The 135,897-nt window shown below is 35.1% G+C and overlaps 5 protein-coding genes and 2 long non-coding RNA genes across 10 annotated transcripts; all 7 read left to right on the forward strand.

Annotated features, from left to right (window-relative positions):
* Positions 1 to 14,721: 14,721 nt before the first annotated feature.
* On the forward strand, positions 14,722 to 19,820 carry LOC115994961 (cytochrome P450 90B1). The gene is made up of 8 exons (XM_031119320.1): positions 14,722 to 14,924; positions 15,032 to 15,356; positions 15,450 to 15,602; positions 15,717 to 15,968; positions 16,052 to 16,144; positions 16,260 to 16,338; positions 16,468 to 16,574; positions 19,418 to 19,820. The coding sequence occupies exons 1-8, from the start codon at positions 14,722 to 14,724 to the stop codon at positions 19,670 to 19,672; spliced, it is 1,467 nt and encodes a 488-aa protein (XP_030975180.1). The 3' UTR covers positions 19,673 to 19,820.
* A 19,434-nt stretch (positions 19,821 to 39,254) lies between these two features.
* LOC115994452 (succinate dehydrogenase [ubiquinone] flavoprotein subunit 1, mitochondrial) lies at positions 39,255 to 51,159 on the forward strand. Its single transcript, XM_031118619.1, has 16 exons — positions 39,255 to 39,610; positions 40,511 to 40,678; positions 41,516 to 41,603; positions 42,067 to 42,213; positions 42,316 to 42,456; positions 42,972 to 43,057; positions 43,166 to 43,258; positions 43,365 to 43,428; positions 43,589 to 43,732; positions 44,035 to 44,222; positions 46,787 to 46,961; positions 47,047 to 47,217; positions 47,446 to 47,515; positions 47,606 to 47,726; positions 47,811 to 47,848; positions 50,720 to 51,159. Exons 1-16 carry the CDS (start codon positions 39,506 to 39,508, stop codon positions 50,820 to 50,822), a joined length of 1,902 nt encoding a protein of 633 aa, XP_030974479.1. The 5' UTR covers positions 39,255 to 39,505; the 3' UTR covers positions 50,823 to 51,159.
* Positions 51,160 to 75,500: 24,341 nt separating this feature from the next.
* Positions 75,501 to 79,289, forward strand: LOC115994738 (SCARECROW-LIKE protein 7). Of its 2 annotated transcripts, none has more exons than XM_031118972.1 (2): positions 75,501 to 77,685; positions 79,118 to 79,289. In XM_031118972.1, the coding sequence occupies exon 1, from the start codon at positions 75,790 to 75,792 to the stop codon at positions 77,656 to 77,658; it is 1,869 nt and encodes a 622-aa protein (XP_030974832.1). In that variant the 5' UTR covers positions 75,501 to 75,789; the 3' UTR covers positions 77,659 to 77,685; positions 79,118 to 79,289. The 2 variants fall into 2 exon arrangements, with proteins under 2 accessions (XP_030974832.1, XP_030974831.1); XM_031118971.1 differs by lacking the exon at positions 79,118 to 79,289 and having other exon boundaries at positions 75,501 to 75,640; positions 75,763 to 78,163.
* Positions 79,290 to 90,072: 10,783 nt separating this feature from the next.
* LOC115949633 lies at positions 90,073 to 91,238 on the forward strand. The gene is made up of 4 exons (XM_031066908.1): positions 90,073 to 90,156; positions 90,226 to 90,476; positions 90,601 to 90,734; positions 90,966 to 91,238. The coding sequence occupies exons 2-4, from the start codon at positions 90,298 to 90,300 to the stop codon at positions 91,037 to 91,039; spliced, it is 387 nt and encodes a 128-aa protein (XP_030922768.1). The 5' UTR covers positions 90,073 to 90,156; positions 90,226 to 90,297; the 3' UTR covers positions 91,040 to 91,238.
* A 5,658-nt stretch (positions 91,239 to 96,896) lies between these two features.
* On the forward strand, positions 96,897 to 113,220 carry LOC115994807. Of its 3 annotated transcripts, none has more exons than XR_004093268.1 (3): positions 96,897 to 97,084; positions 97,200 to 97,254; positions 111,011 to 112,991. It is a non-coding gene; the product is annotated as an uncharacterized LOC115994807 (long non-coding RNA). The 3 variants fall into 3 exon arrangements; XR_004093269.1 differs by having other exon boundaries at positions 111,033 to 112,991; XR_004093267.1 differs by having other exon boundaries at positions 96,898 to 97,084; positions 97,200 to 97,949; positions 112,592 to 113,220.
* Positions 98,606 to 104,866, forward strand: LOC115994806. The gene has a single exon (XM_031119080.1). The coding sequence runs from the start codon at positions 103,326 to 103,328 to the stop codon at positions 104,187 to 104,189; it is 864 nt and encodes a 287-aa protein (XP_030974940.1). The 5' UTR covers positions 98,606 to 103,325; the 3' UTR covers positions 104,190 to 104,866.
* Positions 113,221 to 117,011: 3,791 nt separating the features above from the next.
* Positions 117,012 to 119,360, forward strand: LOC115994808. Its single transcript, XR_004093270.1, has 2 exons — positions 117,012 to 117,244; positions 117,343 to 119,360. It is a non-coding gene; the product is annotated as an uncharacterized LOC115994808 (long non-coding RNA).
* The last annotated feature ends 16,537 nt before the right edge of the window (positions 119,361 to 135,897 follow it).

Raw genomic sequence — 135,897 nt, forward strand, 5'->3', positions numbered from 1 at the left:
ACACCATCCAATAAAAGATTACCACATCAGTTTTTTTTTTTACTTAAAACTCAATATATTATGCCATACATAATAACATTTCAATAAACTCTCAATTAAGTTAGATTTTCAAATGAGTATTAAAATTGATTGAGTTTGGTTGTGCGGCTTGTGCCTATTCTTTAATATGTAATATGATGATGTGGCATGTTGGGATTGGAATGGTAAAATTTGGGTTTTACACCACATCCTTATTGAATTTAAAATGAATTTTTTATTAACAGTATATGAAATGGGTACTGGGGAAAATGAAATATGAATTACCTTATCATCAATTCAATCAATTACATTTTATCAAAAATAAATAAATAAATAACACGTCCTCATTTGCCACTATAGGATGTCATCTTGTCATCACTAGGCTTTGAGGAAAAAACTTGATGAGTTTCCAGAAGATCAATTATTAATCACTGGTTCCGTGAAGGAAGAAATTTAATTGCTGGTCTCTGCAGCAATTCTTTGCAACTCAATTTCTTGCTTTCTAGAATTTTATTACGTTCTTGTAAAAACTCTTTGGCCGTTAATTACAGATGGATATAGGATATCATCAATGTCAATATCATATATCTAGATATATAATACCAACGATTCAAGGGAAAAAAATAAATAAATGAAAAGACATTCACTTGATGCATTCATTACCTGTAATTTAATTTTAAACAAAATAGTAATTTAATATTCTTAATTTATTTTTATAGAGAATATTCTTAATATTTTGATGATAGAATTTCACATGGAATAGAATTAAGGCGAAAATATCATTTTGGTCCTTATATATAATTTTAATATACTTAAAAATTTAAAGTGATGTCAATGATCTTTTATTAAACAGGATTTAAAAAATTGTATTAAGTATATAAAATAAAGGGATAAAAATATGAACCATAGGGTATAAGAAGAAAAAAGAGAGACACTCAGTTGGCACAATCACTATATGTAGCAAATAATATTTCTAAGTATATAAATTATATGGTTCTTGAGGATTTTTTTTTACGCTTCTTGTACCTTAGACACGTGTCTTGATGTTATTAGACAATGCTTAGTCTAGGCTTTTTCTAAGAAGGAAATTGGGCCTGGCACTCCATGGAATAGGCTCCAAGGTACCATTCTACCACTGCCAGTTTGTGCACAAACGTTGAGTCCAAAGTCCAAGGGAAGACAAATCAGGCTTGGAACTTCAGACGTGTGAGGAGCTTCATTGACTTTCAGCAATTAATCCTTTACATTGCTGAAGTTGGTCTTGCCCTGGACATGTTCTCAATGGTGGCATGGACTCTTTGGCATTGAAGAAATCAACTCATAATAGGTTCTTCAATCCTCCCTCTTGGTCAGATCATTTCCCAATCCCAACAGACACTACAAGATTTCTATCGGGTGTAGCCAATGCAGACAATGCCATCAAGCTCCATTTCTCGCCCAGCTGCCCTCTGGTCACCCCCCCCCCCCCAAGCACACATGGTGAAGATTAATTATAACGGGGCTGTTTTTAGAGAAACAAACGAGGCAGGCCTCGAGGCGATAGTTCGTGACAACGAAGGTCGTGTGTTGGCCTCTCTTGCTGAAAAAATACCCCTCCCCTAGTTAGTGGCAGATGTGGAGGCAGTTGCTGCACGAAGGGCACTTATCTTGGCTAAGGAGCTTCAATTCAATTCCATTGTTTTGGAGGGAGATTCAACTATTATTACTCGGGCTCTTCAAGCCGAGGAACTGTCTTTGGCATCATTTGGAAATATCATCGAGGAAGCGCGAAGCTATGTAGAAACTTTCCATAGTTTTAAAGTGAACCACATTAACCGAAGAGGGAATTCTGTAGCTCATAACCTTGCTAGACATGCAAGACATCTTAGCGGTTTAGTTGTATGGATGGAGGAGGTACCTCCCCACCTTATTTATGTACTTTTGACCGATCACGGCTAATCTTTTTTCTTTTAATATAAGTTGATTCCGTTTGCTTCTTAAAAAAAAAAAAAAATCCAAGGGAAGACACTGCAAAGTGGACTTATTCTTTATTTCCGTCGTAGAAGGAACATTTCTCAAGTTTCTAACGCAAAGCTGACTTTTCTTAACTTTTTGCTGTGTAATAAAGTTTTTTGCACTTTTCTGCAGTGTGAGTGACTTTACTCCATCACTACTACAAAATAAAGCTTTTTCCAGCTTCTGCTGCGAAACTAACATTCCTTAGCTTTTTGCTGTGCAATAAAGTTTTTTGTTGTGCAGTTAATCGTTCTACTATGCAATAAAGCTTTCTGCTGTATAGTAAAGTTTTCTGCACTTTTCTGCAATGTGAATGACTACTCTTCCTTTTCTACTGCAGCAATAATTTTCTACTTCCTACACATAAACTAATCTAAAACCAAAAGAAAATACCCATCAAGCAAATGTTAGTTTACATAGGTTAGCATATTCTTAAATACAAATACATACATATATGCGTGTATATACTTACATGCATTAGCACATATATATGGCAGAATGATAATTAGTTCGTGTTGAAAGAAAAATACATAATAACAAAGAAATAAGAAAGCTTCGGCAAAAAGGTTTAGCTAGCATAATAGCTAACACGGTAAATATAATAAAAGGGCGCTACAGTAGAATAACTAGTATAACAAGTAAAGATATCACAGCAAAATAACAGATACAATAAACGTGATAAAAAACATGCTACAGCAGAACGACTAAATACAGCAGATATAAATTCTAACAAGTAAAATCAAATATGTTTGCGATCAAAATTAGGTATTGAATCTTCCCACAAAATAAGTAAACCAAGAAGGAACCCAAATCTCAACTTGAACAACCTTGTTATAGGCTTTTGCCATTAAAGTTGTGCATTTTGGAGAATATGCCTAAATGGCTACTAGCTATTACTTTTGGAGGACTTCAAAGAATAAGTTTGCTAAGAGAGAGGGAAAAGATGGTCTATTGATGTATGCCCTTATTCTGCCGTGTTTTCTCTCTTTTCTTTACTACTTTCTTTCTTTCTTTCTCTTCATCCTTTTTACTCGTAGTTTCTTACTGCTATCTTGCCTTGCATCTCTCTTCTTTTTATCACTTTCTTTTTTTTTCTTTCCTTTTTTCTCTATTACTCTTCTCTCCATTTTTACTATTTTCTTCCCTTGGGTCCCCTCTATCTCTGCATCCCTCCCTTAGGTGCTTACTGCTCTCTTACCATGGGTTCTTCCCCCCTCATCTATGGCTACCTCCCCTTTTTATAGCGAGCTAATTCAATGATATTTCTCCCTTTTACCCCTAGGACTTCACCAATTGTTTTTGGTTTGTTATGGGCATTTCTTTAGGACTACCCACCAACCCATTGGTGGCCCAACCACCAGGGCCGGCTCCACAGCAGATGCAAGAGATGCAACCGCCTAAGGCCCCCAAATAAAAGAAGGCCCCACTTGTAAAAAAAATTTTATATATAATATATTTATTTATATATTTTAGTTAAAAAAAATTTTAAGCATTTTTATTGGTCAATAAAATGTATTAAAAAGGTCCCATTATATCCTAAAATGCCAAAGATTAAAAAGGAAAAAAAAAAAAAGTCAAATTTCAGCTAACACAATTAAATTTTAGGAGACAAATGTATTAACTCATTCTTGAAATATGCTAAAATTAAAATTAATAGCAGACAAATTCATTAATAATATAACGTAATTGTCTTGAAATATGCTAAAATAGAGATTATAAATGTCAAAAACAAAGGAAAAACCTCTCAACTCTCTGCCTCTTCATCTTCTTACGGTTTTACCTTTCTTTTCTTCATCTTCATCATGATTTTTGATCTTCTTTCATCAACTCAGTCAGCCCCTCTAGCTTAAAATTTTTCTTTGTTGATTCCTGCATACCACTCTATCAGGCACCAGTCGGCAGTCACAGAAGGCAATTTTCTGCTTCAGTTTTTTCTTCCCCTCTTTCTCTTTGTCTTTCCGAAAATAAAGACTCAAGAGCCATCTATTTCTTTAACTTATATTATATATATTTTTAGTTTGTTTCACCCATTCACCGCACTGCACAACTATTTGATAGGATGGACACGTTTTTTGTTCTACCCGTCTGTGGACTTTTATCTACTTTAAAACTTAGCCATAGAAATAGGAGAAAAAAGCTGATCCGACTGAATGGTTCTCAATTTTTTTTTAATAGGAGTACTGTGGTCAGTGGTATGTCACGTCAAACCACTGACCACAGCACAGTTTTTTTTTTTTGGTTAAAGACCAAAGTTATTCACTTTGGTCTGACGGTTTCTCAACCCTCTTTTTTTTTTTTTTTTTTTTTTTTAATCTGACATTTTATTTATTATTATAAATTATTATGTCAATTAATAATTTGATGTATATCATATTATTATAATTTTGCATCTCAAAAAGTAAGGAAAATAAATTTTAAATAAAAAAATTCAATATATAAATATATTTTATTTTATTAATATTTAATTATAAAAAGGTCTCATTTAAAATTTTCGCCTAAGGCCCCAAAACTTGTTGAGCCGGCCCTGCCAACCACTATCACCACTCAATTCATTCTCACTCCACCACTACTCATTTCATGACAAAACTCCATTTTGTTTGTTCTTGCTATAAGTCTTTCCCTCTGGATTCAAATGGATAACGATTAAGTTATCTCACCACCTACCTCTATGGCATGCATCAGATGGTCCCAACCATCCATTACCTTTTTGGGTAAGATACCATCTTAGCAGGGTATATTTCCAAAAGAAGCCACCGCTGGAAACCAAATATAGACCCCTTTTCCCCCCACCACCAAACCACACCCTCTAAACCCTTTGACCGTGGGCCCACCTCCCTTGTATTGGCTGGGTACAGGTTGGTGGTGCTCCGGCCTTTGTATGCTTGCTTCAATATCCTCTGTTTTTGTCTTCTTTCATTCCCATGCCGTTTTTGTCGTAGCAGATTAGGTTTGTTCTGTTCTGCTGCATGTCTGTTCTGCCTGTGCTTGTCTTGTTTTCTTTTGTCTTTTCTTTGATTTTGTTTCCTTTCTCCTTCACGCATTTTCTGCCATTGCTGCCTTTGTTTTCTTTCACTGTGTCTTTTCCTGGAGATTAGTTTGGCTTCTCTTATTCTTTTATAAAGATGTCATGGGCTTTATAGGCTTGCTGCCCTTCATTGGATCAAAAGGGCATTGGGCCCAATTTGTCTTAATCTGTTGCAGATTTGTATTTTGCTACATATTTGTATTCTACAACAGACCTGTATTCTGCTACAAATCACTTCCCCATGCATTTCTTCCTCAGCCCAGGCGTAACTCTAGGCTTTTGTTTCTTTTTTGTTTTCTTTGAGCCTTTCTTGCTCTTTGGTCTTCTTGGTGGGCCTTTAGGCCTTACTTTTCATTGGGCTTTCCTCCGTATGGGCTTTTGAGTCTTGCTTCTTATTGGGCTTTCTTCCTCATGGGCTTTGGGTATAGATTTGCAAAAATGAGCATCAACATTCAGCCCCATGAGCATGTAGGTTGTGTTACAACTCACATGCAAATGCTTTCTCTTCTTTCCTTCATGGGCTTACTTTTTCAATCTTTACCCTTCTTAGGCAAACTGTTCTCTTTCTTTTGGCAAATTTGAGATCCTCTATGGGTGGCCAAGAAGTTGCTCTTCATAAGGTGGTAATTTTGCTACTGCTACCCAAAGCAAGTTTGCTGAAGACTTTTGCCTCTATTTTTAGTCTGATGGATTATGTTGATCACCTGCATGTCATTCTTCAGAGGCGGGAGGTCTTTACTGGGAGCACTCGCTTGCAATTTCAAGATTGTCCATGCTCACTTCAAGGGGAAAGATAACGTCTACCACTAGCTCTATTAAAGTCGGTGTTGAAATTTCACAGTGGGAACACTTTCTTTCTCCCATGCCTGCCCCAAATGACTTTCAAGATGCTTTTCTCATTACTGAATTCATTTGATTTGGGTTGTACTGTTGATGGCCATGTCTAGGCCTTTGCTTATTTCTGCTTCGCTTCTCACGTACTCATCTTCTTCTTTTTTCTTCTTCTTTATAAGGAAAGTAATTCTTTCACCACTTCTTTTCTACAGAAACTTGTCATGGTTTTCTTTGCTAATTCTTTTTCTTTCATTCAAGAGGTCTGCCACCCAATTCAATGAATAATTTGGGGAAGACCATTCTTAGTCTTTTTATATTTCCACCCTTAATCGAAGGGATTATTAGCTCATGAGATCGTTCTTGATCTCCTTTATTACCTCCATCCCTTATTTAAAGGGAATATTTGCCCCATTCAAGGGCTTTCTTTGCAAAAGACCATTCTTAATCTTTTTTTCTACCACTACCCTCCTTCAAAGGGATTATTGCCCTATTCAAGGGTCTTTTTGCAATAGGCCATTTTTATCCCTTTTTTTTCTACCTCTACCCTCATTCGAAGGGATTATTGCCCCATTCAAGGGTCTTTTGCATACCTCTACCCTCATTCAAATGGATTATTGAATCATTCAAGGGTATTTTTGCAATAGGCCATTCTTAGCCTCTTTTTTTGACCTCTACCCTCATTCAAAGGGATTATTGCCCCATTAAAGGGTCTTTTTTTACCTCTACCCTCATTCAAAGGGTTATTGCCCCATTCAAGGGTCTTTTTGCAATAGGTCATTCTTATTCTCCTTTTTTACCTCTTCTCTCATTCAAAGGGATTATTGCCCCATTCAAGGGTCTTTTACATACCTCTACCCTCATTCAAAGGGATTATTGCCCCATTCAAGGGTCTTTTTGCAATAGGCCATTCTTAGCCTCTTGTTCTACCTTTACCCTCATTTGAAGGGATTATTGCCCCATTCAAGGGTCTTTTGCATACCTCTACCCTCAATCAAAGGGATTATTGATGATGATGTGTGTATTCTTCTCTTTGCATTCGCGTATCTTCATTCATTTTGCTCATTTCAAACAAAGCGTAGAGCTAACACTACAAGTCATCATCATAACAGAGTACTCTTTCAATTGCTAATAATGCTTTTTGGTGTGTTGATGAACACATGTAAGGATGCTAAGCTTTGTAGAAAGGCAAGCTTCTTTCAATGATGATGTATTTATGAAGGACCTCATTATTTGGAGCTATTACTAACATGGGCAAATGTATTGTTGCAATAGTAGAGGACCTTCTGGTTTTATTGCTTGAATTTCTTCAAACTAGATATCTCAGAAATTTATGGATGCCTAGTTTCCACAGGTTCTGGACTCATGCAATTTGGAGCTACAGTTGATGAGATACCGTGCCTAGAAGGGAGATGACGCAGTGTAAAAATCTGTGTAGCATGTTTCTTGGAAAATTAATTCCTCCTCATCCTGAAGAGATATTTGTAGACACTCGATTTTGCACCCATGATTTAATCAAGGAAGATGACTGGAAGGACCATCCATATGCCCAAAAAAATCATGATTGCATTACATACATTAATTCATTCATTGCATGTCATAAAAATGATCTTGAGATTCTAATGGTCACAACGGTGTGTTCGGTTTCCAAATCAGACCGTTGGATCGAAAGATATCACATGATCAAGTTTGCACGGTCAACATGCATTGTGTCTAGTTAGAGTCGACCACGTATGATTGATTTAAATTAATTCTGATTAGTTAAACAATTAAAATTAATTAAATAATTTTGTGATTGGTTGACAATTAGTGTATAAAATAGGATTGCTTGCATAGGAATAAAAGGGATAATTGGATAACATTAAAATTGTGAATAATCTGAACTTTATCAAAGTTTATTTTTGGATATTTATCTACAAGATAATTGTTCCTAAAAATACCTGAATTATCTAGAAAAGAGATAAAAATCTTAAAATACGGATTGAAAACACATCTAAGTGTAAGGACCAGCTCAAGGAAACCTAAAAAAGAAGTCCAAAACGCAATCGAACACGAAAGAGCGATCAACACCCAAGAGTACCATTCGGCACTTTTGGAGTGCCAAATTGCACTCTTTTGGGCTTTGGCCCAATTCTCTTCGGGTGCCGATAAGGCACACCCTTTTCAACTTTTTCACAGAAAGACACATCCCGATTCGCATTTTACCGTGGTTGCTTTTCTTTTTAAGCATTCCAGTCTCTATAAATAAGGACTAGATCCCAAAATTCAGCACATTATTGGACATTCTAGAAGAGACATCTTTTCACACTCTCAAATTTCTCACCCCTCTTTTCTGGTATTCTCTCTTAAACTAGGGTTTTTAGGTTTCAAAGATAATTGAATAAATTCTTTGAACCCTAAAACATCCTCTCAAGAAGAAGAAGTGCTCCATGCAAGAGGTTGTTTCTGATTACCCTTTTCTTTTCTCAATGCTTCTCTTCTTGTGATGATATATGTTTGTTTACTTTTTTTAGTTTAGTTGTTTCAAGTATCCATAACATATTGTTGATTTATTTTGTCAAAGCATGTTCTTAATTCTTTTATTATTGTTGTGATCTCTTTCTTATTTTCAAAAATCTGCATGTTAACAATTTTTTTTTTCTTCAAAACAAAAACGGATCTACGTCTTCCTTAGATGTAGATCTGAATTTTTCTTAAAACAAAAACGGATCTACATCTTCCTTAGATGTAGATCTGAATTTTTCTCAAAACAAAAACAGATCTACATCTTCCTTAGATGTAGATGTAGATCTGAATTTTTCTCAAAACAAAAACAGATCTACATCTCCTTAGATGTAGATTTGAATTTTTCTCAAAGCAAAAATGGATCTACATCTTCCCTAGAGGTAGATCTGAATTTTTCTCAAAGCAAAAACAGATCTACATCTTCTCTAGAGGTAGATCTAAATTTTCCTCAAATTAAAAACTAATCCGCATCTTCCTTAGATGCAAATCTGAAGTTTTTAAAAAAATACAAACTGATTCGCATCTTCCTTAGATGTAGATCTGAAGTTTTTTAAAAAATACAAACTGATTAGTACCTTTATTAGATACAGATCTGATTTTTTTTAACATATGCGGATTTTGAAATAAAGAAAAAGATCATGCATGATTGTGTTTGTTGTGTTTGTTTTATTTAATACATGTAGCATGAATTTATTTCATGAATGGAATTCTCTTCTCAAAAAAAATATATATTTTTCATATTTTTTGAACATACAAAAACAGATTTAATTTTTTTTTATACACAATTTTTTTTATCACAAAAACAAATCTGATCTTTTACAAAACCAAAACCATTTTTTCTAAGTCCTCAAAAACAGATCTGATTTTTTCTAAACCAAAATCATTTTTTTTTTATCACTAAAACAGATCTGAATTTTTTTTTAACAAAGAAGAGGATGCATTCATAAATAAACTTTTGTGATTTAGTTTTGTTCATATGTACAACATGTTATTCATAGCATGCATAAAAGGGGTACATTGTTCACAAGAATCTAGAAGACTAGACTCTGTCTGGGCGAAATGAGTGCCTAACACATTCCCATTCCCTAACCTAGCCTCCGAATTTAGGTCTTTTGGATAGGTAGATCTAGCCTTATCTTGTTTTATTTTGGGTAGATTTTAACTATGACAAAAAGCCATGTAATTATTTGGTAGTTTGTAATTAGGTCCCAAAGTCATGTAATTTTCAATTTTTCAAACATGTATTTTTTTATTCAATCAATGAAAGGAAACAATTCAGTCATGTATTTTTGTATTTAGTTTTTCTTATTTTTTTGTATAAAAAATAAGTGGCGACTCCACACTACTTACCCAAAAAGAGAGGTGCCCTAAAAAGCACTTAGAAAATCTCTCTTTTTTGAAAGGCACCTTTGGCGGCCTCTCACAATATCGTTAAGCCCTTTTTTTTTGTAGAGTAGCTAATCCATCATAAATTAATGTGGTCTAAGCCATTTGCACTTTTTGTTGCTGGATTTGTACAATTGATTGTACGAAATTGCCCCCAAAATAGTCTTTTAACTTGAAAAATAATGCAGTAGTATTTTTAATCAAGGTTTTGATGTTTTGATGATATTTCATCCATTTTAACTCCAATTTTGGCCCATAAAATGTCATTTTAAAGGGAGTTTTATGATATTTAAGATGGGAAAAATTTTATCTCAATCGGACGATCATATCTTTGTTCAACATTTTTACTAGTCTTAGTTAGGGTTAGTCAATGTTGGTCAAACTTAGCCCAAAATAGCAAATTTGGGATTTTGAACTCTTGGGGACTACCAAAGTGTTTTATCCAACATCTGATTGGGTTAAATAGAAAAAAAAAATTTCATGTAATTCCATATTTTTTTTTAATGTTTAAAGACACAATTTTGGCTTTTTAGGGCTTAAACTTGTGTTCCGGCATGCTATTCAAAACTAGACAAAATACGGTATCAACAACAGTATATTAAAGGGGCTCCAAGCTAAGGTCTATTCTCCTATGTACCTCCACACCGAATCCTAAGGCTTTTTGTGATGCAGATTGGGCTGTAGGCCCTGATATTTGAAAATCTTTAAATGGGTACGAGTGTAAGAAGCATATAGAAATTGATTGTGACCTAACTTTTGATAAGGCTAGGTTATCATTCGGAACTTTAGCTGTCATCAAGTTGTAGATGTGTTTACTAAAGCTCTAGCCTCCTATGTTTTTAAGACTCACATGTAAAAATAAGATGGGCTTATTAATAAACATATGATATCCTCTGCAACAAGATGAGGAGGTTTTTACCGCGCTTGTCATCTTGGTGGGAAATGTTAAAACGCAAGTCAAAATTAAGGAGATACAGACCAAAAGTCGCTTATTAGGACATGTTGTACTCAACATGTCGTCTCATGAAGGCTAAACTCGAGCTACACCTAGCGGCCCTCTTCAAAACATTGAGGCTACAAAACATCCATTAATTGAGTCGAGTGAGCGGCACATGCATACTTAAGTGGCTTACACACGACCTTCACTGATTTGTTATTGTTGTGTCAAAAAATATAGTTTTTAGCAACTCAAAAATCTACTTTATCTATTTTAACAACTCATTTTACAATACGTATTATTGTTTAAATAGGGATGTGTTTTAATAAGTATTACTGTTTACTCAAAAAAAAAATTGGGATATTTTCTCACATTGGTTGTGTGTGTTTAGTGTCTGTTGTTTATAACCTCAGTCTACAACTACAAAGTTAGGCCATTTTGTAATTGTACTCTTGTTATGTAATGTATTATAAACCCGGTTTGAAACATTGTTTACTAAAAAAAATTAGATAGGAATATTTATCTCACATTGGTTGTGTAAAAAAAGAAAAGAAAAAAAAGATCTATTTATAACCCCAATTTACAACTACAAAAGTTAGGTCATTTTGTAGTTGTACTCTAATTATCTAATGTATTATAAACCCGGTTTAAAACACTAATATTACTATTTTCGTGTGTTTTCTAATAAGTATTACTATTTACTATAAAAAAAATTACAATACACCCATCATCAAAGGTTTTATTTTAACAAACAACACATTAAAAGAATATAAACAAACAAATAAAATAAGAGAAATATTAATGGATGCCCTTAGGGCAATTGTTAACAAACTATTTTAAGAAAGTTTTTATGGGAAAAGAAGAAAAAAACAATTAATATTTTAACAACTTTTTCTATTTCCCATAAAAGTAGTATCAAAACATTTTTCTAAAATGGATTATTAACCATTGTCCTAAGAACATCCGTTAATATGACTCATAAAATAAATATAATAAACACTACACATGGAGAGAGAGAGAGAGAGAGAGAGAGAGAGAGAGAGAGAGACTAATTTAATAATGAGAGAAGAAAGAGAAAATAATTTAGTATTTGTAGCACTTGCTACAGTAAGCTGCTGCTACTAACAGCTCAGAGCATCCCCAATGAAGTTGCTAAATTGACTAAAAAGTCAATTTAGCAACCAATTTTCTAAAATTGTTTCTACAACAAAGAAGTTATATTCAAAAAAATTTAATTTTGAGCTATAGTGAGCTGCTAGAGATAGTAGCTCACTTTAGCTTGAACTCAAAAAAAAAAAAAAATTAATGTGAGTTGTTAAAAAAATAGTATTTTAATGTGTTAATTGTTGTGATTGTTGTTTATTGTGTTGGATATATTATTTTAATGTGTTGAATGTTAAAATAAAACATTTGTTGTTGGGTGTATTATAAAGTGGAGTGTTAAAATAGATAAAGTAATGTTTTAACTTGCTAAAAGCTAAATTTTTTAGATGTTTTGCTGTAAATGTTCTCATTGTAGAAAGTTGGTAAAATATTTTAAGTTTAGCAACATTGCTGTGGGGGTGTTTTTGTGAACGCTCCTGTTAGTGCCTGTTTGTTTCAGCTTTTAGAAGCTGAAACGCACGTTTTGAAGAAAGCTGGAGCTGGAAACGCATTTGGTTCAGCTAAAACGCAACTTTTTGAAAAAAGTTGCGTTTTGGGCCAAGGCTGAGAACGAGCTTTTGCGTTATGGAGCTCTGGAGGTCCATAAACAAAAAGTCCATGCGCGTTTATGAACTATCCATTGGGCTCTTCCTTCAATTACCAAATTACCCTTGATAAAAAGTCCACAGTTCTCACGCCTATCCCTTATTCCTCTCATCTCATCTCTCTGCTCTCCCAACAAATTTCCAAATCCAAACACAAAAAAATCTATAACAAATTCCCAAATCAGTTAAGGAAAAAAAAAATCAATCCCTTGCAAATTAGGATTCCTCAAAATGCAAAACAAAAAAACATCAGAATATAGCAAAATGATAGAATTACTAGACGAAATTGAAGGCAAATGCGTCAACAACACCGACTTCTACTTCGATCAAATCAACGAACCCCTCCCAATCAAACCCTCCGACTTCGACTCCATTTTCGATCTCCAAGCCCTTCCCTCTCAGCCACTCGCCATCTCCAAACTCCACCGCCTCATCTTCGTCGCGCACTCCAATGGATTCTATGTCACCAGAACCAAGGATGCTATCGATTTCGCCAAGAACCAACAGACGAAGTGCTAAGAGAAAAGGGAGAAAAAAAAAAAGAGAGAGAGAGAGAAAGAGAGAGAGAGGAAGAAGGAGAGCTCTGGAACGTTCTGGAGTTTGGAGGAATGGCAGGGAAAAAAAAGGAGGAAAGAAGGATAAAAAAGAAAAGAGTAAGGGTACGTGTGTGGAGGAGGAAAAAAGAGGGAAAAAAAGGAAAAAAGAAGAAGAAAGAAATGCTGTGTGTGGAGGATAAAAAAAGAGGGGAAAAAAAAAAGGAAAAAAGAAGAAGGAAATGTTATCACAATATTTTCACAATTCTTTCACAATAAATTTTAAGGGATAGGTTATTATTAGCTAATATTGGTGAGAAAAAAATAATTTTTTTAGAAAGTGTAAAAAATAATTTTAATAGTATGTTAAAATTAAAATCAGTATCAATTTTTATCACAATATTTTCACAATACTTTCACAATAAATCTTAAGTGGTAGGTTATTATTAGCTAATATTGGTGAGAAAAAAATAATTTTTTTAGAAAGAGAAAAATTGATTCAAGTATGATGAAGTAGTTGATTTAAGTATGAAACAAACTCACATAAAAAAATAAATAAAAATAAAAAAAAAAGTATGAAATAAACTCCCTTATATATACATTATCCTTTTTGGTAATTTATCCCTCAAACTGCCACTTTTATAAGTGTTAGCCAAACACTTAATTTTTTCAAAAAACACTTTTTAACAGTTTTTACTAAACACTCAACTTTTTGAAAATGCACTTTTTCATTATGCATTTTTTGAAAACTCCACTTTTTTATTATGCACTTTTACAAAAAGCTGAACCAAACTCACCCTTAGTTAGTTTTGCAACTTTTCATGCTCTATTTTAGCATATAAGTAACAGAGCCTTGTAATTGGTGTTCCATTCGGATCAATAAAATTGATCTTCTTTTATTTCAATTAGAGATAAATTTTAACAGTATGCCTACAGCCAAACCACATAATTTTATGTTCACATAAAATCCATATAATTAACTATACTCACGACAAGTTAATATCAAGGCTTTCACTATCTCATAACTGTTGCGTAGAAATGAGATATGTTCAGTCAATTTCGACAGGGAATCATAGCCCAAATCCATCCTTATTGAAGTGCTTGCGCACGGTGAATTATATTTCATAATAATTACCAAGACAGCATTATGTTATGCAATCACTCATGACTTCACCATCCATAATATATGATGTTGATCGTTGTTTACCAAAGCAGAAATGCAATCACATAAATAAAACTAATAGGATACCTCTATTACTTCTACTGCCTTTTTTTTTTTTTGAAGAACTTATTACTTCTACTACTTTTTGCATGTCGTGCTATCACAAAATATACGATTATATTAGCAAAAAGTTAGATCAAACTGTGGCTATGGAAAAGTTACTCATGAATCATGAGCAAAACAAATTCTAAGATTAAACAAATGCATAATATTTTTAGAGAGTAGCGTTTCCAAGTGTAAAGCCAATTTCCATGCTCCTTTCCGCTAATATCGCTTAAAGACAGAAGAGAAGCTTATAAAAGCAGCCTATTGGCTTCAAAGCTTTCATGAAGTTTGGTTGCATTAAAAAAAAACACCTGCCTGAGTGACTTTTAAAACTCCTGAATGAAAAGAAAGTCCAGTTTCAGCGAACGTAGAACTTCATAAGAAGCAGAGATATCTGATTCAAATTGCTTAGAATCAGCTAAGCAAATTCCACACAAGCACACTCACACACACAGAGATTGAGTGAGTCAGTCCCCATGCCTGACTCAAAGCTAATTGTTTGTTCTCTTCCGTCCATCCTAGCTCTACTTCTGATCTTCATTCTCGTCAAACGAAAGAAAAGCAGACTCAATCTCCCACCAGGCAACACGGGCTGGCCTTTTCTTGGTGAAACTATTGGCTATCTTAAGCCTTACTCTGCTACTTCAATTGGAAACTTCATGGAGCAACACATATCAAGGTAAAATCACACACATCAACAAAACAAAGACTTCAAACCGAAGTCCCATGTTCTGTTCTATATAAAATATAGCACTTAAAAAGCTAAAACTCTTACTCATTCTGCAGGTATGGAAAAATTTTTAAGTCTAACTTGTTTGGAGAGCCAACAATAGTTTCGGCAGATGCTGGGCTAAATAGATTCATCTTACAAAACGAAGGAAGATTATTTGAGTGCAGCTATCCTAGAAGCATAGGTGGAATTCTAGGAAAATGGTCTATGTTGGTATTAGTTGGAGACATGCATAGAGACATGAGGAGTATCTCTCTCAACTTCTTGAGCCACGCCAGGCTTAGAACCCATCTATTGAGAGAGGTGGAGAAGCATACCTTGCTTGTACTCAGCTCCTGGAAAGAGAATTCTGTATTTTCAGCACAAGATGAAGCCAAGAAGGTAAAAAAAAAAAATGTAAAAGTAGTATGTTGTTGTATTCAAAAAGACAAATTTATTAATTGGATCATCTTAGCTTATTAACAAGAATTGCAGTTTACCTTCAATTTAATGGCAAAACATATCATGAGCATGGATCCTGGAGTTCCTGAGACTGAGCAGCTTAAGAAAGAATATGTTACCTTTATGAAAGGAGTGGTGTCTGCTCCTTTGAATTTTCCTGGGACTGCATATAGAAGGGCCTTACAGGTAATTGTTAATTTTAGCCCATTGGACTATAATTCTGAATGTTTAATTTAATACAAAGTCTTGGTTTTTTCACTAGCTTCTTCTTGTTTGATATATACTCTGCCTGCTTCACAGTCTCGATCAACTATTCTGAAGTTTATTGAGCACAAAATGGAAGATAGAATAGAGAAAATGAGGGAGGGGAGAGAAACTTTGGATGATGATGATCTTCTTGGATGGGTCTTGAAGCATTCTAATCTTTCCACTGAACAAATTCTTGACTTGATTCTGAGTTTACTCTTTGCTGGCCATGAAACTTCATCAGTAGCCATAGCTTTAGCTATATACTTCTTGCAAGGTTGTCCTAATGCTATTCAACAACTAAGAGTAAGTATATAACTTCTTGGAGGCATTTCTTTTTTAAGTTTTATGGTATCATTTTTAAAGTCTTTTTTTGTGTGTGAATTCAGGAAGAGCACCAAGAAATTGCAAGTGCCAAGAAGCAATTAGGAGAAATTGAATTGAATTGGGAAGACTACAAGAAAATGGAATTCACACAATGTGTAAGCTTTCTCAGAAGTATTTAAATAATATTGTACTAAAATTATTGGAACTTACAAATAAAATTATCTATTAAATTGTTTTTTTTTTTTTTTTTTTTGGGTGTGTCTCGTGAAGGTTATTAGTGAGACACTGAGGCTTGGTAACGTAGTGAGGTTTCTCCACAGAAAGGCATTAAAAGATGTTCGTTATAGAGGTAGGACAAAGTCACATAAAATTAGTGTTTTCAATGAATGATTGCCGGAATCTGACCCGGTTTGAATTTTTTTTCCATTTTTTTTTTTTTTTGAGTTTTAAAAATTGTTTTTATCATTCTGTTTGAAAGGTTATGACATTCCATGTGGATGGAAAGTGCTTCCGGTGATATCAGCCGTGCATTTGGATCCTTCACTTTTTCCCCAGCCTCAACAATTCGATCCATGGAGATGGCAGGTCAGTACTGACTACTGAGAGCCTTTGACAGCATGCCTTCCATAATGAACATCATTTTTTTATTACTACTATTATAATTTGGTAAAAAAAAATTATTAAAATAGAATAGAGGGAAACAAAAGCTGAATAGGTTTTGATTAAGCAGAGGTCCCCCAGGCACTTTCATTGGTTTATTGCTGTGGCTCTCACTGGCAAGAATTGGATGATTGGTTGTAGACCCACTTTTGATAATTTGATTCTCTGCCAATTTATTAATGTCTGAGGATGGTGGATTGCTGTCAAAATTAATTAAGTAGATTTAGTTTTGTTTCCTGTTTTGTTATTTTGGTTAGCTTGACAATGATAACAGAGAATCCAACACTGCTCCTTAACTGTTGTAAACTTCATTACGGTTATGTCTATTATATTATTTGGTCAAATTCCAACAGATAAAGTTCATTAAATACTTACACATTAACATTAAAAAAGAGAGTAAATTCAAAGTTCATCAATTCCATGAATAGGAAAAGGTTAATAGGCACTTAAATAGAGCTAATGGTGTTTACTTTCGACCAACTTTATAGGGTAAAGTCAATAGAGTTAACTTTCGACCAACTTTATAGGGTAGAGCTAATAGAATTAACTTTCAACTATAAGAGGTAGAGTTAATAAAGTTAACTTTTTGAATTCCTCTTATCATTTAAGTAGTATTTTTAGTCATGTTGTCAATTCATCCTTAACGAATAACATTTCCCTAAAATCTTCTCATTATTGAATGATGAAGGAGAATAAAACCAAACCAAATAGACTCTAGTACCGTTATGAGTAGAAGAATAATATAATAGAATAGGAGAAGAAAAGGGTATTGTAACATTCTATAAAAGCCGTTCATATCTGTCTGCATTTAGGATAAGGCATTAAGATAGTTACAAAGGCATGCTACGATCTCACGGATTTCTTTCCTGATGAACTGTCATGATCAATGAACCAAAGTTTCACACTGTACGGCCACTGGCCTCACAAGTTGTGATCATCTCTCTCTATCTCTCTCTGGTCTGCGTGCGTGTGGGGGGGCCCTGGGGTTTGACATGATTAAAGCCCATGTGGATGTGGGGTTCTCACATGCACGTGCATGAGTGCTTTTTCCCTGTGGGCCATTTCACAAACTGGTCCTAACCAAATTCTAAAAAAGATAAAGGGATAAAGAGAAAACTTGGTCGAAGATATTTTAGAGTTTGTTTGGTAAATAAAAAATTAAAAAAAATAGAACCATGTAGTTTGGTAAATCACATAAGTGAATGTGTTTTCAAAAAACTATTATGCAATGGTTCAAATGAGTAGAGAAATATTTTTCAATCCATTATGTGGTTATTTTTCTTTGATCTATTATGTGACAGTTTAAATTATCATTCACGTGCATTTTGTTTAAATGATTTATTATGTTATCTATACAATTTAAATGGCTATAAGTATATGTAAATATTCATTTTAAGTCATTTTGTAATGAATTGAAGGAAAAAAAATGTTCATTATTTTTTTAAAAGCAATTTATTTTTATAGTATATCAAATTGATATCTTCTAAATTAGTAATCATGAAAATAGAACTAAACGAGCCCTTACTTTCTAAAGCATAAAAGCTAATTAAAGATGGAGAAGAGCATGGAACTCTGCAAATTAATAAGGATAATATTAATTATTTTTATATATATAGTGCGACAATGATGAAATGCCCATAAGATGAGTCTGGTAAATTATTATTCTCAAAGTTGTTAATCTCATCTTCATTTATAGAATACCACAATTTTTTGAGAATGGTGTTAGAATTACTATAAACTTTTTAGCATTTTTCTCTCTTTTCTTTTATTGTAATAGTTAGAAAGGCATTTTTCTATATTTGAACCAAGTATAACTTGCCACGTGAATATCCATATATATTTTCCTCAATTAGTATCATCTTTTCAATCTAGAGAGTAGAGAGTAACAAAGCTTTTGTTTTATAGTGTTAAGTGTCAACTCTTGAGGGAAAAAGACAGCCTCTTGTTTAGTATATTGGATATGCGGAAGTAAATTTGGTACCTATCTATTCTGTAATCGTAATTCGTAAGTTGAACCCTATCTCGAACGAGTCTTTGATCAATAGTGTCCTGAACTTGTGTCGTTCGGTTTTTTATCAACTAGTTCCTATCAGCAGGTTCCTGTGTAACCCGTGTACCCTCCTTGTGAGCGTAGGCACAAGTGTCTAGCTAGTGGAGTACTGTATTGTGATACAATAAAGAAAGTGAATAGTAGATATAACTATTGGGTTCAAACTTAAACAGAAACTCTCTCGTATAGCGTGATCTCACCAGGAAAATTTAGGACATAGAAGAAAGAGACAATTAAGAAAATTTGTCTGAAAAGGACCATGAAACATAGTGGTAGAGATTTAAAGTTATTAATCTTTGTCAGAGTCGTTGCTAGAAAGATCTATTCATGTTTTTCTTTTTTCTTTCTCTCTTTGATAATCAGTCTCCTATTTATGTTGACATGGCATGTAGTGATTGAAATAACTTCATTTCACTTAGATAATACAATCTATCACCAATACCATATTTATTATTCTTTAATAGAAACAAATCATGTTTGGAGTCGTAAAATAATATTGTATTTCTAAACTTATCAATAAACGTTAGACTCATCTTTTATGAACTAAGATTATTGTTTAAATATTATGATAAAAATTGTTCAAACATTCATTTGTTATGCTATTGAAGTTCACAAATCTCATACATTATTAAATTTATTCGTAAATATTGTGTAATAAAATTGATAGTAGCTTTAACATTTTCCTATGGTTCATTTCCGTCCTTGTGATATTGAGCAGAAAAATGCGACGCAGGGATCTTCATCATCTGGTTGCCCTAGCATGACAAGTAGTAATAACTTCTTGCCATTTGGGGGCGGACCGCGACTCTGCACCGGATCAGAATTAGCAAAACTAGAAATGGCAGTTTTCATCCACCATCTAGTCCTCAACTACCACTGGGAATTAGCCGATATGGATCAAGCTTTTGCCTTCCCCTTCGTTGATTTTCCAAAAGGCTTACCAATCAGAGTCCGACACTACGCTTTCATATAGTTAATAAAAGACAAAGAGCCCATGCATGATTAAACGATAAAAACAGACCCTTCCTTCAGTCTCAGCCATAGCCTTTCGTGGTGGACATACAAAAAAAAAAAAAAATCAAGAAGAGACGACGTGATTGAGTTCTTGGATTTTCCGACGGCTTAATGTAAGTTATTTTGGCGTTATTATGTAAGCTCACATGAACAGAAAGGAAGACAAAGATAATGAAGTACACAAGACAAGATCCTAGGACCACATATTCCTCTTCCTTCCCCTCACCCCTTAAATTGTAAATTTATTGTCCTCTAGTCCCTCGATCTATGTTGGGACTTGGGAGTAATTGTATTCATTTATATATATATATATATATATATATATATATATATATGTATTATATATGGTTTTCCTTTAATTTGACGTACTTTTCTGTATCATCCAGATATGATTTGTGTCTTATTGCGTTTGATTGAAAGACAAAGGAGTCCTAAGAATCTATAATAGAAGATATGGCATAGCGATAGGTCTATTCAGTACTGTTAAAATTATTGAGACATATATAACTCCGATAATAGTTATTATATAATATATTGGATTTGAATTGTACCTAAAATTGTAGATAATAGGTCATTTTTGGCATTCAATAATATACCCAACATTAAGCTATGTATTATTAATATTATTCCACTCGTTGCCTTTTCTTAGAAGCAAACAATGGCGTTGACGTTTGACATGCATATTGATGATGCAAAACCCTCGCTTAGCAATAACGTTGCTACCTGCAAGAGGAGGAGAGGAGTCTTGAGCTAAAAGTTGGAAATATTGCACAAAATAATAACTGTTGTAATTACGTGAACAAGAACAAGCAAAACAATATTTGTCTAATGCACGTGTGTGTGTATATATATATATATATATATGTGTGTGAATAATTAAATATACTTACAAACCAGATGAATGCAGAATGATCAATGCAGATTAATTTAATCAAGATTAGTGTTTGACACTAATTCCTTGAAACAGATTTCACCTCTCACATTATCTTTACTGGTGCTTTTGAGACTTATATATGAATGTTTGCCTCTTATAATACAATGATTAACAACACACAAAAGAAGCGCAACAATTTCCATGCAAAGCGAATAAAATTATTCCTTCCTCTTTAAAAATGACTGTACCAAAAAAAAATTCTTAAAAAAACCTATTAAAACTTTTTTTTTTTAATTACTAAATTGAGATAAAGAAATCTTATTTGTAGACACACTTGCACTTATTCAAAAAATGTGCAATAGCAAACCGACTATTGTTCCATTGTGTTTTGGACAAGCCAAATAGAAATGCACAAATTAAATAAAAAATATTAAGTTAATACTAGAAGGACTTCGCCCAACCCACTGGCACGCGCACTCGTGCCCACGCCAACCAAGTCCAGCTTACCTCAACTCAGTGAGGCAAAACACAGACATTTGCGGTGGAAGGTCCATTGGTTACGTCTTTCCCTTCCACTAAAGTGGAGTGCCCCTTGGGGCTCAACCCAATTGTCGAGTTATGTATAAACTCATCACTAATTTAAACTATGTTCAACAGGCATTTTAGGAGTCGGTTTCTCAATCACTTTTTAATAATTTTACCGTTTTAGTAGAGTGGTCACATCATATTATGCTAACTCTTCATGGAGAAGAATTCATCCTAACTTGGATACGCTTCAAAGGATGTGTGAGTCCACTTTAATTTTGACTCAAAGTTAGCCACCCAAAATAGTTGCAAAAACTATTTAAAAGTCAATTTTGCATTCACTCTTTAATAGTTTTGATGTTTTAGATCAGTGATTACATCACATGATATTAATCTCCTCACAGAGGAGAATACCTCCCAACTTAGATCCGCCTCCAAGGATGTGTGAGTTCACTATAATTTTGGCTCAAAGATAGCCACCAAAATACTTACAAAAACCATTTAAGAGTCAATTTCTCATTTACTCTTTAATAGTTTTTCTGTTTTAGAAGAGTGGTCACGTCACATGGTGTTAATCTCCTCATGGAGGAGAATACCTCCCAACTCAGATCCACCTCAAATGAAGTGTTAGTCCATTTTAATTTTGGCTCAAAGATAGCCACCCAAATACTTGCAAAAACCATTTAGGAGTTAGTTTCTCATTCACTCTTTAATAGTTTTGTTGTTTTAGAAAAGTGGTTACATAACATTATGTTAATCTCCTCATAGAGGAGAATCTTCCAGCCTGGATCTGCTTCAAAAGATATATGAGTCCACTTCAATTTTAGCTCAAAGATAGCCACCCAAATATTTGCAAAAACCATTTAGGAATCAATTTGTCATTCATTCTTTAATATTTTTGTTGTTTTAGATGAGTGGTTACATTACCTGATATTAATCTCCTTACGAAGGAGAATACCTCCCAACTTGGATCCGCCTCACAGGATGTGTGAGTCCATTTTAATTTTTGCTCAAAGAAGGCCACCCAAATACTTGCAAAAACAATTTAGGAGTTAATTTCTCATTTACTCTTTAATAATTTTGTTATTTTAGACAAGTGGTCACATTACATTATGCTAATCTCCTCACGGAGGAGAACACCTCCCAACTTAGATCTGCTTCAAATGGTGTGTGGGTCAACTTTAATTTTGGCTCAAGCTATCCATCCAAATACTTGCAAAACCCATTTTTCCTAACACTATATATAATCAGGAAACTGCTCCCTGCAAAAGTGTCGGTTATAATTATCAGTTATAATTTGGTTGGAATAGTCTCCCTCCATCTAAATTGGTGCTCAATGCGTATTAATGCTTATTATTAGTATTATTTATTTCCCTTATGAAGCAGTGACACGGTTTGACTAGTTCCTGATGGCTTGTTGAAGGACACAACTGTCATGGCCAACAAAATAGGGAATTGCAAATTCGGTATATATACTTTCTCAACCTCGCAAATGCAAAATAGAATTGAAACTGAGATGGAAATTAAGGCTAGTTTGTCGTCTAGCTAGGCAGCAGTCTCGTATATTTCTATCTTCCCCCCTTGAGAAAAAGTTCAAAAGATTTTAAAAATTTCTTGGTTTGTACTTGGTACCATATCTTTGATTGCTTTTAGTTTTGGGACCGCTTCCTATTTGCTCCCATACGCCTCTCATTTTCATATACCTTAAAAAATAGAAAATTCGCAAGTGGATTCACTCAATAGTCCACCGACCAGTCTGAGTAATCAACCAAGCACAACTGGAAGTATTGGAACAGTAGAGGGTCTAATTTTCTCAACAAAAGGAAAAAAAAAAAACAAAAAAACAAAAAAGAGAGTAGAAGATCTAGTTTATAAGAATTCATTATTGTCACGGGTCCATGAAGTAGAGACCCGCAATCAAATTTCATCAAGGTCTTTGCAGTGGGGCTCGAATTTTCTTGATTGACAATAAGAACGTCGTTTACATTTTTCAATCGCTACTCGGTCTCCTTTAGCGCCTCAATTGGCTACTTTGCGACTTTCTAATTCCATTTGTATTCCCAATCTTGATGCGCACTCCAAAATTTCTACCACCAAAGAATTTTCCCTTTCCAAAGTATCTGATATGTTCTATGAATAATTTTGTGAAAATTGGGCGGTGTTTGGATATGTGATTAAACACAATTTGAGACATAGCATGGTCTAGGCAATGTTATATGTATGATTACCCTCAAATAAAGTTATCAACAAGAAAATGTAAGATGTCTGGTGGAGCATATTTCATCCAAACTAATAAAGGAAAAAAGTTTAGCTCTCCTTGTTAAGGCATGAATACTAGCGTTGGCCTACCTCTTAGTATAAGAGAATGAATGAGTTCGTAATGAACCCACAATTTATAGACTTAGGGTGAGTTTGGTTCAGCTTTTTGTAAAAATGCATAATGAAAAAGTGGAATTTTCAAAAAGTGCATAATGAAAAAGTGCATTTTTAGAAAGCTGAGTTTTTGGTAAAAGCTGTTAAAAAGTGCTGCACGGGTCGCCGGGTTTGACCCCGTACAGAACGCCGACCTGATGATGGAGCATTTGGATTGGCTAGAAGAATGCAGAGAGGCCGCGACCGTACGGCTTGCCGAGTATCAACAGAAGTTGGCTCAAAGGTACAACCGAAATGTAAAGTGCAGGGAATTCAGTGCCGGGGAGCTAGTGTTAAGAAAGGTAGTGGGGAACATGCGGGACATGGCTGCAGGGAAGCTTACTCAGAGTTGGGAAGGACCATACAGAGTCACAGCCATCGCGGGTGCAGGGGCCTACTACTTGGAAGACCTTGACGAGAGGCCGCTCCCCCGACCATGGAACGCCAACAACTTGAAGAAATTCTACGCATAATCATCGGTGTAAACCAGAACTTGTATTCCATTAAAATTAAGAGCATGATGAACTTTTTTGTATATGCTGTTTTTGACTCTGTAACCGCACACCAAGAGAATTACAAATAAGGACAGAAACCTGACCCTCGGCTCGATCAATATCGCCGAGCAGGTGGAAACCTTACAAACAAATCACTAAGGACAGAAACCTGACCCTCGACTCAATCAGAAACCTGACCCTCGCCGAGAAGGTGGAAACCTTACAAACAAATCACTAAGGACAGAAACCTGACCCTCGGTTCGATCAATATCTCCGAACAGGTTGAAACCTTACAAATAAATCCCTAAGGACAGAAACCTGACCCTCGGCTCGTTCAATATCGCCGAGCAGGTGGAAACCTTACAAAAAATCTCTAAGGACAGAAACCTGATTTTCGGTTAAACTCAAATCTCCGAACAGGTAGAAACCTAACAAGCGAATACTCCAAGGACGAAAACACAATTCTCAGTTAAACCAAAGCCTGATGAAAATCTAACCCTTTTACAAATACTAAATAAATTAGTGCTCTCAAAATTACACAAAGCGCCGCGCAAACAGGTTTCCGGGGGTACCATTCTACTAAGCGGCCATAGCACTGGCATGATTCAAGCAAAACACATAAATAGGTATAAATTCATTCAACAAATTGAAGCGGAAAAAGAAAACGGACTATTAATTAAGCAAATAAAGGCAATTGTTCAGTCACCACATCCCGGTGACGTGGGCAAATAAAACCAGCAAATTAAGGCAATTGTTCGGTCACCACATCCCGGTGACATAGGCAAATAAAACTGACAAAATAAAAATAAGCTAGCAAAGAAAAATGAAATTAGCTGGGAGGTTGAGTTGGCGGTGTCACTTCCTGCTGGACGGTCAGTTGGAAAGGCGGATCCCCACCGAGAAGCTCCTGCACGGTCGGGATACTAGTGGCTTCCATTTCCTCGGGCTCTGCGTGGGCATCGATTTGTTCGACCATCTCCCTCATACTTGCCGTCTCCTCCTCATCAATAGCAACCGGGGCATCCTGGGCGGTAGGAACAGGGCTCGGGAAAGGAATTTGGCCGGGGTCTCTCAGTTGTGAATCCTGGGGAACTCCCATTGCTTGGAGAGCGGCAAACCAACCGGCCTCGAAACCCATATGCTGAGCCCGAGCCACCACCAGCTTTGCGGAATTTTCGGCATCAGCAAAACCGACATCGTACCATTTTTGCTCCGCGGCCGCCAAGCCTGCCCGGAGGTCCGCAATCTCCTCGGCGTTGGAGCTGTTAAGGCTGATGGCTTTGGCTAGCTTGACCTCCGTCTCATTCTACTGAGTCAGGAGCTCCGCATACCTTTTCTCGGCCAATGCCCGGTTCTTCTCCGCGGCAGCAGCCTTTTTCTCAACAGACTCAGCAGCCTTCAGCTTTTCCTTAGCCGTTTTCACCGCTGACTCCCGCGCCTCCTTCTCGCGCTCGTTCTCCTCGGCAAGCTCCCGCGCCTTGGCAGCCACAATGTGGGCCATTTGAGCGGCCTAGCAAGCACAATGGTTAGAAAAGAAACAAAAGGAAATCTATATGAAGAAGTAGACGGACAAAAGAATTACTGCAATGGCGTGCCACTCTAACCGGCGCCCCACAGACTCCTCGGATCCATCCTCAAAGGCATGCACATCTTCGGGAAGTTGGAGGGCTTCAGCCAAAGCTTGGGCAATACGGCCGCCCTCACCCTTATCCCACATCCGAATACAGGCGATCGAGGGCAATGGCTTGCCGTCCAGAAGGAGCTTTGGCTCCCATGCTGGAGCCACTTGGGAGGAGGACGCGCCCCCCGTGCCAGCTTCGGTTGGCGGCTCACGGATAACGATTCCACCTGTTGGTCGGGGAGGAGTCTGGACAGCGGCATCTCCCAGGACAGTGGAAGGTTGATCGGTGACTTTTTGCTTCTTTCGGGCACGTCCGGCTTGCGTGGAGGGTAAGGGCTGAGGCGCTTGTCCCCGACCCTGGGAAAGCGGAGGCTGATTGGGTTGCCGGGTACTGGGCACGAAGCGTTCTATCGTCATCACCTTCCTTGATACCATCCTTCCGCTAAGTTGGATAGCTTCAGCTAGCAGGGCAGCCGCTTCTGTCACTTGTTGTTGAGGCACGGCGGCAGGATTCTCGGGAATATGCTGCTCTTGCGCTTGGCCTTCTTGCTGTATGGCTTCGTGGGCTATCTCCCTGAGGCGTCGGGATGCTCGTTTTGCGGATTCGTTTCGCAAAGGGGCTAGCTCGTCCGCGCAGGTAAATCGCCGACCAAATTCCCTCGCTTCCCCGGTTGTTAGCTTTGGCGGCAAAAAGTTCACGTACCGGACGTCTATATACGATAGCAGAGGGCTGTCAACTATGAGCGCCTGCTTGAAAGCTTGCCAGGTAGAATAAACCGGCTCCACTCCGAGGATCAAGTGCGAGGCCCGGAGTTGCCCGTCCCAATGCACGTATATCTCGGAACGGAGGACGAAGTTTAAGTCCTTGACGTGGACGGGTCTAAGGTCCTGCACAAACACTTTGCCGTCTGCAAAAGAACAGGTGACAAATTAGTCTCTAACAATAAAAAAAAATTTAGTCCAACAAGAAGAAAAGAAGAGGTGGAAAAAGGCAATTATGCGAGGGAGAGGGTACAAACCCACTTCACGCCGTGTAAGAGGGCAAGGGATCTCCCCGACAAACCAATTGCCGTGCACCCTAACGAACTCCCCGGCGGAGTTCCTGTTCGAATCAGGTAGGCATGATATCAGCCGTACCCGAGCATCTCTTATCTTTAGGTAATAATTAGTGGCTTTGCTCCCACAGAGGCTATACATTTGGTTAATATCATGGTAGTCTAGCTGTAAGTTAAAGGTGTGGTTCAACTTACTGACACAACTGACTACCCGATAAAAATTGGGGGGAAGCTGGTCGGGGCACAGCCCATAGTAAGTGAGTGTGTTTATCAAGAGGGGATCTACAGGGAACCTGACCCCACCTTCTAAAATGGACATCAAAGGAAAGAAGGCTGTACCCTGCCCTCGGTGGAGTTCAATGTCACTCTCATGACAGTAAGCCACATCCACGTCATTGGGAATGTTAAATTTATTCCTAAAGGTGGCCAAAGTGGCCGGGGATTCTATAAGGTAAGAGTAACCCATCTCTAATGCCTAAAACTACGAAAGTGAACTCAAAGAAATAAAGCTGAAGGAACAGGAAGGGGAAGAAAAACTTACTTTGGGTTCTAAGGAGGAAAAGAACATTGAGCAAGCAAGCGCACAGAAATGTGGTCGGCAGAGAGTAAGCAGTAAAGATCAGAGGCGAAGAAAAAATGGAATAGTGTTCAGAGGGGGACTATTTATAGAGCCAAAAAGAAATGGGGGAAGAAGAAACGCCTAATCAAGCAATAAATGGGCACAGTGTACGAACGACCCAGCGAACGCCAAGCGTAACCGATTTGCGTGCCGCTTCGGTTTGCGAACCGTTAGGCAATAATGACGACTGCGCTTGGCGCCGCGAAACGGCGCGTCTTTTGAGATGAATATTGATGAAAAGTAACAGTCATAAGTCCCAAGCTAAAAGATTCCCAAGGTCAAAAGGCCCAGGCAGCTCCTTGATTCTTCTCGGCGACCGAGTATGAATCAAGGAGGGGCTATTGTACGGCACCAAGATCCCTGGCCCATATAGGCCCTGGGCCCAGTCCCAATGGTACAGCGCCGAGATCCCAGGCCCATACAGGCCTTGGACCTAGTCCCATACTGGCATTGGCAAAGGCCTAGTAGAAAGGTCCAGTTATCCTGTGCCCTCCTTGGAGCTTCCTTAAATACACTGACAAGTGTAGGGCATTGAGTTCCAAGAGGTGATCGGTCAAACGTTCCCGATCAAGTATACGAATCATTCCCAGGAAAATGTGGTATGCACGAGAGACTGGGTTGCCGAACATAATCGGTCCATAAGAAATCAAGTTCCAAGACCATAAATGCAGCACCGCCCTCTCACCTAAACATCCACTTAAATCAAATAATATTGGACCTTCAATAGCACAAACGGTGACTGTAATCATAATCTCCCCACTAACCTTGGCTATAAATAGAAGAAAGTTGGGAGAAGAAGGGGGTCAGAAAATTTGAGAGAATATAGTCAAGTGAGTGAATATCAACTGAGCGTTGTTTTGAGTCTCTCTGCCGAGAACGACCCATAGTAGGAAATTTTCAAACCCACTACAAATAAATTGTAAGCCCAAGTGTTCTAAGGCCCAGAAGTCTTGTACTTGATTCCTACAAGTGTTTTTTGAAAAAAACTGAGTGTTTGGCTAGCACTTATAAAAGTGGCAGTTTGAGGGATAAATTAACAAAAAGGACAATGTATATATAAGAGCATCTCCAGCAGGTTAGACAAATTTTTGTACTGTTTGGACAATCAACAGTGACATTTATCTTTTGCCTACCCACTTTTTTAATTTTTATTTTGTAATCAAATTTATTTTTTTTAATATTTATTTTTTCTTTTTCTATTCATTCTCAACAATTATATTTTTCAACAAAAAGTGTTACATCCACAATATTTTTTGCAATACTTTCACAAGAATCATAACAAAATCTTATATGGAAAGTTGTTACTAGTTCTAATTTGAACCCACCACTGAAATTATATTTTTACTCATCAATATTAGCTAATTACTTAAAATTTATTATGAAAATATTGTGGTAATATTTTTAAATTGTGATTTCTAATTCTTTGCCTTCTTTCATCCATATGTTTCCTTTTCCTTTTTTTTTCTTTTTTTTTTCTCTTGCATTTTGTCCACCACACACATATACCATTATCCACATCCTCTCCTTTTTCTTTTTCTTTACTTCCACTTTCCAGAAGCTCCTCATTCTTTCTTCTTCTTTTTTTTCCTTTACTTCCACTTGATTCCAGAAGCTCTCCGGCTCTCTCATTTTCTTCTCTCTTTTTTTTTTTTTTTTTTTTCCTACTTGATTCCATAAATTCTCTAGCTCTCTCTGTGATACTTGATTCCATAATCTTGCTTGCCTTTTTGGTGTCATTATCTTCAAAGTTCAAACACACACAAACACAAACACGCTTGGAGAAAGGAGAAATTGTCTTTGCTCCACCACACCGCCACCGTTGCTCCTCCTCCTCACTGTGGAGTGCATGCAACCAGGGGTCATATCGGCTTTTTTTTTTTCTTGATCATTTATTGTTGTTTTAATTTTTTTTTTTTTCTGTTCTTCATCTGCTGTTGTTGTTGTTTTGATTTTAGATTTGTTGTTTAAATTATATCAGTTTTATGAGAGCAAGAATTTTTTTGCTTTTATTGTTGTGGTTTGATTAATTTTAAGATTATGTTTTTGAGTTTGTATTTTGATTATGCTTGAGATGGGAGGCGTGAGAGGAGCTTCGTGCAAAGGGAGAGCAGAGAGATTAGATGAGGGGCGTGAGGCCTCAGGCGTGAGAGAAGAATTGTTATGGGTATTTTTGTAATTCATCATCAGTCCAACGGTAACAGTATGCACGTTTTGATTTATGGACCTCAGAAGGTCCATAAATTTTGCGCGTTTTGGACGTGATTTTTGCCTGAGCCCAAAACGCAACTTTTATAAAAAAGTTGCATTTTGAGCTGAGCCAAACGCAGTTTTTCTTTAGCTTTTTCTAATATGCGTGTTTTCAGCTCCTAAAAGTGCAAACAAACGCACACTTAGTTTCTTTAACAAGATGTCCTATGGGCGAGAGAGAAGACTGAAGAGTCCCCCCACACAAAAAGGGCCTTAACAACAACTTCATAGTCACCAAGGGCTGCACCATGTGCAGTCAAATGAACCTCCTGATATATATATATATATATTTGACCATGCTAAAATAAAAAATTTAACATCTTGACTCTGATTTTTTTTTCAAACCCACTTGAAATAAGCTTAAATATAATCCTCTTAACAATATTTTGGTATTTTTAAACCCACCAAAAAAAAAAAAAAAAAAAACCCAACAACAAACCAATTTTATCTAAAATATGGGGGGAATAGTAAGCCCAACAACAAATTTGAAATAAACTAATGGAAAATTCATAGTCTACGTTATATTTTCAATGTAAGATTTATATTGTTTCTAAACAAATGTGTACAACATTGTATATTTTTTGCAAATATGTACAGTATAATTATCTATAATGTAAATTTTACATTGACTCTAATTTCTTAACAAATGTGTACAATATAATTGTCTATAGTGTAAATATTACATTAATAGTACAATGTAAACATATCATTGTCCTAAACTAATAGATAAAATTATTTTAAGCAGTAATAATTAAAATTCACTTGGCAACAATAATTAATATATTCATTGTATTAAGAAAAAAAATATGTCAAATGAATTTATAGTTTATTTTTTATTCTATTGCTAATACGTACAAATTTGTAATATGAAAACCATATAAACGGCAAGATTCATCTCTTACTCAAGACGCATCTTCTTACTGACCCCCCCCCCCCAAAAAAAAAAAAAAAAATCATGAAACCGCCACTGAGAATCACCTTCAAATAGAGTTCTTCTAGTTGCCAACATTTTCAATGTCCCCTCCGATGAAGGTAGAGATATTTTCTCGGATAAACCTGCCATTACTTCACCATTCCCATTAATTCCTAATTACAACATTGATCCCCGCTACATTTGTACATGCAAAAATTGCCCCATCAAAGTTAGTCTTCAGCTCGTCGAAGGTTAGAGGTTTCCACTTGATGTTGGCTGAGTTTGAATTTAATTAAAAAAACCGAAAGTGCTACAGTCAAAAAATTGTACCTAAGTTTTAAGCCCTGAAATAAAATTAAAACAAATGAATGGCAAGTCCCTATAAAGTTTGGGTGAATTTGCAATCTGAAGATTAATTATCTACTCTCCCAAACACTCAGTTGTTCAATTTAATTATCAAATTTCCAATGGACTACTTTTAGACCAAATTAAACATTCACTCCCAAGGAAATGACATATTTCCGTATCCCTTCAACACTTTTAATTACCTCTGTGTATATAATTACGTTGGTAATTCTATTCAGTGCTTTCCTCATATAGAAACCCAACTAGCAAGGCCAATTCTATAGTATATATATATATATATATATATATATATTAGTTACGTAAAAGGTCTTAATTGCATGCACTATTCCAATTTCTATAATATCAAGGACAAGGCCAATGCTATCAAAGAAAAAAAAAAGGACAAGGCCAACGACCCATGAATCAAATAATTCCTCACCTAAGGTATGTCCTGGTTAGGTTTCCTTTCGCTTTCCACTTTCCAGTATTCTTTAGTTACGTTCCTTTCTCGATGTGATTCGTGGGTTTCTGACATTTTTCCGTTAATATTGCTTCTGTCCTAGTCATATATATAGATTTATGTGTCTGTTCCCCTATGTGGTACGGGAAGCGAGCACGTTATGGATTTGATTGTGGGTTCCAAAAACTACTCTACTGACCAAAGCGTCAACAGCACAATCCTGTTTCATAAATCATAATTTCAGAGATGGTAGTCTCTCCCCATGTGGTATGGGAAGCAGCACGTTGTTGATTTGAATTGTGGGTTCTAAAGAAACTGTTGGAGAATGAAGAGCTACTGACCAAAGCGTCATCTCAATGTACAGTATAGTAACTTCCCTTGTCATTTTCATTTCTGGTGATTAGTGGCTATATATACATGGGATAGCTTGAAAATGAAGTCTATATCTTTTCTATGGTGGATCAAGTAGAACTGTGTAATGTGTCCCCTTTGCATATTGCACAAAATAATTAGCTTAATAATGAGTAACCCAGGTATGGAAAAGTTTGGCGCAGTACCGATCCATATGAATTATAAATGGCACATTGTCCTCGTCTCATCGACGACAAGGAAAGGAAAAAGCGTTCTTGATGTATAATTCATTGAGTTGTATTCAATGTGCTATTTTAACCTATTTAACAAAATATATTGTGTTGGGTTGACATAAATACAACTCATTTTAACCTGTTTAAAATGAGTTGATCAACTCGTTTAGCCACAAATAATGAATTAGGTAATCTCAAGTTGATTGTGTGCTAATTAAGCATGTCAACACAAAAATGACTCATTTATTAGTTGTACTAAACACTAGCTCTAACTCACCAAAAAAAAAAAAAACTTGAATTCCATTTGGACAAAGTATAGCTCCAAATCAGTTTGAAGATATCTCCTTTAATCCACTACATAATAATTTATAAAATTATTCATATATATTATTTAAACAAGTCACATATTTCATTGAAAAAGTAATGCTACAACTACAAACTATTTTACAACATTAATTTTTACAAACTATTGTTACAGTCAATTTTTATTGGTTCTCATATAAACATATTATTAATATCACTTTTTTATTTACAAATAACTACTTACCACATCGGTGTTCGTAAAAAAAATGTTGTAAAATAATTTGTAACTCTAATATTTTCCTCCATTTAAAAATTCATGCTATTTAAAAAAATGTCATATAATTAAAATTACACATAAATAATCTTTTCAATTATCAAATAACAAGTTGGAACTTGGAAGAAGAAAAAAACTAAAAGGGTATTTGGTAGAGTAGTTTGAGAAAGATTATTGGTAGTTTTTTGAAATACGTATAAGTGAAAAAATGTGTAGAAATATATGTAATGTTGTTTAAAATGTAAAAATATGAGTTTGAGAGGGGTAACAAACATGCCTAAATATTCTTCCTTTCCGATTTCCTATTTAATAAAGAGAACTCTTCGTTTAACAGCTCAATTCAAATTTCAGAAGGCATCCTATTGATCGCATCACCAGAAAGTGATCACCTGGGCTTGTGCGTTACTAGGTAGTAACATCACCAAGTCCAACTGAGTGCAAGCCCATTTCTTTGTTTTATGTAAGGGGCTGAGGGCTAGCCCAATCCAATCAGCATTTGTGTAAAACACTCCAGTGAGCCCCTTTTGTGGACTAAAACCCATAAAGCTTTCCGCGTAATGATATGGGCTTTACAGCGAGTGTCCTGACTCTTGAGTGTGAAACCATCAGTCCATCACCAAATTCCAAAATACAAGTTAGTAATTCTTCTTCACTTGGCAATAAAGAAAAAATAGTTGTCATCAGTTTATCATAGAGTATAATTTAAATCTTATCTCAAAAAGTGATAATCATACTTCAAAGGTTTGGAGAAGATATTCCCAATGGGACATTTGTTTGAGTGTTATTTTTTTATAACTTTTCAAAGTTAGTCCAACATGGAAAAGAATCTGGAACGATTTGGAGCTTTTTACTATGATTTGATGGACAATTTGGTTTAGAAGGAACAAGCTTCGGAATTCATCTCAAGTTTTCCCCATTAACTCGGTCTACCAGCAAGCTCAAGACTCACGTTCTGATTTTTGCAAACTTAGCCACAGCCTACACCTCCCTCAAACAAACCCCAATTTACTGAGACTTTGCCTTCTACCAACAACGGTAAAATCCACTTTGATGGAGTTGTGCTCACAAATGAAAATAGATGGTATCGGTGTGGTTGTTAGAGATAATCAATATGGTTATAGCCTCAATGTCCCAAAATAGACCCTCTCAATTTTTGAAGTTGAAGCGAGGACAGCAATGAGAGTACTAAAATTTGCTTTAGATATTGAGATTTCTTCTGCAATAATTGAAGGTGATTATTAGTTAGTGATTAATCCCCTTCATTTGCCTCCTTTGGTCTTATGATATGAGATGCAAAAATATTAACAAAGTCTTTCTGTAGTTTTAACTTTTCTCATGTTCGATATGAAGGAAATTCTATTACTCATAATATTGCTATGCATGTTATTCATGTCACTGGTTTATGAAAAATATCCCATCACACATCTATATTTCAAGCAAATTTGGCTTATGTTTCTTAATAAAGTTTGCAACTTTCTTCTATATATATATATATATATATATGGGTTAGATTCAAGTTACACCTGGTATAACTTTAAGTAATGTTACACCATTTAATATTTTTTTAATTTGATGTGAATTTTGACAAATCCACCATTAGATTATACTATCTTTGTATATTCTAAATAGTTGTAATATTTCAAGGTGATCAAAGATTAATAACCATGTCATCAACTAATTGTTTAAATTCAAGTATTTATAGTTTAAAATAATGTATAAAATATGAGTTTATGAATCGAATGGTAAAAAACATACAATTGGCATGAAAATTAGCATGAATGCTAAGAACATATAGAATATATAATTCAACAGTGACATTTTCAAAATATGAATTTTATAACAAGTTATTAAGTGGTATAACATTGCTTAGAGTTACATCATGTGTAACTTGAACCCAACTCATATATGTGTGTGTGTGTATATATATATATATATATATATATATATAATGGAATATGAATAATATTTCCATATTATTTGAAAATTATAATGTACACTATTCTTTTTCCTCTATTTCTATTATAGTTGAAATAACATTCTCTCATTTTTAATTTCATGAATTTGCAACGATTTTTTTTTTCCAAAAATAATTTATTTTTTCTTAACATTGAATTCTCCACGAAAACTCCGCACTTTTTCTTGCACCCAAAGTGACTTTTGGGCCTAACCTTTTATGGGACTGGGCCATTAGTGGTGGGATTAGTGGCCACTTGCCTAGCGTCTCCATCATATCCGTGGAGGCTAAAAGGAAAGCCAGCGTGTTTCCTCTTCGCACCAGTCGTAAGTTGTCGTAGCGCTGTTGGTTTCCTCATTCTTCGTGACCACCATTCTAGCTCATGAGTTATGCGTGGCTTCACTTGGGCTCTAAAACGCCAACCTAATTTTCATGGGTATTAATAGAACTGTTCAGACGTTGACTATTGTCTAGTTTTTGAGAGATTTGAAATGCTCACAACAATTTATTGTTGTGACCAATTAATACTAATTTTTATTTTAGTCTATCACTAACATTACTTTTTCACTTATTTGTAATTAATTATTACTGATTGTAAAATAGTTTGTAACCAGTGGCGGAGGCAGAATTTTAGTCTAGAGGGGGCAAAATTAAAAGATGATATTAAAAGTGAAATTAATCTAAAAAAGGGTTATGAAACAATGCCGAATAGTATTACGGAGCTGCGAGATTTCATTCTCAAGAACGTTCAAGATTTCCATCACCACGTGTCTCGTCCATCTTATCGGTATCGTAAACCCTATCCAGCTTGGATCGATAGTGTACCATTTCCGCCTGGGTATGTAATGCCTTAATTCTGTATGTTCAACGCTTTGGGCAACCCAGAGCAAGACTTGGCACACTTTCTTTCCCGTTGCGGGGAGACCTCTAAGAATGGAGCATTTCCCGCGAGTTCGAGTTCGGTCATACAGCATTCCTGCACTTCACCGGCCTTCTCTAGCAAGCGTATGAAAAAGCAAGGAAGGAGAGTGTCACATGCCAACGTGAAACTTGGTAGTACGCCAAAGCGGATCTGTCATTGACTAAATGGCTCAGTAAAGTAGGTACTGGATTGGTAGCTTCGTTTTTGCTGATTCGTGGGGGGTCGTGGAAGATTTGGGTTCCCATGGCAAAAATAGATTGACCAACCTACGTCTAAAATATCCTGCATCTAGAAAGGTATTATTTGGTACAGAGAGACTTTCAGGCAAAACTTGGGTTAGACTTTGGTTGGGTAATGGTAAGCGTTAACCAACAATAATAACAAAATAAATAAACAGTTGTAAGCAAATATGAATATATTTCATATTATTAAAATAAATAAACAAAAATAACCAATTCATAGCTACTAAAAAATTTATAAACTGATGGAGTAAGAATGTGATTAGTGTTACTTAAAAAATATAATGAATAAATGTTAGAAATTATTTTTTGTGATTGGTGACATGCCAATTTGTAAGATATAAGTAGTAAAATTTGTAATATCTTTAGCATCATTCAAGAATAAAATGCTGTGAAAAGTATCATAAATATTAAAAATGGTGTAAATAATGATATAAAATAAAAAATAAAAAATAGTGAAATAGGTGCAAGTTGCAGTAGGACAAGACAAAAGCAATGGTTTGGTAACTTTCAATCAAGTAGAAGTCCTTTTTTTCAAATTTTTTTTCCTCCATGTCAGAATGTTACTTTAGACTACTATTACTAAAATTTTTTAGGAGAAGTCAGGGGGGGCAGGTGCCCCCCCTCGCCCCCCTCTGGCTCCGCCAATGTTTGTAACTATGACATTTTTTTTAATCAATGGGCTTGAACCCCAATCTTATTGACATAAAAGTTAATCAATTAGTAATTTGTTTGTTAATCAAGCAAATATTCTTCATATGTTTGTTAGTCTTATTTACAACCTCCATCTTTTTAAGAATCACCATATATTTGTTATCTTTTAAATAAAAATATACAAGTTTTCAAAATTATCATTTATTTATTTTTTACAATAATAATTTTTTAAAATACCAATAATCATTAATATAAATTTTAGCAAAAGGTGTGTATTGATTGTCAAATAAAGCATAAAATGGTAAGTTGGGAATTTAACAATACTGTGTTCATCAACAGCTTTAATATGATTATATTTTAGGACAATAAAAAATAGAATAGATGACTAACAAAATGGAATAAAGTATATTTTTAAACCTGAACAAAGTATATACTTGATTTTTCATATAATCATATCCAAGTCAAAGTAGTATCTATCTAGTGGAAAATTATTAGGTACTCTCGGAGTACCATAAATACGTATTCTTACATGAATGATGAGTCCCACCATGAATTTAATTAGTGAGACCCACCATTCATGTGAGAGGAGGAAATACGCATTTATGGTATTCTGAAAGTACATAATAATTTCCCCTATCTAGTTTACTTTTAACGGTAAAACATATTTCGTCCAACTATCGTGTTTGGTGAGACTTTCAATGAGTATATTGATTAATCTTTTTTTTTTTTTTTTAATACTCTACACTAGATAGAATTTGAAATTTATGGCAATATTACTCTTTACCATTAGGCTAATGCAACAATTGGTTTCCTTTGGATATAGATAAAACCAGGGCGGGCTCAATGTATTTAGGGTCTAAGGCAACAACTTTAATAGGGTCTTTTATATATAAATATTAATTAAATTAGATTATTTAACTTTTGGTGTCAATTTTTTCTTCATTTAAAAAATATTTTTATTGTGTTTTGAAATGCAAAATAATTAATTTTTTGTATTCAAATATGCTAACATTTAATTTTTTATTTATAACACGTCTAGTCTACTCACATTTTTTTACTTTTTTCTCACTTTTTTAAAGTACAAGTATACTTTATCACTCTTTCAGCAAAAAAAAACTAATTAGGCATACCATATTAGGTGTATTAAGTTGAAATACAAAAAATTTAAATTTAAAGTAAACAACTAAGTGTCACGTAGGGGGCTATTTTAAAGTACAAGTATACTTTAGCATTCTTTCAGCAAAAAAACTAATTAGGTATACCATATTAGGTGTATTAAGTTGAAATACAAAAAATTTAAATTTAAAGTAAACAACTAAGTGTCACGTGGGGGGCTTTGCTAATATGATGTGAATAATTGATGTAATAAGTGATGCTTTGCTAAGTGATAACTGATAACTCATACTAACTAGAAAAGAGGTAAAAGTACTCAAGGAAAAAAGATTATAAAAAAAAGATAAAGTAGAAAATGTCTATTCACATTATTTGTTTTGAGAAATAGGCCTTAATTTTTGTCTTTTCACCTACTGGTTTTAATAGACAATGTATTTTATTGGTCAATAGAAAAGCTTTAAATTTGTTTCTATGTGGGAGAATTTTCATTAAAATGTGCATTTTGTAAGGTATATAAATATAATATATTTTATTGATGAAAAGAGGGGCCCTTATTTTTGGGGATGGGGGGAGGCTTAGGCGGTTGCCTATATTGTTAAGCGGGTTAAGCCAACATTGAATATGATTCAAACTCGTGTCTTTTATTTTATGTATATTTGTTCAAATTGAACTAACTAGACCCCACTACAATATGGTGGAAGATATCCAAAGCTAAGTGCCCAAATTTGTCACAAATTTGACATGGTCTCTTGTTAGAATTATTAAACCAAGATTGAGAGTGACATTTATTTGTTTGATGAGTAGTCTAAGATGACTGATATGAGTCGTTGAGTCTACCTCCATGATCTCTTTGCTTGGTTTCTACCACGTCCTTTTTCACCTCTTTGGTTTAGGTAGAATTGTGCAAAGGGTTGAGTCAGGGCTTTTGCTATTTGTTGCAACAAAAATTGCAATGACATTATGCTTGGGATACTCATTGTTATTTCTAAATTCTAATATGTTTCTTCTTTGCCTAAAGTAGGACATGTAACTCATCAAAAGTCGGTCTATCACACATTGTGCATATTGTTGGACAAAAAACATTGTACTCTTTGTAATCCCTTGAGTACTATATTGTGGACAGAAGGCATTTCTTCATTGTCAATAATAACTCCCACAACCTTTAATTTATTCATGCTTTCTTTGAGTTTATGCAAATATGCATTCACTGAATCATTATCATTTTTTGACGATGTGATGTTCGATATTGAGGTTGAGTATTTTTTAGTGTGAGGATGAATCTCTTGTGCAAAATCAACTCAAGCCACAACAAACATCAGGTGAGAAAGTAAAGTTGATAGAGGTGACTTAAAAAATGTCTATCTTTTAACTTCCTCGTTGTATAAGCTAATTATGGATTAATGAAATTACTATAGACTTTTACTCACAACAGAAAAAAGAAAGGAAAAAGTCAATGGTCAACGGTCTCAAATTTCACCCAAAAAAGAAAAAGAAAACTTTCATAAATTCTTATTGAGAAAAGTTAATAAATACCTTAAAGTTATTGGTTTAAAGAAAATTTTTTAAATTGTTTTATAAAAAAGAAAAAAAAATTATTTATTTATTTTTATAATTTTTTATATTTTTTATAAAAGTGTTCATGAAATAATTTATTAACAAATATCCTATAATACTCCTTAACGAAATCGGAAAAAACTTAGATATAATACAAAGATGCTATTTTTTAGGATTTTTTTTTTAAATTACGTTATGTGAATTTTTTCTTATAAAAATATATATTTTAATTAAATAGCATAGCTAAATTTTAAAAAGACTATTTAAGGAATATTGCTTAAAGTATGTAACTAAGTTTAGTCCAACGACACCTACAGTTATTTGCTATTAAAAAAAATAAAAAACATAAATAGTGGCAATTTCCGTAGATAGAATCCAAGATTAGGGGCAGCCATAACAGTTATTCCCATCACATGCATCATCTTTTAATTAATCATCCCGTTAGCTACCTCCGACTATCAACTTGAACTCCCTCACATTTCGCCTCCACAGCTACTCCGCCAAGCCAATTCAGCAAAAACCCCCTCGGATAAAACCCCTAGAGCAGAGGGAGATAAAGAAAAAAAAAAAAAAAAGTAACCAAACACAGCCGGATATAGCTTCAAGCTAGCTATATATTATAGACCCGAGATGTGGCGGTGCGTTTCCCGAGGACTTCGCGTCTCTTCTTCCAGAAGATCGCCCCTCAATGACTCTCTCAGATCTCACATTTCACGCTTTTTCTCCACTGACTCGGTGCGATCTCTTTCTCTCTATCTCTCTCGCACTTGGTTTTAGGTTTTATGCTCTTCACGATCTCTCTGATTCTGTATCGTAACCTTTTGGATGATTGAGCTAAGTTCTTTATCCGATTAGTTTTTCATTTTTTGAATTTTTTGGATTCCGATAGATTTTTGTGCTTCTTTCCGTGATCGATAGTGTTTTTGAATTGTTTGATTTTAAAAATAATTTCTCCCTGTTCGGTTGCTGAGAACTTGTAGGAAAATGAGAGAATCTATGCTTATTTTCATCTTTGATTTTTCCACTGTTTGAAACTCCAAGCACACTGTTAATATCCACCGAACCGAGCTCAATACAGCTAGCTGGATTAGTTCAATTTTTTATTTTCCGAATTATCGTTATTTAATTCCTCTCAACTGCGTGAAGCAAACGCTACTACCTAAAAACTCTGATTTTTTGTTGTGGCCAAATTATATTAGCTTATTTTGTTTTGCGTTATTCAATGTCTATGCTTTTATGCTTTTATTCCTTTCATTTCAATTATATGTCATCAATAGTTCGCTTCATGCGTGCCTTACCAATCAATCAAATATATATATATATATATATATATATTTCAATTCTATGTCTTTAATAGCACCTCTATGTGCCTTACCAATATATATATACACACACACATACACACAGCCTATGAAGATGGAGCTACAGTGATGAGATTAAATGATGCACGTTGTGGAAAATAACATCACGGGGATAAAAACGCTGTCCTTTAGTCTAATTACTGTAGCTTCATCTTCATAGGTTCTGTATTATATATATATATATATATATAATTTTATTTTTGGGTTCACTGCTGTATTTTTAGCATTGATTTGATTGCAAGTAGTTATAAGGCATGGATTTTGTTTGTGGCAGACTGGGGGACGCTCCTCGTACACAGTAGTTGATCATACATATGATGCGGTAGTTGTAGGAGCTGGTGGTGCTGGGCTAAGAGCAGCCATAGGGCTTTCGGAGCATGGATTCAATACAGCCTGCATTACAAAGCTCTTCCCTACTCGTTCACACACTGTTGCCGCTCAGGTATGAGATGTTATATTTTTTTGTAAATGTTTTACCAACTATGGTTCGTGTAGATTGTAAATAGTATGTCTTTGTATTATTACACTGGTATTTTGGTTCAGTTGTGTGGTTTTAAACCTGTTCATGGCATCAGACATTTTCTGTCTTTGCTTCATTTTGAATTTCATTATGAGTAATAATTGTAGGATAAGATGGTCATTGACATGTATGATTTGGGAGGTTGTTTGCATGTTCTACCATATTTGGTAACTGGCATGTTCTCAGTCATACAATCATGACTCTTATTTTTGAATGACCCATTGATGATTATAAAGGATTACTTCAAGTTACTTATAATATAAGCCTGTATGTAGCCTGTATTTGGTCTACCAAATGCCATTTTAATGATTTCACATTATGTTTGATTTTTATATTCATTGCATTATAGGAAGCATGTAGTATTTAGTGTTTGGCTGGTCTTATGTGTTTGTTGTGATAAACTAATTGATAAATTTTGTCCATATAATTGCTTTCCAAAAGATAAAAAAAAGTTGCTTTTATCCACATTGACCTGGGCCATTATGATTCCATTATTTGGTTTCCTTTCATTATATCTGGGGCATTTGAAGCTGACGATTATGAATTCTTCACTTTACCTAGTTGAATGGTGACTATTATTTATTTCTGTCATTTTCACTGTTCATAACTTCATCTCGTGTCCGCATCAATGATCCAAGTCTGGTTTTCCTGCTTTTTTCATCAACTGCATATAATGCGTCTCTCTTCATTGACTCAATGTTAAATTTCTGTCAATGGCTTGGATCCTTTGCTTAACTGTGATATTTGAATTCTGCATAGGGTGGTATAAATGCTGCATTAGGCAACATGTCTGAAGATGACTGGAGATGGCACATGTATGACACGGTAAAGGGAAGTGATTGGCTTGGTATGTTGTTAAACTAGACATATCTTTCATTTTATTTGCAGTGCTCTTATTTAATATCCAGATTGGATGTTTGTTGCAAATTACTTTCTTATATGAATTACAAGGAGCATAGAGATCCTGTATTGCTTGTATTAGCTTCATCCACATTTGGTTTAGTGTGTTTTTACATATCTAGGCACCTTTTACAGTAATGTGTCTTCCCAGAGCCACGCCTTGTGTTTTCCTGTTATGCATGTACTGCTTGCTCTATTTAATGGTGTGTTTACCTCAAAGAGAGCCAAAATTGAAGTTTTTTATGCAAGGAGGCTATGTGGGTTCTGAATGGTTGAGGTCACATGCTCTTATTGGAAATATCGACATACAGTGTCATGCGCTGACACACCCATTGCAAAATTTATAACTATTTATTATAGGTCTGTTCTAGTTATATTTTTAACATGCAATGGTATTGCATTTTATGCAGGTGATCAGGATGCCATTCAATATATGTGTAGGGAGGCACCAAAAGCTGTGATTGAGCTTGAGAATTATGGGTTACCATTTTCTCGAACTGAAGATGGAAGAATATATCAGCGTGCATTTGGTGGTCAAAGCCTTAATTTTGGAAAAGGTAAGATGCTGCTGCCATCCATGTTTGGAATTTGAGAGTCTTTCTTGTGGATTGTGTTTAAAGTTGTCTGATTTTGGCTTCTCTTGTTTTCTATTGTTATAGGTGGACAGGCATATCGTTGTGCATGTGCTGCTGACCGAACTGGACATGCTTTATTGCATACTCTCTATGGCCAGGCTATGAAACATAATACCCAATTTTTTGTGGAGTATTTTGCTTTGGATCTAATAATGAACAGTGATGGTAAGTTATTGCATGATAACTCTTGCTTTACACTGTCCTGGAGCTGGTTGAAAATGCCAATACAATCATCTAACTAAGTTTATATTATTCCTTGCAATATCATCATATCTTGTTGGTTTCATAAATGTTGCTGGTGTTATAAGCTTTTCTCATTCCTACAATCACAACATACATATATTTATTTGTAACACACTCATGCTCGCCACACTAGGTTTCCCAAGTCAATACATACTAGTTGGTGAATATTCTTCATGGGGTTGTTTGGTATTACCTGAGGATAACTTTGTATCTGTACTTTGTTTAATCTATGCATCTCAATGGCTCTTTGAATTTTGCATGTGTTTTCCCGTGGCAATATGTTCAGCCACCTAACTTTCAAGAGTTACTTTTCTTTTCTTTCTTTGTTTTTTTTTGGGGGGGGGGGGGGGTTGGGGGGAGTTGGCTCCATTGGATCCCAGGTGGTAGAGAAGGTTTGTTGATTGTATGGGAAGGTTATTTGATTCTTGATGTTGTAGGTAGCTGCCAGGGGGTAATCGCATTAAATATGGAGGATGGGACATTACATCGGTTCCGTGCTGCTTCCACAATTCTGGCTACAGGGGTACTATAAATGTTGTAAATTTTTTATTTCCTGGCTGGGGATTTTTCAATTAAGATCATCTTAATTTGTTTTAAGCAAAAATATCGATATATGTCATGTTTCTCCCAGGGTTACGGTAGAGCATACTTTTCTGCAACCTCGGCTCATACATGCACGGGAGATGGCAATGCCATGGTTGCACGTGCTGGGCTCCCACTTGAGGTTTATTTTGTTGCTTCTCCAATATTGGCTTTATATATTAACTTGCCTTTTATACTATATATCGTTATATGTATCTATGTTTTCTGATGATATATTCCTCCTGCAGGATTTAGAATTTGTGCAGTTTCACCCAACAGGTATATATGGTGCTGGTTGCCTCATCACTGAAGGTTGGTACTTTTTGGGTTATTTTGGTGATCTATTATTGCTTTTGGTTGAATACTCAGTTTAGTTTTCTGACCCTTTATGATTTTAACTGTGTTAATCTTATTTAATTTAAAATTAATCATTTTTTAATAATGTTTTGGCACTTTCATTTGCAACTTGTAGGATCCCGTGGTGAAGGTGGTATTCTTAGGAACAGTGAAGGTGAGCGTTTCATGGAACGATATGCCCCTACAGCAAAAGATCTTGCATCACGAGATGTTGTTTCGAGATCTATGACTATGGAAATTCGGGAGGGTCGTGGTGTAGGTATGACATGCTCCTAGAAAAATATTTTTCATCCTGGTGGCCTTGTTGTCCAGTAATGGAAGACTTAGGTCTTAATGTTGTTACATGGTAGATCTATGCTACAATTTGTGCAAAGTATTTATTATGGCCTGCCCAATGAAATTAATGATTAATAACTATTCACAATTAACATCCATGTAGGATATATACATACTGTTTGTGTGCAGTCATAAGTCATATATTGTAAAATCCACATATCTGCAATTTAAAAATTTTCTGTTTTGTTTTATGTTTCCTTATAACTATAATTTAATCTTCTACAGGACCTTTGAAGGACCATATCTATCTCCACTTGAATCATTTACCTCCAGAAGTACTGAAGGAGAGACTTCCTGGTATCTCTGAAACTGCTGCCATTTTTGCTGGTGTTGATGTTACAAAGGAGCCCATCCCTGTTTTACCTACTGTGCACTATAACATGGGCGGAATTCCCACCAATTACCATGGCGAGGTATGATTTAGAGCAATTCATGTAAAGTAGGCCCTCTTAAATTAATCATCATACTCTAAAATTTGATTTTCATATTTGATGTATTCCTTTTGAAACTAACTCAGCTCTATGGCTTATAATCTGTATAGTCCAAATGTAACTAATAGTATTTGCTGATTTATTGGTACTCAATATTACATATAAATGAACTCTGTTCAGGTGATTCTCTCTCTCTCACACACACAAACAATTATACGGATAAAGTGCAGTAAGACCCCCTGAAATTTGAGATTGTTGCACTTACACCCCCTCATCTTTTATTTGCACCAATTTAGTACATGTAATTCAGCATAGCTCCTTCTGTTAGTGTGCCATTCAAAATCTAACATCCCATGCTCAGATCTCTCTCTTTTGTTTGACTTTCTTCTTCTTCACTCACCTAAGTCTTTAGCCATGGCTGAATGCTTTGCTCACTTGGCCGCCATGACCAACCCGCCACTGCCACGATCCATCATCAGAGCCACTGCTGATGGTGGCTCTCCTTTCTTTTTCTTTTTCTTTGAGTCAGGCATAATCTATCCGATCAATAACTCATTTTTTCACGTAATAAATTTTTCAAACAGTAAGTGCACAAGGTCATATTCAAGAAAGGGTGCATTTCAATTCCAATCAGTAATATCCAATCAGTTACAAAAAGGTAAATTGAAATTTCTAAGAAATTGCAGGACATATTCAAGAAAGGGTGCATTTCACTAATGATCCACCTGTTAATTTCTAAGAAATTACAGGAAAATAAAATAAACTAAATTTCCCTTATTAAGTTTTTTATTTTGGATTTAAAGAATATTAAATAAAAAAATACACTTATCAAACCTTAAACAATTATTTGCCATGGTTAAGGTGAAATTATTCCATAATTTAGCAATTAAAATGACAAAACCCAGAAAGCTGTTTACACTTATAATACTTCACCTTCTTTCCAACCAAACAAGCAAATAAAGCACACCCAGTTCTTCTCCATCTCTATATAGGAAACTCCTGACCAAATCTCCTTAAGCATTCCTTCCTTTCCCAACTTTGACATTGACAGTCATCTCCATCACCATCATTGGTGGTGGCCTCCCACTTCTCGACTCCTTAAGTTCTTTTCTCTTTCTTGCTTCAAGACTGTCATGGCCATAGGATTTGGATAATAGAGATCACAATTTGGGCTAGCGGTGGGTTAGAGGCTGGGTCTTTTTCTGGTGGCTGAAGGTGACATAAGCGGTTGGATGGTTGATTTTGAAACCTCGGCAGTGGTTTTTTTTTTTTTGGTTGAAGGTGTCATGCATATCCAAAACCTTTACTTTGCCTTTCTAAAATTGAAAGCAACATTAGGTTTTAGATGGCACACTAACAGATTGGGCTATTTGGCACAATGCTGAAGTCCATGTACTAAATTTGGGGGGGTGGGTAAGTGTAACAACTCCAAAGTTTAGGGGGTCTTAGTGCATTTGACCCAAAATATATTGATGAACCCAAGTACATGGTTTGAGATATTTATATGAGTGGTCTCACCCTAGTATGTAGCAATATGCATTCCATTGTGGATATAGCAATGTGTTTTCCAACTGAAGAAAAACAAACACCTTAGATGATTTAATCAAGCCTAGCACTAGCTTGTCAGAAGTTTCTGTGATCTGTGATCACTTATGCAATACCGCTTTCTTGAAACCCAACAACATAGGAACTTCCCCACCCAATCCCAACCCCCCCCCCCCCCCCAACCACCAAAAAAGGAAAAGCTGTGCTATTGCCTTTATCCCATAGACACCATATCATACCTTTCCCTACAATCCCTCTCAGATTCCTCCAATAACTAATCACTTTTTTTTTAATTATTTATTTATTTTAGAAAGGCAAGTTTGCACATTGTGAGCACTAGGGTAAAACCCTTTGCTTATAATTCAATAGAGAAAGAGAAAGAGAAATGCAATAAGCAACAAATTGGTTATAATTCAAGATATCCCCATAGGAGATTACATGCAACTGTTTATACAATTCAAGGCCTACTTATTCAACATGTGCTCTAATTAATTAGCCCATGTGATTAATGTGTTACGTGTGTTAAACTCTAATTAAAATGTGCTAAACTTTAACTAACTCAATCCTTTCTATTCTACTTGGATATGGTGGGGGTTCCTAACACTTGTGCATGCACCAATGGGGTTTGAACTCATAAGCTCAACCTCCACGCATTCTTATAGGAGAAGGCAGTGGTGCCATTTTAGCTAGAGCTGACCCAAGGCATAACAAACAAAATAAATTCTGGTATAGCGAGAAATTGTGAGGCTCCATTCTTTTTCACTTTCAGTTGACATTTCTTTGCTAAAAAATGATAAACAAAGTTGGAACATATAATGTGTAAGTATAGTGGTTTAAATGTTAATTTTGATTCTTAAAATCAGCCACTAATAAACAATATTGTCGTATTCATTGATATTTTTTTTTTTTTGACACCTTAATTAGAAATCATCATATAGCCTACTGTGTAGTTCTTTTGCGCAAATCTGCTTGTTTCTTACTGGCATGCCTTTGTTCCTCAGGTAGTTACAATTAAAGGTGATGATCCGGATGCTGTAGTTCCTGGATTAATGGCTGCTGGTGAGGCAGCATGTGCATCAGTTCATGGTGCCAATCGACTTGGTGCAAATTCCCTCCTTGACATTGTTGTTTTTGGACGAGCATGTGCAAATAGAGTTGCAGAAGTTCAGAGACCAGGCAAGTTTATTTTACAATTACTTTGGAGACTTGATTATGAAATCTGTATGAGAAACTAAAGATACCTCCACTTGAAATTGAGTAGGGGAGAAACAAAAACCTTTGGAGAAGGATGCTGGTGAGAAGACTATTGCATGGCTGGACAAAATAAGGAATTCAAATGGCTCAATACCAACTTCAAATATTCGGTTGAATATGCAACGAATAATGCAAAATAATGCTGCTGTGTTCCGTACACAGGAAACATTAGAAGAAGGTACTTTTTTGCAAGTTGTAGTTTTCTCTTTGTTTTTCTGTTTCTAGTACATAGTTTAACCTGAATTCGGTAGCTTGAAGTCAAGACTTGACATCATCCATGACATAAACCGAGTTTTCCTTGTAGGAATCTTTACAGGGTTGGAAACTGATACTACTGTTACACCTTTTAATCAGCCCAAATAAAGAGCATCTTGACCATCTTCTCCTCTCTTTGTTGTTTCTGCAGGTTGTCAATTGATTGACAAGGCATCGGAGAGCTTTCATGATGTTAAATTGAAGGACCGGAGTTTGATATGGTAAATTTTGGGGACAATGAACTTAATGATAAAGTGTTTCATGTGAATTCACATTTTTTTTAATGAGCTTAAATTATAAATTTTTTACAGGAACTCTGATTTGATAGAGACTATAGAGTTAGAAAATCTTTTGATAAATGCTTGTATCACAATGCATTCTGCTGAAGCCAGGAAAGAGAGTAGAGGGGCACATGCACGTGAAGATTTTACGGTTAGTCTTGTTTCTTTTGAAGTTAATGTTTTCCCTTTCATGGTACTTTTCTGTGTAATGAGATAAGTTTCTCTGGTTTTGCAGAAAAGAGATGATGAGAACTGGATGAAACACACATTGGGGTAAGTTATCTTCTCAGCACTTCTGAAAGAGTAGCATTGATTTGAAATTATAGGTTGCCATTGTCATTGGGGTTGACCTAGAAATCAAGCTTTTTCTGTGGTGTGTAATGTCACAATCAAGTCCCTTATGATAGTGGCAGACTTCTGTTGGATTACTAACACATATCCTGAACCATAAATGTCGGTTGGGTGGTTTGTTTTGGTTGGTGCGTGGTGTCATGGTAGCCTACTGCAAGTTTAGCATTTTAGTTTTGAGTATATATCCATAGTAACCTGCATAATGATGGTTGTATATTTATACCTGAACTAGCTGGGCTATTATGTCTCACACTGATTGGGAAAAGATCAGAGGGAAAGGAGAAAGTAGGATGGAATAATGTCTGTCTCTTGTGTGGGAGTCTGAAGAGGGAAAAGAGCGGATTTGGTGGGATAAAATCCCACCTTTGGGCCCATTTTTTATTTTCTTAAAAGTGGGATGATTTGACAGGAAGGAAAGGAGAATCTTTCAGTACCCAAAGGGCCCTCAACATAGGGGTAAAATGGTCGATAAAGAGAAAGGGAAGAATGGTAATTGAGGTTTAATTAATTATAATGAGGGATGCTCCATTGCCATATAGCAGTTGTAGTATTGGTTTGTTTGGAAGAATGTGCTTATGAGCAAGCTTAGCTTTGAGTCAATCAAAATTGCATTTGAACCTAGGAGAAGGCAGCTACACTAGATTATATAAAGAAGTGGCAGGTGTTGTGAGCTATAGCCTTATATGTTTAAATTTTTTGTTCTCTTCTCCATATCAATAAAAATTATCATAAAAACAGAAAAGAAAAAAAAAGAAAAAAAGTTTCGTATTTTGTGGTGTTGGAAATAATCCAGACCATGTCAACTTATTTGTAGTCCTGATCATTTGTTCATGGCTTTAAAAGTCCCGGCTTTTCTCATTTGAGGTTGATAAGTAATGAAGGTGCAAGCAATTTATTTATTTTGGCTGAAATTATAAATGCTTTTTTATATTAGGGAAAAATTCATTTTAAACCCAATAGTATAGAGAATGAAACAAATTAAACCTTGAAGTTTAATAAAGTAACAAATTAAATCCTAAAGTTTGAAAAAAAGTAACAAACTAAAACCTCAACCTATATTAAACCTTAAACACAAAAGCTAAGGTATAACATGCCATTTGCGTACTACTTTGTTTGAACTTATTGGTTGTTGTAAGTTGTAACTTCTCTTGGTCTGCCATCTAAGTACACATCTTAGTGTACTGGGTGGCGCTAGTTCTTTTCAATAAAATTCCTTACTTATCAAAAAAAGAACGGACTGAAGTTTAATGTTTTACTTTGAAATTATAAGGTTTAAGTTGTTACTTTTTGAAACTTCAAGGTTTAATTTGTTACACCCTAAATTATACGGTTTAAAATGTAATTTTGCCTTTATATTATTATGTGCATCCTCATCTTTTAGAGTTCTTTACTTATAATTGCTTGAAATATCAAACACTTGCTATACAACTGCTAGAAAAATGACCTGAAAAGTGAAAACATTACAGCTTCTGAATGAATGCTCAATAGGGGGAAAAAACCATGGCAAGCCAAACAATATTAGGGTTGTGCAACAACCTGCTCTTCACCGTGCCAACCTGTGTGAGTTTACAACAATATTTGGTGCGGGTTGGTCATATTTAAACCCTAAATGTGCTGGTCAGTTCAGCGTGCAAGTTGAATTAGCCTGCTCTAACCCAACGTAACCTGCCTACTTATATAGAAATGGATGTTTTTTTATGGTGAGGTTGCCCATGCCCAATCAACCCCTACTTAACCCAACCCCCTGCTCTTTCGCTTTCACATTTCATTTTCTTTCACTGTGAGATCACATTGCTGCTTCCCCTTCTCCCAAAAATCACCCCCTCTTCTTCTCAAAGTGGTGCATATCTCTCTCTCCCTTGTTGTCAGTAGGAATCAAGGGTGGGATTGTTGTTACTAGTAGCCAATTAATCTTCCCCACTGGAAGTGGTCAGAGTCTACCGAGTTGGGATTTGCATGGAGTAGTAGAGACCTATACTAGTCTCTGGACATTTTATGCTTTTTTTTTTTTTTTTTTTTTTGGGAATTAAAAAAATACACATTTTTTTCATTATATTTTATGTCTAAATAATTATGGCATAAATCAAGATTGTTTTTACAACATGCAATTTTTCTTTTCAAAGAATTCACGTAGAGAATCATGACAATATCATGTGAAAGGTTTTTATCCTATTCTTTTTTGGTTCTTTATTGTTTATTCCTTCATAGCAAATTAATGGAAAAACTCTACATATATGCACTTATATTTTACTTATTATTTTCCCAACCCACACCCCCCCCCCCTCTTTCTCCCCCCGGCCCCCCAAAAAAAAAACATAAAAAATGGATTTTCTGTTAGTTGATGATAATATGTAACTGACTATTCCTTTGATGATTTCTCTTGATGAATTATTTTTCTAATACATACAATCGACCCGCAAAAACTGCTGAGCCAGAACACCCCCCACCTTGTCAATTCTTTGGGGAGGCAGTTCACTGGCAGTTCTAGATTTTCTCAACCCAGCAAATTAGGTTTGGTGTTAAAAATTCCTTGTTGATCGACATCTGGATTCATCAATCATTCCAATTCAATATACTTATTGGCCATGAATCTACATTATCTCCTGTTTACTGTTTGCAACCAATTCTTGTAGACTTGCCACTGTCTGCTACATCCACAACAATCAAAATTGTGTCAAGTGTTGAAGAATTGCTATTATCATTCTAATTTTGATAGCAATAATTTGTAATTATATATTCCGCTCCGCTTGAAATTATTTTATTTTATGAGTTGTTTTCATGTTTGGTTTGCAGGTATTGGGAGAATGAGAAGGTCCGGCTAGATTATAGGCCAGTTCACATGAACACGCTAGATGATGAGATTGAGACATTCCCACCTAAAGCTCGTGTATATTAATTTGAGACATTTGCTCTAAAAACCTGCAAGGTGGTTTTATGCTAATGGTTTCTCTACAAGTATGCAATAATTCCCCCAAGATAAAATGGATGCGATGAACAATAAATTGTTGTAGTTACAGCATTTTGACGATAATTGTTGCATTATTAGCCTTGGAGTGATACCAGCTATTCATTTGGAGTCTGGTTTGAATTTTATGCCATGAAAATTTGGTATTTATTGCTTGTAAGTTGATAATCAATCGTATGCTCTAAATATCTTACAGGGCTCAAATTGTTAATGGTAGAGTGGTGGATCTATGAGAATTAATAATAAGTTGCCAATTCAATAGCTGTAAAATTTGTTATGAAATTGTTGTATATATAGCATTTCTTCCATTTTCTCAACAAAATATATATATATATATATATATATGAGTTGGGTCAAGTTACACATGGTGTAACTGTAAGCAATATTACACCACTCAATTACTTGTTATAAAATTTATATGGCATAAATGCACTTTTAGTCTTTATATTTTGACCCAATTTTCATTTTGGTCTTTACATTTTATTTTTATCACTTTTAGTCCCTAAACCAATTAACACATGACATTTAAGTCTTTACCGTCATCCAACGAACAGAAAATGCTGACATGGCTGATGGTACAATAAAATAATAATTAAAAAATCTATTTTAGCATTAAAAAATTGTCATGTCAGAATTTAAATTAAAAAAATTAATTTATTAATTTTAACTAAACAAAAAAAAATTAAAAACAAAAAATCAAGCCCAATACAGATCAAAACACCACAATCCCATATCACAACTCTTTGAAACTCTCCTATCTTAACAGTGTTTGTGGGTTTCTTTTTCTTTTTTGTTTTCTTCTTTCTTCCCCATGTCGGTCTCTTAGTTTCTCCGCCTCCATTCTTTCCTTTTCTTCTTTCTTTCTTCTTCTTTTTCTTCTTTCTCCCTCTATCTTGGTGCTTAGCCTTCTTGAACTCTCTTTATCTCTTGATTTTGCTCAAACCCAAACCCAAACCCATATGCCTCAAGCTCCTCTCTCAAATCAATGGGTCTCTCTCTTTTGGCATTTTTTTTTTTTGGGTTTCTGTGCATATGGTGTTGCCGACTTGCCGTGGTGAGGTGGAGGGCCTGGGTTTGTGGGGATCGGCATGGTGGAGGTTTGAGTTTGTGGATCGGTATGGTGAAGGGTGTGGGTTTGTGGTGATCGGTGTCTGTGGTGGAGTTTTGGTGATGGCACAGATCAAAGTTTGAGTCGATCAGTGATGGGTTGCATGATTGTTCGGTGGCTAAATCGGTAATGGTTGGTGGCTGGATTGAAGTTTGGTGGTGGGTTTCAGTGGCTAAGATTAGAGTTTGGTGGTGGGTTTCAGTGGTTGAGATTAGAGTTTGGTGGTGGGTTTCGGTGATGGCACAGATCGGAGTTTGGTGGTGGGATTCGTTCATAGATTGGAGTTTGGTGATGGGTTTCGTTCTCAGATCGAAGAGAAATGGCGCCTGGACTAGCTGAGTTTTTTTTTTAATCAAATTTGGGTGGGGTAGTTTGCTTCGATAGGTTTTTGTGGATAGTGGATGGGTTTATTGCTTTGGATTTGTGGTGAATAGTTGATGGTTTTGTGGCAGATTCCGGTGGATATGTGGTTGTGATTTAAGGGCAATCACGGGTCAGGAAAGAAAATTATGTGTTTAGGTTTGTGTTCTTGAGTTCTTTGATCTAGGTTGGAGTTCTTATTTTCATCATGTTCTTCCTGAGTTTTTTTTTTAAAAAAAAAAATTTCATTTAGTTAAAATTATTAAATTAATTTTTTAAATTTAGACACTAATGTGGCAATTTTTTAATGCCAAAATAGATTTTTTTTTTTAGTTATTATTTTACTGTGCCGTCAGCCACGTCAGTATTTTCTGTTAGTTGGATGACGGTAAGGACTTAAATGTCACACGTTAATTGGTTTAGGGACTAAAAGTGGTAAAATGAAAATGTAAGGACCAAAATAAAAAAAAGTCAAAATATAGGGACTAAAAGTGCATTTATGCCAATTTATATTTGAAAATATCACCATTGAATTACATGTTCTATATGTTCTTAATATTCATGCCAATTTTTATGTCAATTTAATTTTATTTACCATCCAATCTATAAACTTATCTTTTATGCATTATTTTAAACTACAAAAACTTGATTTTAAATAATTGATTGATGACATTGCTATTGACCTTTAATTACTTTGAAATCTTGCAAGTACGAAGAATATGCGAAGATAATGTAGTCTAATAATTAATTTGTTAAAATTTGTATTCAATTAAAAAAAATATTGAATGGTGTACCCCCCCCCCCCCTTCAAAATATATATATATATATATATATATATCATTACTCCCTAAAATAATCTCACTAGCACAATAGTAGTACATACTTGGAAAAATGGTGAATGGCTTGGAAATTTATACCAACGTTTAGAATTTCAGGCTAAATGCTTTAATGGAAGTGGCAGGAATTCAACAGAAGCATATGAGATACAGTTAGGCTCTGTATGTTTTAGTAAAAAAGGATATTTTGGAAAATGTCTTTTTGCATTTTTTTGGTATTTGATGCAGTGGAAAATACAAGTAAATGTAGAATGGTTTTTGTGGTTAACGGAAAACAAACAGCAATAGAGTGGAAAATGTTTTCTGTTAGTTACAAACGAAAAATATTTTTCAGAATATCACATATTTAACAGATAATTACACAAAACTCCACACAACATAAAATCTTTTCCAATGGTATTAGTCTCTTCGCCCCTCTCTCTATGGAATGCGTACTGTTAACCTCCTTTCTCTCCGATGCCTATTGTTGAACAATTGTTGACTTTTTTGAATCACCTTTTGTGCTTTAACCATTTGCTTTCCTTCTTCCCCTTTTTTTTTTTTTTTGGCGTAGATTTTGGACTTTTGGTTTGTTTTTCATAAACTCTTTATTTTTTATTTTTTTATTAAATCGCTATTTGAAACTTTAAATGAACAAAAATTAATAAAATGACCCATACTATTATATGTTCCTCAATATTTATTTTTACATAGTTATTTTGAATAGTAAAAAAAATTAAGGATTTTTGTATAAGTAAAATAATAGAAAATGTTTTATGAGTTATCATATATATATAAACCGAGTGTTATCCCAAAATCTTTATGATTACCATAGTTCACACAAGATATTATCCGACGACAAGCGGAATCAGCCAAGTGTATCCTAAAATTCTCCTATAATGGTTTGAAGCGCTGTTGCTTTGAGTGTTCATGATTTATTTATCAAGCTGGCCTTTAATACAGTTGAGGAACATATAATAGAATGTTGATCCTCCCCATCTACCTTGATAAAAATAATATATTTGGCTCCATATCTTCTTTTGGGTGTTCATTTTATTGTATGGTAGTACCATTTTGTTGGGTGAAAAAATTAAGGGTGAAAAAATTAAGAGACTCCACATAAAATATAAAAACTGATTCAAAATAATTGTAACAAGTTATTTGTAGGGGCAAGGGCCCAAGATCGTATATTGGGCCTTGGGCTTTATCCAAGAATACAAATGGGTCAGAGTAGAAGCAAATAATTATGAGATATTCCCGAACCAGGTCCCATTAGCACAGAGCAAATGAAGGGTCGTCCGAGGAGTACATCCTCCTCGAACTTAATGAATAGAGTTCAATATATATAATCCAGCAACTAAAGTGATCTTCCAGGAAGCTTCAATGACATAGATGTACTTCGCGGACACATGAGAAGAAAGAAAACCTAAAAATATCTAAGAGAAGGCTATCACCACCACATTAAATGCACTGCAGCTACTTTTCTGACCGCATTTATGTGGAGAAGACCTCCGAACAGTGTTACCTTAGCTACCACAACTCACAGAAAACTAGAGAGGGTGTTTGATGGGACAAGTAATCAAGTAGAGTTTCGGATGATCAACAAGTGGAGGGTAAAGATTATTCAAAGGAGGATATATAAGGTGAAGGCTTTTTCATAGAGAGGGGGAGAAAAAACAATATAACAATTTAAACTATTCTGATATTCTAGAATGATCATCATATACAGATTTAACCTCCTCAGACTGAAAGTTTATTGATATCAGCATCATTGGTTTGTGTTTGACCGCCATACAATTTAATACTAGCCGTTGTCTAACTTATTAGAACCTAGTTCTTTGATCCATTCTTTACAAATTCATTGTATTGGGCTCCTTGGACCAAGACTCCATACATTTTGGGCTTGGGTCTCAAATTGTGACCCTACATTATTCATTTCAATATTTGAAACTGGAACTCTCTCAATAAAATAACATCAAGTTAGTGAACTTAAAGTTTTTTCTTATTCAGTTAGAGTTTTTGCAAGATTTTTTTTTTTTTTTTTTTAGTCTCCCATGAGATCAAAACATGTCAAGAAGTATCCTACCGTTATCATTTTGAAATGAGCTGCTTTGTGGTGGATACGTAGCCATGTGGTTTTTCGTGAGTTAATAAATTGGGCTGATTTTTTAAATATATTTTTCAAAAATTTAAAATTTGGGTTGGTTTTGGTTTGGATTGCTAAAATTTCAATTCATTGAACCCAACCTAATCCATGTTATTAATAGTTTAATTAAAAATATGTATAAAAAAAAAAGTTTGTTATTTGGATTTTGAAACTTCGTTTAAATTTTTTAGTTTAATTTATTTTGATACTTAAATTTGATAAAATCTGCTACGCTGTTTAGACCTTATACTACTTAACTACCAATTTTAATCGATGGATTTAATTATTAACCCAAATGGATAAATAACACGAGATTCAAATCATTATACCCAACTACACCACCCATAAACAATTCAAAACATCAATCACAAAGACACCATGTAGAGACAATATTTGTTTACGGAGTGAAAACTAAATGGTGAAAATACTCTGAGAGAATGTCATGTAATGAACCAATACTAAAAATCTAACAAATTCAACGTTCTTATTAAGCATGACAAAATGATCTCAATCCGACTACACAATGGGTTGGGTTAATTTTTAGAATTATCATAGGTTGGGTTTTAGTTTTCTCAACCTAAAGAGGTTGGTTGGATTGAAAAATATCTCAAACTCAACCCTATCTGCACGTCATAAGGATTAGAATATAGGAAGAAGTATTGATCGTTTTTAGAAATGGGCTGCTTTGTGGTGGATTTGTAGATTCATGTTTGTGGCAGACACATGGGCCTCTCATTAAAAAAAAAACCATGTAAAACAAATTTTAAAAATAAGGAACAGATGGAAGTTCAGTCATCAACCCCAATCAAGGATCAAAAAAGAAAGAGAACAAACCGAATTGAATAAGTTAGAAGTATTAGTTTAATAAATAAATTTTTTCTCAAAAAAAAAAAAACCGAGTTTAATCAAGAATATTAGTTCCTAACTTCATTATATTAACAAAATCACTAACATCACAATCACGGGACAGACAAAAGACCAATCATCCATGCCAAGTGGACCTATATATAATTTTGAAAGCATTATGTAATGCAATTTTAAAATGCTGATTATAGTCGTGATGACTAATGAGCAATATCTTTTCGGTGTAAAATATATGAATTGGTAGAATATAGAAAGAAACTCATGAGTAGCTTATTTAAATTGTCAAAGGTACAGTGCCCCCCATTATCATGTACCAACGTCTTTCTCCAACCCCATTCAAAAAAGCCACAACTGTCGCCTACTTGTTTCTACCAACTACTATAGTACTACATATTTCGGCATTAATTTTACGCTGCCAATTTCCAACAAAGCAGTCTTTTTGCCTTGCCCAAAAAAAAAAAAAAAGAAGAAGAAGAAAAGAAAAAGCAGTCATTGTATCAATGCACTACTTCATTGCAAGTTTGACTGAAAAAACCACCTTAGCGTCATGATTTACAAAAGAACATTTGAATAATAGCATAATTAATGCATACGATTTGTTTTATTATAAGATATGTATTGACTCTGTCTCTGAGTGTATATATATATATATATATATATATGGCTATGAAAATTGAGAGATCTGTCATTGTTCAAAGGGGATTTGAGTATTTGACAACAATTGAAATACGCTTTTTTTTACAAATGGAATTGGAAGAGAGGGATACCCTTTTACAACAAAGACAGGAATCATCTTCACAGACGGAAATTCAAAAATTATAATGACTTAAAAGACTGTTTTTGATACATCGTGATTACAAACCAGGAAAAGGATACGTTCTGGTTTTATATAATGTAGTGTGCGTACGTGTGTGTGTGTGTTTTCTATGGATTCGGTGCGGCTCATCATGGCAAATCAAGACTATGACAACAATTAAAACATGGACTAAGTTAACGTGTCCAACTCTCCAAGACTCCAACTTTGAAGAAAGATTCAATAACAGAGGACTAAGCTTCTGTAATGATCACAGTGAAAGCAAGTTTATTTGAACAATTTCAAAGAAAAGAAAGTCTGGGAAAATGAGAGAAAGAGCAAGAAAATTAAGCAACGAGAAAGAGAGAAAGACAGAGAAGAATGAGAGAAACTTCTATTCAATTCCAGAGAATTCTTTTCATACTTTACATCTGTGCCCACTGAGTGGTTTATATACAACAAGATTAAGCTAAGCCATTAAGTTAAACTCCTGAGATTTAGGGAGTTAGTTATGCTGCGCTAACTGATTTTCGTGCCAAGCCTGAACTGCCAACTGAATCAGATAAGAGTGATGTGCACCGTTTCATTAAAGACCCAAGAGAGTCAACACATAAGTGAAACGGTGCGTTTGATTTAATTGTCCAATCTTATGTAAAATGAAACGGTGTGTTTTCTTCACATACAACCTTCTTTATCTTCTTCACAGGTCTAGAACTGGAATTGTGTTCAACATCCCCCCACACACTGATGGGGGAGGAATCAACCAACAGTTTGGCACAATAAAACTGAAACAGAGGAGCAGGGAGAGGCTTAGTAAAGATATCTGCAAAATTATCTCAGCCAGAAACAAAATCAATTTGTAATTGCTTGCGAAGAACTTTCTCACGAGTGAAATGGTAATCCACCTCGAGGTGTTTGGTTCGAGAATGGAAAACGGGATTAGCAGAAAGAGCAATGGCAGACACATTGTCACACCAAATCACTGGAATATGATGAAGAAAGACACAAATTTTTTTGAATAAGGTACGAAGCCAAGACAATTCCGCAGCTGTGGAAGCTAATGCACGATACTCTGCCTCTGTGGAAGACCGAGAGACAGTGCTCTGCTTCTTAGCAGACCAAGAAATGAGATTGTTACCAAGAAACACAAGTAAACCTGTGGTGGAGCGACGATCTGTAGGATCACCAGCCCAATCTGCGTCTGAGAATGCAGTAAGAGTCAAAGGGCCAGGAGTAAAAGAAATCCCAAAATGCAGTGTACCCCTGATATAGCGTAGAACCCTCTTAGCAGCCTCAAGATGAGTGGTGGTAGGATGACTCATGAATTGACAGAGCTATTGAACGCTAAAGGCAATATCAGGGCGAGTGAAAGTAAGATATTGAAGAGCACAAACCATGCTCCTGTACTGAGAAGGATCAGAGAGAGGGACACCATCATGAGGAACCAAACGAGTGGAAGAACATGAGGGAGTCTTAGTAGGTTTTGAATTCTCCATATGAAATCTGTGAAGTACATCTGAGGCATACTTAGTCTGAGTGAAAGTGAGACCATATGAAGACTGAGTAATTTGGATGCCCAAGAAATAATTGAGAGTCCCCAAATCCTTAAGTTCAAACACTTGACCAAGAGCTGCAATCAAATTGTGAACTTGAGAAGCATCATTACCAGTGACAATGATATCATCTACATACAAAAGAAGGTAAATGATAGTCTTGGCTGAACAGAAGATGAATAGGGAGTTGTCTGCCATGGAAGCAGTAAAGCCAAGATGAAGTAAATGAGAAGCAAATCTCTCAAACCATGCCCTGGGTGCCTGCTTAAGACCTTAAAGGGACTTCTGCAACTTACATACATAATCAGGATGAGCAGAATCCACATAACCAGGTGGTTGATGCATAAAGACCTCTTCTTTGAGAAAGCCATGAAGAAATGCATTTGAGACATCAAGCTGTCTTAAGACCCATCTACAACTCACAGCAATGCCCAATATAAGTCTCACAGTAGTAGGCTTCACTATAGGACTGAAGGTCTCATGAAAATCCACACCTGCTTGCTGATGAAACCCCTTTGCAACCAGCCTGGCCTTATATCTAGAGATTGAACCATCACTATTCAACTTAAGCTTGAAAACCCATTTGCATCCAACTAGATTAACACCAGGAGGAGCAGGAACAAGAGACCATGTCTGCTGCCTTTGAAGTGCCTGAAATTCAGCATCCATAGCCTCACACCACTTTGGATACTGAGATGCAATTTTGTAGGTAGGGGATTCAGTATAGGAGTAATCAATAGTGGCCTTATAACATAGTTTGGAGTTAGGTTTGGAAATTCCACTCTTGGACCTAGTTTGCATAGGATGTGTGTTGAGAGAAGGAACAGGTAAAGACACAGGTAAAGGAGGATTGGATAAAAGGGTAGTAGCAGAAGTAGACTCAAGAGTTGGTGTATCAGGTAGATGGGATGGTGCAGCACTAAATGGGGAAGACAAAGTAGCAAAATTGGGTGAAGGCACAGGTGTGGGAGGTGTTGGGGCAAGGGTTGGTGCTGTGACAGAGTGGAAAGGAGGGAAGATGGAGATGGACAAGCACCAAGCAAAGAGGGCTGATTGGTAGAGTGAAGAAAAAGCTGATTAGACAACCAAGTAGGAATGACAGAGTTGGAAGAAGTGAAAGAAACAGGTTGGACAGAAGGTAAACCAGGAAATTTAGACTCATTAAACACAACATGTCTTGAGGTGTAAACATGTTTGGTGTAAGGATCAAGACAAAGATAGCCTTTAGAGTGGGTAGGATATCCAATAAAGATACATTCCTTAGTCCTAGGTTCAAGCTTGTGAGTAGTGTAAGGTCTAAAATTTGGATAACAAGCACAACCAAATGCTTTAAATTGAGACACATCAGGTGAGGTAGAGTAAAGGGTAGACCAAGGAGATTTTCAACTAAGAACAGATGTGGGAAGCACATTAATCAAAGAAATAGCAGTCTGTACTGCAAAAGTCCAAAAGGAGTATGATAGAGAAGTCTGAGACAAAAGAGCAATGACAGTCTCTATAATATGCCTATGTTTCCTTTCTACAACCCCATTTTGTTAAGGTGTATAAGGACAGGAAATATGATGGGTAATACCATGGTTGGACAGATAAGCTTTAAATTCATTAGAAGTAAATTCTCCTCCACCATCAGACCTAAAGGTCTTGATTTTCAAGGAGAATTGGTTGGCAACCATAGCATTGAAATGAACAAGTTTAGTAAAGGCTTCAGATTTGGACTTAAGCAGATAAAGCCAACTAAATCTAGAGTAATGATCAACAAATAAAATGTAATATTTATAACCATTGACAGAAACAATAGGTGCAGGACCCCACAAGTCAGAATGCACAAGTTCAAAGGGAGAAGAAGCTTTAAAATCAGAATGTGGAAAAGAAAGGTTGTGCATTTTACCATACAAACAATGAGTACAAGTGTGATCCTCAACATTATTAGTATGTACAGATCTGACACCAGGAAATAAGCAATGGAGAGCTTGATCATTAGGATGACCAAGTCTCATATGCCAAAGAGTCTTATTAAAAACAGATGACCTAGAAGTGTTATTATAGGCTTTAGGTGACAAGAAAAGTTGAGAAGCCTGATGAGGATAGATGGGGTAAACACCACCTTCACTCCTGCCCTGGTAGAGAATTTTCCCTGTGTCCAAGGCCTGAATTGAAAGAATATCCTCATCAAAATAGCACCAGCAGTTATTGTCATGACATAGTTTTTGAACAGAAGCAAGATTAGAGGCAATGGATGGAACTCTAAGAACATTGTGAAGTTGAAGACTAGAAGAAGAAGAGGGAATAAGTGTTGTACCTATGTGTGTAATAGGTAATGTCTGAACATTACCAACAGTAAGATTATCCTGAGTGGTGTATGGCTTAGGGAAGCTGAGCTGGTTGAGGCTAGCAGTCACATGATCAGTGGCTGCACTGTCAGCAAGCCAAGGTTGATCTTGAGTGAAGGAGGCATTGAAGGCAGTAGCCATTGCTGCAAGCTTTGCAGGTGGATGCTTGCCTTGATAGGCATAGTCCATCCTATGATAGCAGTCCACAGCCTAATGACCAACTTTTCCACAGATTTGACAAATTGGCCTATCTGATTTTGCACCACCAGAACTGGATTGACCTTGCTGGAAATGATTGAATGGACTAAATTGTGGAGATTGACCACTTGATCCTCTACCACCTCTGCCTCCTCTATTATTGAAATTTCCCCTGCCTCTTCCTTTATTCTGATTGTGATTATAGCTATTGCCATTGAATTTCTGATTAGTCAATGCAGCTAAGGCAAAAATAGAGTCTTTACCATCTAAGCCTTCATTGAGAGACTCTTCTTCCGCATTTAGCATAGTAGAAAGTTCATCAAATCCAAGCTGAGTGCTCCTAGTTCTGATTGCAGATCGGAATGCATTATACTCTTTAGGAAGTCCCTTAATTGCAATGTGGAGCAATTCTTCATCATCAACAATAACTCCAACAGCAAGCAATTTATCTCTAACAACTTTGATTTTCTGAAGATAAACATCAACAGTATCATTTCCTTTCCTCAGATTATGAAGCTCACTCTTAAGATTCATGATGTGAGACCTTGATACTGAGGAAAACCTATTTTCAAGCACCTTCCATACTTCAATAGTGGAAGCACATCCAACAGTGAGTGTTAATACAGATGGAGACAAAGTTGAACTTATAAAGGTGAGCAAAGCCTTTTCCTTTGATTTCCAAATTAAGAAATCTGGATTCACATTTGTAGTATATGATCCAGACAAATCCTTAAGAAATTTCTCAGGAATTAGTTGAGGTTCTTCAAGCAATTCATACAAAGAATAAGTTTCAAGAACCATGGTAATTTGATGCTTCCAAACTATATAATTGGCATTATCTAACTTCACGGTCATCATATTTGACATATTGGACAGAAGTAATAGAGGCTGATTTACCAGATTCATTGGTGTACCAGATGACGTTGAAGAAGTAGATGAGGATGAAGCCATTGTTGAGCTTGAAGCTGCCATTGTTGAAGATTGATTCGTAGCAGTAGTTGCGTGCTCTGATACCATGAAGAAAGATTCAATAACAGAGGACTAAGCTTCTGTAATGATCACAGTGAAAGCAAGTTTATATGAACAATTTCAAAGAAAAGAAAGTCTGGGAAAATGAGAGAAAGAGCAAGAAAATTAAGCAACGAGAAAGAGAGAAAGACAGAGAAGAATGAGAGAAACTTCTATTCAATTCCAGAGAATTCTTTTCATACTTTACATTTGTGCCCACTGAGTGGTTTATATACAACAAGATTAAGCTAAGCCATTAAGTTAAACTCCTGAGATTTAGGGAGTTAGTTACGCTACTCTAACTAGTTTTCGTGCCAAGCCTGAACTGCCAACTGAATCAGATAAGAGTGATGCGCACCGTTTCATTAAAGACCCAAGAGAGTCAACACATAAGTGAAACGGTGTGTTTGATTTAATTGTCCAATCTTATGTAAAATGAAACAGTGCGTTTTCTTCACATACAACCTTCTTTGTCTTCTTCACAGGTCTAGAACTAGAACTGTGTTCAACAAACTTCACGTAGGGTTCCTCTCAACCAAAAAAGATCACGTGGGTGTTTTTTTTTTTTTTTTTTTCCCTTTCTCTTTTGAGACAAATGAAAGATGACAACATTAAGATAGCAAAGTTGGAATAATTATAGGGTTGTGTTAAGTTGTTATTTTTGTATGTATTTGTATTGGCTTTATTCAGTGTCAAATTTATTTGTAATTTTCATATTTTGATGTATTTTTCTTGGGGGATTATATAAAGTTTTAGTTAAGATACTTGAGTCTGGTCTAAGTTGATCAAAGCTCTTCAGAATGGGATCATGACTTGTCTGAGACCAAACTTGCACGTGAAAATGCCACACGTCTCAAGATAGGAGTTTTGTTAATGAGTGTCATGACTAGGTCACGACTTACTAGATGACAAAATTCTGGCTCCTCATTCTTACCTGCAACCAAATCATTTGGTAACATTGCTAATTCATCCACTCTATTCCATGATCATCTTTAGAAGCCAGAGAAATACCCTAGGAGAGAGGATTGAGGGTGAACTGGTGAGAGTAGATTGTGCTCACATTTTAGAGAGAGAAAACCAATTGTTCATCAAGAGAACCTGTAGCTTTTCTCTTCTCTATCACTCTCACCATGTTCACATTTTAGAGAAAAAAAAAATTTACCTTCACTACCTATACCATTTTTAAGTGTTAGAGAACTGTCGATTGCTGGGAATCTTTGGAGGTTCAAGCCACAAATCCAAGTTTCAATTTGTGACTAGTGATTGGTCGCTCAACCAGGATTGCTCCATAGAATAAAAGACTTGGCAAAGTCGGATGCTATATAACATGAGCTTGGAGGGCTCAAGTATTAAGGGAGTTTGGTCTACTTCAATCTTGTATTGCATCTATTCTATAGTGGAGTTTCGACCAATGGAGTCAACGAAAAAGGTTTTTCATCAAGAGTTCTGGTTTCCTCTTCAAAAACACGTCTTAGTGTTTTTGTATGGTTTAGCAATTTATTTTTCTGCACTTTACCTTCAGTTTTAATTACTTGAATAGTTGGATATGCATGCAATATAAATTGGTTAATCACTTACATTAGACATTAAGGGTCTGTTTGGATACAATTTATTTTTGCTGAAAACCGAAAACACTGTAACAAAATAATTTTTAAATATATGAATAGTACTGTGGGACCCATTTTTAATGAAAAAGTTGTTGAAAAGTGAAGTTTGTGGGTCTGTGAACAGTGCACCTATGCACTGTTCACGGGAGAATAGTCAACAACTGCGGCTTGAAAAAAAAAAGAAAAAAAGAAAAAGAAAAAGAGAACGTGCGGAAGCAAAACGCTGAAGTGAATCCAAATAGATACTAATTGTTAATTTGGTTTAAAAGTGATTAAGCCATAAATTTGATTATTAGGGGGTCCAAATATTTGCTAGGTTGTCGTTAACACACACACACACACACATATATATATATATCTTTCTAGTTGGAATCAAAATAAATAAATGAGTAAAGAGCTGAAAATTACTTCTTTCTCTTCATAATTTCTTAAGGTTCCACATTTCATCAATAAAGACTTACCGATATAGGATGAGAAAGGCCAAAGGGGAAAAATTTTGAGAAGGCCAACAAGAAATGTGTCAACAAAGTTTTCTCATTTAGGTAAATTAGAAAATTCTTGGAAACTATATATGCATCTCTTTCAAGGGATAAGTATTTAAACGCTACATTAATTATTAATAGTCACTGTCGTTGCTTAATTTCATCTTCAACTACTGCATATCGTTTTCACGTCCTCAGGTAGCTGGTAGCCTGGCAGCCAAGTCTTTCATCAGTAACAATACCGTAACTATTGTTATATGTATATTTTCACTCCAAGTTGTGTTTCAGTACTAGTGTTGGCCCTAAAAGTCTAAAACACATAGATCACATGTGAAATGTTCACAGTTTTCAACAAGTTGATCGAGCTGGACAATCCTACATAAAGAAACCATTAATTAGTGCTTGTATAATGTTGGGCGCATTTTACCAAAAAAAAAATAATAATAATGTTGGGCGCTCGAATAGTGTTATGGTTCATGAGATTCTACCCAATCACACACGTTTAATTTCACCAAACCTTTTCCCATATATAGCATTTTTTAGGTTTAGACTTTACACTCCACACTCTAGAAAACACAGACACGAACACGAGTACAGATATGGACACAAATACGATACAGTAGCACAAGCAAATTCTGAAAAATTATAATATAAAATGACTGATACAATACCGTTACGACACGGGTACGGCACTCTAAATAAAGAGTATGTGCTTACTAGCCTATAATTCTGTTACTATTGAATACAGATGGCTCCAGATTTCCTTTAGAACTAAACCAAGCAGGTTCATAATGGCCTAGTCACTAAGTGCCCTTAGCATATTACTAAGATTGAACTATTTCAGTAAAAAAAATAAAAAAAAAATAAATAAAATAAAAAAAAAGAAGAAGAAGAAGGAAGAATCTTTTAGAAAAGGGATTAGATAGCGCTTTGGCAACTGAGATGGAGAGGTGATTGTATGACACAGTAGCACAAGCAAATTCTAAAAAATTGTAATATAAAATGGCTGATACAATACCGGTATGATACGGGTACAATACTCTAAATAAAGAGTCTGTGCTTACTAGCCTATAATTCTATTACTATTGAATACAGATGGCTCCAGATTTCCTTCAGAACTAAACCGAGCAGGTTCGTAATGGCCCAGTCCCTAAGAGCATTCTCATCAAACTAGGGGTGTGCAAAAAATCGAGGAACTAAAAAAACCACTTGAAACCAACTGAACCGTTGCCAAAATTTTAGTTCGGTTTCGGTGCGGTTCGGTTTCATTTTTTAAAAACTGAAATTTTTAGTTTCGGTTTCGGTGCTGGATTTTTTCACCCCAAAATAAACCGAACCGACCAAAACACACACACACACACACACACACACACACACACACACACACACACACACACACATATATATTTATGTAACTTTAATACATTACTAATCAGTGGCTTAGTGGTACGCTCCTTGTGGTTTGGCTAGCTGATTCCAGGTTCGAGCCTTCATGTGGGACGTGGGTTTTTTGCTATTTAATTTTTTAAAACCCTAGAGCATGATATAAATACGAAAATACCCCTATTTTATTCTTCCCTTTTCTTTTCTTCAGCCACCCCCTTCCCTTACTTTTTCTCTCAATTTTTTCTCTATCTCTTTCTACCCTTCTCGCTTTAGTTCAACATGGAAGAAGAAGCTTTCTCAAGCTTTCTTCACTCAAATTATTCAGTCTCTCTCTCTCTCTCTCTCTCTCTCTCTCTCTCTCTCTCTCCGAGTTTCTTCTCTTCGCTTCAGATCGATGAAGACCAATTGTAACAGATCTCTACTTCCCTGATCTTTCGTATATCTCAGATTCTCATATAATCGGTGAGTTCTTTTTACACTTTAGGCTGTGTTTGTTTTGTTTCGTTTATACTGTGATTTTTTTTTTTTCAAGTGAATGGTGATTTGCTTTAGAGTGATCTGTGTGAAAAGTTTTGAGCTTGTGGTTTTTATCGATTCTGAGTGTGATTTTATATGCTTTGGTTTTTGCTTTATTGTTTGAAAAAGTGTGGTTTTGGAAATCTCAATAACCCTCTCTTTGGAAAACTAAAAACCAACCGAAACCGACTGAAACCGAAATACACCAAAACCGATTGATTTCCAGCCATTTCGGTCGGCTTTGGTTAAGAATTTCACAAACCGAAATATTTGGTTTCGGTTGGCCATACCCATACAAACTGACCAAAATCAAACTGAGCACACCCCTACATCATACCTTGTATAAGTGCTAAAATGTTATTTTTAGCATCTAAAACCACAAAATGTTGTTCTATCAAACATGCTATATCCTAAAAAATTTGCAATCTTGCTACAGTGCGCTCTCAAAAATGAAAGTGCACTGTAGCTCAAATCTTATAAAAAAAGTAATTTTTTATTACTTCTCTCATCTCTCTGACTGTACTCTTCTTTCTTTTTCTCTCATCGGTGTTCTCTCATTTCTTCTTTCTTTTCTTCTTTCCTTTTCTCTCACTGGTCTCACTTCTTTTCTCTTTTCTTCTTTCTTTCTCTTTTCTTCATTCACCAACATCCACAACTGAAAACCATGGTGGTAGTGGTGGTGTTGAAGTTTCTTTTTTTCTTTTTTCTTTTTTTCGATGGTGGTGGTCTTGGTGGATTGTTTGGGTTTTTTTTTTTTTTTTTTTGTTTGGAGGTAGCTTGTGATTTTGATGGTGGTTGTTTTGGCTAGTGGTGTTGGTTTATTTTAAGGGATTTTGTGGTGGGTTGTTGATGACGGTGGTTGTTGTGGTGGTGGTTTTGTTTTGGGTTTTTTTTTTCCCGTGGGTTGTGGCTGTCACAATGGTGGTGGTGGTGGTGGCGGCTGATGGTGGTTGTTTTGGGTTTTTTGCAGTGGGTTGTGGCTGCCATGGTGGTGTTAGTGATGGTTCTAGTTTATGGGTTTTTGGTGGTCTAGTTTGTAATTTTTTTTCCTCCAGTGGTGGTGGCTGGTTGCAGGGGTTGGTGGCAATAGATGTGGGTTCTGATCGGAGTTATGGCAATAATATAGTGGTGGTTGAGTGAGTTATGTATCTAGTGGGTTGTGGTGGATGGTGGGTTTTTTTTTTTTTTAGTGGTGGTGGCTAGTGGTGGGTGTGGCCGTGGGTTTACTGGGTTGAGGGATGAGAAAGAAAGATGAGATGTGAGTGGATTGCTTCAGGAGGAGAGAGACATATAAACAATTAATATTTTAATGAAGTGGTAAAAAATATAAAATTTTTAATGTTTGGTGTATTATAAAATGAGGTATTAAAATTGATAAAGTAAATTTTTGAGATGGTAAATGCTAAATTTTTAGAAGTTTTGATGAGAATGCTCTAAGTAGCCTTAGCATGTTACTAAGATTGAACTATTTCACCCCAAAAAAAAAAAAAAAAAAAAAAAAAAAAAAGAATCATTTAGAAAAGGGATTAGATAGCGCGTTGGCAACTGAGATGGAGAGGTGATTGGATGTTGATAATTTGAAACCTTAGCAAAGAAGTGTGAAAAGAAATCTGAGATAAAGTTAAGATAGGGTGCATCAGTGGGCCTTTTGGAATTAGAAGATAAGCTACGAATGGATAGCTTTGATATTATTATTTTTTTTTCATTTTCTAGTCATACATCCAGTCACGATGGATTAAGACATCTATTTTTGTCTATTTAGCTGCGTATGGTCACTAACTATGGTGTAAACAATAATATTAATTTGAAAGGTCTTTTTAATTGTCAACTTTGGAAAGAAATTAGTTTTTTTTTTTTTTTTTGGGGGGGGGGGGGGGAAGAAGTTAATTATTTAATTTTATATCATTGAAAAATAAATAAATCAATAAAAATAAGTTCAAATAAAGTCACTCAAAGCAGTGAACTCATGACAATGGTAACAAAGATATCCTAAAAATCATATGTGCCTATATCATAAAGAAGATGAAAATGGTTGAATGAGTTTGGTACAAATAGCATTCGGTAAAATATTATTTTGGTTTCTAAATTTTGCTAAAAGTTTGTTTTTCATCCCGAAATTTTAAAAAGTTCTTTTTTCACCCCTAAACTTTATAAATAATTTTTTCAATAGTTAAGAGACAAAAATAGAGATGGAAAAGTAATTTTTTTCAATAGTTTCGAGATTAAAAAACAAACTTTTGGTAAAGTTTAAGAACAGAAATAAAACATTTTCAATAGTTTAAGGACAAAAAATGACCTTCTTAAAGCTTAGGAACGAAAAAAAAAACTTTTGGCAAAGTTTAGGGACCAAAATAATATTTTACCCAATAGTGTTTCTTACACTTACATTTCACTAGAGACATAATGATGAAATACACACCCTTGCTCTTTCTCGCCGCCAGAAGGACAGTATATTTATAATTTATTCCTATATAAACAATTGTTATTAACTATGATATTGCTAGTTGAGCTACCCGGTGTAATTTTTTGTTGGAACACTTCCTATCTCCTCATTTGTTTCCTGAGTTGTTTTCCAATCCCGGAGAAGAAGGAGAGTGTTTGCCTTGTTCTATGTTCCCTTGTCTCATTGAAAAATTATTAAGTAAGTAGTTCAGGATCTCCTCTCACATCAATGATATATCTTATTATAAATTTAAGTCTAAAACATTAATTTTCGTCTCTAAATTTTATGAAAATTTTGTTTTTCATCTTTAAACTTTATAATAATTTTTTTTTCATCCTTAAATTGTGTAAAAAAAAATTCCAATAGTTTAGAAATAAAAATAGAAATGAAAAATAAAATTTTTTTCAAAATTTTAAAGTGAAATATTTTCAATAGTTTAAGGATAAAAATAACTTTTTAAATCAAAAATAACTTTTTAAATTAAAAATAAATAATTAAAATTTTAACAAAAATTTATGAATAAAAATAATATTTTAATTTACTTAATTAATAAGATCCATTATTATACGAGAAGAAGTACTTTTAAAATTCAGTAATTACTTTTGTAGGGGTAAAACTCCCAAATCAAACAATGGGCATTGGGCCCATACAGAGTCCAGCCATGTCCGAGGAGAAAGTGGGGCGCCAAAAGGACTTCCAGCCCAACTCTGATGAGCCCAAACTTATTTAAAAAGTGGTCCGAGGAGGAATGTCTCCTCGGACGTGCCAAATATGGACCAAACATGCACCCTACCCATAATAAGGAATCACTCCAACGAATATTGGTAGTAAAGACGAGCCTCACAAACCCGGGAGAAGGAAGAGAGTATAGGATGTCTAGGGAGATATTATAGCTGCCGCATTAAATGCAAAGAAGTTACTTTTCTAGCCGCATTAATGTGGAGAGGACAGGCGAACAGTGTTACCTTGGCAACTACAACTCACAGAAAGGTAGGGGAGATGTCCGATGGGACGGGCACTTAAGTGAAGGCCCAGATGGTCAACAAGTGTAAGGCTCTGATTACTTTAAGGAGGCTATATAAGAGAAGAGCATCCCCATGAAGAGGGGATTGTGAAAAGGAGGAAAGAAAAGAACAAAAGAGAGAGAGAAAGCCCAGAGCCTTTGATCAGGAACAGAAGTGTACCCACACGTCTCCTCGGACCGAACATCCAGCGGACATGAAAGAGATATACTCACGTTCAATCGTTGCATGGCCCAAAATTAACTAACACTCACTTCGTTAAGGCCTAGTTCTGTAACCCACTCTCTACAAATTCATTGTCTAGGACTCTTTGGGCCAGAGTCGCCTACCTGTTAGGCCTGGGTCCCAAAAAAAATCGACCCTACAACTTTATTTAATTAAATTTTAAAAAAATTTAAAAAATAACAGTTTATTCATTATTGAATTTTTTATTTTTTATTTTTTGGAACCATCTTTTTCTAGTGAATTTTCGAAATTAAAGAACATAATGAATACGAGCAAGAATAATTGAATAAACAAATGAATTTATAAAAAATAAATAAAAAAACAAAATATAAATAATTTCCATCCGTTGGACTTCAAGGACTAGACTTAGCTGAGTTGAGTGGGGCCTCTTTGATGTGGTAGACAGTAGACAATAGGACTAGGCCTTAGAGTCTAATAAGAGTCTAAGACACCACCGAGCCGTGGTGTGGTGCTGCGAAGTTACTTTCGCCGGGTTGTTATGTCTTCTCTGACTTCTCCGTCAAAACACTCTCCACCGTTGCTTTTTCTCAATTTGTTGCGTTCTGATTGGCCCAAACGTTACTCGTCTAGGCCCTACCGTTTCACTTTTTTGTATTTTTCCTCTTTCGTCCTAGGCAATGAGGGGCCCATGTGGTCCAATTGGGCCACCTAGCCGCCCAAAAAGAAGTGAAACCAAAGTGGCAAAGGCCTCCACTTTAGCTTACCAATACAGAAGAGAGACGACAAGCTATGCGTTTTTCACCTTTCCCCCACTTCTCTCTCTCTTTTTTTTTTTTTTTAATCTCAAACTTTAATCTTTATCACTCCCTTCACTCTCATGACTAAAAAGGTCAAATTTGCAAAAATATAATAATCGTGAAAGAAATGTTTATTTAGGACTAGAAATTTACTCGCAGCCACCTTGTATTGTAGACTTGTAGTGGGTGGCACATTGATTTTTCTCCCTCTCAAGTTAAAATATTTTTTGACCATATTTTGTCGGTAGCATTGAAAAGTGTTGGCTAAAAGATCTATAAAATGATCAATTGTCTTCAAATTTTATCATACGAAGAAATTATAAATTCAATCATTTTTTTTTTTACCATTTTCTCTTAGGTTTTTTTTTTTTTTTTTTTTAATTGATGGACTGTAAGGTAAAGCTAAAATTCAAGCCTAAAACTAATTGCTCTCTTACCAAAATAAATTACTAATTGTCTCACAAAAAATTAAACTTCAAATAATTTATGACTTTAGTCATTTAATTAATATTTTAACAAAATATAGGAAATATGGAACATAGAAGAAAGAAAAAATTGCTACTTTTCTTATGTGTGTTTGTTTGGTTAGCAATATAGAAACCTACAAGGATGAAATTTTTTTTTTTTTTTTTTTTTTGGTTGTAAAAAAAAAATAGAATGGGAGAAATTATAATTTGCATAAAGTACTAATATGCCTTTATTAGGTAAAAAAATGTTATTTTATTATTTGTATGGTATGCATTAAATATTTTATTAAGACAGGCACACACAATTCATTAGGGATAAGCATGTCAATCTAATCTCTTACTTGTTGGGAGGAAAAAAAATGGATACAACCATAAAAAATAAATAAATAAGTAAAAAAAAAAAAAAAAAAAAACTAATGCAGCTTCCGCCGGGGGGGGGGGGGTGTGTGGATTCTAATGGTTGAGGTAAAAAGGCTGAACTCAATGGCAAGACGAAGTCAAGCAATGCGAGTGGAGGATCGATGGCATATGTCAAGTAGTTTGAGTGGAGGCAACAACCATAAATCCAAAAAACAATGGTTTGAAGAAGCCATTGACCGAAGTTGAGGACAATGCAACTTGACTAGCTCGAAGTCTACTCGAGAAAGGTTTGTAATGGTAAATTTTTAATTTTATATCATTGTCAATTGTTTCCCTTCATCTCGAGAAATTATAAGGTCCACATGGTGGACAAGTGATGTAGCTCACCATTCCACTAAAAAACTTCCACCTGTTTAAAATTGTTGGTTAGAAAATTTTTTTAAACAGAAATTAATTACTGACTCAGCAATTTTAAACAAGTTGAAGTTTTTTAGTAGAATGGTGGACAAGTGACGTGGTCCACAAGAGGAATCTATAATTTTTCCTCCATCTCACCATTGTATTTTCAACCAAACAAGGTAAATTTATACCTTCCCTTTATTTTCCTTCCCCCTTCTTTCCATCATCTTAGTTTTTACCTCCAATCAAATACAGACAAGGAATTCAAAACACAAAAGAAACAACAGAGGAACCAACTACTTCTTTCATTTCCACATAAAAGTACAACAATATGTGGGAGTTGTTAAATTAATGTACATACATTGTAACAAAGAAAATGGAATTAAGATTTAGGGAAGGTGTCTCATGGATTGAATACATGCATTGTCCCTTTTACAACATGTGGATCCATACGAGTGTGTAGTGGTCCATACACTGTTAGAAGATAAATTCATATATTTAAGACAATTCTGCTATATAGAGTGTAGATTTATCTACGTATTAATGATTTGATGTTAAATAAGTTATTTAAACTTTATCATATAGTTATTCAGTTATTCTTTTAAAAAAATATTCATTGTAGAATCTATCTAAGTTTTTCATGACAGCATACATAAAATTATTCATTTAATAAATTATTAAAATTATAATCTTTTGGTCAATATAAGTCACTTTTACCAAAAAAAAAATGTTACCCTAAAAAATATTAAATGCTTATATTTTTGTTAGTGTAAGAACTTAGAACATCTATAGATAATGGCGTAGTTAGAATTTTAATTGAAATGGACAAGATTAAAAGTCAAAATTGAAACCAAAAATATTAATAGACATTAACAAATATAAATAAGCAATTGTGTAATTGTCATACAAAATATATAATAATATAGATTTAAACTATAGTTTATTTTTTCATACCAAGATTTTTAGTTGAAGTGTAATAGGAAGGATGAATTTTATTTGAACTTTAAAAATGTTGTAATATGGGATAATTTGAATTTAAATTATTGAAAAATACCATAGGTGCCGTGAGTCAATTTTTATGTTTTCTCTTTGTATTTTTATATTTATTTTTTTGCTAACATGAAGTACATATCTCTCTCTCTCTCTCTCAAATTTTGGGTGTGTTTGGATACCGCTTATTTGTTAAAAATTGAAAACTTATTACTGAAAATACTATAGCAAAATAATTTTTAAAGGTGTGAATAGTGCCGTAGGACCCAAAAATTCATTGATATGCGCATTTTTGCATTTTTGGCTAAGGTTGTGAACAGTACTGTGAAACCTAATCAAAAACGCAAACGCTAAATTACATGCTGGAAACGTGTAATCCAAATGCACACTTTAGAACTGTTAATGAAAATCTGAATTAGTAAAAAAATGATTAAGAAAAGGGGAAAAAGTGACTTACCAATTGGTAGAAGGATTCCTTTCGTCTTTTTTCATTAACTTTTCAATTGTTTCGACTACATCACTACAATTCATGATTGAATTAATCAAAAATTTTATTCAAATGTAATCAACAATTTTCTGAAAAGTTTTAAAATTAACTTTATTCTAACGTCAACTATCTTCTAAACTTGAAATATTCATGCTTTTTAAATATAATACTGAAATTTAATTCATTATAGAAAGATATATAATATCATATTATATACTCCGTATATCTAAAAAAATTTAGTTAACCACTTATTGTGAAGCAGTTAGAACATTCACCCTTGCTAATACAATTTTTTATTATCTATTATTGAATAAGAATTTATTTTTTGTATTTTAACTAATCACTTTCCAAAACACTTACATGCAATTGTCTATTCTATACTTTATTTCATTAATATATTAATTCTTTATCCATCTTTTTTTCCTAATTCATCTCATTCTCTCCCAAATCACCTGCTTCTAACAAGAGCCAACACCAATACAAACCTAGTGACACAACACCAGAACACAAACATGTTTGAGCATTAGTCCCACACCGAAAACAAGATACCCCTTAGTCTCTACCATTGCTTAGACAACCACCCTAAAATTGACCTACTGCATAAAATCCATCACTTTAACCTAGACCTAGTTTGTTCACCTAAGTCAAAATCAAGGTTAGTTTTTACGATAATTTGTTTAGAGGGCTTCAAACTTGCGATTATTGATGTCGTAGTCTGGCAATGTAAGATCAAATGCGAAGTACAAATACTCGTACTTTTCTTTCTTTCTTTCTTTTTGGAATAAAAAAGGAAAATAAAAATTTATTCCTTTAAATTTTATAGGAAGAAAAAACTTATGTTTAGTACCTTAGTTGCTATTCTTTAAGTTTTCCTTTTAAAATTTAGTCATATAATTTTTTTTTTTTTCCTTATGAAATGCAAGTGTATTTTTTTAGTTAAGTAACTAAATACTTAAATTTAAAAAAATAAAATTTAAGAACAATATTTAAGCAGTGTACTTAAATTTTGCCCGAATACTTCTGACTATTTACTACCAATTAGTCAATTACTTTACCTACAAAGTCTATATCAGAAGTAATACACATGCAACGCACTCAATCGGAAGGCCAGATTATCATTTTGATAATAATTGATCATTTAACCTACTATGGAGACTCTTCGAAATAGACAGTCTAGTACAGAAACACTGTGTATCTGCAAAATGTAACATGCTAGCACTATTGTTTTTTTGGTAATATTTTCTCTGTTGCAGGTAGTTTACAAGAAATATCATCACTATTGAGCTTAAGAGAATTTTAGCATAGATTTTGTGGAAGGACTGGAAGTCATACATTACCGTTGTATAAAATAATCATGTTAGGCAGTAAAAGCTAAATGGACGGTGAGGATGAGATCACGATTCCCGAAAAGATCAAAAGGTGATGACGTCACTGAGACGGCGATATCGACGCGCCGTATATCGACGTGTCATGGACTAAGGTTTTGGGGAGTGGGGTCCACCTACTTATGTGAAGGTCCCCGAACAGAGCGGGAGGGAAAAAGTGGTACACGTGGACGTTTATGACCTGGTGTTGTCATTTCAATCTATCAGGTCCCACTTTCGTATGGGTGCCACGTCATGGATGTCGCACAAAGAGCAAAGGCACTCTCTCCTCAGATTTCAGAAAGAGAGAAAATTGTGAAAAAGAGTTAGTAGGGGCTAAAGGCCTAGTGGGGTCGTAGGCCTCTTTGTTTTTGTATTTCAAAAATAGGAAATGTCTTGGGATACTTAGTTAAGAAATAAATTAATAAAAAAGTTTATGAAAAAAGAAAAAAAATAATTAATATTTTGATAATTTTTTTCATTTTTATAAAAATGATGTCAAAATTTTCATAAAATGGATTGTTAACGAATTTCCTTAAAACACTCATTAATATGACTATATAGAAAACAGTTTTTTTTTTTTCAAACAATATAAAAACAAAATAATAGTGATAAAATACAATATCCAAAATTTAAAATTATTTAAATATAACAATAAATTTTTTCTAAAATAAAATTTTAATTTTTAAAAATTCCCAAAAATTAAGGTCTAAATGTTTTTTTTTTTTTTTTTTTTAGTTTGCAAAAACGACCAAGCTAGCTTCTCAAAAAAAAAAAAAAAAAAAAAAAAAAAAAAAAAACCGACCAAGCTAGGGAAGTCATGATAAAATCATAAAATACAATATTCATTTTCAATATTTTTCCGTTCTAGAATAGGGAAAGTGGGACCGTCTGTTCTTTTGGAGGGACTTTAATCAGGGCCTGTCCTCCTTCTGGGGTTGAGCTTCGTTCTTTAAAGCTGCGCTTCCCAAATCTCACTCTTACTCCCTCTCTCTCTCTCTCTCTCTCTCTAACTGGCTTAAGCAAACCAAAATTTGAGATCCCCTTGTTTCTGGGCCTCTAGTTCGTGTATGTACTCTTTCCCTCTCTCTATCTCTCTCTTGCTTGCTTGTCTAGTATAAATCACTGTGAGTGCTCACAAAACACTCGCTCTCTTACTGATCTTTTTTTTGGGGTAATGTGAGTTACAGTTTTTACCGGCGAGATTTGGCCGGAGAATGGCATATATGTGTGCGGACAGTGGCAATCTCATGGCGATTGCTCAGCAAGTCATCAAGCAAAAACAACAACAGGAAGAGCAACAACACCACCACCACCACCATCATCACCAGCAACATCAACAGCAACTTGTGGGCCTCAATCCACTCTCTCTAAATCCATGGACCACTTCTACTAGTACTACTACTCACCACACTCTGTCTGGTTCTCCAAATTTGGGTTTTGGGCTTTCAGGACCCGCTTTCTCTGACCCGTTTCAAGTTACCGGAGGTCCAGACACGGGAGAACCCGGGTTTCCGTTTCCGAATCTGGACCAGGACCAGACTGGGTTCAGGTTCCCTGATTTTGGTGGTGGTGCGGGTGGCGAGTTCGACTCGGACGAGTGGATGGATAGCTTAATGGGTGGTGGGGATTCAACGGATAGTTCAAATCTCCCATCAGGATGTGACGCGTGGCAGAACAATGCTGATTTTGGAATCTACGGTGCTGATCCGTTCACCCCTTGCCCTAGTCGACTCAGTGTCCGATGCTCTCCCCCGTCTGATCTTAACCGAGTCATCTTCTCCGATTCTCAGAAGAGTCCCAGCCTTCCTCAAGTCCCATCGTGGACCCCACCACCACCACAACCACAACAACCTCCGTCTCCGCCGGCAGTACCTAAAGACGCCAAGCCAGCTAACCTAGCACAACCAAGCCTACACAAAAACGAAGTCGCTGGAGTCTCATCTAGCTCACCTGAAATCGAGTCCGCACCACCGCTCCTTAGAAAGCTTCTCGATTGTGCTCGTTTAGCAGAATCCGAACCCGATCGAGCCGTGAAAACCCTGATTGGACTCAGGAAATCTGTTTCAGAACACGGAGATCCAACTGAACGAGTGGGCTACTACTTCTCTGAAGCCCTATATAGCAGACTGTCAGTACAAGCAGAGAAAAGCTTGACCATGGTTCAAACCACTTCCGAAGACTTCACGCTCTCTTACAAGGCTCTAAACGATGCTTGCCCCTACTCAAAGTTTGCACACTTAACTGCGAACCAAGCGATTCTCGAAGCCACAGCCACGGCAACGAAGATTCACATAGTGGATTTCGGAATCGTTCAAGGAGTTCAATGGGCGGCACTTCTACAAGCTCTGGCTACCCGGCCCAACGGAAAGCCCACCATGATTCGGATCTCGGGAATACCCGCTCCAGCTTTAGGGACTTCTCCAGCTGCTTCGCTTTTCGCAACCGGAAATCGGCTCCGCGAGTTCGCGAATATTCTCAAACTGAACTTTGAGTTCGAACCGGTCTTGACACTGATTGAAGAACTCAACGAGTCGAGCTTCCGAGTCGAACCGGACGAGGTATTGGCTGTGAATTTCATGCTTCAACTGTATAACCTATTAGACGAAACCCCAGTGGCCGTCGAAACGGCTCTCCGTTTGGCCAAGTCGTTGAATCCAAAAATCGTTACTTTAGGGGAGTACGAAGTGAGTTTAAACCGGGTCGGGTTTTTCAACCGGTGCAAGAACGCGTTGAGATACTACTCGGCCGTGTTCGAATCACTGGAGCCCAACTTGACCCGAGACTCGCCCGACAGGATCGAAGTGGAGAGACTATTGCTTGGTCGTCGAATAGCTGGTGTGATTGGACCAGAGGAACCGGAAACCAAGAGAGAGCGTATGGAGGACAAGGAGCAGTGGAAGGTTTTGATGGAAAGTTCCGGTTTTGAACCGGTGGCCCTCAGCCATTACGCAGTGAGTCAAGCTAAGATACTTTTGTGGAATTACAATTACAGTTCCGCGTATTCTCTAATTGAATCGCCACCTGGGTTTCTATCTCTAGCATGGAATGATGTCCCACTTCTGAATGTTTCTTCGTGGAGCTGATGGATTTGGCTTTTTGGCCTCAACTTGGTAATTGGTTTCCACCAGTTCTTTTTTCTCTGTTGTGGAACAATATTTTAGTATCTATACACGCCTCTACGTTTGACGACCGGACTATGGAACTTACTCATGGTTTTTAGTTAAAAGTTACAGTTAGTGTTCATTGCAATCTAGCATTAAATACTGCATTCTAAACCCTGTTGAAAATTGTTTGTTGCTTTTGCTGTTTGTGCTTAGTTTTTTTGACTTATCAACGTTATTAATGTGGTTTCTGTACTTTTTTTTTTCTTTTTTTGTTGGGGTTTTGTAACTTGTTTGGTACTTTTGAGTATGGAAATTGTAAAAAAGGGGGGGGGGGGGGGAATTGGAAAATCAAGGGGGGAAATGAAAATTGTATCTTTCCCTTGGTGTCAGTATTTCTATATGTAAAGTTTGAATCGTAGATATGATTTTAGTTGAATCTCACTGTTCATAAACCTGAACTGAAGGTATAAGTCATTTTCTCTCATATTCTGCATAGATTGTTTGATTTTATAAGCTGCAGAAGGCAGTTAGTTTGCTTAATTTGTACATGAAAATGATTGCTTGTAGAGATTTTTTGCGTATATATAATCGGTTCTCTAATGTGAAAGAGGCCTCCAATAATATGAATTTTGCTGATGGCCAAACTATCTTTCCACTCCGCGTTACAGTCTTCTTTGGCTTCGTCTAAGATTTGCACTGACCCTGCCATCATTTTCCTTAAAACCCTTGCTGAGGGCCCTTTTGCCTTGCCTGCCAATTATATTTCTTTATGAGTCTAGGGGACGACCAGACGATTCTGCTCTTGAATAGCTTTAATGCCTGTACCTCTCATTCTGCAATCAATCTCTCTCACACTCTCTCTGCTTACCGTCTTTTGGTGTAACACATTATTAGGGAAAGATGAACCAAGCCTCATCTCTGACCCGTAGGAGTCTATATGGGCCAGTGCATGACAAAGAAAGCAGTGGACTGCATGACATTTGCTGTTTATGGTCCGAGTGATTGTGACTTCTCGTGGTCATTGTAAAATACATACTTGAGTACTTTGAAATTTTATTTGAAAGGAGGGTCCCATACACCTTTGTGAGGTCTGGTATGTGTCCCCTTCAACCTCTTGGCTATTTATCACAATTGACAACCTCATACAGCACCGGGCCTATGAAGACGATTCGGCCCTAAGTAGAAAAATCCATTCCAACAGCTTCGGTCGTTCCTTTTGAACCTGAAAATGAATACACAATAACTTGAGGAAGATACTATTTTTGGGGTTATCTTTCAAGATTATCATTTTTTTTTTTTTTTTTTTTTCATAAAAAGGTTTGGAATTCTTGATTCACGTTAAGATCCGATCTTAAAGGTTTGCGTCCCATTTGGCCATGATATTTAAGATTTCAATTTAGAAAACAATCTCCACCTTACATCTTCTTTATGTGACCAGGTCCAAATCAGTTTGTAGTAGGAAATCTCTGACCGTGTTTGGTCCCAGTGACCCACGCTGTACGAGTACCAGACCGGAGGTGGACCACTTATTTTTGGCGGTAACCTAGCATCCCAAAGTTATCTTGATTTATACTATAATTTTGTGTAAGTAGCTGACTAAAATGGAAAATTCCGCAATGAAATTTAATAAGATTCATTTGAAACCAAGTTCATTGTCTCTTATTCCTCAAAAAAAATAAAAAAAATAAGAAAAAGTTCATTGTCTCTTGACTCTCTTCTTTTCAAAATTAAAGTTCATTATCTTTCTATAATTTTTTGGTAAACAAGGAGCAGCGCAAACTATTGCCACATTGGCAAGTATAGCCTGAATGTACTGTGGTCATTATGGTGTTTTACATTGTGAGACACTTAGAGACATTTAAAAATCGAATGGCTTTTAATATTTATATAAACTAAACAAAATCAAATATCATTTCTCTCATATTTAGTTTAAAAGTTATAAAAATTAAGAATTGAAATGAGAGGGTATGTTAGTACTGACTGTGTTAAAACACCCAAAATGCTATTTTAGCAAACTAAACGACAAAAAACAAACCCCATCCAATGTGCTAAATGTAAAAAAGAAATGCAATAGTTCTACAATATTATTACTAATCTATTGCTAACACAAGTAAAAAAGAGCCTTAACTACCCGTTCATGCCATGTTTGGAGTTTCTACGCATAAATCAGAAGTTCTTTGTTTCGTAACGATCAAAATAAACCATCCACAAGATAAAGATAGTACTTAATTATTGCCGTGCAAACTATAATGTACAAGATTCCTAGATTGACAATTTCGGATGTTATTTAGGTTTGGAACCCTCTCTTTTTCCCCCTCTCAAACAAATCAAAATGATTGAAGTTTTTCTATTTTGAATAGTGCTAGGTCTAATTCCTATTACTTTTGTTAGATTATTCATAACCGCAGTAAACTATTACTAATAGCAATTACTCTAGTACCTTGCTACTATTTTTTTATTTATTGATTTCTCTCTCATCTCTCTCTTGGCCCTTTGACTTTCCCCTTGGAGCTCTCTCATCTCTTTCGCGACAATGACAACTCTCATAATGGTGTCAAAGGATTCGTGGGTCATGGTTGATTTGCCTTTGGGTTCGTGGGTTCTGGTGTTGATATGTTCGATCATGGTTGTTATTGGTTCGGGTTGATTTGGTTGATCACGAATGGTCTCGGATCTTTCCTTTTTGGTCTCAGTTGATTTGTTTGATCACAGTGATGGTTGAGTTTGGTTTGGATTAATCAGGGTTTTTTATTTATTTTTTTTATCTATCTATGGTGGGATGTATGATATGTTGTTGAATGATGTGAAAAAAATAGCATGAATAACTTTTTTTTTTTTTTTTGGTAACAAAGTATAGGTGACTTTTTGTTTTTGGTGTGCTAATCGTGTTTTTTTTAAGCACACCAAGTATTAAAATGCTCCCATTGTTATTTGAAACCATTCATTCAACTTCAAATCTTAGGGACCCAGATGTGCTGTATTCAAAGACTTGACGAAATCGTTTAGCACAAACGTGACAAATCGTTCATCCATGAGAGAATTTGACGAAAAAAAAAAAAAAAGCAATAGTAGATAAATACCATAAAGTCTGCATAGGCACTGTTCTATAGCTCCCCAAGAAATTGCACAGTTGTGGAGTAAAATCAATGGCAATTTACCCAAGTACGATTACCTCTGCGAGCTCTGTTTCTTTTTAGGCGTAGCTTGAGGGTTTCAGACTCTCTGACCACTCCATTACTCTCCGTATTTCAAAGCCAGTAATCATAGCGTCACCATAAAAGGTCGTATTGGCAAGCGAGTCGTGAAAAGGAGGTCAAAGACTGATTTTATGTGACATATCTATCGGTGATTTTATCACTGCTCTTGACAGACACGGTTCGTTGAGTAATGATAGGACACGTAACTTAGCACAAATTTATGCTAGTGATCGGTAAATATGTATTTTCACGTGGCCCACAATCTCACTTTTATCCATCAAAATTAGCAATTGTGACACAAAAATATGAGAAATTGGAGTAATATTATTTATAATTTTTTGAAATAAATATGAATAAAAATATATGTAAAAATATATATAATATTATTTAAAAATTAAAAATAAACATTTAAAATTGTCTAAGTCCTACGTGTCTTTGAAATTAATCTTGTTCTTTTTTGTTTAATTACCTTTTTTTTTTTATTTGCTTGATGACGTAATCGATGCAGCAACGGTCTCATGGTCCCACCTTAATACTTTATTGAGACATTGAGGTTTGTTTGTAATTGTACTGTCGTTTTCAATGACGTGTCCGTCAATAGCGATAGACTGCGCCTCTATAGTCTATATTAGTGTCACCACTTTCCCACGGCCCACCACCAACAGTCTCCGGCTCGGCCAAAAATAGCTATAGTCTATACTAGGGTCACCACTCACCCACAACCCACCACCTACGTTCTCCGGCCCAGTCTTAAATAGTGAAGGAGCTGCTGTTCTCTCAGCTAATTTGTGTCCCCATAAAATTTCTCTTTTCTGAAGAGAAAGTACACAAATCAATATAGTGACAATAAAACTTTCTACAAATAATTTAGTTTAGGGCCGGGTTAACCTATATTCTTTAGGACTTTTTTTATTTTTGATGGCCAAAATAGGTGAGTGGGGGTGATCATTGTGCCAGACTCCCATGGGCGTGACCATTAGAGCACTCACCCATTAGAAAATGTTTGATTGAGCCATAATCATAGCTATCCGAGATGACAACATATCTCATCCTAGTCCCACAAGAAGGATAGCACTCTTGGGCTAGCTGCAAGGGAGAATTTCCACGTTCCACTCATTAGGGTTTGAACATGGGACTTCAAGCAGCGTTGCACTCTTGCATTCACACCAAAACCACCATTCTCACCATTCTCGGTAGTTTCAGGACATATATTAATTATCTATTTTATAATTTTTTTAATAAAAAATTGAAAAAGTTGTCAAAAAGTTCTTCACTTTTTCATATATAGTTTCATAAAAAGTTTGTCACCTTAGAGCATACATTAGTAAATTCCTATTAATAACTGCGGCATTTGTGCATTGCACTCAAAAAAAAAGAAAAAAAAGAAAAGAGAGAGAGAGAGAGAGTTTGACAGCACTTCAATTGAGGCTCAATTGATCAAAATTCGACTGCAACTCGATCAAGACTCCCTTGATAATTATAAAAAGAACAAAAAGTCTTGTGGCTAACTTGTTTTAATTCCATAAAATTGGTTGGGCTCATAATTCTATACCCTACTTAATCAAGTATAATAAGAGACTGTTTTGCAAGACTTTGAGGGAGGACAGGGGGGGGGGGGGGCGGGCGCCATGGCCGCATGGCCTTTCCAGCTTCTTGAAAAATCAGTTTATGCATGTATATATTCATGAGCATAATAAACAGTCAAGTACAATCAGACTCAATGTACAGAATTCTAAAGCTTAAATTCACAGAGTATAGGATCAATCTAGATTCTAAAATTAATCCAGCGAGCAACAAGATTTATTAAAAAAAAAAAAAAAAAAAACACTTATTACGACCTCACTCACTTCATGATATTATAATATTTAAGAAGAATTAATCATAAATAGCTTTCAAGGCATAGAAACCATGAATATCTACCTCACGGCTCAAGCTATGTATTTTCATAATTAGAATTAAACACTCAAAATACAAAATTTTGATTTCCATTAACAATAGGCCTATTTTGATTTCCTATATCTAATGTTTCATTAGTACGTAATGCTTCTTTCACAATCACATGTACATGTTTAAGAATTACGTTTGAATGAAGAGAAAAGAGAGACAAATCTCCCAATATAATGCAAAATATGGCCGCAATGGCTGGATTTAGAGGTGATATATGATCTTTATGATATAGCTAGCATGGAAGCTCAACAAAGAATTGAATTAATCTATTTTAATTTTGTGTCGAGTGTTCCGAGTTAGATTTCAAATCTACTTTAATTTTAGAGAAATACTATGTCCACAATATTCTTATAATACTTTTATAACAAATCATAGGTGGTAAGTTGTTATTAGTTCTAATTTGAATCCACAACTTAAATTACTTTTTAGTCCATCCATAACAGCCAATAACAATTAACAACATACCACTTAAGATTTATCGTGAAAATGTTGTGAACATAACATTTCTATATCTTAATTTTATGTCAAATCTTCCCTTAATTTAAAACTACTACAAGGCCATTTAAAAGTACTTTGAAGCCCATTTGATAACTATTTTCAATTGATTTGAAACTAATTCAAATTGTTTTACTAGAACTTATCGTCAAGACAAATATAAACTTCAGAGAAATTTTTATTATGCTTTAGAAAATCATATGTGCCATTTCAACATATTTTTACAATGATTTTATAATTTTTAGAATTGTTTTTTCTTATTTAAATTAAGCTTTCAAGACTAAGCAAAATTTTCATAATACTAAATGATATCCTCTTTCTTTCTTTCTTTTCTTTTCTTTTTTTTTTTTTTTTTTTTTTTTTTTGGCAAAACTTCAAATGTTGGGAAATTTCTGATGATCAACCGAAAGAACAAACAAATAATTTATGAATAAAGGCTAGCTCAAAGGCAAGAAACTTTGTTGTTATTTGACAATATTTTCTCTATAAATGATGATGCTAAAGGGCTACTGCAAATTTGTTTTTAGGATAAAACTAAGTCAAGAATTATTCAAGTATCATTTTTGAGAAATTTTTTGTGAATTTCTATAGAATGTTGAAGTGCTCTCACTTAAAAATTAGATATGAATCACTATTTATAAACAAAAAAACGTTCACAAAACTCACTAGCTGTTTGAAACACTTTAAAATTTGTCTCATAAATTCTACAGGAAAAAAAAAAAAAAAAAACTTTTGCATATCTTGACCAATCGATATTTAATTATTTACACTTCGATTGAACAAACTTTAATGACTCGATCAATTGACCTACAATCCTGGCTGGTATTGAGCAAAACAGAAAGGTACTTCAAAACTAATTAAACAACACTTGTACTATCCTTCATTCGAACAATACTAGATTTTACTTTATTACAATTCTCTCCACTTTACTTTTCAAATTATATTTAGTTATACATACTACTACCTACTTGTATATGTCTATATGTACAACAAAAGGAACACATTAGTATCAACCTTAGTTAGAAATGATATAAATATATGTATTTATATATATATATATAATTTAATAAGTACTTTTAAAAAGTGATTGAGATTCTCTTAATGGCTATAGATACTTGCAAATTGTTCAAGTTCGCTAACTGTTGACGTACTTGACAGTTTTCTCAATGCCATATGAAATTTAGGATTTATTTTAATAAGTGACATACTGATTTTTAAAATAACTGTAATTATTTAGCTGGATGTACAACTATATTAGAAAGCGCAACCTACAAACATGTTTTGTAATTTATACAAGTAGAAGGCCTGTGACTATGTACAAGGCATACGACCTATAACCTAATGACTGCTAACAGCCTCTCCCTTAAACTAAACATAGGTTCCAACGAGATAATGGAAGCAAAGACTTAGTTCGCTCGTGAAAATGAAATGCTTCATTATTATATGCCAGTGCGATATGTACTGCAGGCATAGAAGTTTAAAGGACAAAATTGGCAAATGTCATTTTCGGGCAAAAAAAGCAACATTATGCCCTATTTCCTAAATTAATTAGGGAAATTTTCCTCTTTTGAAACTCGATTTTCTCAAAATTGAGTTAAAAAAAAAAAAAAATTCCTAGAGCCCTATAGTGGTGTTTTAAGAAGCTTATAGTAGCGTTTTGTAACTCAAACTCCATGAACTCTAAGTTATAGGTAAAAAAAAAACTTGCATGGAACTCAAGTTTCAAAACGCCACTATAGATCCTTAAAACGTCACTATAGGCTCCTTAAAACGCCACTATAGGGCTCGAGGAATTTTTTTTTTTTTTAAACTTGATTTTGAAAAAATCGAGTTTTAAAAAATGGACATTTCCCTAATTAGTTTGGGAAATGGGGCAAAATGCTGTTTTTTTTGCCCAAAAAGGGCATTTGCCAATTTTGTCTGAAGTTTAAAGGCAATATTGCCAAGCAGTAACTAAACAGTAGTTCACCGACGATTGGTAGGATATCTTGCCTAGTTTTGTAAGGTCTATAATTGGTGTGTGCATCATTGCATCAAACCACTCAATCCATTGAAACAACCCTCCTATGCGAATTAGAGTGGGTGGCAGGTTGATTTTTTTTAAATTCACAGAAACCATGCTATATATATATATATATATATATATATATTCATCATTTCATCTCTCTTTAATATTCAACTCTCTGCGAGAAAGCATGATTGCCTTCAAATGATTCAGAGGAAAATACAATTAAAAAAAAATTATTCGTAAATGCTAAAATAACTTTTAAAGTTTAGTATGCAACACATAACTAAAGCTAACCCGCCAAATTCACTAAGTGGAAACCACCCAAAGTTTCCAACGACTAGTCGTATTTTGAGGTTGAAGGTTCGTCGGTGGTTTGAAATTTTTCCAACTTGCCAATGGTGGTTGCAATTTTTTTCCCCAACCTACCCATTTCGACTCACGCACAATCCTAGTCTATAAGCAACATGGGTATTATACAAAATCAAGGGTGGAGCGAAGGGGTCGAAGGGCCCCCCTGCCTTGCCTAAAAATCCCCTCCCCATTTTCTATAAACTAGTTTATTTTTTCTTTTCTTTAAATTTTTTTATGTGTCAAGCTTAATTGCATAATATAGAAAAATGTTTCCTATTTTATCAGTGTTTTTAATGTCAAAAAATTATTAAAAAAAATTAAGGATTAAAAAAATAAAGTAAAGAAGCAAAATATATATATATATATATATATTGTAGGAACACGGTTTGCAGCCCAAGCCCAAGATATATGAGATCTTGGCCTAATGAGCCCAGTACAATAAATTTGTAAGGAGTGGGTTGAAAAACTAGGCCCTAATGAATTTGACAACAACTATAAGGATTTAAAAGATGATCAAGCAAGAACAAAGAAAATAAAGCTGAATGAATTCACTATCCGATGAGGTATTTTTCCATACAAATCAATAACAGTTGAGTACAAGTATAATTTTGATTGCTATAGTATTCTTTCTCTATTTTTCCGATCCCCTCCTCATGAAGACTCTCTTACATTATATTGTTCATTATGGGCCATTTTGATCCTACACTTGTTGATCATTTGAACCATTACTTGAGTACCTGTCCCATCAGACACCCTCTCTGGCTTTCTGTGAGTGGTGGTAGCCAAGGTAGCACTGTTTAGGGGTCTCCTCAACATAAATGCGGCCAGAAAAGTAGCTGCAGTGCATTCAATGCGGTGGTAGCAGCTTTCCCTTAGATATGTATGAGTTCCCATCTATTTTGTATGCTTACGATGCACGTCCTTATCATTGGAGTTTCCTGAAATGTCACCCTGATTAATGAAATGTATATTTGAACCGGATTTATCATGTTTGAGGAGAAAATTCCTCCTCAGACCATCTTCAACTCATTTTTTGCTTACAATACTCTAAATTTGTATCACCTATAGTTATTTATTCCTCCTCGGACAACTCATGTCCTCAGCCAAGGCCAAAGGCCCAATGGATAATTTGAGCCTTCAACCCCACATATATAACTGAAGATAAAATCTACAAAAGAAAAAAAAAATTTACCTTTAAAAGGGTCGAGAGTTCAAATTATTTATATGTTAATTTATTATTTTTTCATAAATATGATTGTATTATAAGTAATAAAATATTAACATAACTATATAATAAACTCTATAATTTGATATTATTTTAAAGTTTAACTCTAAAATTTCATATGCACAAAATGGCTTAAAATTGTTATGATCTAATTTTTATAAGCTTAATGGATATATTAACATAAGTTTTACTTAAAGTTTATTTAATTACTAAAAACCATTGCATAATAATTATAAGAGGAATTTTGATAATGAAAAAAAAAAATCGTCACAACTTATTCATATGTAAAAGTCATTACAAATAACCACAATATATTAGATATGTTATATTTTTATGGGTTTTATAACATTAAAATGGCACTAACTATTACATGAGTGTTCTGGTAGGGGGAAAATCTGTTGCATGATTTTCATTTTTTTTTTTTAAATCTAAATTGGTCTTAAGTATTATATGTGCATGTGTGCACATGCACAATATGTGTATCTATGTAAATCCACAAGTATATAGAATATACATTTCAGAGCATTCACATCAATTCATGCAAAAATTTCAGTCTATTCCAGTATAAGAATCTATTTTTTCTATTTTACATACTTACTTTTCAAAATACTTCTGTGGGGTCTAATGATTTGAGGCCCTGGCCCATTTATTCATTGGGGCCCAAGGCCCGAGCTGAGGAGGGTTATAGCGTAGGATAGATAATAAAGTACAAAATAGTCCTGGGACACAGCCGAGGACGAATCAGTCCTCGGCATGTCCGAGGTCCCCGTGGAAGGAAGGACAAAAACGGAACAGAAACAATCTGGAAAAAATCTAAAAATATCTATGTCAATAGGGAAGGACACCCTGGATAATTTGACGACCAGGGAAAGCTGCCCTTACTGCCATTTAATACTCTGCACCTGACAGAGCCATACTCTCCAACTTTTACAACCACCCCCAACCACTCTGGGTATGGGCTGATGGGACAAGTATCAGTCTTGGAATGTCGATCCTACACGTGGATGAAGGATAAGGAACACAGGCTAGTATAAAAGGAAAAATAAGCAATCCAGAAAGGGGGCTGGGAAAAATAGTCAAAAACTAGAGCCTCCCAGCCCGCCTCCAGGAGAAGGACTCTCGAGGCGAACACAATTTAAACCATGTATGAACACCACGAAAAACCCACCGTTTGGTGACCAAGGCCTAACCTTTCAAACCCACGCTCTACAAATGATATTGTTTGGGCCTTTTTACGTACGAACCCAATACTGTTACGGGTCGTTAAGAATCGTGTCCTTATAACTTCATATTAGATTATCTATTTTATATTGCATTTCATTAAATCATCAATTTTTCTTGATTGTTTTTAATTGTTTCTTTTTTTCACACATAACAATCACCGCCAACTTTCTTCTTTCATCCTTGAGATACTTAAAGAAAGAATAAACAACTAAATGCAAAATAAATAGCGTCTCTATAAATTTACATGATTGCTGTAGTAAATTTATAAATTTACACAATTATACATATGCTAATATGAGTTATTTTTAGGTAAAATTATGTAAATTCTACACTTTTTTTTTTCTATTATACATAAACTAATGTGAATTCTACTGTTAGTTATAAATTTAATTTGCTACCTAAACTCTTAACTCTGCCACCGCAAGTAATGGGTCACGGCCTATGAATTACAATATTACCTGCAACCAAGCTACAACCTAATGATTGCTAACATTATTAATTAATTCATTATTAGTTGACAAGTGTTTTTTTTTTTTTTTTTTCCTTTTGTATATTTGTAACAGTATGTGAAACCAGGATTAATTATGAAAGCTAATGATGCAACTGCTGAACTGGTGCGAATCTGCTGCTGGCAATGATTTGTGATAATAGAATGTTTCTCACCTACAAAAAATGTGGAAATAATAATAGAACGTTGAAGACTTGAAGCTGCTGTGTCCATTTGTAACAGGGCTGGCTGTGCTTTTGGATTCAATAGGCCATGAATCCTAGGCCCTATATTGTTGTTGGGCCTAAAACCCCGTCTCTTTACACAGTCTCATTTTGGACACAAACTAAAGAAAATGGAAAATTTCACGAACAGGGGAAAGGTGAACCTTATGTCATGCCATAATTAATTGAATACAAATTTCCTTAATCAATTTTTTTTACCATTTTGTGTTTTACTAATCATAATTTGTTTTACCAACCACAACTTATCATGTGAATGCTTTTTTTTTCCATTTTCAACTCTAGTTATTTTATAAAGAAAGTAAAACCAATACATGATAACTTATTTAGTGGAATATAGAGTGGTATACAAAAAATAGTACATAAGATTTGTATTAGTTGAAAGTCTTTCCTTTCTACAGCAAAAAGCATGAGTGGTTTTAAATACTCAATATCTTCACCTACACAGAAAAAATATTTTGTATCAAATGATACCACATCATCCATAACAAAATTCAATAAATGTGAAACATGTCAACAAAAAATAACTAACCCACTAACATGTGTGTGCAAAAATAACTACCCACTAACACATGTCTATGTCATTCAATTATTAATGGGTTAGTTATTTTTTATTGACATGCCTCACACTTATCTATACTACTATTTAAGGGGTTTCCCCTCTTTGGATTCTTCATTTTTTTAGTTCAAAAATACCCTTACACCCCTATATTTAATTAGAGATAAAATTAAAGGACAATCCAGTAAAAATGCAACTCTAACTCTCACTAAAACATTACCTAAAAAATAGGACAACTTTTTTGTTAATTTTAAAAGGGTCATGCTAACGACTACCCTAACAATCCATTTTAGGAAAGTTTTGACATCACTTTTATGGGAAATGAAAAAAGCTATCAAAACATTAATTGTTTTTTTTTTTTTCCATAAAAAATTTCTTTAACTAGATTTTTAATCAGTACCCTAAGAACACTCATTAACATTTCTCATTTTAAAATTATTTTATTAACTTATAAATTAGATTCTCAAAATAAAAATTAATTAAATTTTAATATCCCTTACATAATATTATTAGATATCAAATACGTTCTGGCCGACACAAAGTTAGGTACGCACGTAGAGTCGTCAGGAAATGACATTTGGTCGAGAAAAAATGTCATGTTGCGTGGCCAGAGGACCACGTAGCAATACTCAAACGCTCTTTCTTTTTGCTGAAAATACTCAAACGCTCTTAAAACATGACTCGTGTGCAATTACATTCAACGTGTCACCACCTAGAGTCAGCTGGTTTCTAAATCCTCGTGGTAAGAAGTAAGAACAGGAATGGTCCCTTGGAATCGGATATCATTGCTGACTATTTCTTTTTATTGCAGGTTCATCATTTTGTCTGCATGTATATTTAACTATTTAAGCAATAGTACGGTACCATCCAAAGAGCCATTAACATGAATAACGCAATCAGATTAACTCGAACGTATCCACCAACTTTGCTTTCAGTACCTCTGCCACAACAGAAAGCGTCTGGAATCAAATTCAGGAAGATCACAAGTATGTCAACCCAACCTGAGAGTAAGCAGAACAGGGACGAGGTCCAGAAGGGTCTGAACCCAAATCAGAAAACTGGGTAAGGTTTTTTTTTTTTTTTTCTAATCCATTATCCATTTCATATATATACTGAAGTTTTTTAATTGTAAGTTGAATTTTTTTATTAGTGTTTGAAATTTGTTGTTGCGTATGTGTGGGAATAGGAACTTGATGTCTCATTCGTTTGGGGATGGATACGCCACCAGGTCAGATGAGGAAGGATTTGGTGGAATATATGGAGAGAACCAGTCTTTTCAGAAGCCCCAGAAGGATGAGCCTATCCATGAAAATCACCCTGGTAAGCCACAGTTTAACTTGTTAACCATCAGTATATCTGGTTGGTGCTTCAATATATAGTTTTATAAGCTTGTTTATAAGACCTAAATACATCCAAATAGGACCAAATACCCCCATTAAAACTCCCACAGCTATTTATAGCCCACAGCTATTTATAGTTTTATATGGTTTGCAATTGCTCTTTTTCTCTCATACAATCCTAATTAAGATTTTTGGAATTGTACATATAAAGCTTATGACAAGACACAAGGAAGCGAAGTGAAGGAGAAGGAAAAGGCAAGGCACCAGACTAATGCAAATTCGTAGATACGGGCCATACGGCAGGCCCCTTCTCACCCTTTGGGCCTTCGGCCATGGTCAATCATGTATGAGACCTGTTTAATTTGTGGGGGCTTGTGTTCCCTCTAATAATTAACTACGTCGCTATGTATTAATGTTCACCGGCGAAGATTTGTTTTTGTCTTTGTTTTTCTTAATAAATTTTGACTTTTATTTGTGGTCTAAATCATGGATGTTGTATATGTTGGAGACTTATTTTGCAATAGAAAAATATCCTAAATATTTCTTTTTTTACTAAATATATTCTGAATATTAGTACTTAAATTCATTGAAAAGTCACACCTTGCAGACTTAACCAACCATAGGATTTAGGTCCTAATTAATCTCAGAGGCTACAAACACTAAACAACAGGCTTGTTCAAATTAAGAGAATAGTAGGGAATTTTTGTACCATAGAATTCTACTGATGTTTAAAAGTGAAGTTATTACTTGACAATTTTATAAGGAAAATCCCCCATGGTTATACGAGTCCTAGCAATATGTTCTTGTTCCGGAAACCAGGGGCCCATTTGGTTCTGTTGTTAAGCTATAGTTTTCAGTATTTAAATACCACAACATGTATTTTCATAATACTTTTTTACTCACGTGTATTTTCACAACACCTAAATTAACAAATAACATCAATGCTAAAAATCGTTTATCAAACGGCCCTAGAAGTCTGTAATAATTGTGTTGAAAATTCGCATGTTTTCCCATTTGTGGCCTATTGATTAGTCTAATAAAAAAGCTTATGAATCTTGAACCTTTAATAGAGTAATGGTGCCAATTTTATGCCAATTGATGATGCCGAAAAAGTCACCAGTGAGCCACAGGTACTTGCGCACTCGAAATAGCACCTGCACAACACAAAAGAGAAGACCTTGCAGAGAGCACTGGTGTGGTGTCGGCCAAGTACCCTCCGAAGGTCAAGTTAGAACTTCTTACAACTCTAGAGTGTTAGAGAGAGGTGAATTATGCGTACCTTGGCTAGTGAGGGTATTGGGGCTTTTATAGTAATAGAGAGTTGACATCTTTTTGTTGCTGTAGAAGTCTTTTCCTTATAGGAGTTTCTTTTGAGCATATTTGGCGGGATCCTTTCCTTATAGGAATCCCTTTGAGTAGCACCTAACATGGAGGGCAAGATTTTTCCTTATATATGCAATCGTGGGCACCAAGCAAACTACTATAGAGACCGTCAGCTTATTCAAGACCGTCAGGTTTACAGGTGTTAGCTTATTGAGACTGTCAGTCATTTGATTCTGTCAACCGACTCCCTTTACTGCCCTTATTAGATCTCTCTAAATCGTTAGCTTATAACGGAAAGTGATGGTTTTGCTTGCTCTTTGCCGTCAGCTTACAATAGAAGCTGACGGTTTTGCCTGCTTACTATTTTTGCCCATATCACCAATGAAATTTAGAGAGGTGAGAGGTCCAAGCCCCTCTCTTAACATAAATTGAGTTCAAGCAAAGAATGAAGAATGTAAGGCAGTTAGAGGGAGCAAAAATCAAAAGAACTAACGAAACCATTTGAAAGGCCTGTCCCATCTTTCCAAATTGTCAACCACTCCATGGACAAAGCCAGCCCATCTTTTCAAGGCGTGAGCCACCCCCATAGACAAAGCTGGGCCTTCTTTCCAAAGTGTGAGCCACTTGCCTGACTAACACCCCAAATCAAATTCAAAATATTTTCCAAACTGTTTTCAGGAATTTTTTTAGGTGTTTTGAGAAGTTGTTCTCCAAAATTGTGTCCTAAAGTCCGTTTGGTAAAATAAGAGAGGTAGGGAGAGAAAATTATTGGAGTGTTTGCTCTGGTTGATTTGTGGAAAGAAAATTGGTAGGTTTCAAGTATACTTTTTTTTTTCTTTTTCTTTTTTTAATTCACAAAAATGTTTTTTTTTTTTCCTTAAAGTGAAAAGAAAATAAGAAAGAAAACTTGGAGCCGTGCTCATAGGGGGTGTTTGGTGTTGTTGTTTAAACAACAGTTTTTAGTATTTAAATACTGAAACATGTATCTCCATAACACTTTTTAACCCACGCGTATTTCCAAAACAGTTAAACAACTATACTAGAAATCTCTTACCAAATGTGCAACTGTGCAAATGTTCAGCTGTGCAAATTTTGGTTTTATCAACATTATCTGGCTTCCCTTTCCTTTTTTGGCCTTTTTCAATGTTGTCTAGGTCTTAGTCTCAAACGTTTTTTTTTTTTTTTTTTTGGGTGTTCATTCATTTCTTTCTTTACTAGTTTCGCATAGGGTAGGGGGGGTTTTATAGTTTTGGGCATTGTTATTGATACCGTTCCGTTCCGGCTGAAACGGCCGAAATTTTTTGTACCGATATGCAAACCGGTACCAGAATACCCCCTGTTCCACCTTGGGTCAAATTTCGGGAAGTTTCGGGTCATTCCGGTCAATTTCGGCAAATTTCGGCCGGAACAGGATTTGGCCTATTATTTAAAAAAAAATAATAATAAAAAAAAAAATTAAAAAAAAAAACAGTAAAGGTCCAAAATACTTACAAAAAATCCTCCGGAGATAAAATGATATGGCTCATGTAAGGTTTAGGAATTAAAATTGGTTTTTGGGTTTCTGAAAGGGAGATTGGATTTGGTTTTGGGTCTACGGATAGAGAGAGAGGTGTTTGTATCAAATAGCCATAGACCTCAGTTACTGGATCTAAAGCCGCTTTGGGGTTACATGGAGAAAGAAAGAGAGGTCAAAGAAGAAGAAGACAAGGCGTTGGTGGCAAATAAGAAAAGGAGAAGGAGAAGAGTTTGACAGAGGACTTGTGAAAGAAATGAGAGGATGAGAAAAAAGAGAAGGACACAAAAAAAAAAGGGCAGTGTTTATGTGTGTCAGCTGTCATGTAAGACAATGTATAGAAATAAAAATTAAATTAAAGTTGCACAATTATTAATATAATATTTTTACATAAATGTTAAATTGATGTTAAATGTTTTGTATTATTTGATATTTAGTTATTGTCTTGTAAATTTTCTTATTGTGTGATGTTCAATTGATGTTTAAGACTTAAGAGTTAAGACTAAATGATTTGTATTATTTGATATTTATTTATTTATTTATTAGAATTGACAATTTTATGTTCTACAAGAATATATATAAATTATTTTTTAGGAACCCCGAAACACCCTGAAACAGTACGCTGAAATTGGCCGGTACTGAAATATTCCATTCCACTGGACAAACCAGAACGGAGTCCAAAACGGTATTAATAACAATGGTATTTTTGGGTTCTTGATTTTTTTTTTTTGGTGCTATTTTTCTTCTATAAAAATAAAGTATTCATTCATACACAATTTTAAAAAATAAAAATAAAAATATAATGTGTTACCTTTTTTATCTAATATGAATATGATGATAAATTTATACAAACTCTATTTTCTATCTTCTTATTTCTCTTCTTGACCAAATAAAACAATTTCCATCTCTCCACTTTTCCACCCTCTAACCAAACATAAAAGGAGATCAAAATATCTTCTATCTTCCCACTTTTTTTCCCCCTTCTCCCCATTTTTTATCATCCCATTTTTCTATCCTTTCAATCAAATGGACCCTCAAGTGTTTCCTCACCCCAATAAGTTTATTGGTACTTTTTTTTTCATACTAATTTTTCTTTTAAATAAATGTAATGACCAAAAGTTAGGGCAACCTAGCTCGAGATAACTTTTTTTTTTAGAAACAAACACACACACAAGGATTACTTTTCAAATCCTTGAGACAACCAAATAGAGGTAATGGTGACCCTATCTTCACTTACCTGTAGATCAATCAACATATGATTAATTACATTTAAGAATCATAGTTGTACGGCATATAGCAAGGGGCCCATTTCCCTGGGCCCAAGAATAGTTCCTGGCTATGGGCCAACCATCTCATGGACAACCATTAAGCAGGCCCATAGCATCAACTCTCCATCTGAGAGTTCGGTGAACGGCAATACAATCTCCTTAATTAGTAGGTGCACCAATGATGTTCAGTTGTATCTCGGCAGACCAAGAGTGCCTTAGGGGACTCCGTTACTGAGCAACCTTCGGTGATGGACACCAATCCCAATGTCTTAGTTCCTGCTCCCAACGAGGCCTACTTTTATCAAGAATAATCAAATTGGGCCCCACCTGCAAGAGTGGTATCAGAAGGAAATCATGACCCAATCCATTATCCTCAAGCTATACATACATAGGAGTAAAGGGGAAAAAGGGGGGGGGGGGTTAGAGAAGTAGGGGGTAAGATTGTGTGAATAACCAAGCACACGAAAGAGTAAGAGGGAGAGAGAGAGAAATGGAAATTGGTATCTGTATAGAGCCTTTCATTGAACCCGTCTAGAAGTTACCCATTGTAGGATTCTCAAAACCCATTAAATAAGTAAATTGTGAGCTCAGATACCAGGTCTACTCTGGTGTGGGATATTGGGCACGTACAATAGTGATAGTTATAATCATTATACCTCAATTAAGTCTATCCAATCAACCATGGTAAACCCACTTCCACCATATTGCTATCGCTACCCCCAATTTATGAATTTTTTTGCCTATCTCTATTACCACCATTGTGGAAGGTTAGGTATAGTGATGATTTGTCATGCCTCATTGATGGCCTACTTCCCCTTCTCACCCACAAGCATCCCCTTAGTGGCATTGTTATAACGTTTTCCTTGCTTTCTGGATGCGTTGACTTTATTTGTTGTCACTTAGTGAAATTATTAAAGTCAAACATTGATTTCTAAAAATTAAAATCAAATTTGATTAGGTCAAATAACATAATTTTATTATTGTAGCTAAACTCAACTGATGGCCACCTTTAACTTGCGACTATCCACATGTCAATCGAATTAGGTTTTTGGGTCAAGTCGATAATCAACTTGATCAGATTATGATATGAAAAAACACTTAACTTGTTGCCAACCACGGCTATACGAGTCCTCTATAGTTATGCATGACTTGGGAATTTTGATGATTGTATCGGTTGAATTTGCCTCATACTTGATAGTGTAGACGCATCATGGCAAAGCTACCATTTCTAGTGTAGACTTGCCAGATTTGGATGAGATTTTGTGCCATTGACTCACGACCACCCCTAAACCTAGGGTTATCCAAGAGTCAATCGAAGTCAATTTTAGGGTAAAGCTGACAAACTACTTGACTATGGTGGTATGAAAACACTTAACTTGCTATCGACCATGCGTATATGGGTACTCTCTATTGTCATCACTTGGGAGTTAATATGATTGGATTAATTGAAATTGCCTAAGAATTAACGGTGCTCATGTGTCCCGGTGAAACTATCATATATGTTAGAGACTTGCTAGATTTGGTTGAGATTATGTGCCACTGTTTTTTGGAGAGAGCCACTATTCTTTGTAAATCTAGCAATATCTTTGAAGAACGGTGGTTCACACCAAATAGAGGAGGAGGAGAATGATGATAGTTTTTGGATGGATTAATTAGAGCTGATTTTTAGACGCGATCTGTCACCCAACTCAAGATTATCAAATTTCCTTAGCATAGACACGTCATTGACCTACGTCGTGATCGGATCGGATCGCATTCGGATTCGTTTGGTAGGAAAACCTCGTGTTCCACGCAAGTGGCACGACAGCGTGTTTAACAAGGTCGGCCCCAGCTCGTCAAACGTGCTTATCGACAACGCTATTGAAAATTGACCTGTATCCAGCATGGAAAATACCAACGAGTCGCGACACAACAAATACGCAAACAAAGTCGTCGACCCACATACGTGGTCGCATAATAGCCGTCCATCTCCAAAACCATATTCAATCTCACCCGTCCACTTCGTAACCGTTCTCATATATAAACGATAGGGTGTGCATCCGTAAACCATTCATACATAAAATCAAGGTTTCTCATCCAGATCTATTCTGCGTGGCTTCTCTGCCACGCGTTTTGTTCTCGAATTCAGCTTGATCGCTCTGAGAGCTACAAGTAGATGGCAGCTTCAGCAGCTTAAACCAGCTGAACCTTCAGATGTTCTGGTTTGGCTGAGAGAGCTAATTCAAGGTTTGAATTCAAATCCACCACAATCTGATGTTGATAATTAGTTGCGTGAGCCTTGGATTGCTCATCCTTCGATTAGTTTCTGATTTATAATCAGCTCTATTATTTGTTTTCTCAGATCTCTCATATATTCGCCTAGCTTTTAATGGATCCGCTATGGTTTCGATTATAAGGTTTGTTACTCTGATTATTTGTTATTACTGAAATTTATCAACCGTGGAATGTTTCCTGTTTGCTATTTTTGCGAATACAGCACGACACGGAAAGTCGTCTTGGTTTGTCTAAGATCGTTGCAGGGATTTCAAATTTATGTATCAGGCACGCATGGTGCAATCGATGAGCTGCCTTTGGATCCGGAATCAGATTTCAATTCAATTCCCAATTCGCCTAAACTGCTGGCTCTGAGGGCATACATACGACACCAATATGAGAATGACTCAATTGTTGTTGGGCTGTGTCAGTGTGTGTGATGTAAATATTTATGAATGGGAAAGCAGAGAGGGATATTGGGATTTGGAAAATAAAAATTGTAAAGGGATGTATAAGATAGGTCGGGACGAAAGGCCCGAGTTGAGAGAGGGCTAAATCGTTCTGATTGATCTTTGTCATCCGACCTTTGCCATGACGGGTGCGCTTGCTTGGCAGGTCACAAAAAAAAGCATAATAAAAAAATTGATGTGTTTTTGGTTTTGAGGGAGAGATCGCACGGGGAGTTTGCCCGGGGTCTCTCCCACTCTGGTGTGTGTTCCCTTCCCTTCCTGCTATTTCTTTTCTTATTAAGTTCGCGACTCCAATGACTACTACTACTACTACCACAGGATGAGCTTAGCAACATCAGCAATTGATTCACTACTCGCGTGGTCTTGAGGTATACTCTACTAAATTCATTCCTAGTTGCAACGACACCAGTCAATTCTTTCAACATAGGGTAGGAGTGCAGAATAATACTTTTACTATTTGCTAAGACTGGATACAAGTGCTGCAGAGGCAGTTACATCTAGTTACAATTTTTTTTTTAACATAGTTTTACTTATAAAAATAAAATTATTAGCTAGTTCTATTAAGTAAAAACTGAAATAAATTTGCATGTTGGGTTCAAATGCCATAAAAAGCTATCATCATGGAGCGGGCTATGGTTCTGAAAACTTGAAAATGAAAATAAAAATAAAAATTAATTATAGTTGAATGGAAATATTGTCATTGGCAACTTGCTATAAAAGAAGTTCATCAATTCAACAATTCTGTTTTAAGTTAGCAATGGTTTCCCGAATAATATTGGAGAATCTAATTTTGCCCAAAGAAAAGTAGTGTTGCATGTTAGTGTATCAATTGATTATTTGATCTCCGATGCCCTAAAGCATAGCAGCCGTGTTTCAATTCTTTAATGTCTGTTTATTGAGAGATATCTTGCACTGTTGTTGTTGAAGATCATGAGGATTCTTTCAAATTTATGTTGGTTTCAATAGATATATGTCTGGACAATATTGCACTATTAGTCATGCATCAACTTAAAACTATCTCTCCTTTTAAAGATGTGGTTCCTCAATGATTTAAAGATGTGGTTCCTCAATGATATGCGGAGTGCTGATGATAATGTGTTAAGGCCTAATTGGCAGCAATACCAGCAAATTAATTGAACAAATTTCAGATACAATGTGCAATGTTTACCTTGTAAAGGCTGGCTCCACCAATATTTCTTGCAAATATGTTTATTTACTCTTTATAGCAATGGAGCATGCAGTTCTTTTGCTTTGCTTGTATATCAATATATCATGGAGTCCAATATGGACTGCTTGATTGCATCTTTGTATAAACTACTTGTCATCTTGCAAGGATGACTCATTATGTACTTGGTGGCCTTCCACTGCATTTTGCTTTTGTTGGAGAGCATCAATTACTGCTGTATTTGAGTCTTTTTGTGGGCTGTGGCGAGGCTGAATGTGGAAGCAGCATGAGGTTGTATTAGATGGTGTTTTGACAGTTGCAGAAGATCCCCAAGTAAGCTCTATATGCTATTCAATGTTTGAGGTGATGATAGTATAATCTATAAATACTAGCATTTTTTAACCTTTTCATTCAGTTTTGATCTGTCATGTATACCTACAGTCATTGTTGCCGGTACGACCATTGGCAATTTGCTTTGCATCCTTTCTAATGATACAAATTCAGCAGTCTATTCATTCAACCTTCTTCAATCTATTCATTATAAAGTGACATGGTTAATTCTGGGAATACAGTTGGTTGTAGGTACTTTCAATTTCTTGGTTTTCAGTTTTGATCTATTATTATGTATCTTTTACGGCCATTATAGCACTTATATTATTGGCAATTTGTACCTTTTCTTATGGTTTATAGCAATCTTTTACAGCCATTATAGCCGTTATATAACTACTACCATTGGCAATTTGTATCTTTTACAGCCATTATAACCCTTATATGACTACCATAACATTTTTTTAATTTTATCAATTTATAATTGTAATTATGTTGAAATATAGTTATTTTGTTATAACTTATAAGCTTTTGTTGATCCATTGGTCTTTAGTTTCAATCTACTATGTATCTTTTACAGCCATTTTAGCTGTTATGACTACAGTGACATTTTTTTTTTTATCAATTTATAATTGCAGTTTTGTCGTAATCTAGTTTTTTTTGTTATAACTTATAAGCTTTTGTTGATCCACTATTCTTCCTCAGTACTTATATTTCTTACCAGTATCTTTTTTTTGTGCGAACTGTTTTTTTTTTTTTTTTTGACTGAAAGAGGTAGATGTGTGAACTGTTGAATCAGTGTTCGTTTGGGAAAAACTTATTTAGCATTTTGCTAAAAGTGTGTTTGCATACATGTACTAAAAAGCTTACAACTCTAGCCAAACAGACATGAAAGTATTAATCTCATTCTATTTTTGTGTTGACATTTCTATTTTTTGCTTCAGCACTGTTATTTAATGATTTAAAAAACAAACTATTTTAAGCTAAAGTTTGTAATTTTATTTTTTCATTGGTGCCAGTGGATGAATGTTTCACTAATAAAAAAATATGCACAAAGGCACAAGACTGAAAAGGGCAAATGGTTTCAATTAAAAAAAAAATCTATTTGAATTCAATCACTGTAAAGTAGTTTGTGATAGATGACTGAGATTTCATAAGAATCCTTTAATTTTATAAATATTTTTTATAATTAGATTTCATGAGAATGGTAGTTTGTGATAGATGATATTTTAAATTTTAAATTGGATTATTATGTTCTGTTTGTCAAGATGGAATGTAATTATACCTTGTAAAGACTTGTTTGCTACCTTTCAAGTCGCATGAAAGGCTAATGAATAAATTAGCTGCTAACATATGGCTGGTTGTTTTCTGGTTTTTTGAAGTTTTCATTTGGTGGAGTAAGGTTGGATTGGTGGTACCTTTCATTTTTTTGCTCTAGGGGAGGAAAATAGATTACAGTTTCTGTTCACAAAGCAGTCATGTAATTTTATAATTTATGGGTTAACGGAGTTTTGTATTGAGAATTCTCGTTTTGCTTATATGTAGTTGTGATGAAAGTTTGGAGGGGGAGGGGATGAATGTGGGGAGTAAGAATGGCTGTCTTTTGCAATGTATTTATTTGAAGGTGGGTTGGAGACTTGGACCAACACCATTAACATAGGTTGGTTGTCAATTATTTAATTCATACATTCAAACGAATAAAGCAGTCTGCCTCTTTATTTAATTACCTTCAGCCTTTCATATAGGTTCCTTCCCTTGGATAAAAAATTGGTCTCCCACAATTTTTTTTGGTTGGGAGTTCTTTCAAATTTATGACTTGGGAGTTAGTTGCCAATGGGGGTTTGTCTCAGTTGGTAAGGACCCACCTAGGTTCGAGTCTAGTTGCTAGTAGGAGTCCGTTGGTGGGCATCCACACGGGTTGGCCCTTGAGCTTTTAACCTTAGCGCCCTGCCTGGGGGTTGACATAACCTAGCTAACCCCTATTTTCTTTTACCCAAAAATAAAAAAATTGGAGTTAGTTACTCATAAGACACTGTGAACCCCAAAATCTAAAACATATTTGTTTTCAACACACCCTTCATTCCAAAATGCCTTCTTGCCACCACTCTCCCCATTTTACTCTCCAATTCAGTCCATGCCTTATTGATAGCATGTTTTGTGAACCGTCAGTAATTAGGACTCATGGAACTTTGAATTGAAGCGAGATGACCATGACCATTCTCCTTATCACACTTAAATAGAAAAATGCGCATATATTGGTATTGTCTTCAACATCGATTATTATTGGATTTGGGTTGAGGAGTTGACTGAAGAAGGATATTGAAGCTAACACCAGACTGAAGGAAAATAGAACAATTTTTGGCGAATTGGAGGAGATAATCCTATGGTGGGGCTCAAATTAAAACAATTATTGTGCTTAAAATTGACTAGGTTCATTTCGTTGTTGGTGGTGGTTTTTTGTTTCTGCTAAGTGTGGATTCTATGGGCTGATGGGTAGCCGTAGGTAGTGGGTAGGTATGGGTGTTGGTTGTAACTTTGTGATAGTTTTGGGTGGGAAAACACTTCAGTTGTGACTTGACTTTGAATTGCTATATTAGTGACTCTCTACAGCGGGAGATGGAACCTTGGATGTATTTTGAAAACACCTAGAGGTGAGTTAATTGTGATATAAGATTCTGACTCTTTTTTCATATTTTAAGTTCCTAAATAAAGGAATGATTAGTTTTGGAAGTAATGGTTTACCCTTTTCACCCATAGCAAATTATAAGTGCTAGGTTGTTGCAAGTTGTTATTGGTAGGTAAAAAAGTAATTTTAGTAGTATATTTTTATTCAGATCAATGACAATTATTATCTATGATTTGTTTTGAAAATGTTATTGAAGTATCACTTTCTTGGTTATTAAATAATTTAATGGGGATAAGGCTCTTTGGCTCTTCTTTCACATTTAAGTACGTAAAAAGGAATGATTTATGTTAGGAATTTATGTTTTAGCTTTTACAAAAAAAAAAACTTAGTTCAGGTAGAGTTTGATGACTGAACATGAGATGGGGTTCAATTCTTGCCTATATCCTATGGTGGAGCCAAAGCATTTTTCGGGGTCAAGCTAAATATAAAAAAGTTATTTAGTAGCTATCTACACCCAATGGCAGAGCCAAAAATATTTTTGGGGGTCAAGTTAAATATAAAAGAATTATTTAGAGCTATCTAAAACCCAAATAATTACACAAATGTATAAAACTTGTGTTAATGACTAATTCAAAAGGATTTGGGAGTTAAAAGGTCTAAATTCTAAAATTTTTGGGGGGCTAATAATTATATATATATATTTTTTATAATTTGTGCCTTTTTTTATCATTTGAAAAAAAAAATATATATATATATAAAAAGATAAGTTACTATTTAAGAATAGTTTCAGTAGCGCTCTTTCCAAAATTCTAGTTTGCTTTCGGTGGAAAGGAATTTTCAATTTCAGTATAGTTTCAGTAGCGCTCTTTCCAAAATTCTAGTTTGCTTTCGGTGGAAAAGAATTTTCAATTTCAGTAAAAGCATTTATGTTACTATTTATGAATAGTTTTAGTAGTGTCCTTCTTCCAAATTTCTAGTTTGCTTTCGGTGAAAAAGAATTTTCAATTTCAGTAAAAGCATTTATGTTACTATTTATGAATAGTTTTAGCAGTGTCCTTTCCAAGATTCTCGAATAGTAACTATTGGAACTATTTATGAATGGTAACTTTATATATAAATAACAGATAGTGAAATGCTTTTACGAAGGTGAAAACTCTTTTCCACCAAAAGCAAACGAAAATCCAGAAAAGGACACTGCTGAAACTATTCCTGAATAGTAACTTATTTATATATATATATATATATATACAAGTTATTAAAAGCATTTCACTATCTGTTATATATGGACAAGTTACTATTTATAAATAATAAAAGCATTTCAACATCTGTTATATATATAGATAAGTTACTATTCATGAATAATTCTAGTAGTGTCCTTTCTAGGATTCCCGTTTGCTTTTAGTGGAAAAATGTTTTCATCTTTTGTAAAAGCATTTAACCATCCGTAATTATCGGCAATCTGAGAAGGATCCAAAGCTCTCTCTTGTCTATTTAAGGAAGAAAAAGCTCCATTTTGAAGTAGGTCCTTAAAGAGAGCCCACTCCTCATAAATTACAAGAGTTTATTCCCTTCTTACAGAATCCCTTTGTAATCTTGTATTAGGAACATTCCTATTCTTGTAGTTAGATGGCCTCACCCACTCCTCAAAAATTAGAAGAGCTTCTCCTTGACCTAATAGAAAAGGTGGAAGACCCAGTTGTTAAGGTTCAGTACCTTACCAAGTTTCAGAAAATCTTAGTTAGAGAGACCGAAGAACCCAAACCCAAGTCCTTTAAATCTCAAGTCAACCTACAGGAAATCCTCAATAGGTTTACCAAAGTTGAGAAGGAAGTTACGGTTAGCGACCTTCAACATGAAATCAAGGAAATTAAATCTGAGGTTAGAACCCTTAAAGAAGAAGTTAGAAAACTTGGTCAAGCCCTAACCATTCTTAGGATTGATCATAACTTCCTTGATCAGAAAATGAAGCATCAGGATAATACTTCTCATCAGGGCAATGATGAGGCAGGTCCCTCGTACCAAAATCCTTTAGATGATGAAGAAGTAGAGAACATCTTTGATGAGTCAGCCAACCTTAGTCTTCAAACTAAGGACAAAACAGCTAGGATACATGACCAGTTATTTAACCTCAAGTGTCCTACCCTAAGTGACTTCAGATGGTATAAAGATGTCTTCATCACCAGAGTCATGCTCAGAGACGATTGTAACTCTCCACTTTGGAAGGAGAAGTTTATCAATGGTCTACCCAGTCTTTTCGCCTATAAGATTCTGCTAACCCTTAGCAGTCCTTCAGGAGTCATAGATTATGACAACTTGACCTATGGAGATATATCTACTGTCATCCACAGGGAATGCCAAAAGATGTGCAATGATATAGAGATTAGCAGAAAAGCCAAGTACGATGCAAGTAGCTTTTGTACCCAATATGATTTACCTCCCATAGCCCCATCAAAGAGAAAGTCTAGAAGGAGACCAAAACAACATTTCTGACTTCCTTACCGTGAATTCTTGCAAAATCACTTAACAGTCTTCCCCCAGCAGATTAGATGCAAGGTTTTTACAATACGGTTTTTTATACATGAAAACCGGGTATATAGGAAATATGAGAGAACCGCTTGAATTGACCTGAAAAGCCGGTCCAACCGTAAGACGCCGGTGAAATTTGATTTTCCGATCTGAAATTCTGGCATGGATCTGAAGTGAAAAAAAAGAAAGAGAGAAACTGATGAAGAAGATCCGAAGATGAAGCAAGAAATTTAAGGAGCACCGATTGATGGCAAGATGAGATTAAAAAGAAATTAGATGAGCGCAGTTGCAGGCGTGACTCGTGAGGAGGAAGAAGAGGGGAGGACTGTAGGAGTACTGAATCTGAACTTGAAGGCTAATGATGGATGGTACTGATCAGAGCCTTTCCGGTAGTATATTTTTGCCGATCATCCCGAATTTTCCTCTCCTCCTTCTTCTCAGCAACACTTGACCAGAAGCTAGAATAACTCCTCAGATTTTTTTTTCTTTGTTCCTTGTTTCTTGAGTGACTATAGTAATCACTTGTATTTCATGTTTTTGTTCAGTGTGCTGCACTGTTTCGCTGACAACACCACTACCCACATGACCTCGTGAAGCCCAATGAAGTAATTAGAGTGATTTGACTATTTTTAAACTTTACTCTCCGTCAGTGTTGTTACCAGCTTGTATCTTTCATCTTTTCTTTTCTTTTTTTTTTCTTTTTTTTTTTAATTTTTTAATTTTTTATAAATAATATGTCATTTTTAAAAAATTTATTTAAGGTGCGTGGTTGCCTTTAAATTCATTGAAAAGTCACACCTTGCAGACTTAACCAACCATAGGATTTAGGTCCTAATTAATCTCAGAGGCTACAAACACTAAACAACAGGCTTGTTCAAATTAAGAGAATAATAGGGAATTTTAGTACCATAGAATATTCTACTGATGTTTAAAAGTGAAGTTATTGCTTGACAATTTTATAACAAAAATCCCCCCTTGGTTATACGAGTCCTAGCAATATGTTCTTATTTCGAAAACTAGGGGCCTATTTGGCACTGTTGTTAAACTATAGTTTCCCGTGTTTAAATATCATAACACGTATTTTTCACACCATTTTTTCACCCCACGTGTATTTTCACGACATTTAAATTAATAACAATACTAAAAAGCTCTTATCAAATGGCCCTAAAAGTCTGTAATAATTGTGTTGAAAATTCCCATGTTTTTCCCCATCTGTGGCCTGTTGATTAGTCTACTAAAAAAAGCTTATGAATCTTGAACCTTTAATAGAGTAATGGTGCCAATTTTATGCCAATGAAATTTAGAGGGGTGAGAGGTCCAAGCCCCTCTCTTAAAATAAATTGAGTTCAATCAAAGAATGAAGAATGTAAGGCAGTCAGAGAGAGCAAAAATCAAAAGAACCAATGAAACCATTTGACAGGCCCGGCCCATCTTTCCAAATTGTCAATCAATCCATGGACAAAGCCGGCCCATCTCTTCAAGGCGTGAGCCACCCCCATAGACAAAGCCGGGTCTTCTTTCCAAAGTGTGAGCCACCTGCCTAACTAACACCTCAAATTAAATTCAAAATATTTTCCAAACTGTTTTTAGAAATTTTTTTAGTTGTTATGAGAAGTTGTTCTCCAAAATAGTGTCCTAAAGTCCGTTTGGTAAAATAAGAGAGGGAGGGAGAGAAAATTATTGGAGTGTTTGGTCTGGTGGATTTGTGGAAAGAAAATTGGTAGGTTTCGGGTATTGGTTTTTTTTTTTTTTTTTTGAATTCACCAATTTTTTTTCCCCTTAAAGTGAGGAGAAAATAAGAAAGAAAATATGGAGCTCTGCTCACAGGGGTACTTGGTACTGTTGTTTAAACAACAGTTTTTAGTATTTTTAAATACTGAAACATGTATTTCTATAATACTTTTTAACCTATATGTATTTCCAAAACACTTAAACATTTATGTACGTTTGGTACATTGAATGAGAATTACGATAGAAATTGTAATCTTTATTACTAGGAATAAAATGTGTTGTAATGTAATAACTAAACATATTCATTAGTTTGGCTGTGAGTTATAACATTAGAATGAAATTTAACATTTATTTTTGAAAATTTCTTACTCATACAATTATATTTCCTTAAAAATTGTTATTTTTAAATTTAAGAGAGATATGTGTTATTTTTTATGATTTTTTATTTTTATAATTGTTAGATGCATATGGAAAGTTTGTTTACTTGGAAATATATTAAATTTTGAAATTATTGTACTTACTAAGGAATATCTAATACAACCTTTTAAAAAATAATAGTTATTCCTCATTTTGAAGAATAACTATTCATAAGTAATGATTATTCATTGTAATAAAAAATGACCAAATTAAAGAATAACCAAACCATAGAAATAACTATTACATTACAGTGTCTATTACAGTCTACCAAACATGCTCTTAGTATCTTATTAAACATGCCCTTAGTATCTTACCAAACATGCAACTGTGCAAACGTCCAGCTGTGCAAATTTTGGTTTTATCTTCTCTTTCATATATTTTGTCTTTAGTCTTTTTCAGCATTATCTTGCTTCCCTTTCCTTTTTTGCATGGTTTTCAGAACCAGACCGGATCGGGAACCGAGATGAAAATCGGTTTTTTAAGCCTAAAGAATCGGATTTTTTGTTAATTTCGTGAATCGCTAAAACCGAGGTTGGACCGCACGAATCGGTGAGAACCGTGTGGTCCAACCCCTTAGCAATTTTTTTTTTTATAAAAAAAAAAAAAAAAAAAAAACCAACTTAACACAAATTTATTCTACTTAATTAAATTATCCATCTCTTATAAGGAATAAATTTTAATTAAAATCTTTTAAAGATATTCAACTTTATTTCAAAAATTAATCATAAATTTTAATGTTTTCATGGTTATTATTTTATTTTATTAACTTTTTTATTTAATTATTAAATATATACTTGAAAATCATTAAATTTCACTCACATATATAGATATATTGTCAATTTTGCTAGTTTTATAAATTTAATATGTATATTTAGGCTTTAATTAATTATTAAATTAATTATGACGTCATCACGGTTTAATTCGGTTCGACCTTAAAAACCTTGAATCTCTCCCTTTTACGGTTCAATGAACGGTCCGGGTCTGAAAATCTTGCTTTTTTTACCTTTTTCAATGTTGTCTGGGTCTCAGTCTTAAATTTTTTTTTTTTTTTTTTGGTGTTCATTCGTTTCTTTCATTACTAGTTTCGCACAGGGGAGGGTTTTTTTTTTTTTTTTAGTTTGGGCTCTTGAATTTTTTTTTTTTTTGCGCTATTTTTCTTCAATAAAAATAAAGTATTCATTCATACACAATTTTTTTTTTTAAATAAAAATATAATGTGTAACCCTTTTTTTTTTTTTTTTTATCTATTATGAATATGATTTATACAAACTCTATTTTCTATATTTTTATTTCTCTTCTCGACTAAATAAAAAAAAATTTCATCTCTCCACTTTTCCACCCTCTAACAAAACATAAAAGGAGATCAAAATATCTTCTATTTTCCCACTTTTTTTTATCTTCTCTCCATTTTTTATCATCCCATTTTTCTATCCTTTCAACCAAATGAACCCTTAAGTGTTTCCTCACCCTAAAAAGTTTATTGGTGCTTTTTTTTTTTTTTCTAACTAATTTTTCTTTTAAATAAATGTAACGACAGAAAATTAGGGCAACCTAGCTCAAGATAACTTTTTTTTGAGAAACAAACACACACACAAGAGTTACTTTTCAAATCATTGAGACAACCAAATAGAGGTAGTGTTGATCCCGTCTCCACTTACCTATAGATCAATCAACATATGATTAATTACATTTAAGAATCATAGTTGTACGGCATACGGCGAGGGGCCCATTTCCCGGGGCTCAAACTTGAATGGGCCCATGAATAGTTCCTGGCTATAGGCCCACCATCTCATGGACAACCATTAAGCGGGCTGATAGCATCAACTCCCCATCTGAGAATTTGGTGAACGGCAATACGGTCTCCTTAATCAATAGGTGCACCAATGATGTTTGATTATATCTCAGCAGACCGGGAGTGCCTTAGGGGACTTCGTTGCGAAGCAACCTTCGGCGACAGACACCAATCCCAACATCTTAGTTCCTGTTCCCAACGAGGCCTATTTTTGTTAGGAATAAACAAATTAGGCTCCACCCATACAAATGGTATCAGAAGGCAATCATGACCCAATCCATTATCCTTAAGCTATAAATACATAGGAGTAAAGGGGAAAATGGGGGGTTAGAGAAGGAAGGGGTAAGATTGTGTGAATAACCGAGCACACGAAAGAGTAAGAGGGAGAGAGAGAGAGAGCTTTGGAAGAGAGAGAGGGAGAGAAAGAGAGAAAGGGAAATTGGTATCTGTGTAAAGTCTTTCATTGAACTCGTTAAGGAGTCACCCATTGTAGGATACTCAAAACCCACTAAATAAGTAAATTGTGAGCCCAGATACCAGGCCCAGTCTAGTGTGGGACATTGGGCACGTACAATAGTGATAGTTATAATCATTATACCACAATTAAGTTTATCCAATCAGGCATGGCAAACCCACTTCCACCATATTGCTATCGCTACCCCCAAGTTTATGAATTTTTTTGCCTATCTCTATGACCACCATTGTAGAAGGTTAGGTATAGTGATGATTTGTCATGCCTCATTGATGGCCTACTTCCCCTTCTAACCCACGAGCATCCCCTTAATGGCATTGTCATAACGTTTTCCTTGCTTTTTGGATGCGTTGACTTTATTTGTTGTCACTTAGTGAAATTATTAAAGTCAAACATTGATTTCTAAAAATTAAAATAAAATTTTATTAGGTCAAATAACATAATTTTATTATTGTAGCTAAACTCAACTCATGGCCACCTTTAACTTGTGACTGTCCACATGTCAATCAAATTAGGTTTTTGGGTCAGGTCGATAATCGACTTGATCAGATTATGATATGAAAAAACACATAACTTGTTGCCAACCACGACTATATGAGTCCTCCATGGTTATGCATGACTTGGGAATTTTGATGATTGTATCAGTTGAATTTGCCTCATACTTGATAGTGTAGACGCATCATGGCAAAGCTACCATTTCTAGTGTAGAGTTGCCAGATTTGGATGAGATTTTGTGCCATTGACTCACAACCACCTCTAAACCTAGGGCTATCCATGAGTCAATCAAAGTCAATTTTAGGGTAAAGCTGACAAACTACTTGACCATGGTGGTATGAAAACACTTAACTTGCTATCGACCATGCATATAATGGTACTCTATTGTCATCACTTAGGAGTTAATATGATTGGATTAATTGATATTGCTTAAGAATTAACGGTGTTGGTGTGTCCCGGTGAAACTATTAGAGATTTGCTAGATTTGGTTGAGATTATGTTCCATCGCTTTCAGGCTTCTTATCGCTTTCCCATCAGTAGCAGTTTTGTCTTGCGTCCCTACCGATAGTAACTGATCAACCTACTGTTGGAGTTCAAGAGCATATCTTTTTCCATTATTGGTATCTTTCTATCTCGGAGTGCACTAAGGCATCAATCTGAATTCCAAGCCCTATCGCTTGGGAATAAATGCTTCTCTAGTTGCTTGCTGGAAAAAAACGAAGCCTTACAAATTTGAAATGCATCCCTCCAAGCGGATAAAGGCTTAAACCTATTCATCTATCCTATCCCTCGCTTTACTCTTCCCGGAAAAGGTTATCGTTCCCATGAATCTTGATCCGCCTCCTGGTTTGGAGAGAGCCACTCTTCTTTGTAAATCTAGCAAGATCTTTGAAGAATGGTGGTTCACACCAAATACAGGAGGAGGGGAATGATAATACCTTTTGGATGGATTGATTGGAGTTGATTTTTAGACGTGATCTGTCACCCACTCAAGATTATCAAATTTCCTTAGCATAGACACGTCATTGACCTACTTCGTCATTGGATCGGATCACCAGATCGGATCGGATCGCATTCGGATTCGTTTGGTAGGAAAACCTCGTGTCCCACGCAGGTGGCACGACAGCGTGTTTAACAAGGTCGGCCCAGCCCGTCAAACGTGCTTATCGACAACGCTATAGAAAATTGACCTGTAGCCAGCATGGAAAATACCCACGAGTCGCGACACCAACAAATACGCAAACAAAGTCGTCGACCCACATACGTGGTCGCATAGTAGCCGTCCATCTCCAAAACCATATTCAATCTCACCCGTCCACTTTGTAACCGTTCTCATATATAAACGATAGGGTGTGCATCCCTAAACCATTCATACATTGAATCTGAAAGGCCTCTCTCGCCTACTTTCCTCTCTTCCTTCTGCGATGTTTCTCATCCAGATCAACTCTGCGTGGCTTCTCTGCCACGCGTTTTGTTCTCGAATTCAGCTTGATCGCTCTGAGAGCTACAAGTAGATGGCCGCTTCAGCAGCTTAAACCAGCTGAACCTTCAGATGTTCTGGTTTGGCTGAAAGAGCTAATTCAAGGTTTGAATTCAAATCCACCACAATCTGATGTTGATAATTAGTTGCGTGAGCCTTGGATTGCTCATCCTTCGATTAGTTTCTGATTTATAATCAGCTCTATTATTTGTTTTCTCAGATCTCTCATATATTCGCCCAGCTTTTAATGGATCCGCTATGGTTTCGATTATAAGGTTTGTTACTCTGATTATCTACTATTACTGAAATTTATCAACCGTGGAATGTTTTCTGTTTGCTATTTTTGCGAATACAGCACGACACGGAAAGTTGCCGTGGTTTGTCTAAGATCGTTGCAGGGATTTCAAATTTATGTATCAGGCACGCATGGCGCAATCGATGAGCTTCCTTTGGATCCGGAATCAGATTTCAATTCAATTCCCAATTCGCCTAAACTGCTGGCTCTGAGGGCATACATACGACACCAATATGAGAATGACTCAATTGTTGTTGGGCTGTGTCAGTGTGTGTGATGTAAATATTTATGAATGGGAAAGCAGAGAGGGATATTGGGATTTGGAAAATAAAAATTGTAAAGGGATGTATAAGATAGGTCGGGACGAAAGGCCCGAGTTGAGAGAGGGCTAAATCGTTCTGATTGATCTTTGTCATCCGACCTTTGCCATGACGGGTGCGCTTGCTTGGCAGGTCACAAAAAAAAGCATAATAAAAAAATTGATGTGTTTTTGGTTTTGAGGGAGAGATCGCACGGGAAGTTTGCCCGGGGTCTCTCCCACTGTGGCGTGTGTTCCCTTCCCTTCCTGCTATTTCTTTTCTTATTAAGTTCGCGACTCCAATGACTACTACTACTACTACCACAGGATGAGCTTAGCAACATCAGCAATTGATTCACTACTCGCGTGGCCTTGAGGTATACTTTACTAAATTCATTCCTAGTTGCAACGACACCAGTCAATTCTTTCAACATAGGGTAGGAGTGCAGAATAATACTTTTACTATTTGCTTAGACTGGATACAAGTGCTGCAGAGACGGTTACATTTAGTTACACTTTTTTTAACATAGTTTTACTTATAAAAATAAAATTATTAGTTAGTTCTATTAAGTAAAAACTGAAATAAATTTGCATGTTGGGTTCAAATGCCATAAAAAGCAATCATAATGGAGCGGGCACCATAGGTATCGTAGGTATAGGTTGATGCATGTCGGTTTATCTGAAAAGTTGGAAATGAAAATAAGAATAAATAATAAGAATTAATATTTATTGGAAATATTGTCATTCGCAATTTGTTTTAAAAGAAGTTCATCACTTCAACAATTGTGTTTTATGTTCTGAGTTTTTTTTTTGTCTTACCTCAAAGTTAGCAATGATTTCCCTAATAATATTGGAGAATTTAATTTTTCCCAAAGAAAAGTAGTGTTACATGTTAGTGTATCAATTGATTATTTGATCTCCAATGCCCTAAAGCATAGCAGCCGTGTTTCAATTCTTTAATGACTGTTTATTGAGAGATATCTTGCACTGTTGTTGTTGAAGATCACGAGGATTCTTTCAAATTTATGTTGGTTTCGATAGATATATGTTTGGACAATATTGCACTATCAGTCATGCATCAACTTAAAACTATTTCTCTCCTTTTAAAGATGTGGTTCCTCAATGATATGCGGAGTACTGGTGATAATGTGTTAAGGCCTAATTGGCAGCAATACCAGCAAATTAATTGAACAAATTTCAGATACAATGTGCAATGTTTACCTTGTAAAGGCTGGCTCCACCAATATTTCTTGCAAATATGTTTATTTACTCTTTATAGCAATGGAGCATGCAGTTCTTTTTCTTTGCTTGTATATCAATATATCATGGAGTCCAATATGGACTGCTTGATTGCATCTTTGTATAAACTACTTGTCATCTTGCAAGGATGACTCATTATGTACTTGGTGGCCTTCCACTGCATTTTGCTATTGTTGGAGAGCATCAATTATACTGCTGTATTTGAGGCTTTTTGTGGGCTGTGGCGAGGCTGAATGTGGAAGCAGCATGAGGTTGTATTAGATGGTGTTTTGACAGTTGCAGAAGATCCCCAAGTAAGCTCTATATGCTATTCAATGTTTGAGGTGATGATAGTCTAATCTATAAATACTAGCATTTTTTAACCTTTTCATTCAGTTTTGATCTGTCATGTATACCAACAGTCATTGTAGCCGGTACGACCATTGGCAATTTGCTTTGCATCCTTTCTAATAATACAAGTTCAGCAGTCTATTCATTCACCTTCTTCAATCTATTCATTATAAAGTGACATGGTTAATTCTGGGAATACAGTTGGTTGTAGGTACTTTCAATTTCTTGGTCTTCAGTTTTGATCTATTATTATGTATCTTTTACGGCCATTATAGCACGTATATTATTGGCAATTTGTATCTTTTCTTATGGTTTAGAGTAATCTTTTACGGCCATTATAGCTGTTATATAGCAACTACCATTGGCAATTTGTATCTTTTACAGCCATTATAACCCTTATATGACTACCATAACTTTTTTTTTAATTTTTTTTGTCAATTTGTAATTGTAATTATGTTGAAATCTTGTTATTTTTTTTATAACTTATGTTGATCCATTGGTCTTTAGTTTCAATCTATTACGTATCTTTTACAGCCATTTTAGCTGTTATAACTACTGTGACATTTTTTTTTATTATCAATTTATAATTGCAGTTTTGTTGTAATCTAGTTTTTTTGTTAGAACTTATAAGCTTTTGTTGATCCGCTATTCTTCCTCAGTACTTATATTTCTTACCAGTTATCTTTTTCTTGTGCGAACTGTTGAATCAGTGTTCGTTTGGGAAAAACTTATTTAGCGCTTTGCTGAAAGTGTGTTTGGGAAAAACTTATTTAGTGCTTTGCTGAAAGTGTGTTTGCATACATGTACTAAAAAGCTTATAACTCTAGCCAAACAGACATGAAAGTATTAATCTCATTCTATTTTTGTGTTTACATTTTTATTTTTTGCTTCAGCACTGTTATTTAATGATTTAAAAAACAAACTATTTTAAGCTAAAGTTTGTATTTTTACTTTTTCATTGGTGCCTAATAAAAAAATATGCACAAAGGCACAAGACTGAAAAGGGCAAATGGTTTCAATTAAAAAAAAAATCTATTTGAATTCAATCATTGTGCGTGTGTTTGGGAATAAATTATAAATTAAAATTATTTCACTATTCAACTTATTTTTGCTGCTATTTATGGGCCTCACTGCATTTTTTGACAAAATTTATAAGCTCCACTTTACTATTTTAACTAACTTTATTTTATTTATAGTACTTGTACCTTCAGCAATAATTTTTTAGTTTCAGCAAAATAAGCGGTATCTAAGCACACCCTGTAAAGCAGTTTGTGACAGATAATTGAGATTTCATAAGAATCTTTTAATTTTATAAATATTTTTTATAATTGAGATTTCATGAGAATGGTAGTTTGTGATAGATGATATTTTTAATTTTAAATCGGATTATTATGTTCTGTTTGTCAAGATGGAATGTAATTATACCTTGTAAAGACTTGTTTGCTAGCTTTCAAGAAGCATGAAAGGCTGAGCTGCTAACATATGGCTGGTTGTTTTCTGGTTTTTTGAAGTTTTCATTTGGTGGAGTAAGGTTGGATTGGTGGTACCTTTCATTTTTTTGCTCCAGGGGAGGAAAATAGATTACAGTTTCTGGTCAAAGCAGTCATGTAATTATATAATTTATGGGTTAACAGAGTTTTGTTTTGAGAATTCTCATTTTGCTTATATGTAGTTGTGATGAAAGTTTGGAGGGGGAGGGGATGAATGTGGGGAGTAAGAATGGCTGTCTTTTGCTATGTATTTATTTTAAGGTGGGTTGGAGACTTGGACCAACACCATTAACATAGGTTGGTTGTCAATTATTTAATTCATACATTCAAACTAATAAAGCAGTCTGCCTCTTTATTTAATTACCTTCAGCCTTTCATATATGTTCCTTCCCTTGGATAAAAAATTGGTCTGCCAAAATTTTTTTTGGTTGGGAGTTCTTTCAAATTTGCTCAGTTGGTAAGGACCCACTTAGGTTGGAGTTTAGTTGCCAGCAGGAGTTTGTTGGTGGGCATCCACACGGGTTGGTTCTTGGGCTTTAACCTTAGCGCCTTGCCTTGGGGTTTGGCATAACCCCGTATTTTCTTTTACCAAAAAAAAGGAAAAAAAACATGGATTTAGTTACTCATAAGACACTGTGAACCCCAAAATCTAGAACATATTTGTTTTCAACACACCCGTCATTCCAAAATGCCTTCTTGCCACCACTCTCCCCATTTTATTCTTTCCAATTCAGTCCATTCCTTCTTGATAGCCTGTTTTGTGATCCGTCAGTAATTAGAACTCATGGAACTTTAGAATTGAAGCGCCATGACCATGACCATTCTCCCTATCACGCTTAAATAGAAAAATACACATATATTGGTATTGTCTTCATCATCGATTATTATTGGATTTGGGTTGAGGAGTTGACTGAAGAAGGATCCTAAAGCTAACACCAGACCGAAGGAAAATAAAACAATTTCTGGCGAATTGGAGGAGATAAATCCTATGGTGGGGCTCATTAAATCACTTATTGTGCTTAAAATTGACTAGGTTCATTTTGTTGTTGGTGTTGGTTTTTGGTTTCGGCTAAGTGTGGATTCTATGGGCTGATGAGTAGCCGTAGGTATTGGGTAGGTTTGGGTGTTGGTTGTAATTTTGTGATAGTTTTGGGTGGGAAAACACTTCAGTTGAGGCTTGACTTTGAATTGCTATATTTGGGTCTTATAACGGGAGAGGGAACCTTGGATGTATCTTTTGAAAACGCCTAGAGGTGAGTTAATTGTGATATAAGATTCTGACTTTTATTTCACTCTTTAAGTTCCTAAACAAAGGAAATGGTTAGTTTTGGAATTAATGGCCGAGCCTTTTCACTCATCGCAAATTATAAGTGTTAGGTTGTTGCGAATTGTTATTGGTTTTAGTATTACACTTATATTTAGACCAATGACAATTATCACCTATGCTTTGTTTCGAAAATATTATTGAAGAATTACCTTTTTGGTTATTAAATAATTTAATGGTGAATAAGGCTCTTTGGCTCTATTTTCACATATAAGTGCGCAAAGAGGAATGATTTATGTTAGGAATTTATGTTTTAGCTTTTACACATTATATATATATATATATATATATGTATATACTTTTTTTTATTTTTTTTATTTTTAACTGGTAGAGTTTGATGACTGAACATGAGATTGGAAGTTCAATTCTTGCTTATACCTTATGGTGGAGCCAAAACATTTTTCCGGGAGTCAAGCTAAATATAAAAAAGTTATTTAGCAGCTATTTACATCCAATGGCGGAGCCAAAAATATTTTTGGGGGTCAAGTTACCTATAAAAAAGTTATTTAGGAGCTATCTAAAACCCTAATAATTACACAATGTATAAAACTTGTATTTAGGACTAGTTCAAAAGAATTGGGGAGTTGAAAGGTCTAAATTCTAAAAATTTTGGGGGCTCATAATTATATTTTTCTATAATTTGTGCTTTTTTATCATTTTTTTTTTTGATAAACATTGCTTTTTTATCATTTGAATACGATATATATATAAATAAAAAGAGAGAGAGAGAAGATACTATTTATGAATAGTTTTAATGTCCTTTCCAATACTCTTGTTTGCTTTTGGTGGAAAAAGCATTTTACCATGCGGTGAGACAAGTTATGAATAGTTTGCCGACAGGAATCTTAGAAAGGGCATTGCTGTCTTATGATAAAAAATTATTAACAAAAGTTATGAAATTCTTTTAAAAAATAGTTGATTAATTTTATTTTATTTTATTTTATAGGCCTTAACTATTTATTTTTGAAAACTTTTATATTTGAAAAGCCTATTAAATTTTTTTATTTATTTTCTCAAGTAAAAAAAAAGATTCTTTAAATGGTTTTTAACGACATATATTAGAAACCTTATTTTATTTATTTTGATTATTATTATTATTTTTTTTTGCTAAACATTTATTTAGATAGATTTGATGACAGATAAAGATAGAGCTGGTGCGGGCTTTATCTGGCGGGCCCAGGGGATGGAGTGCCGTGTTTCACGAGGTTAGTTGTCAATTTTGGAATAAATTTCCACATTGCGTAGGAACAACGCACATTGACGTGTTAACGTACACCACCTAACTTTGAATTGAATGGTAGCCAGCTCATAGCTCCTTGTCATGTGCAAGTAGTTGTCGATATTATCTATAATATCCACCGACCGCACAGCATCACGAAAAGTAAGGCGATGCTTTTCCCACGTATCGTCTATTATAGCCGTTGCTCTCCTTTAAAGTCATTCATCTCAACCGTCCATCCTTCAATCCCCATCTATAAAGCTAGGTTTCTCCTCTCATTCTTCCTCTCATCCCAGCCTCCCTCTCTCTTTCATTTCTATAGCTTGTTGTTTCTTCCGCCTCTAGATTCTTCATTTCATTTCGATCTGCAAAAGCCGTTGCTTCCTCCGCCTTGCAGATTTCTATAAAGCTGTAAGGTAAGTTTTTCTCTATGATTCTTCGCTCTCACATCATCTGTAGATCTATTCGTTTCTGAGCTATGAAGCTTAATTCATGTTCGATTCGATTCTTCTAGCCTTTTTTAATCACCGGAGACCTGCGATTACGACCGAGTGCCATGGGATTCACGGACTGCTCGAGGAGAAGAAGCTCATCCATGGCTGGCTGTTCGTTCCTTACCAGATCTACACAACCGGCTGAGATCTAGAGGCTAATCAATCCACTCTATGGAGCATATGATACTGAACTCTATACTCCTTGTATGCGATGATGATGATGGTTAAGCAAGGCTTTGTGATGTAGTAATCGCTAAGTGGAAAGTCCCTATACTGTGTGTAAGTAATCAGGGAAGGCCTAATTTCAGGGGGCCTTAGTCTCTGATTGATCGGTAGATTTATTATTGTTTCGACCTTTGCCATGACAGGTGCGCTTGCATGGCAGGTCAACCCATCTCTTAATAAAAATTTTGATTTTTGTGTTATGAGAGAGGGATCGCACGGGGATTTGCCCGGGGTCTCTCTCTCTCTCTGTGGTGCGCTGAGTCTTTATTGTTTTTTATTCTGCTCTTCAAATTTTCCATCCATCTTGATCCTGCATATCTGAACATGATACACAGACTATCCGAGCGATAACACCGTCTTGATCTTCATCGGGCTGGCTTAACCTGCCAGGTTTAAAGGTACACTACTTTTACACAGACTATTCCTTCCTTCAATTTCGCATGCTTCTTTATTCCAAGTTTCCACTGACAAATACTATTACGTTATCTTTACTTAATATGAAAAAAATGGAAATAAGTAGATTTGTTCTATCAAAAACTGAAGCTATCAAAACTGAAGCATACTCTATGAACCTATCAGGGTCTCTGTAATTTATGCTGAATGGCCAGAAATATGTATGTTTAATTATTAAAAGGAGTTACCATTTTCTTTAGACGGCCCTTTGGGTCCAGCACCAAAATTTCAAATTGATTTCAATTTGATTATTTGTGGTTGTATATACTTTTGAACAGTTAAAAGGAACTGCCATATTCTATGAAGTGCTTTTGGGTCCAGCACGAAAACTTGAATATGTATGAATATTAGCGGAGGTATCTATTTTTAAACAGTAGAAAGTCAATTCGTTCTATTAAGGGCTTTGTTTTCAGCGCTAAAACTTATCATAATTGTCCGTGGAAGCCCTTACACCATTTATGCCCAGAAATGGTCCGTCCAAGCCATTTGCACTGCCTTTTTTACTTAGTAATGTTTGATTTAGTGTCAAATAGCAGTTAATTTTATAATACCAGAGTTGGATTCAATTGTTGTGTTGTTTCAAGTGGTAGACGATAATGTTAATTTTGATTGAAAAATTCATTGCTGCAAAGTAGGCAATGGCCTGTAATTAATCTGTTATTTGGAAATGTTTGTTGTTCCATTATTTGCACAATTCTTCACTTTTTATTTTTACTGTAGATTCAAATCAGTTTGATTGTGCAAACAGACAAGTTTGTGTATTTGTGGTGGTTTTAGTGAGATGTACCCGGTATGTTATTAACTGGGATGGCAATAGAAATGGATTAGGCGCTATTCTCTAGGACTTGTGCCCAAGTTTTATTCTTAGCTTAGGTAATCAAGGTATGTTGGGGTGGGTGGTTTCTTCATTTGGTTGATCAAGACATTGCAGCACACGCCCCTCTGCTATTTGGAGAGGAAAAGCGTTTACAGGCGGTTCATTTGGCATTTCTGGTTGCAGAAGGGTTTACTGAAGATCCATATCCAGTTATCTGAGGTGACTCAATTGTGATTAATGATCAAATTATTTCATTTATTCGTTTTGTGTGTTCATGCTCTATTTTTTCTTCATTACCATGTACTTAATAAGCTAAACAATAGTATTATAGCTGATGTCGTTTATTTTTCTTCCTCTAATAGTTTTTACACATCTTGCATTGTTGAAATATCTCAATATCCCTGTATTTTGTATATTTGTGTGGATGTAGTTCAGGAACATCCAAGTTAATTTCCCCCCCACCCCTGTGGTTTTAGGATTGTATACACATTCTTGTACTACTAAAGTTACAGTAAGTTTGAAAAGCAATGATAGTTGAAAACATATCTATATATACTGAAACGTATAGAAAGTTGACCTGATTTGTTATGGGTATTATTGATGTTAAATAGAACATAACATAATCAAATCAATAAAATAAAGCTGGTATGTTTTTTTTTTTATAAAGAAACTACATTAATTTTCACCTGCATAAAATGTTAAGCACTTAGATCCGTTCAAACCAACTCTTTAACTGTAAAATGTCTTCTTCTAGGTGGAATGATAGTTTTGGCGATGGTTATGGAGGAGACCAGTGATTTGAAATGTTATATATTATATTTATATATATATATATATATCTATTTCAAAACTAACCATTATAGTAAAATTTTTAAACGTGGCCAGTATTCTTCCTGCTATTTGCTGGAAGAAGTATTTGCAGGTCCTGGTCACGGGATTTGCAAGTGCTACGCACTAATGTTTTCAGCAAATTTAACTTTAAATTTGGGTTGTATGGTATTATTCATATTTAAAAATTATTTTTTTTACAATGTTTTCAGCAATAATCTGTTTTTAAACAGACTTTCAATGAAATGTTTGGATGAAACAGTTTTAGAAAGGAAGAAGAGTACTAAATGTGGGTAATATTAAGGCCTGTTTAGTACATCTAATTAAACATAGTTTTCAGCTTTTAATTAATATTATATGTATTTATATATATTTTTTTATCAGAATGTAATTTTAAACATGTTTTCAAACATATGATCTCAGTTTTTAAGTGTATGTACTAAACACAACCTAAATCTCATCTCATGTTTCAAGCAGTATTTCTCACATGAATTCTGTTTTTTATGATAAATCAGACTCTTAGGTATATTTTCTAGTATGTTAACTACTAAATTTAAATATTTGAAAAATAAATGGTTTTTGATTCTGAAATGGAATCAAGGATAATTTTGTAGGCTACACAATTAAACAGATAATTGTCAGACTTTGGCCTCTAAAAAAATGTACCACAAAATCAATTAATTGGTATATTTGAAGCTAAACAAAACTCAGCTAAATTTTGAGGTTTATTAATTCCTGTACATTTTGATAATTCTGAATCAAAAGATTTTAATCTCTTTTTCTCATATCATTATTTATTAAAGGTTTTAGGATTGACTTGTAAAAAACCTCAAGTAGTTTGTGACCATTATATTTTGTAATATTAAATTTATGACATAAATTTTAAACTTTATGGTTTTAATCCATTGTTATTTGTACAAACTGGAAGTACCATTGGAGAAACTGATATTCTAACTTCTTGTTAGTTTTTAAAGGGTACTTTTAGAAATATTGTTACCTCAAATGTGCGGCTAAGTGCGCAAGATCCTAATTAATCTGTTTATGGGATACTGTTTAAATCTGAAGTCTCTAGGGCGAAATTGGTTAAATTATAATGCAGAGTTAGGTAAATTTTAAAATTTTTTTTTATGTTGGGCAAGGGCGCATTTCCTGTTTACCTATTTGTATTAAAGAAAAAGGGATATTTTCTTTTACTTGGTAACGGTAATGGTAATTGGGTATTTAAGATTTTAAAGGAGGCATTAATGAAAGAAGTGGGTGATATGATGGTATTCAGTCAAATATTTTCTAGATCTGTAGCTCAAAATGGTAGAGCGCTCAGCCACTGGCTCCGAGCAGATGGTGGTTCGAGTCCACCCGGATCTGCTGTATAAAGAAACATTGTAAAATGTAGCTCAGTTTATGTCGTTTTTCTTTTTCATCCGTTTTAAAAACGTATTAGGAACTCCCTTGAAAACGTACGACTTTTTTATTTGTTGTTCTGTATAATTATATTGTGCCAAAGAAAGTCTTATACATTTCTCGTTAAAGATGAGTTGATTAATGTGATCAATAATTTTTTTTTTAAAACATGATCAAATATTATTTAAAAAAATATTAGAATAATTAAGTTTTTATAATTAGTGAATTTATTTTTTAAAATCGTAAAGTCTTGTGAACGAGTAACTCCTTTTATAATAAAAAATTATTATGATTTTAAGAATTCTATAGTAACATTACAAAAATGTTGCATTGGGATTCTAAAGCAAATGGAATGTTGTCGGATTATAAATTTAAATTGAATTTTGGTATCTGTATTTATTTTTTTTTTTTTTTACCTTATTTGCTGAAAGGTGAGAAAAAAAGGATTCTAAAGCAAATAAGTTGCCTTATTTTCAACGAAGCTAATTTATTTGCTTATTTACTATAAAGAGAGATTAAAGAAAAAAAAAAATTCTGAGCAAAATAAGCTAACTGGTCATTATTAACATTATGAGGGGGAATGGGAATTTCAATTTGTTTCTTCGTTCATGAGGCATTTCAAATTAAATGCTCAGCTTGTATACGATTACATGTGACCCCGCCATCTTGAGCGGCAACTCAGAATCATTGAAGACTGGTTTGAACTTTGAAACTTTGTCAATTGCCATTGAGGAGGGGGAGGAGGAGGACGAAATATATGTGAAAGCTTTTGGAAGGAGGGCTTTATTGTCGTGTTTTTAGGGTATACATTAGTAAACTATTTTAGAAAATTTTTTATGAAAAAATTATTAATTGTTTTAACCGGACCTTTGAAGAAAGGGGAAAGAGTCTCAGAATCATTGAAGATTAGTTTGTAGCTTTGTAGATGATTGTCAGGAATTGTTTATGGGAAGGCTTTAGCATATTTTGAAGAAAGTAGAAATAAACAAAGGTAAGACCCAAAAAAAAAAAAAATGTTGTAATAGTGATTTTTTGTCTTATTTGAAGTGCCCTTCTTTATATGTACTTATATAATATAATAAAAGTTTACACTTACTATTATTATTATGTGTAACAATTGTATACAGTATTTAATTAATTCGAGGTAACTTGCAATAATGGAGCAACTTTTTTTTCGTGGGGTCCCAATTGTATTGACTTCTGCTTTTAATTTGGTAAACTGTGAGGAATACCTCTTTAAGTCTTAACTAATTACCTTTTAGCAAAAAAATAGTCTTAACTAATTACCTTCTCAAAAAAAAAAAAAATGTCTTAACTAATTAAAGACAGTAAATTGAATGATATTAATTGTGTTTTATTGCAGGATGAATGGGTTGTCTGCAGAATTTTCCACAAGAACAATAGTGGGATTAAAAATTCCTCAAACCCCAGATGGGCAATTGAGGAGGATGAACTCTTTGGGGGATGATCTGTTGGATATTTCTTCACTCCTACCTCTCATGGATCCTCCATTTTCAGACACCAACAAGCCTGGCTATGTTGATAATAACAACTTCCCATTCAAAGGATCCTCCTCTTACTTCTCAAATGACCATCAGCAACAGCAACAGCAGCTAAAGCAACAAGACCAGAAGATGTTTCAAATGCCCACAAACACTTCCTACCATAACCCAATTCCGTTGTAAACGTGACATATATAAAAAATACTAAAATAGTAAAAAATATAGTCTAATAGAGACAATTGATGAAAGAAATGACATAAAGACACTAAAAACAACTCTGACAGATAGTAAAGAAGATAGTCGCATAGTGCAAAAGAAGTCAAGAATGATAGAAATAGAAAAAGAAAGTAGTCCTATAGAAATAATGTAAGAATAAGATGGCATAGAAAGGTAAAAGAGTAATAATAAGAAAGATGGTCTAATAATGGAAAAAACAACACGTATAGAAGACAAAGGAAAGAATCCTAGTGCTATAGAAATAATGCAAAAGAAGCTATACGTAAGAAAATTGAAAGACAAAATGATACCATTATAAAGATAGAAGCTATACATAAGAAATTAGATATAAAAGAAGATATAGAAAGAGAAAGACAAAAGAGTACTCTAGTAGAACTAGTCGACAAAGGATGGACAAATAATAGTCCTAAGAAAAATGATAATTTAAAGGAAAAAATTGATGAAAGACTAAAATCAATTGAAAGATCTATGATACGTATCCAAAATAATAGTTTAACAGAATTAACTAAAAAGATAGAAGTTTTAAATTCATCTTTAGATGTAGACAAAAAAAGAGACATAACGGTTTTAAATATTACTAAGTCATTAGATAATGAGAAAAATAACACAGACTGGAAATACTTTTTGTCATAAATGTAAACAATATGGACATACTAAGAAACAATGTGATAGACATAATAAAATTGTTAAACAAATCAATAAATTAGAGTTTGAGAAAGTTGTAATAAATGAATTAATGGAAATGTTTGACGTTAAACAGAAAGAGATAGACCAAGTAACGAAAAAGGAAGAACTAAAATCAACCAACCCACTCAAAGTCAATAAAAGAAAAAGGAAACAAAAAGACATAATAATGAAATTGATAGATAATCTACCTAATCACCTAAAAGATAAAAAAAGGTTATTTACTAAAATTGAAAGATTCTATAGACATACCTATTTCTTGTATTAAGTGTAGAAAATATGGACATCATGTTACGAAATGTGGAAAAGGTAATAAAGCTAAGAAAGAAAAGACAAAAATGAAACAAGATGGAACAAACATAAAACCAGTAACTCTACAAAACTTAATGATAGAAGCAAAAATAGTAAAACAAGAAATTAAAGAAGATAATTCCACAGACATAGATAAACAAAATATTGCAGAAACAATAAATTTAAAAGAATTTTCTAAACCCATAATAGACCCCCCTTCATTAGAAAAAGATGTTTCAAAAAATGATAACAATAGACAGAATTTCTTGAGTTTAATTGACAGAGTAATTTTTCAAAAATGTCATACATAAATCACTTTAACAATTAATAAAGAGTTTTCTTTGACAGAAATTGCTTTAATAGACTTAGGTGCTAACATGAATAGTATACAAGAAGGACTAATACCTTTAAAGTATTATGAAAAATCATCTGAAAGATTAACTCAGGCTAATGGAGAAAAGCTCATAATTAATTACAAAATACCCAATGTTCACATATGTAATGATGGAATATGTTTTGAAATTGTTTTTGTTTTAATTAAAAGCCTTCCTTCTAAAATTATTTTAGGAAATCCCTTTATGGCCTTACTTTATCCCTTCTTAGCAACATATGAAGGAATTAAAACTAATGTGTTAGGGAAAAGACATACTTTTTAAATTCATTTTACCACCAATTCCGAAAGAAATCTATTCACTCGATAATACTTCCATAATAAAAGAAATTGACAAAGAAAGATTTTACAGGAAAAACAGGCATTTGTTATCTTTAAAGTTAAATAATATATAAAAGAATTGTTGATCAATTGACAGATCCCATATTGAATCATAAAATAAATGTATTCAGACAACAGATTGAGATAGAAATTTGTTCTAATCTCCATACTGCTTTCTGGCATAAGCATTGACATATTGTACAATTACCTTATGAAAAAGACTTTAACGAAAGACAGATACCTACTAAAGCTAGACCAATACAAATGAACAATGAATTATTCGAACACGGTAAAAAAGGAATTAAAAATCTTTTAATTAAAGGTTTAATAAAAAAAAACAAGTCTCCTTGGAGCTGTGCTGCTTTTTATGTTAATAAACAAGCAGAATTGGAACAAGGAGTTCCAAAATTAGTTATAAATTATAAACCTTTAAATAAAGCATTACAATGGATAAGATATCCCATTCCCAATAAGGAAGATTTACTTGAAGGATTTCATGAAACAACCATATTTTCTAAATTTGATATGAAAAGTGGATTTTGGCCATTATGAGTGGAATGTCATGCCTTTGGGTTTAAAAAATGCACCTAGTGAATTTCAAAACATAATGAATGACATATTTACACTTTTTACAGATTTTCCAATTGTTTATATAGATGATGTCTTAATTTTTTCTAAATCAATTGATGACCATTGGAAACATTTAGATATATTTGTTAAAGTAATTAAACATAATGGATTAGTCGTCTCAGCCACTAAGATAAATTTGTTTCAAGATAAAATCCGATTTTTAGGTCATAATATTTATAAGAGAATCTTAAGCCTCATTGACAGAGCCATTCAATTTACATATAAATTCCCAAATGAAATAAAAGATAAAAATCAGTTACGGAGATTTCCTGGCAGCCTAAATTATGTTTTAGATTAGTTTTAAGGATTAAGAAAGATATGCAGACCCCTGTATAAAAGGCTAGAAAAGAATCCTCCTCCATGGACAGATAGACAGACATACTATGATAATCAGACAGATAAAAAAATATGTTAAGCAACTCCCATATGTTGTTATTCCTTTTCCCCAATACTTTTAAAATTGTTGAGATAGATGTTTTTGACATAGGTTATGGTGGAATTCTAAAACAGGTAGCAAAAAATGATGCCAAAGAACAGATTGTTAGATTCCATTATGGCTTTTGGTCAGCTACCCAGCAGAATTATAGCACTATTAAGAAAGAAATTTTATCTATTATATTATGTGTTTCAAAATTTCAAAATGATCTTTTTAATCAAAATTTTTTAATCTAAGTTGATTGTAAAAGTGCTAAAGAAGTTTTACAGAAAGATGTTCAAAATCTTGTCTCTAAACCTAGTTTTGCTAGGTGGCAAGCTTTTTTAAGTGTTTTTGACTTTGATATTGAATATATTAAAGGAGAAACTAATTCAATTCCCAATTTTGTAACCCATGAATTCCTACAAGGAAGATGAGTTCCCCCTTAGATAAGAGCAACTCCCTAAAACCCAGAACTAGGCAGTCTTATGCTGCTACTCCTATTCCCCCTAGCAGATTCCTCCCTTGCCCTTCTTTCACCTCACCTGCTCTCTCTTCGAATAGACCCCAAGAAAGATCCCCTTTGACATGCAGTCCAAACCCCTTTGATTCACTCTCCCCGAGCCCCACTCCAACAACCAAATAGACATATGCTTCGCCCTTAACTCCTCCCTTTAAAAAACCATTTAACATAGTTGCATCCTATTTTCCACCTTTAACCTCTCCCTTCAACCAACCAACCAAAGTACAGATCCTCTACCTCTTAGGAAGTCCAAGTCCCAAAAGAAGACCACAGTATTAAACTCCCAAAAGATTCTTGGAATTTTATTCTATGGATTGAACAAGAATACCAGCACATAACAGATACCCTCTCCCTTGTCAGACAACTCGTATCCCCAGGATGGGAACACCCTAAGACAGAAACATTAAAAACCCAGAAATTTTATGAGTTTATTTTAGTTGATACAGACTCAGTCCTGGTAACACATAAGCCTTACTCCCAAGATCCAAACAGAATTGGCTACTCTAAAGTAGTCATAAAACAGATCCTCCCCCCCTCCCAATGGAAAGCATCACCCTAGATCACTAAGAACTTTTCCTAACCCTTTGAGCCTCAGTTTTATAATTATTATGACTATGTAGAAGCTTGGGATAGGTTCCTTCTATTCCAAAATAATATTTACAAACATATTTGGTTTTTCCGCTTTGATATGTATAGAAAGAAAGACACAATGATACTAAGATGATTCATTGACTAGTGGAATTTCCATGGTCCTGAAGTTATGATTCTCTCTCGTGATCTCCTAAAAGCCTATGAGACTTTCGAGAAAGAACCAGACATATCGCATCTTAAGAACTTTCCACATCTTTTACAATTTTATTACAGGTTCCCAGATCTTGCATGGATTATTAGATAGGAATACAGGATAGAAAGACATCCCCAGTATCATTTTCCTATGCTCACCAGAAAATTTAAATTAAAATGGTGGAATAAGTTTAATTTTGATCATATTTGCTAGGAACTACAAAAAAACCCTCTCCTTCCTAGACATAAAGTTCTAATTTCCTTCTAGAAAAGAGCCAAGTCCAGTGCCAACTTGCCTCTATCTCAGACAGAAGACAGCTTAAGAAGTAATTACTTGAAGCTGCATCACAAATTTCGAATGATGAAGATGACCCAATGATAGAATCTTCCTCTCCAAATTATGGGACTCACCTAGAAGCATTCCAAGACTCTTAAGATCCCTATGACATATGATAGTCCTCTTAGGCAGACCCTCCAAAGACAATTATGACAGATCACTATTCACCAACACACGTGAATAGCTTCTAGATAGACCATCCAGACAAATCCAGAAAGATATTTTTGACAGATTACCATTCATCTGCACGCGTAAATAGTACCCTAACAGATTCATCAAAAGTCACTTTACGAAAGACCACTGTTCATCAATAGTATTTTCCACAATATTTTACAAGTCTCCACCGACAGATTAACTTGAGTTAACTAACTCAAGTTACTTATGAAGACTTACCATGGTTTATCTCATCTATAAAAAGACAGACTCCGAAGACAGAAGATAGGTTCGAATTTTAGAAGTCCAAATTATAGGTTGAAAGAAGATAGCCCTCTCCCTCATTTAGAAAGACTCTTGTAAACCTTCCTTTCTTGTAATCCTATAACCCTTCCCTTGAGACAGTATCTTATAACCTTTCAGTTTCAAAGACAAATTTTACTTTGTAATCTTGTAACTCTTAAGACAAAGTTTTATTTTCAAGCTTGTATCAAAGACAAACATTTTCAGTTTTAATCAAAGACAAAAGTTTTTATTCAAGTAAGATTTTACTAGTTTCTATTTTCATATTCTATATTTCGTTTTAAATTATTTTGAATATATCTGTTTTGCTATTTTCTTCTTTATTATCTATTTTATCATTGTTTATGCTTCCATATTACTACTGTGCCCCCCTAGAACCAAAATTTTTAAAATAATTTAAATACTTATTTTTGTTAAAATTAAATTTTTTACTAATTTGAATTATTAAAAAATATTAATCGGCCCCTTTGGAAAAAAAAAAACAAAGGTACGGGTATTGGGCCCAAAAGCTCATTATCTATGTATATATTGGGCCTGAAGACCCAAGCCGAGGATAAGGGGTCGTCTGAGGAAGGGTAAACATTGTCAAGGGAGCCCGTGTTAGTAAATGAAAAAGTTAGTTTTGATCATAATGGCCCTGGACGTTAGGCCGAGGATGAATGCCTCCTTGGCTAACCCAAGCCGAGGTCCGTAGAGGTGGTCTGCCGTCCGGGGGAATATTCCAGGAAGTTCTGTTGGCACGGATAAGCATTGCAGAAACAAAGGACAGAGGGAAGACCTAAAATATCTAAGGAGAAAGTTGCTACCACCGCATTAAATGCTCTGCAGCTAACTCTCTAGCCGCATTAATGTGGAGGTGATACCTGAATAGTGGCTTTCAGCCTTACAGCTACTACCTAAAGACTTTAGGAAGGTGCTGAAGGAACAAATATCAAGACCAACCATCTGGCCTGCACGTAGAGGGTAGAGATGAAAAGGGAAAAGAGTATAAAAGAAGAAGAAAGCAATGAGAGAAAGGGATTGAGAAATCTAGAAAGGAACACTGTAGCAATCAGAAAAAAAAAAAACTTGTAATCAAATTTAAGAGAAATATACAAGAACTGATCTCCTCGGACCGTGCTGAGGACGATTTTCTTTAGTTGAAATCAATCTATCTTTCTGTCCTTGTCATTTGAATCCACTTTATTTGTCATTCAACTTATTTTAACCCAGTTTTCCAACTCACTCTTTATAAATTCATTGTTTTGGGCTTTTTGAGCCTGAGTCCATCCATTTTTTTGGGCTAGGGACTCAAATTCGGTCCTTACAATGAATTTTATGGAACTTAAAATAAAAGTTAAAAAATTATATTATCTCGTAAAAATAATCATACAAAAACTCCCACTCAAATTCATTATTTTTTGAAAATAATACATAATAATTAATACATAACTATTCTTTAGTGATTCTAATACAATTATATTTAAGGTATGCTGATAAATAAAATTCATTGTCAACCTAAAATAAAATACTTATTTGGTATGAGTACTAAAATATTGTCTATGGAGTCTTAAAATTTTGTCAGCATAGTTCTAACAATGCATTTTTCAAACCATGTATTCAATGTGTCTAATTATATCTCACATTTTCTTCTTCCTCAATTTATTGTTATTTTATTCTTATTTTTATAGTAATTAATATTTTAATCTTTAAGATATAAATGAAAGTGAAGTTACATGAGATGTCAATGGAAAAGAAATTAGTTTAAAAAAAAAAAAAATTGGTTGTAGTGATTTACTTTGTTATTTGTTGCTCAATTAATTGTTATTTATTTAGATAACTTGTGTATTCTATTAATTTGTTAGTGGTAAATAAATGAATTCTTCCTCTTTTTTTTTTCTTTTTCTTTTTTGAAGTAAAATTCAAATGCTTAACAGTTTCACTAAAACAAAATTATCTCATAACACATAAATAAAACTAAAGGTATATTACATATAAAACATAAATGACCAAGTTTTTATAATTTTAATTTAGTTATCTCACACAAAATATAAAAACTTTGCTCAACTTTTCAAGCAAAACTTAACTATGTATCAACTTGTGTGTGTGTGTGTGACGCGTGTATTCATTTGTGATATGAGTTCATATAATATCATTTTGTCTTACGGTTGGTCCTCAAGGGAAGATTTATGACTCCATTATTGGTGACTAGCCTCTTGAACTTGATAGGGAGAACATATCTTTTGGATTAATTTTCTGTTTCACCTCTCATTGATTTTTCAATGAAAGTTGAAGTTGTCCTCATTCTAACCACTCTTAAAAAAATAGGAACTGACTCCCATTCAAATTACAAGCAAATTATAATTTGAAACAAAGCAAATCCTTATCCTAACTATTATCCCAATCCATTATACATTTAATTTAACTTCAAATATTTATTTGTTTTATCATTATTTTTAAACTTCAAAACTAAGTGCTTGGTATCCCTAACCCTAATAAGTGCTTGGTCTTGACTTCTACGGTCCCAAGTCCGTACACGTAGCCTGTGGTGGATTGGAACATGTGCATTAACAATGCAATTGTATTATACATGTGGCAAATGGCAATAATGTGGTAGAGCGCTTGCCTAGTAATTACCAAGTAGTTACTTGTCTGGAATAATAAGAAAAAATCATAAACCAAATATTTACTTCAACAAAGACAAAATAATATTTAGAAAAAATAATCAATAATTTATATGTTAGAGAAAAAATTACTATAAATAATAAAGGGCCTCCACAAGATACATCACATTTCTCACCATATAAAATAGTTGGCTTGAATATATACACGTATTTCCAAAGGTAATGTCCAAAGACAAGTTTAAAAGGCTAACAAATTCCCATCTTTTATTTTTTAAAAACAATTTACAACCTGTTCCTTTCTGGCCTGCACTAGCTAGAGTTGGCGAACTTGATTTCGAAGAAGTCGGTACTTTCTGCTAGAAAAGATTTGTTAATTAAAGAAGTTGGTATTTGTGTACAATTTGGAATAAATCAATAGATTAAACAATCAAACAAAAAATAATAACAACTAATTGACAAATCAATGAATGCTAACCCTATTGTGTACAAATTCTTAAAAGCACCGACTAATCAGCAAAGATCGCTCATAATAATTTTAATGCAATTGATTCTTCCACACAGTACGGCTTACGCGTGTAATCCCAACGTTGACAACTTCCTCACGATATCTCAACCCTACGCACTTTGCAATTCAAATTTACCCTTTTAACCTCCACCTCTTCACGTTATTACAATTCACCATCCCTGCACAGGCCACCGCTTTTCTGAATCAGGAAGCCACGAAGACCACTTGATCTTCATCTTCTTCTTCTTCATCTTGTTCATCTCTTTCTTCACCTTCTCGGTCTCATCGTCTCTTTTTCTTGAGCTGAAAACCCTTCTCAGAATCCCCCATGTTTTGTTCTTGTTGTTACGTGTAGTAGTGTCATCAATGGTATCGTACTCGTTCTCGTTCTCGTTGATGCTTGCCCTCATAGACTGCGAGAGCCTCTCGTAGCCGGTGATTCTGTCGCAGTCTGAAGTTATACTCTCTGGTACGAGGGCCGAGCTGTATGACCTTCCAAGCCTAATGGAAGAGCCTCTCTCCAACCTGAAACTCCTTGTGGGTTCCATATTTTTTTGAGTTTGGTTGGTGTTACTATTACTTTTTAAGGCAGGGATAGGTTTAGGGTTCTTGGTAGCGTGAGGAGTCGTTTTTTTGTGGGAATAAATGGATATTGTTAATGTGAATTAAATTGAAAACTGACAGTCAAGATATGAGAGTCATCAGCCTGGCTGGTCAGTGGTCACCTGTTTTTCTGGAGTATTTTGCTATATTTTAACCTTAAAACGAAATTTCGCATGATTGAAGGTTTTGAAGTTTGATTGTTCCACAACCTCCACTGTCGCTATAACATGAGTTATGCAGAAGATTACAGAAACAAAAAGAGAAGAATCATCTTGTAGGTTGTCACCTGTGGTGGAGGGAATTTTTGTTGAAATTTGACAAATTCTCGTAGATATCTTAATTGCTTTCCCTTTCAATGGACGATTTTGAGTACAATATGGAAAATTTTGCCTTATAATTGTCTAGAATCTAGAGTCTAGACCATTACAAGAGGACTTAGTGGAATTTATTTTTTTAAATTAAAAAATAAAAATAAAAAATTTGTTCAATTTGAATAATAAGCTCAAATGGAACTGATAGAAATTATTGGTTAAATCTATTTCTCTCTCTGTCCCAAATTGTTTGGCCTAGTTAAAAATTTCCAAAATTACCCTTAAACAAATATATTAAAAAAAAATTTAAGAAATTTTTTTTTCTAGTATTGACACCAACTGCTTAGTAATTTCAAAGTTGTAAGGACACAATTCTCTGGCGGCCCAACAAGGATGTTGGGCTCGCGCATGAACGATCCCTCACAATATGATTTGTAGAGAGTGGGCTTGAAAAGCTAGCCGTTGGTCACGGGGCGGTGCCCGGTCCTGGTTTTAGAGGAATTCGTGTAGAAAAAGGATTTGGGCTTGAACGTTTAAGCCCTACGGCATCGCATCCTATGGGATGGGCCTCCTCGGACTTGATCCGAGGACCATTAGGGTCTTACCCCGGTTACCCGACGATGGGTTTTTTCTGTAATCTCAGGTGTTGTTGAGATGTTCTCACCCAGATCGTCTCCCTTTTTTGGAGGTGGAATGGGAGTCCCCCCTTTCGATTTACTTACTTTCTTCTTTTATACTCGTCTGCGTTAACTGTCCTTCGTCCACGTGTAGGGTCAATCTTTACAAGACTGATATTTGTCCCATCAGTCTAATCCCAGAATTGTTGGGGATGGTTGATAAGGCTGCAGAGTACGGCTCTGTCAGGTGCAGAGTCTTATCTGGAAGGGTAGTAAGGATAACTTCCCCCAAGATATTTTGGATCTCCTTACAAATTCGTTCCTATACCAGTTTTACCCCTTTATTCCGGTGGGATTCTGGATCTGCCGAGGACTGAACTGTCTCGGCTGCCTCCCAAAACTGTTTTGTGCTCTGTATTGTAGAGCTTGGGCCACAGCTCTCCTCGGCTTGGGCCTTCGGATTTTCCAAGAGCAACTGGGCCTGGCCCTTAAATTATTGGGCCCCACAATAGCCCCTCAAAACCCTGCTACCCGACTTCTTAGTTGGAAAGGAGGGTTTTGGTAAACCCGGGCCTTCAGTATGGCTTTATTTAATTCAGCCCTGCATTTAATGTGGGCGGTTTTCCACCTGTCCAGGAAACTCGCCGGTTTACCAGGTATTCCCTTTAATCCGTTCGTAATCTACTCCTGCCGTTTGGCTGTCCAAGATGCTCCTTTAATGACTTCCCTTTACGAGGCTAATTTGCGTTCGGCGACTCATCTGATGAGGTGGGGAAGTGGAACGGACACACCTTTATTCTTCAGATTCCTTTTGGAAACCTGAATGAATTTAATTCCCTTCGTTTTGCCCTTCCTATAAGAAGGCAAGCAGGAGGCCATCACTTTCGTGCAGACTCCCTCTCATCCTTCTGAGATCTGAAACCCCTAGCCTCCCTTAGCGTTCACTTAACCCCATTGTCATACACCCAATCAGAATGCGTTTACCATAACGAGTGATGAAGGAACCATACCCCTCCTCAAAGCACCGTGTTCTAATAAAGCTCGAAATGGCTCGGTCAGGGCAAGGCTGGCGGAGACTTAAGATTCGTCTCACCTTCCCTTCAGCCAAAATCCGAAGCAGGGACTCATCACGTCCAACTTTCGGCGTGATTGAGTCGAGAACTCCCATCATCATAACCAACCGCTCTCTTATGAGCTCACCTAGTATGGCCCCAGCGTGTTAGGAGTCAGGACCGAGGCAGGGACTAAGTGTCTCTGCTTCTTCCTTTCTTCGTTCACTGGTGGCCCTCTCCGCCTTCCTTTCCTAGTCTTCCCAGCACCAGATCCATTCTGGTGCTTTCTCTTCTCCCTCTTTTGCTCCCTTTCTTTCTTTTCATCTCTTCTCTCTTCTTCTCCTCCTTCTTTACTCATGTCCTCCATCTTCCTCGTTCATCTCCTCCATCTTCTTCATTGATTTCTTCCTTACTATTTCCTTCTCTTTCATCTTTTTCCAAAGAAGGTTCTTATCATAACATGAGCAGCATTGAGGCAGAGATTGGAGAGACTTTTGAAGACGAGTTTAAAAGACGCCTGACTGTTTACATATCTGTACTACGGATGTTATTGTTGCTTAGGCAGTTCACATTTTGTATAGGCTTGTTTGAGCCCCTCTTTGTACGTTGTAATGATTTTTCGTATTAATAAAAAATTGTTGTCATTTCATTTCGCATATTCTGTCTCTTTGTTTTTATAAATTTGCAAGTGCTGCTCGGCTCAATAATATCGCATCTAAATCAATGACGACTAAGACCAAGATACTTAATAATAAAAAGATGTTGCCATAACTCCATAACTTTAATAGAAGTGCTTGGCACAATAAGGCCGACCAGTGAAAAGTAATACTTACCCACGCTAGCCGAGGAGAGAACCGAAGGCTTGATGCCGTGTGAGAAATAACCATCTGAAGACATATCACCCGCCAAATGAACAGCCCTCTTAGGCTACTGAATACTGGGGCGTCCCACCACCGTCCTTACACCTTTGTTGGCCTTAACCTTTTATGGTGTTTAGGCCGTGGACGGAGTAACCTGACATTTTTTATCAAGTAGCCCATCTTACGGAATTCAAACCTCTTCTTATCCAAGTAGTTGGTTTCTCCCATTGGCTTGGGTCCGAGGACCATACAAGGCCTTGGTTCTGTCCAAAACTTGTAATAATAATTTTCTTTTTTAGTTGGTTTCCCCACAGGCTTGAGTCCGAGGACCATACAAGGCCTTGGTTCTGTCCAAAACTTGTAATAATTTTCTTTTTTAGTTGGTTTCCCCACAGGCTTGAGTCCGAGGACCATACAAGGCCTTGGTTCTGTCCAAAACTTGTAATAATAATTTTCTTTTTTAGTTGGTTTCCCCACAGGCTTGAGTCCGAGGACCATACAAGGCCTTGGTTCAGTTTATCCCTTTTCCTCAGGTATCTCACAAGTTGCCGAGCAGGAGGTTGTCCTTGGCAACTGTTATTCCTTGGCGTGGGCCGTAGTCCGTGGGCCTCCATGCTGAGCGGGCCTGGGTCGCGAATTTACTAGGCCCACAAATTAAGAGGCATCTCCGTAGTCTTTGATTACGTGGTACTTTTTGGCGTCCCAGTGTTCGAGGCGCGCCTTCTCGAGACTCCTTTAACCTCAGGGTTGCAGACGACGTTGGCAATCGAGCCAGAGACATTTTGTCTGTAGCGTTCCTTGGGACGCTGCGTGAATTAAAGGCCACCGCCTTATCTTTTAACATAAATAGGAGAGAAAGTTGCTTTATCCACGCACAAATCCTTTAGTCTCCTTCCTTAGTACATCATGTTTGAGGCGAGGGTTGGGGAAAAGGAACTTTCTCCGCCACAGAGGCGCCATGTCCTCCTGAGGCTCAAAAGAGTGATGTACGGGCAAAGGAGGCATAAATTCAAGAGAATACTCCAGTTCGACAGAGGGGAAAGGGTGTTTCTCCCTCTTTTAGTCAAAATCCGAAGCAGGTTCTGGTCATGCCAGATTTTTGGTATGTCAGAAGAAGGAATTTCCGCCATCAGCGCCATCTGCCTTGTAGCAGGCAAATTTTTGCAGGGGCTCCCCAACTCCCGGTTCCCTGCACCTTTTCTGTAGATGGTGTTAGCCTGAGGTCAGGTTCCCTGCACCTTTCCTTCACCGGTGCAGGCCCCAAGTTGGGTTCTTTGGCTGCCTGAGTTATGGGCATGTAGAAGCGTCGAAGAATAGTTTCCTTAGACGACATCTTGGAACAGTAGCCAACCTCTCCTTTGTGCTACCTCCTCGGCTTTTCTTCATTCTATTGTATCTTTTTTCTTTTCACTTGCATAGTTAGTTGTAATGTAAGCTTGTTTTAGCTTTTCACTGTACACTGTACTGTTCCTTTGTCTTAATAAAAGATAAGTTCATTTCTTTATACATGCTTTTCTTCTCTGCAACAACTACTTTGCGCATGAATATTAAATGTAAGCTTGCCCTTAATAATATTCCGGGCAGGAAAATGCCTTAACGCAGATTCCTACCAGTTTAAACTCACAAATATTATCAAGAATAACAAGGGTAAGCCTTAATAAATTAAACTCTTGGAACTAACCGGGATAACCGCTGAGTGCTGCGCAATGCATGCTAGACCAATGTTCGAG

The sequence above is a fragment of the Quercus lobata genome, chromosome 6, assembly GCF_001633185.2.
Source record: "Quercus lobata isolate SW786 chromosome 6, ValleyOak3.0 Primary Assembly, whole genome shotgun sequence".
Lineage (NCBI taxonomy): Eukaryota > Viridiplantae > Streptophyta > Magnoliopsida > Fagales > Fagaceae > Quercus > Quercus lobata.

Excerpts from the sequence above, each read along its gene's own strand:
- LOC115994452 (XM_031118619.1), top strand. The coding sequence starts at position 39,506 with ATGTGGCGGTGCGTTTCCCGAGGACTTCGCGTCTCTTCTTCCAGAAGA. Across the intron at positions 44,223-46,786 it reads CCACCAATTACCATGGCGAG|GTAGTTACAATTAAAGGTGA; the intron begins GTATGATTTAGA and ends TTTGTTCCTCAG. Across the intron at positions 47,218-47,445 it reads ACAGGAAACATTAGAAGAAG|GTTGTCAATTGATTGACAAG; the intron begins GTACTTTTTTGC and ends TTGTTTCTGCAG.
- LOC115994806 (XM_031119080.1), top strand. The coding sequence starts at position 103,326 with ATGGCCTCACCCACTCCTCAAAAATTAGAAGAGCTTCTCCTTGACCTA.
- LOC115994961 (XM_031119320.1), top strand. The coding sequence starts at position 14,722 with ATGCCTGACTCAAAGCTAATTGTTTGTTCTCTTCCGTCCATCCTAGCT. Across the intron at positions 15,603-15,716 it reads CATATAGAAGGGCCTTACAG|TCTCGATCAACTATTCTGAA; the intron begins GTAATTGTTAAT and ends CCTGCTTCACAG. Across the intron at positions 15,969-16,051 it reads ATGCTATTCAACAACTAAGA|GAAGAGCACCAAGAAATTGC; the intron begins GTAAGTATATAA and ends GTGTGAATTCAG.
- LOC115949633 (XM_031066908.1), top strand. The coding sequence starts at position 90,298 with ATGAATAACGCAATCAGATTAACTCGAACGTATCCACCAACTTTGCTT. Across the intron at positions 90,477-90,600 it reads AACCCAAATCAGAAAACTGG|GAACTTGATGTCTCATTCGT; the intron begins GTAAGGTTTTTT and ends GTGTGGGAATAG. Across the intron at positions 90,735-90,965 it reads TATCCATGAAAATCACCCTG|CTTATGACAAGACACAAGGA; the intron begins GTAAGCCACAGT and ends GTACATATAAAG.
- LOC115994738 (XM_031118972.1), top strand. The coding sequence starts at position 75,790 with ATGGCATATATGTGTGCGGACAGTGGCAATCTCATGGCGATTGCTCAG.